Source organism: Eschrichtius robustus, chromosome 19, assembly GCF_028021215.1.
Source record: "Eschrichtius robustus isolate mEscRob2 chromosome 19, mEscRob2.pri, whole genome shotgun sequence".
In the NCBI taxonomy this organism is placed as follows: domain Eukaryota; kingdom Metazoa; phylum Chordata; class Mammalia; order Artiodactyla; family Eschrichtiidae; genus Eschrichtius; species Eschrichtius robustus.
In genome coordinates this window covers 32445722-32589900 of record NC_090842.1, presented here as the reverse complement: position 1 = coordinate 32589900, position 144179 = coordinate 32445722, and the positions used below count along the sequence as shown (strand labels likewise).

Sequence of the window (144179 nt, the reverse complement as noted above, 5' to 3'; positions counted from 1 at the left end):
CAGCACTGGCTCCATTCTCAGACACACGCTCCCATGTGATTGGCTAACCAGGAGTTCCAAACTTACATCCTTCTAGCATCATTCCAAACTTACATCCTTCTAGCATCAAAGAAGACTTCAAAGCAACCCAGGTGCCCATCAACAGAAGATTGGTTTAAGATGTGAGATATATATATATACACACACACATATACATAATGTGGTATATATAGATTATATATATATATATATATAATGTGGTATATATAATGTGGTATATATAATGGAATGTTACTCAGCTATAAAAAAGGAATGAAATATTGCTATTTGCAGCAACCTGGATGGACCTAGAGAATATTATGCTTAGTGAAATGTCAGACAGAGAAAGACAAATACTATATGACATCACTTATATGTGGAATCTAAAAAATAATACACATTAATCTATATACAAAACAGAAAGAGACTCACAGATATAGAAAACAAACTTATGGTTACCAAAGGGGAAAGGGAGGTAGGGAAGGACAAATGAGGAGTATGGGAGTAACATATACAAACTGCTATACATAAAATAGAGAAGCAACAAAGATTTACTGTATAGCACAGGGAATTATACCCAATATCTTGTAATGGAATTTCTATAATGAAGTATAATCTGCAAAAAAGCAAAACAAACAAACAAACAAGCAAGAATCACTATGCTGTACACCTGAAATTAGCATTAACACAGTGTTGTAAATCAACTATGCTTCAATAAAAAAAAAAGAAAAGAAAAAGAAAAAAGAGAAAGAAGGCTTCCTTTTTCTCATAGTTTAAACTCAAGTTCTAGAATTGAGTCTCTTTGGCCCTGGATGGCCTGGCTTGGGTCAGGTGCCCATAAGAACCAGGACAATACAGTATTCTGATTGGCCAGGTTTGGGTCACATAACCTTTCCTGGGGCTGAGAGATGGGTGGTTTCTCAAGGTAAATAAGGTGCCCTTACTGGTAGAGGATATCATGAAGGCAAAAATCAGCAGATGGCTCTGTAAGCACCAACAATTATGCTTCACCCGGTCCAAGTTTTCATTAGGGCTCGGTTTAGAGCCTGAAGTTCATTCAATAGGCACAAGCAGGTACGGGGCAAGGACAAAACAATCCTGTTTTTCTCCAGCCAAGATCGCCCAACCTGATGAAAAGGATGATTAATCCAGCTGCCTCCCAGTAATCCACCAGCCCATTTGGTAACCATCTGTCCACAAGGCAGCCCCAATTAAAGAGGCTTGTATTTGTTTTTTTGGAAAATGTTATGATTTTTCAAGTAAACAGTAGAAACTTCATAAAGCCATGAGATTTATTGAAACTGCCAAACTGTCTGGACTTGATCAAACTGGTTTATGCTGGTTTCAATGTGTGCTCCATTCTCTCCATTTTATTATCATAAACAACAATTTCTATTTATTTACATAGGACCAGAACTTCTCTTTATGTTTTTCACATATTATTTCATTTGATCCGCACCAAATCCATGTGTGGGTAAGTACCATTTTCAGGCCTGCTTGACCAAGGGAGACACTGGCAACCTAAGTGTTGAAGGGTTTCCAGAACTCAACTTGGTGCCAGGCATGTGCTGTTTGGAGCCCAGTTCGCCCCACTGAAAACCATGTTTGTTCTGGTGTAGTCTGCTGTGCCTTGTAACACCACTCACGTACCCTCTGGCCTCATCCGTCACCAGTACAATATTAAAAAGAAGGAATAAGTGAAAGAAACACTTGCTCACTTTCCACACTTGGGATTTGTGCTACTTCAGACGTAGACAGCCAAGGTCATCATTATATTTCATTTTAATCAATCAGCAATTTATTGTTTTTATGGAAAAAAAAAAAAACACTGTCCTAAACACTCTGGTAGGATACACAGATGAATAAGAAATATTACTTATCCTCAGAAAGCTTGATGCCTAGTTGTGGACACAAGACAAACTTGAGAAACGTTTATATATGCTTCTGTAAATTTTATAAAAATTTAGATAGATGATAGATAGATAGATGATAGATAAATAAATAGATACATATGGACAGGTAAAAAAGTTTGAGAAAAAATAAGTGAAAAGATGGCCCTACACAACTCACAATAAAAATTCTACACAAACTGTACAGAGGACAAATGAAAAACGGGTTCAAAGAAAAAATGGCATCCAAAAAATTCACCCTTTAAAGACCCTTCTTGCCAAGTCAAACCTGTTAAATGACAGCAAATTGCTTGAAGTTCAGGGTTTCCCCCAAGACCAGGTCAAGACTTGGGTCCTCCTAAAAGTATCGCAAACCCTATCCCTTAGGCTGTTTATGAACAATTAGACATTGTATTTTAAGCAACGAGTTAATGATGAACTGAAACTGTTCTCAAATTTGGAAGTGCACGGGCTTGTCTTTATTAGTTAGTCATAAGCCTCGGGAAGACATAAACCTTGTTTTCTACCTTTTTCTTCCCTCCTCACCATGCCCAGAAAGAGTCTGTATCCACAGCAAAAGCTAAATTCTATAAGACTGGTATTGAAATAAATCTAATTCAGCTAATGAGCTCTAAGTACACGGCTGCTTTAACCATGCAGTGTTTAGGGAAAACATTCCCTGAGAGGCTGGCAGAGCTCAGAGCTCAATGGGAAGCACACCATCAATTCAGCTACTTCCAGTAGCCTGACTCTCATTTGGTCTCACCTTGAATTTTCCACCTAGCATACATACCGTGGATTACCTTAAAAGAAAGGGAGAGATGAGTAGCTTGGTTGACGAGAGGCTTACTCTAGACCCTTGGGGTGGGGAGATATCTTTAATCTCGGTGGTCCCCACCCTACCCTTAGACACCCCTCTTTCATGGTCATTTGAATCAAAAAGGGACCTATTTCCCATGGACAGCAAATTCAAACAGATTCGAGCACCAAGGACTATGGGAAGATGCACCTGAATAGTGCACAGAATAAATAAAATAATTGGACTCTTTTTATTAAATTCAATGCTTCAAAAACTTCCATTTTTTTCTCCTCCTCTACCCTGTTAAATGCTTCCACTTGTGCTTGTAAGATCTGTGCTGAAACTGCCTTAATAAATTATATCTCTTCCGAGCAATGAGTTGATCCAGCCTTGTTTGGTACATCTGTTATAACACATCACAGCCTCCCATAATTACTCTTTTATTTAATTCTACACATTCTGATTAGCTGTGTCGGTTCCAGGCGAGCACTAGGAGTGTGGTAAGTGCCCTTCATTCAAAAAGAGTTCTTCAGAACAGTGTGAAGTGAAATTAAAGTAATTATTAAGTCATAGAAACTAAATGCAATTCCACAATCGGCAGCAGGGCTGGCAAATAGCTAGCACGCCACAGTAAGAAGTGTTCAAGGCCTCTTTCTGCAATAACTCCTAGTATCTGGTTCTCGACAATGACATGCAGTGGATGAAGAGGCAGGAAAACATAGAGTTGAGGACTGCTTGAAGATTTAAAAGGAGCCTTCTCCGAAACACTGATGGAAACCAGAAAAGCAGCCGTCTCAGAGATAGAGCTGAAGTGATGTGTGTGATACTGTGGCTGGACAAGCCTGCCTTCTTTAGCCCTTCTCTTTAGTTTCATGAATATTCTGTGCGCCAAGAAGCTTTTAGTATAGAAGAGACAATTAAATTCAAGCTTTTCACCATTGTATCTCTTGCACCAGAGCTAGTAATAGGGCACAGGGCAATAGACTGAAATTAGATTGTAGCAGAACATGTGTACTGACCTTTTCTCAGAGCAGATCTATTTACTTTGTGCTGCAGCTCCACTTGTAGGAACTGATGTACTCCTAGCTGGAGTAAAGGTTAAGAAATATGTGCATCTTAATTCATCTGGATTTCAACTCTGCTCTAGTCCTCTGCTTACCTTGTAGACCAGCATGGATTGGCTTCAGTGAAACTGAGCACGCAAAATTGTTTTGAACTTAGTCCTCCTCTGATTCTTCTGTTATTGTGTGCAGTGGTTCTCAAAGAGGGGTCTTCAGAGGCAGCGTTAGGGTTACCTGGGATCTTGTCAGAAATTTGAGGCCTTAGGCCAAACCTATTGAGTCAGAAACTCTTAATTCCACAGGCACTGCCGGTGATTTTTTTTTTTTAATTAATTTATATATATATTTATTTATTTATGTATTTATTTTTGGCTGCGTTGGGTCTTCATTGCTGCGCCCAGGCTCTCTCTAGTTGCAGCGCGCGGGGGCTACTCTTTGTTGCGGTGCGCGGGCTTCTCATTGCGGTGGATCTCTTGTTGCGGAGCACGGGCTTTAGGCGCGCGGGCTTCAGTAGCTGCGGCATACGGGCTTAGTTGCTTCGCGGCATGTGGGATCTTCCCGGACCAGGGATTGAACCCGTGTCCCCTGCATTGGCAGGTGGATTCTTAACCACTGCGCCACCAGGGAAGTCCCGCTGCCAGTGATTTTGATGCACACTATTGTTTGAGGACTCTGTGTGTGTGTGTTTTAACCCTTCAAGTGCTTTTAATGTGCAGCCACTGACGTAGTTCACTGTTTTCTAAAATGTGGAATGCAGCAGGTACCACTGGTGACACACAAATATTAAAGATAAGACGCTTTGGGTGGTCTGGAATATGTGACTTCAAATGACACTGGAATGCAATTTTAAATAATATTGAATCTCTTAGCAAAAAGTTAATCCTTTTCAAGCCTTCTCACTACTCAAGAAGACTCAGTTTAGTACTAATAGGCTCTCTAATATCTCTCTAACACTTGATAATCTCTCTTTTAAATAAAGACGTACCAGGACTCAGGCTCAGAACGTTTAGCATTCAATAGTATCAAGAGAGAATATGATTAATATCATTATATTTTATTTGGGTTATCTGTATAGGTTGCTTTCTATTTATCTCAAATGATACCAGTTTTTATTGTGATATAAATTTCCCTTTCAATTATTTTTTCTGAAGGGAGAGTAAACGAATTTAAAAAGAAATACTAAGTAAATCATTTAAATAATAGAGTACGAATGACTCTCAAGAACTCACTTATAGGACAGGGAGGGCAGGCAATTTCCGGGGCTGTACTCCATCAGTAGAGATTAAGCCTAATTTCCAACACCAGCTCAGCCTGTATCTCCAGGCCTTCACCTTCAGAAAGATGACCTAAAGCCTGAGGCATTTGTCATCAGTAAAGAAAAATTCCATTCTGGTTACTACACAAATTACTGAAGTAGAAAAGTGACTCACATATTTCAGAACAACTTCTAATCACAACATTTGAAATCAAAAGGGTTCTGGATTACCCAAAAAATTAAAATATCAGCAACAGTCAATTTCTCCAAATTCAGATTAATTGAATTTGGGTTGGTCTTGAAGAGAAAATTTATGTTTTCTAATTTTTATAAAAGCTACAAGTTTTTCAATATACACCTTGGAAAAAAACAGAAAGAAGAAAAGTATCACATCATCTATATAAATACAGATGTCCCTAAAAGGGACTATTAAGATTTTGGTCGATTTCCTTCTAGTCTTTTTTCCTCCATGAGATTATAGTACCAATATACATATAATTCTGTGCATGATAGTGTAACTTTTTCTTTTATATTTTAATGAGGATTGTATTGTGTGAATAATAAAAGAATAAATAAATGACTTTATAATAAGGGTTTCTATGTCTACATTTTCTATATATAAAGTATATCTCTCAGCTTTGCTTTGGGCTACAAATAACAGAAAACCTATCTCAAATTGGCTAAAACAATAAAGACGTTTATCAGGTCACATAACAGAAAGCCCAAAGTAGAGCAGACTGCAGGACTTTGACATCAAGTATCCAGGTTCTTATGTCTTCCTAGCATGGGCTCCATCCTCAGACTCGTAGTAAAAAGTTTCAACAGTTCTAGGTATCAAGGCCAGCTTTCCACGGAAGAAGAAAACAATCTCTCCCTTTAGACCTTTCTTAGGAAAAAGAAAACTTTCGGCAGAAATTCCTCCAATAGACTTCTCACTTCTCATGAAATGGAGTTGGATTTCATGCCCACTTTTGACCCAGTCACTCCCTGGTCAAGGAAAAGGGCATACCCTGATTGGCTCACGCCAAGCTTCTTGGGCAGAATGTATTTTGGTGAATCAACTGCCATTCCCTTCAAAAAAGGAAAACAGGTTAGGGAGGTCTTTTTAGTATATTGACATAGCAAATAGTGTGGTGCAATGTTTAAAGAAGATATTTAACCTCTCAATGGCTAATTGCTTTTGCAAAGGGCATAAAATTTAACTAGCCTCTAGATAACTTTGAATCCCTCTCTGCTTTGGTCCACTCTGTTTCTCTAGCTTTATTTACTCACCATTTCCAAGATATTTTTACATTCTAATCAATGTTTATTCTCTCTTGTTCCGTGAACACAGCATTTTCTTCCCCGATGATGTCCTAATCAAGTTTTACTTCAACTGCCACTCCATAACCAACCACTTATACTTACTCATATTTATAGAGCACCTCTTAGTTAAACAGCAACCCCCCCGTCCTGTACATTTGTTGATTTACCTCCTACAGCCATGTCTTACATTTTTCTATCTAATATCTACTCTCCTGTGTGTCTTGCTGATGACACCCTAAATTTCCATGGAGAAATACCCCTACCCAACTGTCAATCCATGTGACTCTAATCTCTGCTCAACAGAGAATAAGGACCAGGCAGCCCCAAAGACTACTTTAAAGAGGGACACATGACCCAATCAGAGTCCATTGGGCTGAATCCCAGAAATTTTAGAACTGTTTAGAAGAGAGAATTTGCTTTTTGTTGGGATTGCTGATGAGATTTAAATCTGGAAATCCTGGCAGATATCTTGCTACCAAAGAGACAGCCTGTCTGGGAATGAAGGCAAAGCAGATGTAAATCAAGAGATGGAGAAGATGAGGGACTTCCCTGGCAGTCCAGTGGTTAAGACTCTGTGTTTTCCACTGGAGGGGGCATGGGTTTGATCCCTGGTCGGGGAACTAAGATCCTGCATGCTGCGCGGCAGGGCCAAAAAAAAAAAAAAGAATAACACTGAACATCCAGGATCCAGCTATGCCTAACACAGTACTGCCTCTGGGCTTTCAGCTGTGAATCAAAGCATTCCCTTTTTCACTTACCCCAGTCTGAATTTGATTCCACCACTTGCAAACAAGACAACCATGGCTAATATGGCCCCTTCTTCATCATTCTAATTCTGTTCATCCTTAAAGCCTTAGTTCAAGTACAGTGCCATCTCCTCCAAGAATTCTCCTCCATCCGTTCTAAGCTTCACTTTTCTCTCTTCTGAACGCATAGCACCCAACCCAGAAACAGTTTCAGCTACTTATGGCTTATTGTGCCTTTTATTAAAAAATGAGTTTTAACCCTAAGTAAAATATTGCAGGCAAAAGCCATGTTTCAGTGAGCTTTTGTATGCATATCAAGACTTGAAATAGAGCTTAGCACATAGTAGAGGCTCCCTAATTTACTGTATGACATTTTTTTTAATAAGCTAAAGATGCTTGCTATGCATAGGGTACTTGAGAAGGGACCAAGATGTTATTGGACTTTTCAAATATAATGTGAGTTTCCTGCTACGACCCAAGAGGACGCACCTGTTTCAATCTCAGAGGGAGGTCCTTGAAAATAGAGGCCCCAACCACAGCTGTCCTCTACGTAAGTTGAAGAAACAAAGAAAAAAGATGAAGGCCACAACATCCCTCTTATGAAATTAATGGAGACCAAGGTGGAAGATGAGCCATCAGGAATGGCAGTCCCATGAGTTCACTAATCCTAAAGCCCATATCAGAAAGAGTTAACTATCTAGTCTTGGCAGCACTGGGCTGGAGACGCTTCCCTTGGAGTGAAAGGAGAAGCAGAGAAATCATGCTCCCTGCGGACAGCTCACTCCCAAGAGGAATAAAGTCAGATTTGAGCCTACCGTAGCCAGTTATTGCCTTCATATTTACAATCAAATATGTCACTCTCCCTCCCCAAGGAAGGGATGGAGAGGAGAAAACCAGAGGTGCCACATCTGAAGCGTTCCCTCCACCTTGAAGGAAACATCAAGGGCAGGGAAGAAGCATTTCCAGCCCCAAAATGTGCTCATAGCCACTTACCTTGCTCAGACCTTAGGGGCACGTGACTGATGGTTGCTAATCTCTCCTCTTATATTCCTAGTGGGTGAAAAAGGTTCTCCAAGTGATTTTGTGGAACTAGTCTAAGAGACCGGGTGATACCAATGAGGAGAAGTAGACACAGTGTCACTTCATATGAAAAATTTCTCCTCTTTCATTATTTCCTGGCTTTTTCTCCTTCAGGGTTTGCTTTCTAAATCTTTCTTTTCCATGTTTTTGGGACTATGCTGAAGTGGAATTTTATGCTTCAAGAAGAGACTTGATGAATCATGGAAAGTGTAATTGACAAAGAATTGGCATGTTTTTCACTCTTCTTTTTTCTGCATCAGCTGAATAAGATTAGTGTCTTACATGGATTATTTTTTCAATAATAGGGAAGGCTATGTTGGCAACAAAAATTGCAAAACAGCAACATCATAAGCTTGCCTAACCATCCAGTGGAAGAGAATTTCAACTTGAAAAGCACTCTTGGTCCAGCAAACCAAGGACCTGAGTAACAATTACAACTGACATCATTAAACATTCACTTTTTTTCCTATGGAAAAATCAGATCCTCTAGGATTCTTAGAGGGAAAAGCAGAAACATTAGGGGAAGACCTTACATAAAAACCTTTCTGTAAAGCTTGGATGGCACACATGATTTTGTGAGACATCCGAGTCACATGTCATTAATCAGAAATGACAGTCTTTATTCACATATATTTGACTGAAGCTGCATAATTTTAGACTCCAATAGGTCCAGATAAATGACCCTAAGTATTGTACTTTTTCAAATTGACAGTGATTGATGATAGAGGAAAAAAACAAATGCTGAAAAGGAACCCTGAAGTAAACATTGAAAATCAGTTACACTACCTTGGGGGAAAAAGTTTGGGGATTTTCTTCACGACTTTTCCTCTTTCTTAGCATCTCTACCTCTTTAATTTTCAATTTCATCATTTGTGCATTGCCAAATGATCCATATTACAACTCAAATCTCAATGAAATACTGTGACTGATTTAGATATGCTTGTTGAAATCGGAAGGAAAGATAATGACTAATAAAAATTCATCCACTCAACAAATATTTCCTGGGAGATATTTGGGAGCTCACATTTTAGTGGAGAGAGACAGGCAATATCCAAGTAAACAAATAAATAAATGAGATCATTTCAGAGTGCTAAGTTGCATAAAGAAAATAAAATAGAGTGATTTAACAGAAAGTGATGTGAGATTTTGGCTGAATAGGAGCCAGGTTTTTCAAAGAGCATATTATGCAGAGGGAGTAGCAAGTGCAAAGGCCCTGAGGCACAGACAAGCTTAGTACTTGGGAAGACTAGAAAGGAAGCCAGCATGGCTCCTTTAGTGAGTAAGATGAGAATGGTAGTAACTCAGGATGGAGAGGTGGTCAGGGTTCAGATTATATAAAGCCTTTTAGGTCATTATAAGGATTTTGGGTGTTAGGCTATGTGAGTTTTTAATAAAGTGGAAGGAAGACTCAATCCTATTAAAATAATATCTATAAACCATTGGACCTTTATGTGCAAGGCATTGTGCCAGATAACACTACATTTCCATTATTGTATTACCTCCTTGCAAAGAAAGGGTTATCATTGCCTTTTAAAGATAAGGAAATAAGCTCTGAGTAAGATCGCAGAGCTAGTAAGTAATGAAGGCAAGATTCATATTCAAACTTCAATCCATCTAGTTCCAGAGTCAAACACTGCCCACTACCCCACACTGAGTCCCATCATCTCTATTTTCTTATTTTCACAGAAATATTAAGGAACTAATAACACACATATACCATATTGTTGCCCTTAATTAATATATAAGAATGTTTATGGACGTGGATAGAGTTCTCTTTATCCCCTGAAACTAGTTAATAATCATTTACATTAAACCTTCCCAGTTCAAATTACTCTATGGCTTCTGTCTCCTGACTGCACCCCGACTAATACCCATACCATTCATAGCCGCATCCCCCATCCTGCCTGCAATGTCATATTGTTCACTGGTGTAATAAAGGCTCTAAAACGTACCAGTTCAATTTTGTTTAACTATCAATAACTTTCCCAGGTTTATTTGACCATGAGACCTTTTTAATAGCTGAATACTTGTTACTCAAGTACCTTAAAGTGCACAGTATTCCACAATTCAGTTTCAGAAATGCTGCTTTGGGGACTCATCACTAATCTAATTAATGTTTCCTAAGAAGGTAAAAGTGCTCACAGCCTCCAAAGGTATTAATTTCAATTTAATACATTACTGAATATCTAAAATGTTCAGGATACAGAAAGCTTAACAATAAATGGAGATGGAAATGTGAAAGGTGAATGTGAAAAATGCCATAGAGAATTTTTGGTGGAAAAAGAGAGGAGTGAGCAATTCATCTTGACTAGAGGAAATATCAGGAAAACATGCTTTTTGGAAGCAGGGATATGTGAATTCAATAATAGAGAATGAGCAGATTTTGACAGAGATGCATACAATGGATTGGGAAAGGGAAGGAAAAGCTGACATATGAAACAGGATGAAAAGAGGTATAAGCATTAGTCAGGACTCTTACGCTACAAATGACAAAACCCAGCTCAGTGGCTTCAGGAGAAAAGGGAATTTATTGGCATGAAGACTTGAGAAGTCCAATCTACGATGCAGGCACCTGGATCCAGAGACCTACATCATGTCATCAGACTCAGGTTGACTCCCCCATCTCTTGGCTTTACTTTCCTTGGCTGGACATCAATTTCACCCCTGCAGTGTCTCTCCTAGAGTTAGCTGCAATAAACTTATGCTTGTTCCTGAGCAACCTGAGTTAACAAAGAGATTTTTCCAACCCTAGAGATCTAGACTGTGACTGAGTCACATGCCCATCTCTAAATCCAACCCTGTGACCAGTAACGTGTGATGCTCTGTTTGGCCAGGGCTGCTTCACATGTCCATCTTTGGGGCAAGAATGGAGTCACTAACACCCATACCACATAGAAAAGGGAGAACCAGGATTCAGTTACCAAAAGAAGAGGAATAGCTACTAAGCAAGCAAAAAACCTTACAGAGTCTACTTCACTACAAATATAGGAAAGAATAGATGAAATGATGCTAAATTTGATACTGAGGCTGATGACCCAAAAATTAAGGCGAGTCTTGTCCATACGTGAAATCATGATTTAACACGTGAAAAATAGAAAAGTCATAATTCACTCTAAGGCACACATCAACTTTCTCAAACTACCAGCAAAACTGGGGGTGGGAGGTGGGGGAATCCATAAACGTAGATTAAAGACAGTTTCACGACAGCAGAAGAGACATCGAGATTTGAAGCTTTTCAGAAGTCATGGGGTTAATTCCACTCTGGTATTCTTTTGAGCAACTTTGACTGATGACACTTTTATGGGGAGGATGATAGGGACTAAAAATAGGACAAGATGCTGTTGCTTCCTGACAGTAGGTCCATAAAGCTGATATTAGATATGCAGGTGCAATACAAAAATAAGGACGGCAAATATTGCCCCATTTGAATGTTCTTTCCTAATTCCTCATTACCCAGGAGCCTTAATATTAGATTAACAAACTAAAGCTGCCACAATGCTGATGGGCCCTGGTGAGGAACTGCTAACAAGATGTGAACACGCTTAATAAAATGACCAACTCTTGCTGATATAGAGCCAACTAATTACCTGCCACATAGCCAGGCTGTGTTCTCCTGGCTGGAATTGATAGCAGGCTGTCAGTGTGAGAGGGGACAAAAAAGCAGTTCAGGGCTAAGGAATAAGAAGAAAGGGTTGATAGATTACAGTGGACACTGTTACTTTATATCAAATTATCTTGGTTTGCCAAGAGCCACACTGTCAGGCAAGTCCAAACTAGTATTTTTAGGGAAATCTAGAGTGACTTAGAATCCCAGCCACACACCAAATATTCGAGAGGGGGTGATGAAAGCTACTTTAAAGTTTGGCTTTCAGGAACAGAGAAAAGAGAAAGTATACTAGTGCTGTAGAACTCAATTCAAGAAACATATCTTTTTGCAGATATTCTGTACTCTGGGATCCTAAAATATGCATACATTACATTCCTGGTATAAAGAGATTCCTTCTTACAAAAATAATGTCCATTTGGGAAACCTCTGCTTGTTGCATTGCTATTAATTTGAAGATCACTGAGTTGCAAATCTTCTGGTGTTTAAGACTGAAGTTTAGCTAGAGAGTTCTGCTTAAGTAAAAAAAAAAACTAGCCAAGTAACATGACCACTAGAGTTTGCCCTTTGGCAAGAAAATCCATGTGCATTTAGTAGACTCACCTCACTTAAGTAGGCAGAAGCTACCTCCCAGTGCCCGGGAATTAAGAAACTTTGAATGAAAACAGAACAACCCACTGACTATGTGCTCAAGTCAAGGCATTTGGCCTGCTGGCCTTTCTTGACCCAGCTGTCAAACAGGGGATCATGGTGCTTTTTTTCAGCCACATGTTTATCTCATACATCAATGTTACATCCAAAGATGAACGTTCATTCTCACACAAAGGGGATATTGACCAAGAGAGCCTGGGGCATTGGCAACTTTCTGAAAATAAAATGATAGGAAGCAAAATAAGGCAGGAGACACATAATAATAGTTCACATAGGTCTGCAAAACAATAGCTACAGTTTGTTCATTTGCTTAAAGGGTCAAAGTCCCTCATTTATCATGTTTTTCTCCTTTCCAGGGCAAATGAATGGAGGGCATACTATAGAACGGAATCTTCTTTAACCAACTAGTGGGTTTATTCCATTAGCCCATCTACTTCATATTCATCGGTAACGTCTTTCCTCCTCCAACTTCAGCATGTAATACCCTTTGGCTGGTCCCTCAAGACACGGTATATTTCCATATTAGCAGCCTTTCATTGTAAGTAGTAAAAACTAACTCTGATCAATTAAGAGACAAAGGAGAATGCGTTAGGCTTATTTATGGAATGAAGTGTTGAACATTCACAAGAATTTGGCAAGGAAGAACCAAGCCTACTATGGAGATCCCATAGAGGAAGTTCCAAGACCTTCTCTTAACAAGTGTTTTCTAAATCAACGTGATGATAGGAATCACCTAAGATTCCTTGTTAAAACTACGGTTCTCGGGTCCAATCTGGACCTCCTATATCAGAATTTTTCAGGGAGTAGCCTGAAATCTGCATACTTAACAGAAAAGACTAAGAAACACTGAAAACTGGTAATATGAATTCCACTCCATTGGCCCTCTGGCTCTGTCCCAATTGGCAGTTCCAGGAAGGGATAATCTGATTGGCTTACCTGGGGACAGGTGTCCCTGATCCATCAGCTATAACCAGAAGGGCTGTGTCAGAGCACTTTGTCCTATGCATCAAGAGGCAGTTCCAAAGAAGGAGAAATCGCGAACAGCAGGGAAACCACCACTAAGTCATTCTACCACCAATAAAATAAGCCAAAGTGTGTAGACATTCATTATCAGGTCTTTACAATGCATCCAGAGTTCTGAAATGTTATATCAACAATTTTTAAAAATTATGAAACAGAACTGTGCTGGAAAGTTGGAGGAAATGTCCCATTTGCAAATCCAATCTGGATTAGGAGTTTGGATAGAGCAAGTGGAAAGAAATCAAAACATAGAGACTTACAGTGACAAATGCAACATCGGGGACATCATTTATGTTATGTAGGACCAACCTCTCTCCCCAGTCCCCAGGCCCACACCCTGAAGTGTTCCCAAATAGGAATGCCTCCCTACTGCGCTGTATGAAAAGCATCAAGTCAGTGGACAAGCCTGGGACAGACCCAACACCCCACTCTCAGCTGGGTTTAGGGATGTTACCTTCCATGTCTTCTGCTCTTCCCCCAGGAGGCCCCACAAAGACTGATTTTGCCAATAATGGCAGCTTTACAGTCTTCTTTGTCCACAAGGTCTTAGTCACAGTGAACATTCAATAGATGGCTTTGCTGCAGGCGTACTTTCAAATGCCAGAAAAGCATCTGACGATGTTGGATGTTTGGAGAGCTATTGTTTGGAAGATTACGTGCTGTCCCATGTTCAATCATTTATTCGACAGCCAAACAGGGAACCTAATGGGAGGAGGCAAGTGAGGCCTGGGTGTTTCAGTGGATGTTGCAGGGAAGAATTTCTCTCCTTATTTTATACGAAAAACCAAGGACAGGGAACCTGAACAATCTGCAGGTTATATGGCCTCACTTTGAGGGACAGGCTACTGTAATAGACTTTAGGCAAAGTCCTCCCTTAAAAGGCAGGCTGAGGGCAAGAGGCTGAGGGCACATTCCCGAAGCCAGAAAACTAATTTTGGCACACAGCAAAAGCAAGTGTACCCTTTCCCTGGACTCCTGCTGGATGCATTGTATCAGCCAACTCTCTGAAAAGAATTTCCTTTGCAGAAAGTATTTCACGTGCACTGTTCATGCCATCCAGTGTGCACTCTCTCCTTCTGGCAACAGTACTCTGGTTTTCATAGGGGAACCACCTCTCCCTGTTCTCAGTCCATGTATTGATACTTCTAGGGGAGTTGAATCTATCCTCTCCAGGGATGAACAGGTGACTTGAGCTTAACCATTCAGAGCAGGACATTGCGGTAGTCCACAGTGATTGGTTTATGCTCGGGCACAAGACCCAATCAGAACCAAATTAACGCAGTGAGATTTTCCTGGGATGGTGAGAGGGTACATTTCTTCCACTGAGAATGCCAGCAGTAAGGATATCGTGAGCTGGTACTTCCAAGAGTCAGTGAGTGGAACCTGAGGATGCAGATGGCACAGTAGACGGCAGAGCAAAGGCACAGAGAAAATGAGCCCTGACTTGTCTATGACTTGTTTGTGCTCTTGGCACCAGCTGAGCCTGAAGCCAGTCCTGTCCCTGGACTTTTCATTTACTCAAGCAAATAAATTCCCTTATTTTCCCTTGGCTAATTTGATTTTGGGTTTTTATCTCTTGCAACTGAGAGTCCTAATTAAAACAGGAATGAAGAGAATAATGCACTTTGTTAATCCTGTTTCTTTAAAAACTATCTATTAAGCACCTGTTCTGGGCTTCTAAAGAAGTAGAAGGCATCGTCCTTCCACCAAAATTTGCTTCGTCCCTGAAGGAAAAGACAATGTTCATGTGTGCACAAGGTATGGGGTCATTTCTACTTAAAACAATGAAGAGGGTCACTATACCAAATGATATACCAAGGGGTTGAGGTGCTACAAAGAGAAAGATCAACATGGAAGGTAAAAGGAGGTTGTCTTGGAAGTGAGATAAGCTGGGTTTCTTCCCCCTTATGGGCCTGGCGGAAAGGGCCTAAGTTTGACATAGCATTAAGTGCTTTGCTCAACTCTGTAATCCTCTTTGGTGCCACTGAGAAATCTAACGAATTCAGCTTCCCCTTCTCATGTGCTCTTTGGTAAGTTGGATTTGGGGAACCATTCCAATGCTCCAGAGGCTAGTTCAGATCAGCTGAAGTCATCTTGTCATCCCTCTGCAATAACTGTTAGGGAATGAACTATTCTTAAATGTCTTACTATTGATTTCTCATGAAATTATCTAGAAATCAGTCAATCAACATCTTTAAGTATTTTTTGTGGACCTAGCACTTTCCTTGGTGGTGAGGGTATACAAATGGTCATGTGTAAGACATGACCCGTGTATTCCCTGCGATGTAAAACCACTTAGTGACCTACACAACAAATTAAAAGAATCTTTAGGTGCTTATTTCGTATTAACTAAAGAGCAGAGGTTGGTTCAAGGAGAGGGAGGTCAAAATGTAAGCTCCCTAAAGACAGGGTTTGCATCTTAGGCAACTTATTCCCACTCAGTACAATTCATGGCCTTACAGAAGGCACACTCAGTGGATGGATGTGGATTGAACAAGGTTTATTGAAGGTTTGCTGAGAGTAATATTTGGAAGATACAAGCCAGGACGATGGGAAATGCTCCACTTCTACTTGTGAGATTCCGTCACATGGGAAAATATGCTAGACTGTCATTGAAAGACTGATTGGCTTGGCTGAACTTCCAAACCATTCTGTACATTCACAAGTGAGTGAAAGATGGTTTATGAGATGCTAGGTTTCTCCATATTGGACTCCAAAAGCATTTCTTCTTTCTAACCTTTAACTTTGCCCTTCTCATTAAAGATCAGAAATAGGGCAAAGATTGGAAAAGTAACTGGGACATAATTGCCTCAGGTAAAGGAAGTCAGAAGTCTTAAAGGACAAGTGACTTTCTCCTGCTGTGGGATTTTCCCTGGGTCATCTTACACTCACGTACTGTATTCTAGCCAATACCTGAATTACCATTACCCTTTCACAGTAAATCATCCTAGCATGTTTTGGAATGTCCCTCGTTGTCCAGGAGTGGTTGGGTAGAGTGAGAACATGTGTGCTCAGCCTACCTTTCTATGTGTCCAACATTCTATTACAGCCCTCACCAAACTGTTTCATAATTACTTTTGTCTGTAATTGCCTAGATCTCCTTGCTTCTGCCCTTGCTGCCCTATAGTTTATTCTCAACCCAGAATGATCTGTTTCCAACACAAGTCAGGTTGTGTCATTCTACTGCTCAAAATTCTCACTCCCTTTTTCACTCAGAGGAAAAACCCAAGTCCTAATAATGGCCTAGAAGATCCTGTACCAGTTATTCTCAGGGGAATAGGAAATTAACAAAACCTAGGGAGGCTTAAAATAAACAAACAAAAACAACATCTATGCTGTACGCCAAACCACTTACACCAATCACTGGAGCTGTTATTTGTTTTTAAAGGTTCCCCAGGTGGCTTATTTTTTTGTTATTATTACGGTGAATTTTGAACGTACACAAAATTAGACGGAAAGTATACTGACATCCATAACTCAGCTCCCACATCGCGTAACCCATGGCCAAAGATGTTCCTTCCCCATCCCCATCCACTTCCCCCATCTTGCATTATTATGGAGCAAATCCCAGACATCATCTCATTCTATCTATAAATATTTCAGTAAGTAGCATGAAAAGCCAAGGACTCATTTTTTTCCAACATAAGCACAATACCATGATCACACCTGATATTGTGTGATCAGGAAAGACATTAACAGCTATTGTGATCCACTGTAAGGACTGAGAACCATCACCCTACACGGCCTGACTCCCTGCTCCCCGCTTGGAGTTCATCTGCTTTCTTCCACACTCATTCCCCTGCAGCCATACTGGCCGCCTTGCAGCATCTGAAACACACCAACTGTCTAGAGCCCTTGCACTGGCCATTCTCCCTGCCTGGATGCTTTTCCCCCAGACGGACATCCATTTTTTCCCTTGCCCATCACCACTCTCTCTGTGAGGCTTTCTTTGACTACTCTATTCATAACTGCCGTTCATCCTCTACTCAGCCCTTGATACCCTCCCTACCCCCCTTCCCTGCTTCTCTTCATCCACTGCATTTGATACCCAAATTCTTATTGAATTAATAAAACCATATCCCCAACACAATGTAATTCCATGAGAGAAGTCACCATGTAAATATTTGCTGAACAAATGCACGAGTGAATGACTCAATTGGGTAATATTATACCTACCTGTGAACCAATGAGATGGTGGGATAAAAGGTAAGAAGTAAAATAAATACTCTATTTCATAAAGATTAGAGAAAACCCATACAATTTGTAAACATGAAAAGGTAAGACGGATTAATAGGTAACGCATTCACAGAGAGCTATTAATGGAAGGTAGGGTGTTGGAAATAAAATCCTAAGCTCTGAGGTTAACATCAGAAAGGACAGCTGTCTCTTTTACTAACAGTCTCTTGGGCTGCTTATACCAGAGAATTTAGCCAGGTTGGTAAAAAGGGACAACACACAAGACAGTCATAAAGAAACAGTTGGGACTTCCCTGGCCGACCAGTGGTTAAGACTCTACGCTTCCACTGCAGGGATCACGAGTTTGATCCCTGGTCGGGGAACTAAGATTCCGCATGCCGTGCAGCCAAAAAAAAAAAAAACAACAAAAAAACAGTTGCGATATACCGATCAAGCTTAGCAGTACATATGCACGTGTTGTTATACGTTCTACATAGAAATAAATGGAGTGTGCAAGACCAGGTCCAAGTAGGCAAAACCCCAGCATCCTTGCTCACTAAGCATTCATATCCTCTTTTGCAGGAGAACCTGATCTCAGGGCTCATTGTACGGGCTGCTGCTCTCATGGAATCAGGAGCATTCCTGGTCATCTTCCAGGTGTAGGAAACAGCAAGACGGTTGAGAATTTTTGAAAGGCTGGGGCTGCACACAGGCATAATAGAGTACTAAAGCCATACTTCACTACCTTCCTCTTCTAGGGCCAAGGAGGACGATTGGAAGCAGTCCCTTTGGAAACCATACTTAAAACAGGTTGTTTCAATCCAGACTTGGAACATTAAGTATTGGCTGCCGATATAACAAGAGAGGTAACCCTTACTCTCCCTGGCTGCTAAGGCACAGACGTCGTGCTTGTTGGTACCTGGCGGGTAAATATTCAAGGGCACCATCATTAGGGCAACAGGTGGTGGACGTGCACGAATAATGGTCTCCCGCCTGGCACCCACTCCTCTGCCTTAGGAATCATGGAAACTAGAGGGGTGTCCAGACAAGAAAGATGCTTCTCACTTCTCAACGATAACATGGTGCACCTTGGAAACCTGTGATCCTACTGTAATAAAGACTCCAGTCATCAAAGCGTAGCAGTTACCTTTGAGAGCCTCGGGCAAAAATTCAGCAGTGGCTGCACACCCATGAGTCGGAGAGAGGGGCAACGGGAGAGCTGTATTCACTTCCATGCCCAATACACGTGTGTTGGAAAACAAGTCTCTCACCAAAGTCTTTTGTTCTGTAATTTACTTTCCATGCTCTACTGTTCCGTGCAAGAAGAGCCGCCGAGTTCTTTGTAAATGCAGGTCTGCTTTGTAAATGCAGTTAAGAGCAAATGAAGTTTCTCTTAAAACCCTAATGAATTTTCTTTTTGGTTGCTTTGCTTAGGGGTGATAGGGACCTAGGCTCATCATTTTTTTCCTTTTAGAAGACATGGGTGTTTATGTATATAATGATGGGATGTCTGTAGATTCACTAATTCCATCCAGAAACATTAAAATAAGCATTGAGCTGATGTGCAATGGCCACAGTTTGGCCCAACAGAACTTTCTTTTGCTGGTTTGGAGAAAGCTGAAGAAATGAGTACTTTCCACAGAATAGACCCATTTTTTTTTTCCTCTTCTTTTACCTAAAATAGTTATTTGCGTCCACCCATTCATCTTGGTGGCCTAATGCAGTAAGCTCCTGAAGCCCCGTGGGTGACTAGAAAGGGAACTTACTGCTGGAGGTGAGTTAGGGTAAGTGGGTCTCCCAAGGATGCAAAAAAGAGAACCTGGCCTTTTATATTTGCAATTTTGCCAAACCTTGTATAAGTTTGTAAACATCATAAAATATGTTACAATGTTTATAGCATATGTCTCTTATTGTTAAGAACTATTGTGAAAGTAGGAGCAGAGTCTACTTCTTAAAATATTTTTTATATAATAGTTATGGCATCCAATTATACAATAGTAATTGTGAATAATTATACCAAACCCCAGTCTGTTTTATGACTACTTCTCATGCTGAGCTCGTATACTCTATATAAACACCATCTGTATCAAACATAAAACTCTTAGTTGTTCTAAGAACACAGGCTTACAAAACGTAGCTTATTAGTTCTGGAGCCAAGTAGTTTCATGGCTATTGCCTGGGTGCCCACAAACCCCATGAATCCAATGATCTCCTTCTTCTCGGGCTCCGTTCTATTTTTTTGACTCAGAGCCTAGTTACCTATGTGCTCAGGATCCTTGTGGGAATCTTGGCCCACGTGCCCAGACCACTGACACGCTCCCGCAGAGGTTTTGCTTATCATTCAATGTGCTTACTTTGCTCTGCAGAGTTCTGTTCGTTTTCTGTATATGCAGTGGTGAGCTAAGCACTTGAAGTGGGTCAAGAGCAGTGCTTCCTGAATTTCTCTTGGTCAAGTGGTATCGAGGTCTTTGGGTGCCAGACTGTTCCTCCAGAAATCTCCAAATGAAGCTTTCCCCTGAAGATGCTCCTCACTATGTAAAAAGTTTTTAACAATGAAAGGGAAGAGCAACTTGAAAAAACATGACTCTGGGCTCTGAACAGTTTTTGGTTCAAGAATTTAAACCATAAGATCCAGCAATCTCACTCGTGGGCATATATCTGGAAAAAATTATAATTCAAAAAGATACATGTATGCCAATGTTCATTGCAGCACTGTTTACAAGCCAAGACATGGAAACAACCTAAATGTCCATCGACAGATGAATGGATAAACAAGATGAGGTATATATATACGATGGAATATTACTCAGCCATAAAAAAGAATGAAATAATGCCATTTGAAGCAACATGGATGGACGTAGAGAGTGTCATACTGAGTGAAGTAAGTCAGACAGAGAAAGACAAATATCATAAGATATCACTTATATGTGGAATCTAAAAAAATGGTACAAATGAACTTATTTACAAAACAGAAATAGAGTCACAGATGTAGAAAGCAAACCTATGGTTGCCAGAGGTGGAAGGAGGGGGAGGGATAAATTGGGAGATTGGGACTAACATATACACACTGCTATATATAAAATAGATAACTAATAAGGAACTACTGTATAGCACAGGGAACTCTACTCAGTACTCTATAATGACCTCTATGGGAAAAGAAACTAAAAAAGAAAGTGGATATAAGTATAATTGATTCACTTTTCTGTATACCTGAAACTAGCACAACATTGTAAATCAACTGTATTCCAATTTTAAAAAATGAGTAAAAATAAAATAAAATACTAAATTAAAAAAAAGAGAAAAGATAATGTGCACCCCAGTGTTCATTGCAGCAATGTTCACAATAGCCAAGACATGGAAGTAACTTAAATGTCCATTGACAGAGGAATGGATAAAGAAGTTGTGGTATATATATATACAATGGAATATTACTCAGCTGTAAAAAAGAATGAAATAATGCCATTTGCAGCAACATGGATCGACCTAGAGATTATCATACTAAGTAAGCTAAGTCAGACAGAGAAGGACAAATATCATATATCACTTATATGTGGAATCTAAAAAAAAGTGATACAAATGAACTTATTTGCAAAACAGAGACAGACTCACAGACTTCAAAAACAAACTTATGGTTACCAAAGGGGAACTGTGGGGTGGAGGGAGGGATAAATTAGGAGTTTGGGATTAACATATACACACTACTATATATAAAATAGATAATCAACAAGGACCTACTGTATAGCACAGGGAGCACTAGTCAATATTCTGTAATAACCTATATGGGAAAAGAACCTGAAAAATAATGGATATATGTATATATATAACTGAATCACTTTGCTGTACACCTGAAACTAACACAACATTGTAAATCAACTATACTCCAGTATAAAATAAAAATTAAAAAATTTTAAACCTCTTGTAAATCAAGTATACTTCAATAGAAAAATTAAAGAAAAAAAAGAATTTAAACCTCTATAGACAATTACTTAACCACTTCAAGAATCTGACTTTCATATTTTGTCCAAAATATGAACAATGTATATATTTTGTCCCCAACAGAAAAATAAGTTGTTATTTGGCAATAAACAAACTTCAGACATGACCAACAAATAAACAGAAATTTCTTCACAGTAATTAAGCCCAATCCCAAAAAGATCATTTGTTCCCACTCTAAAAAGTCATTCTGCTTTGACTGGTAATTTGTGTCCAGCAGTTAAATCAGCCCCAGATGCACATTTCTGGGCTCTTGAAGATCTAGAAGCAAATATTATTGCCACCTTTTTAACATACTAACGTCTTGCAAATTTTCCCTGATAGAAAGTCCTGATCTTCTTGCTAAGATTTTAGAATTTATGCTGCAAGAAAATGTAATAATTTTTTGGTAAGAAGTTTTCTCCAATTAGCATAAACAACGATGATTTTATTTTCTACATGCAAAAGGATAGTGCATTTCCCCCATGGAATTAGGTTCTGCTTTGGAGAGAACTGTAGTTGTACTCACATTCCTTGACCAAAATATTCTGAATATCATTAAAAAGTTCCATGCTAGGTATGCCAGCCTTCGGACACAATTTATGAAAATGGTGCAAGTCTTTCCAGGTAACTGTCCAAATGGCCAAAGATGGATATCTTAATTTGGCATCCAAAAAAGCACACAAGAGGTCAGACTGTATGTAGGTAATTTCCTCAGATGCTATTATTTGTCCCCCGGGATTCCACATACTCAATATGAATTGCAGAGGAGAGGATTAAGAGTGGGCAGAAAGGGTGAGGGTGGAACAGCAGGCCTGAATGATTTGGGCAAAGATCTTGTATCAGATTTGCAAATTACCAATGAGGACAGGTTTACAGCATGACATCATTTTTACTCATTGTGACAAACTGGAAATTAAGGTTCCCTCTGCACGTCAGAGGGATGACATTTAACAAGGAATGTTATCAAAAGACTCTTACTTGGTAACAATAGATCCTTGGAGGCAAGGCAGACTGACCAGAAAGAAAAAGTAGGCCAAAAATCTGAAAATAAACATAAGACCTGGATCTCAAAATAACCATGATCCTGTTGACTCTGTATAAGTCACTCAAACACCTTGTGAATGAAAGCCTCAAAATATTCGTTCACCAGAATGCTGGCGCCTGGTATTACGGTTGAATATGTTAGAACATTATTCATTTTTATTTAACCTTAGCAAGTGATTGTTTTCAAGGTATCTTTAGAACTCTGTTCATCTAAAGTTAAGACAGTAATAAAATCTTGTGGACAGGGGACATAGGATTGGAAGCCCTTACTCCCATATTTCCTTTGACAAGTGGCGGCCTGTAGTAAAACACACCCTACTTAGCAAGGGGCCTTGGAAATGAAGGGGTAACTTATGAAGCAGGGCACAAGGTCACTACCCATAATCCCTAGGGAGACGCATTCCCTATCCTGTCATTGATTTCCCGTGTTCAATATTGATTCACCAGATTCCTTAAATAATGCGTAACAATGCACACCTACCTGGTGTTTACCCATCTGAATCTTCCCTGAAACCTGCTTTTTCTCCCTTTATAAACACATAGAGAAATATTATGCTTCGGCACTTTTGTGGCACCTCCAGCCCCAACATTCGAAGCCCACAAGTCAAAGCTGTTTGCCCGAATACAAAATAATTACAGAGAGATCTTGGTAGGGAAAACAATCAGACTGGAAGGTATTCACACTGAAAAAAGTGCCATGTGGCATTATGCCCCATTGAGAACACGGGCTAGGGGGCATTCACTTTGGTTTACTGCCTGACTAGCCATGAGGAAAACATGGATTAATTATTCTCTTTGGTACTCTGATGGATTTCTGCCATCTATCTATCTATTATCTATTTATATTTATCTATCACCCATCTATTCACACACACATATTTATTTACACGTCCTACATACAAATATATGACAGTTATAAATACATGTCAAATATATACACCATACCTATACAAATATTAGAAGGTAAATGAAATAACAGGTCTAGAAGGAGAAGATTTCCATTTCAGTTCTGACTGTGTCTCTTATAAGCAAAGAGATACTGGAACAAGTCACAACCCTCTCTGTGCCTCAGTTTCCTTTTGTGACATGGGGTTCACTCCTGTCCTATCTAGAGAGGGAACTAAATGAGAGAATACACAGAAAACTGCTTTGAAAAGTACAGAGTGCTATATAAATGCTGGGGATATAATGAGATGTTTTACAAAAGAGCATTATTCCTCTGCTAAGAAGTGTACATCCACATTCACGTTTTCTATCTGTGAACGTTCTTCTTTGAAATTAAATTGGGACCAGAACCAACATCCCTCCCAGTGCTGCCTGAGGTTTTACTCAAGCGAAAAAGCAAGGCCTTCTTTTTATCATTCATCGCATTTGAGTTCAAGCACCGAGAGGTACTTTTTACCAGTGGTGAAAATAGCTTTCTTTTCACAGCAGAAACACAGAAAAGGATCTCCCTCTGGATGTTAATATAAGGATGAGGTTTATTCTGCAGTTGTCACCAAAGATGCCTTGATTCGGATTTGTCGATGGTGTGTTCCTGCACCAGGAAGTTGGGAGTGGTGTGAGAGCGCGCGTGAAGCCATCACTTTATTTATTTATGTGAAAAATTAAAATATTGAGATACATTTTCAAGTGGGTATCTTGTTCCATTTTTCATTTGGCTTTTAGTGCCAACCGGATACCTCCTTCTCAAAAGTGAGTTAAGATAAAATCCTTCGTGCATTCAGTCAACTCTGATCCTACGTTCCTTACTCAGACACCTTCAGTGCTTTTTGAATTAAGCACAAGTCCCCGGCCGGGCGTACAAGAACTTCTACAAATGTAATCCCAAATCTCCTCTCTAGCACTTTCTCCTGCTCACCTACCCCCAAAGCGCTGAGTGTCCAATTTGCTGTATTCTCTCTCTCTTTTGTACTTTTGGCCTCACCGTGTGGCTTGCAGGACCTTAGTTTCCCAACGAGCCCCTGCAGTGGAAGCGCAGAGTCCTAACCGCTGGACCGCCAGGGAAGTCCCTATTTGCTATATTCTCCACTGCTGTTTTGATGGTGCCTGTGCTTTCAACGCAGGTGGCTCTTCTCCTGTTGCCCCTTGTCTGGAGATGCCTCCTTCTTCTACCAGGATAGGACCTCCATCTCGGCCTGGTGAAATTCTACCTAACCTTTAAGGCACATCTTAAATGCCAATAATCCCATGCAGCTTTTCCTAATACCCCTAACCAATTGCAGTCTCTTCCCTTTCTAAATAAATTGTGATTTTCTCAGATTACCAAAAAAAAAAAAACAAAAAAAACAAAAAAAACAAAAAGCCCACATGCGTTCTATACTGGCACACTGATCATCGACTACTGGGTGCTTTCCCTCACCACAATGAAAAAATAAAAGCTCCTAAAGTTAAGGATGGCTTTTATTTTATTTTTTTTAACATGTATTATGGAAAATTTCAAACATATACAAAGTCAACAGAAGGCCCTGTTTATTTTTGCATCTCTTTCGGGACCTATCATAGTGTTTTGCATGTAGCAGAAGTAAATTTAAGTAATTAGGGTCTTAGGCAAAGAGAGCTGTCGGTCTGCATATCTGACTCCATGTTTGCTGGATGGTTAAGCTTTTCCTCGGTAACACACCAGCACATACAACCCACACACCTGTAGGATCACAGTCAATATGGGTTAAACCCATTCACCAACTTTCAAAATTCAGGGAAAGTGCTTATTCTCAGGGTTACGTCAGAGAGTCAGCAAAGCGAACTGTGTCTGAGAGGATGAGGAGAAACACTTCTACGGTTAAGAATATTTTCTAAGAGAATTCTAATCTGGTTGTGTACCTGTGTGATTTTCCAGGTGAGGCACATTTCTTGTAAATGTGAAATATTTGACAGATAACCTACAAGTGTTAGGGCTCTCTCCACATATCAGTCTTAGCCTTTCTTCACCTTGCATTATTAACTGGCACAAAATATCATCTTGAAGAATCCTCCCTTTTTCCAAACCCTCACCTCAGACCCTTAATTCTACTATTTTAGACAGACTTTTAAAGAAATTTTGTGCCTACTTAGCCCGTTAATTTTTGCTATTACTGTGCGTGTGTGTGTCTTGGGGAGCAATGAAATCCTCCAAGCAAACCAGAATTCTAGAGTGATAGCTTACATGCCCATGCTGTGTCACCTCCAGTTAACTCAAATTGACTGTACACTTTGTTCTTCTGTGAGTGCGTGGAAGATCAATAAATACGGGGAAACTCCAGCCCAGCTCCCCACTTCCCCATCCGATGCGAGTAGGTCTGAGGCGGATCACGCTCCTGCGATGTGTGTGCTACAGCTCAGGCAGGCAGGTGGTGCGGGGACACCACTCAAGCTTGGCCTATTCAATCCCGAGTCCTGTACCGCGCATTCATGCATAGCAAAACACCATCTGGTCCTATTTTGCCTTTAGCAATCACAGCTGACCAAGAACGATAATAACAGCTGTTGCAAAACAAAAGCCAGACAAAGGGGGTGGGGACGGGGGCGAAGGAAAGGTTAGATGGAAGTCCAGTGCTGAAAAATGCTCCGTGAAGTGAGAAATGGGAAAGAAACCATTCAGATGTCTGAATGGACACAGCAGAGGACTGCTACTTAAACTTGAGATATTAATCCATCTGTCTAGAACGCTTTCAACCCTCCGTCGCGTGGTAATATATTGCAGAAATTATGCTGCACGAAGGCATTTAAGCTTCTGTTCTTTGAGGCGGGAGCTAATGACCCCGTGTCAGCTAAAAACGAAAACTCCTTATCTTCTTTCATCATAAGGCAGGACAGGTTAATGCAAAAAAGAGAGTCTGTTTAGCCAGAGTAATAAAATAGTGTGCACATGGCAGGGGAGAGAAAAGGTGTGCGGTGGAGGACGGGGTGAGGGGGGGAGCCTCGTTAATGTCTGTGGACCACTTACGAGGGAAAGCAGTTAGGCCGTTTAGGTGTCCCGCTAATCAGATACCACATTACTCATGCCTATTTTTCATTACCCTGATTCATTTCTGACCTGTAAAAGTACACCACGTACTTACTTATGTCTCAGAAATAGGAACCAACCCTGTGTACAAAGTGAAATACAAGTTGACTCATAATGTGCTTTATCGGATCCTGAGAATAATATGGTAACAAGGTTGGGGAATTCTTTTCATGATTCAAGCTTTTTGACATTTTCAAGACATAGTTTTGCCTGGTGATTAATTCTTTAAACTGTAGTAATTAAGCTATTTTTTTTTCTTGAAATTGACCATCAATGGCTTAGCAGTGTTTAATCAGATGTGATAAAACCCAAGATTTATAAAAATCATTTAATAGATGATACAACACCTGCTTCTAACTGCAAACAGTTGAAAACAGACTTCATTTGCAATTCAGTCTTATCACTAGTGACATTTTTTTTCCGAGCAATACTTCATGGGTTTTCAAAATGACAATTACAGAACTAATACACAATTACTGTCACATGTAGTTTAGCAATTAATTTTGAAGACATTTGTCTAAAGGTTTCACAACAGAATATAAAATGGTTCTTATTGTTATGTAATGTTAGTTTCAATTCACAGAAAATCTTTTACCATCAGCTCTGCTTCTGATGGGTTTGATGCAAGCAGCTCATTTCTTTGTGGAATACAATTGCTCCCTTGTAGATGCGATTAGGCATCATTCTTAGACTGTTTGAACACTGGTACCTGTCAACTAATACATCTTATGAAAAGCTTCAATTTAGACATAAATTTCCCTACAGCCAGAAATCTATAAATTTATAATTAGAATCTCTTGCTGTTCAATATTTGTACATAATGCAGGGGGCGAGAAGATTATGAAATATTGAAAGCTGAATTCATTATTCATAGCCCACAACATACAGTAAATATTCTTTGAAATACAACAACAACTTTGAGGAATCCATATTCCATTATTTTTTGAATGTCTTGCACACAGTAGCCATGGATACCACTACTCACACCCTCATTTTTTTCCAGATTAGGATTCTGGTCAGGGTTGACACTTGCTGTTTTTAATTTTCATTTTATCATAAGCAGTTGAAGACTGTTGCCAGTGGTAATTTGCAATTTTTATCAAGACCTCTTCATTATAGCTTCTGACAGGACAGATGCTGTAATTAATCATGCAGGACAACTGGGGATAGTGGTCACACTGTTCTCAAAGAGGAGTCACTACAGAGCAGGAAAAGGGGGGAAGAAATGGGCACCGAAATAATTATTTTGGCTTAAGAATTAGCATTCACCATCTATTTTAACAGCAATAAAAACAGTGCCAGCTAGTCCGAGCCCCAAATAGAAGACAAGTGCTTTTTCCTCTATACTTACCTTGCCCTTGCATCTTAACAAAATGATAATCATAAAAAATTTCTAATGGTTCTATTTCTTTTCCTTTTTTTTTCTTTTTTGGCCGCACTGCTCAGCTTGCGGGATCTTAGTTCCCCGACCAGGGATCGAGCCTGCGCCCTCGGCAGTGAAAGCAAGGAGTCCTAACCACTGGGCCGCCAGGGAATTCCACTAATGGTTCTATCTCTAATGGTTTATTTGTTCTTTTACAGGCTCTGGTTAGGGGCCATGCAATCCACATTCTTGGCTATGAATCTCTTATTTCCAGTTGAAAATGGAAGAAGATGCTTGGGCTCAAACACAGGTTGGTATTGGGACCTATTTCCCCCATCTTCTACATACTCAAGGAACCAAAAGTGAAATTTGACATATTTTATTTTGAAAAGTGAACAGTAGTTGCCTGGTTGTTGCATCAAAATACAGTCTGCAGTTTTTACTGAAATGTGTTTATTCTATAGCAAGATAAAAGCATTTTTGTTTTAGTTAAGCAAAATACAAACAACTTAATTGCTGCTATCATAACTCATAAAAAAGTATAAAACAGCATAAAAACACAATAAGCAACGTAGCAATGAATGGTTTATGTCACCAGTGTTTACGTTAAAGCCTCATTTATGAAAACTTTACAACACATGATATGAAAACTTACAACTTTGAAAGAAAATATTTACATTGATTATTCAGATGCGGTGCGCCTTTTAAATATTCCACCAGTATTACATCATAATAAAAACTCTTGCTCTTTTTTTTTTTTAAATCTTAACTTTTGTAATAACTGTCTCCATTTAAGTGCATTTCCCTTTTAAAAATACAGTGTTTTTCATTTTCGAAACTTGTCACTCAAAACACAGAATATAATATTCACATTCTTTTCTTCTAATTGGAATGAGTATAATGGGCTAACAGTGGTCATAGATATTGTTACAACATATACTGTGGCTTGATTTGGAGAAGTCGTGGGTAAAAAGTGAAAAGGAGTCAATAATTGAAACTAATCACTTGCATTTTTTTTTTTTTCTGGAGAGATTTAAGGAAAAAAATAAGAGCTTTGGCAAAAGTCTGTGATTTACATTATTTTTTTCATGACAAAAAAATGCCATCAACGATTGACGTCATACAAATGTTTGTATGAAACTGGATTTTCGTATTTCAGGTAGTTACGACTGTGCTTTTTATTTTTAGGGCTTCGGAAGTTCCAATCGCCTTGAAGTGTGGTTTCTTCACTTCGGGAGAAATAAGGCCATTTGCTATGACTCAGAGAGGCCAGTTTATTATAATCATCAGTATGTCCCAGGATTCATTAAACGGTTTGATTCACATATTGTAGGTAGAGCCTGAATAAATAAAAAAAGGCAGCACATAAAAGAGCACAGCTTTTCTTGTTTAAAAACAAAGTGGTTTAGAGTCAGCTAGAAGATGATTTTCAGCTACACTGTAGTTCTTATTGCCTATCTAATAGACACTTGAGAGGACCGCGTGATCTTTTACACATTTCTGCATAACCAACACCGACTCACGAGTTGCAGCCACACATGGTTTACTCTCGGACGCCACTCTCCTCCAGGTGCGCAAATCCGCCTGCCACGTGCGTCTTCAGAAAATACTGACCTGCGATAATACTTGAGTCTGTGTCTGAGACTGTATCTGTGACTGGTGCTGCTGAGAGGCTGGCTGGGGGCTCCCGATGGTGGGGATGGGGGATGTAATCTGGGAGGTGACAGGGGAGTGCTGCCGAGGAGAAGGCTGGGATTGATGCTGCATGTGCTGCAGCTGCTGCAGCTGGAGATGCTGCTGCAGCTGCTGCTGCAGCTGCTGTTGGTTGATTTGCTGCTGGAGGTGCTGCTGCTGCTGCAGGTGCTGCTGCATGTGGTGCTGAAAATGCTGCTGCTGCATCTGCTGCTGGATCTGCTGATGCATCTGGTGCTGCTGGAGCTGCTGCTGCTGCATCTGTTGCATCTGTTGTTGTTGTTGCTGCTGCTGCTGCTGCAGCTGCATCTGATGCTGCTGGGTCTGCACTGAAGGGCTCACTTGGGTGGAGGACGCCGAGCCCACCATGGAGCTGATCAGCGGAGCCCCAATGTTCGATGGCATGTTGGCTGCGATGGTGACTGAAGTGACGATCTGGTTCATGGGGAGTCTCATGGTTAAGGGTTTGGGAGCGATTGACCTAGGGAGCGATTGTTGGAGAGTCTGAGGGGAGGCCGACACTGTTCCGTGCTGAGACAGCGGAGGGTTGAGAAGGAGGGAGGAGGTCAAATTGGTGGACGCCAGGGTCTGCTGAACAGAACGAATGGTCTGGGCTTCTGCTGATTCGGCAGCAGCCTGCATTTTGGGGGAGAAGGTTGGGGGTATTTTTAGTATTGTAAATTGAGGAAAAAAATGGCCACCATTATTCATGCTTCCCTGAACCCAAGCACTTTGTCACGTGGCTTTATAGCTCCTTCCAGAGGTGGAGTGGAACTCCCCACCCTTTGAATCTGGGCTGGCCTGGCACCTTTGCTCTGGTCAACAGAATGCGATGGAAGTGAGGCTTCAAAGTCTGTCTGTCTGTGTCTCTCAGAACCTACCACCTCGTGATGACAGCCATGTGGCCCAGTTACCCGTTCAAGAGCCAGCTCACTGCCAGCCAACTGCCACGTAGGTGTATGCGTCCAGCACCAACCCCCTGATGCTGACTGCACACAGACGAGCAGGACTAGCTGATCCTACCGAGTCTTGGCCTAGATTTAAAGACCCAGCTAGTTAACTGGCACTTTCTGGGGTAAATGCTTATCTTTTTAAGTCATTGGGCTGGGGGCTGGTTGTTACACAGCACTATTGTAGTAAAAGATGACTGATACATATATTTAAGAGTAACAATTCTTTAGCATTTAAGTCTGAACTAATGTCACCACCAAGAACCATTTTGAAAGACAACAGAGTATAGACTGCCTGAGTTCAAATCTAGCTCAACTACTCAACAACTCTGTGGCTCGGGGCAAGTTAATTCACTCATCTGTTCCTCAGTTTCCTCATATATAAAATAGCGTTATATGGTATTCACCTTGTATAGAGGTTGTGAGAATTAAACCAACTCATATTTATTAAGCATTTAGAACAGTGCCTGGCCTACAAAAAGCACTTCGTAAATGTTAGCTATTTTCATTAATTAACAATTACTACTACCAGAAAACAGCTGTTACCAGAAAACTTCAAAGCCCTGTATATAATAATCAAAGCCATGATTATTTATAACAGTGCTCACTTGAGTATAAGAAAAACATAACTGAATTCTTTAGAGACACTAAATTGAAGTACTTTACAACTTTAGAAATATTTTTAGTTTACCAAATATTTTCAAAGATTTCCAAAATTCATCAAAGGAGTCATACACAAAGGGAGAAAGTTCAGCACTCATGTGACTGCATAACCTGTTATAAGATAAACAAATGACCTGGGGCTCAACATGGAGAGAAACTGCCTAATATATTTTGTACTAAAAACACATAATTACCTCCACAAAAATAAATTATTTTAAATGCAACTGGGATTAGGAATAATTCCTCTTAAAGACTATTTTTTCCCTCTTATTCTTCATAAAATTTGGGGTTTTTGTAGGGGGGTGTGTACGGGGGGGACCTTGGCGGCATCAAGCTGCCATCCACTCTCTTTAATGATTCTGAATGTTTATTTCTAGATCTTTACTACTCACATTTATAAAATCTACTATTAGAAGAAACCTGAGGAGTGACTTTACATGGAGAATCACTCAAGGTAGGAAAAGCCATGGCCGATGGCTTCTGTTCGAACACCTGATCAGTGTAAAGCTCCGTCCATCGGTGGACAGTTCTCTGGTTTTGTACAAAAGCTCAGGGGGCGCTGCATGTTACTGGAGGGTCGTGTTCTGAAGCCTTTGGGTAAGAAGAAACCTGCAAATACTCATAATTATCTTTTAAAAAAACCATTAAATCACCCACAAAGTAGAATACACACAGTCTTCTACATATAAACATGAGCATTATTTTTATATACTCTAATATTTAAAAATTGCCAAGCCAGTCTTAAGGAAGAAACCACAAGGAAACTCTATATTTAAACACCTGGGCAATCACACCATTATGCCTATGAGATGCTCCCCTAGTGGAGAATGGAAAAGGGTGGATGGCTGTGAAGAGCTCCTGCTCACCTGCCGGGTCTACTCCCTCACGGTTGAATATTAAGCTTCTATTAATTTTGTTGGTTGTTGTGAAGATTAAAAGTGATAGTAGAGTCACATCTTAAGGGAAAGTCCCGGGCTCTGATTGTAGAGACTTAAGTTAAATGCACATGTGGTGTTTATTATTTCTAATGTTGAGGCTGAAATCCCGCTCCCTTGTAACCTCACTCCTTGGATGAGTTCTTCCATCCAGGGCACAGAGATCAAGCTTAGGCTTCCCTTCCATGATGGATCTCATATTTGAGGACCAAAATCACATGCCTCCAAATCTTTGCTTCCATGATTCTTTCAATTATTTAAGTTATTATTGGATTTTCGGTCCTTACCATCGTGGAGGCAACCTGCTGGAGGGCCTTCAATTGGTCAACCATTGGGAACCAATTCTTTAGATGTGATCTAATGAGCAAGCTGTACAGTCAGATGCTGCTTCCTGTGAGATCCCATATTAGCAACTATTTCACACTTTGGGTTCAGGTTGAAATTATTCTAAATTTATACCTCAAGGACTGTTTTAGTTGCCTGTCGTGCCTCTGGCTATAAATTTAGGGTGCTCTCAACTGCACTTACCTAATGAAAAAAACAAAACAAAAACAGCCCTCCCCCAAACAATTTGGATTTATTCTTTTTAAATTCCATCCTATTGAATAGCTTTTTAGAATCAGTGGAATCAATCAATCCATTTGGAAACATTTCCGAATTGGATTTTAGTATCCAATGTAAAACGTTTAAGTTATCCCTTCTAAGTCAGTCACAGACCTGATCAGCCCAATCACGGATGCTATTTCCAGAATGCCTTTTGAGTTACCGGCTCTTGGCTTAAATCCATGTATGATCAATTATTCATGCTCTAATGCACAAAGATCACCTATACCTGCTTCTAGGTAAATGAATGAATAAACGATCCACGTAAGAAATACATGCACATTGTTACTCTATTCATGTCACTCCGTCTAATTAGCCATCAAGTACACCTCAGTTCTTAACATCTGTGGCCCACACATTCTACCAATGTGCAAATCTGCATCCAGAATAGGTTTTCTACCAATGTGCAAATCCCCATCCAGAATAGGTATATCTCTCAATGTGCACCTTCCAGAGTCTCAGAAAAAGCTTTTGCTATGGACCTGATGAATGTTTTCTCTTTCTAATGAAGTGGGAAGGGTCCTAAGAGCTATACCTACGAGGTATAGGAGTACCTCTCTTGATCTGGTTCTGAGCAGCTGCCGACGGTAGATCTTACAATTCCGGTGAAGACGAGAAAAGAGGGCTAAACCCTTTCTAAATGGCTCTGCCGGCAGCACTGACCATGCCCTGAGGCCCTATGTTGTACTCTGAGGCAACAACAATGTCAAGGAAATGGGATCTCTGCTTGCCAGGGGAAATACATCAGGAGCAAAAACATTAGTTCACATTATCCACCCCAAAGCCTCTCTAAATTCTAGGAAGGCTAAGGACAAAGTTAATTAAATGTTAAAAATATAAGGTAACAGCTCATGCTCCTTTTGGATCAAGGTAATAATAATCCAGAGTGACATTTGCTTTGGACTACTGTTGCATTTTATAATACATCAGGGCCCATTGTATACTCTGTGTATAATACATGCATACATGTCTTTTTAAAAGTACTTGGAACATAATTTTATTTTAAATAATCGTGAGGCTTATTTATTTATATGATGTGGAAGAGTTTGGTCAAAAACGCAACATTCTCTATGATATTATATCCTCTATCATGCAACCATTGGAGAATTTATGACCTGATGTCCAAAAATGCCTGACAAAAATACTTCTCAGTTTAAATAGAGGACATTAACACAGATCTCAGTCCCCGACGGGAAGAAAGGGGCTGTTTGAAATCTGTCTAAATAGCTTCAACATACATATATAGAGATCAGTGACTCTTGGAAACAATTTGGATTCATCAGCTTGAATGAACACTTATTTTCCATGCCATCCTTGGGGTGATCTCTAATGGGAACAAATAAGTTTATGAGTTGTTCGAGATGCTTTTTTTTTTTTTAATCAACTCGAAGAGGAGTTGCATTTATGATTTCAATGCTCCAGGGCTCCTAACTCTCTCAGACACTGGCCGCCCCTGTCCGGGTTTACCTTAGAAACGAGGCTGGCCCTATATGCAGCCAGGGCTTTCAGGTATTCTTTTTTGGCGGCTTCCGTTTTCCTTTTATAGACCTATTAAAAGACCACAATTAGCACCACCTTTAGCACACACATTCTCGGCCATAAAATAACTGCTGGGCAAATTACGTCGCAACAGAACTCACATAAAAAGTTGGTCTCCCTGGCTTTGATTTTTAAATGTAGAAACACACACACAGATATTAGAACAAAATGAAACCCTGCCACCCTCACTGGGGCCCAACTCTGACGTTTACTATGGCAAACAGAAAAAGATTTCAGGTTGCAGCATGGAATTCATGAGAGTAACAGCTAAGGGCCTCCTGTTCGGGCAGTAAATAAGGTAACAAGGATGAAATTTGTGGCAAATGGTTTAAATTATAGAAAGTTAACGAGCTTCTCCATCCATGTCTTCTTTCCCTCACACCCATCTCTAAGCTGAAACAAACCAGAGGATGAAAAACCAACAATAATAGGGAAAGTGTGTGAAGACAGAAGAGAAAAGATGGAGGCCTTTCAACCTGGGTTTTCTTTTGGAGAAAAAAAAAGAAAAATCAGAGATAGTGAAAGATGAAAGATTTCCATTAGTGAGACCAGTGAGTTCCATAAATATATTCCAGTATATTAAACCTCATTTGGGCTTCCTTTTCTTAAACCGTGGTGTCTGATGGCTGGCTGTTATACCAAAGTGCAACTATCTTTTTCTCCAGAATTTAAAAGTTAGATGCAGCAGTTTGCCAGCCCCCTTAGGATTACATTTCTAGGGTAGAAAATCAGTCTGCCGCATAGAGCATGAAGCTCAGTGCCAACAAACAGGCAGATTCTACAGTTGCACCATCCCAAGGTAACCAGTTGGTAGGAATGAGAAGGAAGAAGGAAAGAAAGAGAGAGAGAGAGAGGGAGGGAGGGAGAAAGGAAGGAAGGAAGGAAGGAAGAAAGAGAAAGAAAATCAAGGGTTTTACACTCCTTATTCCTGAAACAATTATTCTGGTTTATTACTAATAGGGGTCTATTCTTGTGAGGATATGGAAAATCAACGCCTATGAATGGTCACTGGAGCTTCATGCAAGGAGTCAGGGGAGGACTGAGCCCCAAGGAAACCATTCTTCTCTCCATTTGTGTGGAGGACTTGCATGGGGAAAGATGGGAAGCTGGACCCTAAGGAAGTGTCTCCCACCAGCATGGCTAATCTCTCAATGCCTCTCATACAGCCACGCTTTCAAATGAACTTGGAATAAAATTTCAAATGCCCGATGACAATAATGAGACACGCAGAGTCAGCTTCAAAGTTTGGAAACCCCCCAGGAGAGCACAAGAGTTCAGAAAGATGATCAAAAAAAAAAGGCAAGCAGGATGGACCTAATCCCTTTGCAGTGCCTTTTTTGAACAAAGGGGGGAAAAATTCCGCATTATTTAAAATGAAAAGATGATCATCAAAAGTTTATGCTTGCAGGATACTACCTGGATCTCCTCCAACTCTCTTCTGAATGGGTTCTGAACACACACCCTTAAGGGAACTGAGAAATCCGTATAACTGCAGAGTGGTTTGGGTTTATATGTTTGTGTTTTTTAATTCCATAGCTTAGAAAGGCTTTCATGAGAAGCAATCATATTAAGTGGATGTATTCACTCAGAAAAGGTGTAAAGAATAATCTTGCAATGACCATGATGGATCTTTGCCTCACCTGCTTTTGTTCTTCTCCAAGGCTGTCCCACATAGATGCTACGATTTTTGAGACCTCTCCAAAGGTTGCGTTAGGGTTTTGACCTTTAATTGCAGCCTGTGTGTCTCTGAAAAACAGGGCATATGCTGACACTGGCTTCTGTGGCTCATTGGGATCTTTCTTTTTCTTTTTCTTTGGAGTCTTGGGCTTCTTGCCAGAATCTGGAGCAGCTCTTTTCTCTCCAATGGCCTGCAAAGCAGGAAGAAAATTCACTGCCTAGAATGTAGTTGCAGAGAATGCAGAAAGACTTACTCAGGTCCCCAATCGTTCTTTTAAGGTTTTGTTAAACATCATCAACAGATGAATCACCACCAAATGTGGGGGAGGGGTAAATTTGCTTAGAGTTAACTGGACAGCAGAGATTAGCATTTAGAACATTGATTAATGAGACCCAGAAGTATCTTCAATACATTCGCAACATATGCTCTAAATAGCAATTATGAATAATGAAAAACAGAATGCTCTGTACCAAGTAATGCCATATATATATGGGCTACACATGTACCCATAAACAAAATATTTTACATTTTCAAAGGTCTTAGAAGTAAACCTAAATACTATTCAGGATGTTGATCATATTCAGATATTTTGTATAAGGTCCCTTAGCCATAGAGGCATACCATATGTATGATCAGTCTGAATTGATTTTTTTGAGGCTTGGTCTTTTATTTTACCAGAATATGACTTTGCTAATGGTCTCCGGAAACTCAAATGGAAATTAGCTCTAATCCCTAAGCTTGCACAATAAGGGAAAGGTCACTTTTATTTTCTAAAACAATAAAAAACTTCCTAAAGAATAGGATAACAAGAAATGTAAAAATGTCAAAACTCTAAGTAGAGCTAGAAAGGAAATTGATAATCTTCATAAAATTAAAAACCTGTAAAAGAGCAGCAACAGTAGATACTTAAAATCGCCAAGGCTAAAAAGAAGACTAATAAGACGATGTTTATTATTACATATAGTAAGTAACCCTGCCCACAAGAATTCTGGCCTAGAGACGCTCACACATATTCACAATGAACTCTGAAACTGAAACCATAGAGATGATATGGGTACAGTTCCCCAAATTTATATACCACTGAGCTCCAATACTCACCTGCTACCATCATCTAATTTCAACAATCATATAAAATACTCATCAGAGAAGCAGGGGAAATGATTTATCAACCTTGTTTTATCTCCCCCTAGATTATGATATGACTATATTGGAGATCATTTTGCAGTTAACTTCATCAAGAATGCTGAAGTGTTTGACAAAATCTGTTTTAGAAGCCAGCCTTGGGCAAGATCAACAGAGATAGATTCAAGTAGTAACAGATTGGCTTTTAATGGCCTTGAGTCTTGAATCTTAATTCAAATTTTCCAAGAGTATCATTACTTTCTGAAAGAGGGTCATTGGGAACTTAATCCAATAACTAGCATTCTTAGGGAGGAAACTGATAAGTAACTTTTCTTTGAGAGCTCTGAACCCTCAAGGTGTTAGGAAACCAAGAGCCTACTTGTTGGTGGGCCTGTTGTTTGTACTGAGTGATAACCACACCCATACTTTATACACATAGTTTATGCACTTCAGTAGGTGTTAAGCTAGATCTCACCTCTCCTCCAAAATGCCATCTTTCATAACTCACACGATTAATTCAATAAAATTCTGTAGACCTCATAGTCTTTTTTCTAAATCCTCAGAATAAGTGCAACTTGTTTAATCTAGTTAATGAATCTGAACTTGCAAGGGAGTCAGATGTCTTTTCAATTAGAGCTTCAACTGGAGCCAAGTTATCCTTCAATGAAAAAATATTACGTAAGCCACATAAAAAAATATATATACACAGAGTTTTCTAACTGAGTCAAACAACTCTATTCTTTTCTTGGAAGAGAATTTGGCACTGTTTGCACCAACAATACCCTGTCCAATGGCAAGATGAAAGTTATTTCCAGTTAAAGCTTTTTCCAAATAAGAAGAGTTCTATTTCACTCTTTGTAAAACAACATTCAAGTGTTGACAACCTTTGATGTCTTTCTTGGACAACCATGACTTCCCCTAATCATCATTAGCTTTTAAGAATAAACCCGAAATGAAGAATCTCACAGTGTAAATAAAAGCTCAGAATTAATTCTCCTAAAGAAACTTCTGCATAGTTGACTCAAAGGGCTGTGAAAAAATGGAGAAATAGCTTTACCCAAAAGACATAATCAACAATAATGTTAATCTTCCTTTTTCAGCTAAGTTGCTTAAGAGATATATTGGATTCCTTGTCTTTACACAAAACCTAGACCCTGGCTTAAAATGGAACAAGCTAAGAGTCACATAAAAGGTTCTCTTTAGAGGTGACAATTTCAGATTGATACAGAGGTAAGTATTAAGATCAGTTGGAATGTGAACCAAATGAAAGGACTCCATTTGAACTGTGTAATAGCCAGTTGTAACTCAGCTGTATCTTATACACATCCCTCGAGTTTCTTTATTACTTCCCACTTCATCCCACTGAAGTCCTTGTGAGTGTGAGCAGAGACTGCTAAGTGCATTTCCCCACCTTGTGTCCAGTGGGGAGTTAACATAATGGGATAGACCAAGCCCTCTTTCTTAAAATCCCTGCAACATTTCTCCTCTTTTCAGCTAACCTCCCTCCTCTTTTCATCACCCGCAATCTTTTCCAGCTCCTCTTCTTCCATTTCTATTTAAACATAAATGATGCTCAAGGTAAAAATAAATGATGCTCAATGTTCTGGTCTTGTCTTGCTCCTTATGCACGCTGAGAAATCCTGATTACTTCTATGTGCTCACATCTATGTGCAGATGGTCCCCAAATCTGTAGCTCCATCTCCAACAGACTGAGTTCTAGACTCACATGGAAGCAACTCAAATTCAACCCCTTACCATGTCAAACTCTCATCTTCCCCATGGGGGAAAAAAAACAACACTCCTCTCTTCGTAGGTTGAGCCTCTCCATTTACTGATATCCCCGCTGGCTCTCAAACTAAAACCCAGTGTATCTTTTATTCCTTCAAATTCCAGGGGATCACCAAACCTTAATAGATGATTCTTTCTCTTGAATGTCTCACTAATCTGGCACCTCCTGTCCATGCCTTCCTTTGCTAAAATAAAAGCAAACACTTCATAACAAAAGGACGTTTTAATTGAGTTCCTTCTCTCTGGTCCCTCTCTTTATAACACATTCTATATACAGCCCAAGTTATCTTTCTAAAGCATAAATTTGCTTATGCCATTCCTCTATGCAAATAAATAATCAGCTCTCAACTACCAACAGGAGAAAGGCTACCACATTTCAGCCATTTCTTTCTTCAACTCATTTCTTTCTTCCCCCATGTCACACTGCTCACGATACCCATAAATGGACATGTAATTTCATTGCTCTTTCTACCAGAATGCTGGCCTCTCTCTTCTGCCTCACAAACTTTTTATGTATCCTCTTAGACCTAATTCAAACATCACCTTCTCAATAAAGACTTCCTCAAATCACTCTCCTAAGCAGAATCGATGACCATCTCAGCACACCAGATACATCAATTATACCTCTAATCACATCTGGAGCTAGTTTTAAACATTGCTATTTGTTCCCAGTGGGAAGTCCCAGGGGCAATAATTCTCTTAGAAATCTTTGTATCACCAGAACGAAGTAAAACGTCAAGCACAGAGTAAGTGTACCACACATAATTAATAAATGAGGAATGAGTAATTGTGTACCTACAAGTAAGTTCAGTGAAACAGAATACTTTTCTAGGCATTCAGAAAAGTCATACCTGCAACTAAGTTTTTACTTCACCTTGTGCATATTTGAATCATGTGTCATTTCCCTGACAAAAGCAAAGACGTAAAACGACTGGAACTTACTACGTGATAAACCTCGTCAAAGGTGCAAGACTGTCCAATGGGGCAGCAGTTCAGCCAACTAACCAGATGCAACTTGCCTACCCGGACATTAACTTAGAACCAGAGCAGTTCAGAATTTCTGGAAAGTCTAGTGCAAGCCTTCCCTTTTGCTGATTTAGGAAAATTAAGCCTACAAGAGTTAAGGGACTTACTCAATGCCTTACAACTACTAGGAGAAGCCAGATCTTCCGATTTTCAGTTGAATACACTTTCCACAGAAAATAAGTAAATATAAAAGAGTGAAGAAAAAAATTAAACCACCATAAATTCAAATGCTACTCCAAATCCATGAAGCAAAAGAAGGTACTACTGTGAATGAAATTCAAACACATGCGCATGGGGTGATTCCCAATTCTCTGGTAGGTTATATACTAAAGGCAATTAACTCACTCTGTTGGATTCATCAGCATCCTCTTCGTTGATGGAGCTAGAAGGGGAGGGAGTCGCCGATTTGCTCGCTGGAGGTGAAGGAGACGTGTGGGGCACACTGGCACCTCCCAAATTCAACCCCAACTGGGCGCTGAGCTGAGACTGGTTGATGGTGGTGAGCTGGGCAGGAGGCATGATTCCAGAGCGAGCAGCATCGGTCATGTGGACGATGGACCTCATGATCAGGGAGGGATCCTGACGGTATTGTGAAACTTGTGTGTGGCTCTGATCCTAAAGGGGCAACAGCAAGGGGGGGAATTCTTAGTTTTCCCAAACATCAATGAGCTTACAGGGGTTGGGAACGAAACGGGGAAAGGGGATCAAAAGGTACCAACTGCCAGTTACAAAATAAGTACATCATAAGGATGTAATACACAGCATGATGGCTGTAGGTAACGGGACCGTACTGCATATTGGAAAGTTGCTAAGAGAGTAGATCATAAAAGTCCTCTTCACAATAAAAAAAAAAAACCTTTTTTGTAACTGTATGATGACAAATGTTAACTAGACTTACTGTGGTGATAATTTCGCAATATATACAAATATCTGATCATTACACTGTACACCTGAAACTAATATAATATTAGATGTCAATTATACCTCAATTTAAAAAAAACAATGAACTTATAATGTCAGCAGTTCCTTAGATAGGTTTGACTTGTAATTTTGATAGATCTGACTTATCTCAGGATAGCTATGAATTATCTAGTTATTATCTAGTTATTAATTTATTAATGAGAAGGACTCATGCCAGAAAGCTGAAAGGTCAAAAGCACAAAGCCCAAATCATCCAGCCTAGTCTATTGCACCAGAGAACTATCACTGGATGACTTAACTAAGTGATAACAAAACACTACTAGCAAAGGGAAGAGAAACAGCCGCCTCTTGCTTCGTACTGAGGAAACTGATGACAAGGAAAGGGTGGAAACAGAGGTCTAACCCTTTCAGGCTCACCAGTTGGTTTGCCATCCTTCTCCGGCACAGTTCTGGTTCTATTACCCTTTCCCCAGCTCTGCAAAAGGGGAGAATCAGTTCTCTATTTCATCCTCCCAGGCACACCTGTGCCATATAGAGAGGATGGACTAGAGAAGCACAGAGCAAGCATCTGTTTGCTTCAGGGCACCCTCTCTGTAAAACTCTCTGTGGTTAACCAGAGGGTCAGTCCAATTCTGAATTACATTGTCAAGGGCATTTGGAAGTCATTCCATGTCCTCAGGATTGGATATCACTTTTTTCATCTTAAACCTGCTTTGTTTTCTTCTGTTCAACCCATCTGATTTAATGTACTAATGAATTTTTTAAAATATGTATAAGGAGGAGGTAAAGACAATCAGAATTAGCTTCTCTGAAAGTTACTGCCGTCACTTCAAACATAGCCTTCTCTGTTTTTGGGCAGTCATATAAAAGGCTTTAGAGTTGCTTCTTCTTCTTTTAATTCCAAAGAATCAAAAAATGAAGACATGCTTTTCAAATGACTTACTTTAAGACTTGTCATTTAGAGTGAGTCTGTGATTTTCTTGAAACCAAATTCTCCTGACTCACAGTGACCCAGAATCTAATTTTATACACAAGCCTATGAATTCCTCTTTTGAATCTTTCTGATAAGGCTTATTTTGCTCTTTAAAGAAACAAATGAATTTTAACTGGGAGCGTTAGGTTTCTTAATCTTAAATATTATAATGCCACAAAATAAGAAGCCAGAGCTATCAGTAGGAAACTAGTTGAATAAATCATGATCGACCATACTACAAAGTATTATGAAGCTTTTTAAAATAATGAATTAGATTTATGTGTATTGACCTAGAGAAATGATTCTCAATTTTGGCTCTAATGACATTTTGGACCAGATAATTCTTTGCTGTGGGAGCTGTCCTTTGCATTGCAGGATGTTAACAGTAACCTTGGCCTCCACCTACTAGATGCCAGTAGCAACCTCCCTCCCCTCACCAGTCATGACAATCAAAAATGTCTCCAGACGTTGCCCCCTGGAGGGCAAAACTGCTCCCAGTTCTAGAGAACCACTAATCTAGAGTGATATGCAAGATATAGCAAGTGAAAAAGCAAGTTGCAAAATAGAGTACAGCCCCTTTTTGTTTAAAAAAAAAAAGTGTATAAACAATGGTTGCATTATATTGGATTGGATTGGAGGGGTAAGGAGGGGAGCATCTTAACTTTTTCCATTTACAAAAACACAAAACAAAAGAAACAAAAACTAAAACACTCTAGTTAGGAAAAACTAAAAAGGGGGCTTCCCTGGTGGCGCAGTGGTTGAGAGTCTGCCTCCCGATGCAGGGGACATGGGTTCAAGCCCTGGTCTGGGAGGATCCCACATGCCGCGGAGCAACTGGGCCCGTGAGCCACAACTACTGAGCCTGCGCGTCTGGAGCCTGTGCTCCACAACAGGAGAGGTCGCGATAGTGAGAGGCCCGCGCACCGCGATGAAGAGTGGCCCCCGCTCGCCGCAACTAGAGAAAGCCTGCGCACGGAAACGAAGACCCAACACAGCCAAAAATAAATAAATAAATAAATTAATTTAAAAAAAAAACTAAAAAGAGAGACAAGTAGTTAAAATAGTCTGTAGCTAATTGTTAGGGTTTAATATTAAACATACAAATTTTCCACTTCTTAATGATTTCTGAGTTACCAAATTCCTGTGGAATCCTGGAGAAATGTGTCACTCATATCAGAACAACCCCAACTGTTCTTTGTCTCACTGACAATATCCTTTTCCACTACTCCTAAAATATTACATTCTCCTGGCAGGCATCCTTCTGCAGACTGGTATGACAAAAGTGGATTTTACGCTATCAGTTTGTCCTAATTTCTTTTTATTAGCATTCTTCACACATTTAGCTATTTCTCTTCAAAAATCTGAGCTGACTGTCCACTCTTCTGCATTCTTTTAAAGTTCCACCATTTCTTGCTTACGTCACTTCCAGCCCCCCACTCCTGGGATTTAAGCTATCTTATTCTTTTCTTTTTTTTTTTTAAACGTCTTTATTGGATTATAATTGCTTTACAATGGTGTGTTAGTTTCTGCTGTATAACTAAGTGAATCAGCTACTGTATACATATATCCCCATATCCCCTCCCTCTTGCACCTCCCTCCCACCCTCCCTATCCCACCCCTCTAGGTGGTCACAAAGCACCTAGCTGATCTCCCTGTGCTATGCGGCTGCTTCCCACTAGCTATCTGTTTTACATTTGGTAGTGTATATATGTCCATGCCACTCTCTCACTTCTTCCCAGCTTACCCTTCCCCCTCCCCGTGTCCTCAAGTCCATTCTCTATGTCTGCGTCTTTACTCCTGTCCTGCCCTTAGGTTCTTCAGAACCATTTTTTTCCCCTTTTTTTAGATTCCATGTATATGTGTTAGCATATGGTATTTGTTTTTCTCTTTCTGACTTACTTCACTCTGTATGACAGACTCTAGGTCCATCCACCTCACTGCAAATAACTCAATTTCGTTTCTTTTTAAGGCTGAGTAATATTCCATTGTATATATGTGCCACATCTTCTTTATCCATTCATCTGTCGATGGACACTTAGGTTGCTTCCATGTCCTGGCTATTGTAAACAGAGCTGCAATGAACATTGGGGTGCATGTGTCATTTTGAATTATGGTTTTCTCAGGGTATATGCCCAGTAGTGGGATTGCTGGGTCATATGGTAGTTCTATTTTTAGTTTTTTAAGGAACCTCCATACTGTTCTCCATAGTGGCTGTATCAATTTACATTCCCACCAACAGTACAAGAGGGTTCCCTTTTCTCCACACCCTCTCCAGCATTTATTGTTTGTAGATTTTTTTGATGATGGCCATTCTGACTGGTGTAAGGTGATACCTCACTGTAGTTTTGATTTGCATTTCTCTAATGATTAGTGATGTTGAGCATCCTTTCATGTGTTTGTTGGCAATCTGTATATCTTCTTTGGAGAAATGTCTATTTAGGTCTTCTGCCCATTTTTGGATTGGGTTTTTGTTTTTTTTTTTATATTGAGCTGCATGAGCTTAAGCTATCTTATTCTTAATTTTAGTCTCCAAATACATCTTTCAGAAGGCTTTTTAAAAGTCCTTTCAGACTTCTTTAAATCTAAGTAGTTTAAAATATCTACAGGCCACTCTAGAGTATTTTAATTCTGACTGAATAATAATAAATTAGTTAACTGGCATGGCCATGAAATATGAGGATACGATTTACACAGTTTTCTCATTAACTGAGGAGTCACTTTGTTTTCTTTACTTCTATGCCCATGAACATCAGCACGTATAGGTACTTGACTGATGCATCCCAGACCTACAGTATTTCAGAGGAATCTCATGGTCACACAGAAGGCGAAGGAGTTAGTTTTCTTGGCTTTATCCGCTCTTCCTGAATTCCACCTGCAATTTATGCCTTTATGATGGACCTGGTTGCCTGAGAGTTCCTGTTGACAAACAGCCAAGGTTCACAAACAAGGAACATTGACTGTATGTTTACTCGGGGCCAGGATTTGTGCTAAGCTTAATATGCATTTTCCAATTCAATCCTCTAACTTTCTGAATTAGATACTATTATACCTATTCTTAGCTAAGAGTGATTCCCTAGGCTACCAAGCTGGCTGGTGACTGCTTGATGGAGAAACTATGCTCTAGGGAGCCATGGTGCCACCACAGTGGAAGCACGTACTGACGGAGAGAGAGATGAATGGGGCTCTGAGCTCTGCACTGCCACCATCCATCCCCCTTTAACAAAAGCAACTCAGTTTTCATTTGTTTTATAAATTGAGATTCCTCACAACATTTCACCAAGAAAAAATGGGTTTTCCTGAAGCGGGGACAGTGTGAAAACCACTCCTGAAGCATACTGGTGGTGGGGCTAAGGTCTTGCCAAAACTTAGAGCCATCTACATGGTCTTCAGATCCAAAAACTGCTGGCCCACCTTTTCTAATCTCCCACAGGACAATACACCAAGGACCGTTAAAATATTGTCAAGTAACCTCTGAACCACGTAATCAATGCATCAAATTGTGCTAGCATTTACCACGGTACACAGCTCTCCAATAATAACTTCCTATGTGTAAGGATTACAGTATAAGATTAATGGTGAAAGTATCTCTTTAGAGAGTCAAGTACCTTTAGGGCCACCAATTATTAACAACTTCCTTAGGGAACCTGGAGATCCTGAAAAGCTACAATCATTTTCTATTATAAAAAAAAAAGGTAACCTTTAAAAGACACTTCCTTGGATCTTAGGATTTCTACCTAAAAAGAGAAAGATGTCAGCTCAGTTGAAAAGTGTTTACTGAGCACTTACTATGTGCCAGGCCAGATATCTTTGAAAACTAGAAAATTACCATACGATTCTTTTAAACATGACTCTAATTTAGAAGGGACTGATGAATTTACTATAACAAAGTGTAAGCAAGAATAATTCATATATACTCCTCCAAAATAGCTCACCATTTTTCCTACTAGTACTGACATGAGAAGAAAATGTATAACCATGGATATAGCCCTAAGAAATTTAATGCGTTTTTGAGACTTCCCTGGTGGCGCAGTGGTTAAGAATCCGCCTGCCAATGCAGGGGACACGGGTTCAAGCCCTGGTCTGGGAAGATCTCACATGCTGCAAAGCAACTAAGCCCGTGTGCCACAAATACTGAGCCTGCACTCTAGAGCCCACGAGCCACAACTACTGAGCCCACATGCCACAACTACTGAAGCCCGTGCGCCTAGAGTCCGTGCTCCACAACAGGAGAAGCCACCGCAATGAGAAGCCCGTGCACCCCAAAGAAGAGTAGCCCCCGCTCGCTGCAACTAGAGAAAGCCCGTGCGGCAACAAGACCCAACGCAGCCAAAAATGAATAAATTAATTTTAAAAAAAGATATTACATAGATATAGACTGTATTTCCCCACACTGTACATTAAAAAAAAAAGAAATTTAATGCATTTTTGTAAATCATTACGTTTCACTTATTAAAATTAAGCCTTGAAAGATTTACCAATGATCACTGAAAGGCAAAGCAACTAGTGGGTTATAAGAGATTGCTATTAGCACATCCAACAATAAGGACTGAATGCTGGTAGCTTCTTCAGCTCCTTTCACAATTATGTTTCATATGGAGAGTTTACTTGTATCACTTCCTAAACTGTTCATCATTTGGAAACAACTCATTCTCTCTTCGTATCTCACTCTGTCTTCTAATTGATGATATTAGATAAGAGTTTCTCAACTTCTGCAGTAATGACGTTTTGGTCTGGGTAATTCTTTGTTGGGAGAATGCATCATATTCTTTGCTTACAATGCACCTTGAGCATTGTAAATGCTTAACAGCATCTCTGGTCTCTACCCACTAGGTGCCAATAGCCTCCCCTCCCCCACAGGTTGTGACAACCATATGTTTCCAGACATTGGCAAATGTCCCCTGCTGGGCAAAATCCCCCCCCCCCTTCCCGGTTTGAGAATGACTTTATTAGACAAATATAATGGAAATCATCTTCTTGAGGGGGAGGAGGAGGGAGTGTCCAAAGATTAGGTTCTGTCTGTGAAAACAGAACACATATGCATAAACAAGATTCAAACTGTGATACTGTGAAAAAAATAAGCTATACAAAAAAAAAAAATTATTCTGGGGAGGGTAGCTACATTTGATTAAGTCAGCAGGAAAGGCCTCTCCAAGATGACTTTTGAGCCGATATCTAAAGAATGAGGAGAAGCCAATCAGGAAATGAGGAGAAAGTATGTTCCCAGCAGAGGGAAGAGCATATGCAAAGTCTGAGGTGGGAGAGGGCTTGGCACTCTTGAGAAATGGAAAGGAGACCCGTAGAGGTGGGAGCCGGGTAGGCAAGGTGAACAGTGAAATGCAATGGGATTGGAGAGATGGGAATGGGCCAGATCATGCAAGGTGGGGAAATCAGGGGATGCTTCCCTGCAGAGGTGACCCGCTGGGCTGAGGTGTAAAGGAAGAGAAGAAGCTAACTGAGCTAGAAAAGAGGGAAGAGCATCGTATGCAGAGAAGAAGAACTTGTACAAAGTCACGTGGCATAAGGAAGCACATCACGGATAAGTAAAGGAGAGGTCAGCATTACTGGCCAGGAAAAGCGAGGCTCGCTGTGAAGCTGGAGAGGCAAGTAATGGCCAAAGTAGCAGGTCTTGTAATCCATCCTAGATTTTATTCACGATGTAGAAGGATGCCACTCAAAGTTTAAAGGCTTGGTACCTATCCAGGGATATTACTCATTCCAATAAGTATTAACTGATCAGGGGACTTCCCTGGTGGTCCAGTGGTTACAACCCCGCCTTCCAGTGCAGGGGGTGGGGGTTCCATCCCTGGTCGGGGAGCTAAGATCCCAGATGCCTTGCAGCCAAAACACCAAAACATAAAACAGGAGCAATACTGTAACAAATTCAATTAAGACTTTAAAAATGGTCCACATAAAAAAAAAAAATCTTAAAAAAAATATTATCAACGGACAAAGGACTAATCTCCAAAATATATAAACAGCTCATGCAGCTCAATATTAAAAAAACAAACAACCCAATCCAAAAATGGGCAGAAGACCTAAATAGATATTTCTCCAAAGAAGACATACCGATGGCCAAGAAGCACATGAAAAGCTGCTCAACATCACTAATGACCAGAGAAATGCAAATCAAAGCTACAATGAGGTATCACCTCACACCAGTTAGAATGGGAATCATCAGAAAATCTACAAACAACAAATGCTGGAGAGGGTGTGGAGAAAAGGGAACCTATTGCACTGTTGGTGGGAATGTAAATTGATACAGCCACTATGGAGAACAGTATGGAGGTTCCTTAAAAAACTAAAAATAGAATTACCATATGATGCAGTAATCCCACTACTGGGCATATACCCAGGAAAAACCATAATTCAAAAAGACACATGCACCCCAGTGTTCACTGCAGCACTATTTACAATAGCCAGGTCATGGAAGCAACCTAAATGCCCATCGACAGATGAATGGATAAAGAAGATGTGGTACATATATACAATGGAATATTACTCAGCCATAAAAAGGAACGAAATTGGGACATTTGTAGAGACGTGGATGGACCTAGAGACTGTCATACAGAGTGAAGTAAGTCAGAAAGAGAAAAACAGATATCGTATATTAACGCATATATGTGGAACCTAGAAAAATGGTACAGATGAACCGGTTTGCAGGGCAGAAATAGAGACACAGATGTAGAGAACAAATGTATGGACACCAAGGGGGGAATGCGGCAGGAGGGGTGGGGTGGTGGTGGGATGAATTGGGAGATTGGGATTGACATGTAAACACTAATATGTATAAAATAGATAACTAATGAGAACCTGTTGTATAAAAAATAAATAAAATAAAATTCAAAAAAGAAAGTATTAACTGATCATACTTCATGGGCATCCATCAATTGTGGACAACTTGGATTTAATTATAAATAGTATAAATATACAGCCTAACACCTCAACTTATGTTTTGAAGAGTACTCAAGGATTAATTTTTGCAATCAGAAAGGTCATTCAGAATGGGCAGGCCATGGACTTCTAACAGGAAGCACATTGCCTTCTATCTATAAGTACAATTCAACGAAGCCTTTGCGCAACAATGCCTTGATGGTTTGTGTATGTCTTGGTAGGGGGAGTGCTCAGCTGAGGCTTGCCTCTCTCTCTACCTGATGAAAGAGCCTCTTTGTCCTTTGTTTTTTTAAAACAGGAAACCAAGGAATGGGGGATTTGGGGTAGAGGTCCCCCGTTTTCTTAAATTGCCTGAAATCCAGTCTACTATTGAACGTTAATCATTTGAGTGAATGGTTAAATATCTGAATAATTTTATATTAAAAAGGAAACTTTACATCACTAGCATAAATTAAAAGCTGGAATCACCATAATCAATGGAATGCCAGATAAATACTAAGTAAAGGAAGTATTGAATAATTCCATTACAGTCCATCTAAATATGCAGATCTGCCTAAGGTTCTGAGCCAGAGTTCTGCTTTCTCCTTTTTAAAAAGGATGAAAGAGAGATGTGAAAGACTCATTAGCCCCAAACTGAAACTTCCTTCTTGACTTAAGATTGAAAGAGAACGGAAAGTTGAAAAAATATCCCTACTGTGTAAATCACTGTGTTATATTACCATGTCCATACTTCATATAAGATATGTGGGGTTTGGGGGGATGGGAATGGGTTGCTCTTATTTCTTTAGCCAAGAAAACTCTCCCTCCTCTACATATTCAAATCTTTTTCACTCCTACTTTCGGCCTGGGAGCAAGGACCTGTCCCTCCACGAAGTCCTCTCAGAGTGAATTTCCCTTTCCTTCCCATGCCTGGAATTTATCTTTGTGATGCATACTTGGTGATACATAATCACACATCCTCCTGTTTTGCGTATTTGTTTCTTTTACAAATGTAAGATATAAGCTTTCGAAGAGATTTTTAAATTTTAAGTATCACACCTTATTCTATTTTATCTATTGATATTTTTACTCAGTTCAATGATGCTTACTTCCATCTGAGTTGATTTTATCACAAAGGATTTTTAAAAATCTAACATGCAAATGTATTTAATGCACCTTCCATCGACATTTACAAGTAAATATTCTCTGTAACACTGCAACATCAGGTTTTCATAATAAAGGGTAACATCTAATTAAGAAGCAGATAACCCAAATATATTAGAAAGTGCGACTATGAGCTTTTTTTCACTATGAGCTTTTTAAATCAATATTTCTTGAGAAATGGAGTAATTAATTATCAGTAATAAAAATTGCTTTGTATTAATAAATATCAGAGAACTACAAATAGGAAATCCAGTAATTTTATGCTCAATTATTTAGTTATGTCCTATAGCGGGATTAAAATTTTATTTCCGAATAAACAATCAATCAACATTTACGCGTAGCGAGTGCATTCCTAACCCAAATAGAAACTGAAACAAACACAGTCGTGCCAAATACACCAATGATAATTACAGACCTGCATACCCTAAACGTTATATTTATCAAAATATCTGCACCGAAATAGATACTTTTTACTTAATAACTACTCTCAGGGTTATAATCAAACATACCTACACATGAAAGTTTTGTGACAACCAGTCTTCCCCAAAGTTAATGAATAGTTTCTTAGCAAAATAAAAATTTCAAGAGTTTATCATAAAACAATGGTATTTTCTTATGTACCCTCTAACTCCTTTGTTTTACCAAGGAGTCAGCTCTGTGTTGATTTTATTCAATCCTAAATTAAAATTTTAAAGAGGAATTCCATTTTTACAGCTGTTGATACTTTTTAAAAACATTTTTAAAAAATATTTATTTATTTATTTATTTATTTATTTATTTATTTATTTATTTTTAAACTTCAATAGAAGGATAAATTTTTTTAAAAAATTTATTTATTTATTTATTTTTGGCTGTGTTGGGTCTTCGTTTCTGTGCGAGGGCTTTCTCTAGTTGCGGCAAGTGGGGGCCACTCTTCATCACGGTGCGCAGGCCTCTCACTAAAGCGGCCTCTCTTGTTGCGGAGCACAAGCTCCAGACGCGCAGGCTCAGCAGCTGTGGCTCACGGGCCTAGTTGCTCCGCGGCACGTGGGATCTTCCCAGACCAGGGCTCGAACCCGTGTCCCCTGCATTGGCAGGAAGACTCTCAACCACTGCGCCACCAGGGAAGCCCCAGCTGTTGATACTTTAAACCTCCTCCCCACCTCCATTTTTATTTAGTATTAAGGTACGCTCTTAATAACAAATAAATATTCTTTCATTATCCTTTCATTCATTCATATATTCCACAAATATAATATTTATTGGGAGCCTCGTGTATTCCAGCCCAGACACTGTTCCAGGCCTGAGGATGACAGTAGCAAACAAGACAGATGAGGGGACAGGACAGGCTGTAAACAAGCAAAGGAGACCGTTTCTAAGGGTGACAAGTGAGGCCACAGTACAGGAGTAACTCTCATCCCTCTAAAAACTGTTTGAGCCATCAAGCCAGTTTTATTTGGGAATCTGAGTGATGTAGAATGGTGTGTCTTCTGTCCCTAACCCACAGGGAAATACTGCCAATTCTATAGAAGATTGTAACTGTAGAGTATATATGTTAAAAACAAGATACAGGGAAATAAACCATAGCCTAACTTTTTAATAACACGTTTCCTTGAATGGGATAAATCAACCAAGTAATCACGTGTTGCCCTTCACAAGAGCTAATTGAGTTTTGTAGAAGTTTGGAACACGCCCTCCTTTAATACATGATCCTAAAGTTAACTCAACCTTAAAGACAACGTTCATATGTTCCGGGTCAGTAGGCATTTCCAGGCCGAGAATAAAGAATATTTCTTTTAAGCTGTGTATGGTACAAGGCTATTTGCTCTACCGAGAAAGGAAGCTCATAAAATGTCTGTGGCTTGGGTATTTTGGGCAGACGATTGTCCAGGTGTAGCAACAGTTAATTAAAGTCGACTTTGGACAACATGCCTCTTTGAAGCAGTCATCAGACTCCGAATTTTTCTGTTACATGGAAGAGACACTGCTGACCAAGAACTCAGTTTGATAAATGATCAGTCTCTAATGATTAAGAACAATATATAGCACCTAATAGGTGCTCAGCAAATGTCTGCTAGAGTTAATATGGTTTTAATTATATACTTTGGCCTTGGAACAGATAGGTCCCATTCCACTCAAAGTGAGTTATTTTGCTTATATAAGATGTGCCTTTTCTATTGTTAATTTACAATAAGAATACATTTCGACCATGACCTGACCAAAAATAAACATTACTGAGTTAATCGTTCAATTTGTATGAGAACTTGTTGGTCCCCCCAATGGCTAAATGGTAATCGTCCTGTGGAATTTAGCTCTGCAGCCTCTATTGACAATGGCAATGAACCTGTCCATAACAATAATAAGGGCTTGTTTTAATAGAATGTTCCATGCATTAAACACATTAATGACCCATGAAATAACTGTTTTATCTGTAACACATTAAGCTACATTGCTAAAACGATGTATTAATTGAAAAGTCTGGGATTTCTCTTAACGTAAGATTTTGGATAGTACAAAAGTGGCATGAAAGTTATTTTGTGAAAATAAAAATAATTCAGAATTAGACCCCTACTAAACGACTGTACGAAAAATCAAAACTTCTAAAATAAGCCTGGTAATTTTAGGAGTATTATTTTGATACATTCTTATTTTTCTGATCAAAAATGATGTCTGTCTGGATTATGACATAAGAGCTTTGTGAATATTTTAAAAGCTGGTACTTTTCTTCTCTGTGTGCATACCTTCTGTAGGACTTTTTCCTCTCTTATTCTCTTTCCTTAACGGGTACAGAGACTGCCATACCCAAATTTAGCTCCCTTACTTCCATCTTTGTCAATTTTCTAGTACTATGTTTGATAGTATCAGAGCACCAGTAGTGTTTTCTATAAATATGTGCTATCGCAATTAAGTCCAAAGCAATATCAAACAGGAAACGTCGCTCTTCCAAACACGAAACATAATGCACGAAGAAAAAGTATGTGAATTATCAGTGTGTTTTATAAATTCTCTTTTGGGGGGCATACAAAATATCAGACTAGAGACAATTATTTTACTGTCTGTTTCTTGGATATCAAAGAGAATTTTGAAATTCATCAAAGCTAACCTTCTGTTATGTACAACAGGCTAAGCTGAAAAGAATGTTAACAAGTTCAATTTTCATTCAATCAGCACTACTGCTCTCTGAAATGTTTCATTGCAGGAAAGAAATAAAAATAATCTATATGGTAATTATGAGGATGAATCCCCCAGTAACTTTCAGCTACATGAAAGGTCAGTTCTATTCAAGATATTTTATCAGTCCCCTGCACATACTCCTGTCCTGTCATTTTAAATCTGAACAGCATTTTATTTTCCCATTTACTGCTACCTGCAGAATTAAGTACTTAAGCCAAATAAGAAAAAAAAAAAAAAAAAAAGAAATGTTGAATGCTGGCAAAGGCTATAATAGCATAGAGATAAATCGTTCAGCTGCTCTCTCTCAAGCCTCTAGGGCTGCAGATTTTTCTTCTCCTGGTGCACTGTGGGTATTCAAAACTTGTTCAACATGATTTCATTTCATTTCAGGCACTGCCTGAGAAAACTAAATTACAGAATCAATCATACAGAAGGTCAGAGTGAGACTTCATTACAAGTATTGCATGCTTGCATGAATATCTTTCATTTATGACTGACCCAATATGTCACAATAGCTGTCTAGTAAAAATAATCCACTTTCTGAAATTGATGTACTACTGATGTCAATGCTACTCAGCAGACTGGGCAGATTACAGAGAGGTGTTAAAAAAAAACAAAAAAGAAAGAAACCCTTTGGAGCGCACGTTGTAGATTTTTAGGATTGCAATCTTTTGTAGATTAAAATAATTTCCAGATGATCATCTGAACTGACAATAATGCTTAGGGGTAAAGAATTTTTAACCAAACTGACTGTTGATTTCAACTTGCCAGCGACATCCTGTGTGAAAATACACATATCCACAACAAGCAAATCAAGGTTGTTCTTTGAAGTCACAAATGCATCGACTTCCAATTTTTTCAACAATTCGCTTTTGAATACCAGGGCATTATTTGCATATTTTGAAATGGGAATGCTAATTATTAGACTCTCTTTAATCCCCCCCTTTTCTTTTTTGTTCCTGCTTTCTGTTTTTTAAATATAATGGCAGGAACTTAAGGAAGATAAACATGTTGTGCTGGTTGCCAACAAAAATGCAGCTAATCAGTAATGTGACAAACTGTCACTCTTTCTAAAGGAAAACCAATGAAGCTCTGAAGAAAAGCTGGTTCAATACCCCATAAACAAGCTGGCTTTTCTTCTTATATGAAAGTCTTAATTCACCATAGCAATCCTTAACAGACAGCCATATTCATTTGGATAATAAAACTTCTTACTTGCATAAGGTATGATAGCCGGTGCACACTGGGAAGCCGAGCGCATGATGTATAAAGTATTATTTATTATTTTTCTGGTGACCTTCCTAAGGGAAATCTCCGAGGAGTTGCTGTGGAGCATTATGATGTCGCCAGCCACCTCGGTACCCGGAGGGAAATATAGAAGAACCTTGACATAACCTATTTTTAACCATGCCTCTGGCGATTCTGAATTCAAGTTTATAGGTGAACATGTCAGGTAGTACATAGAACAAAGCCAACGACACATTGTATTCATCATAATTCTGTCCTGGTACATTTTATTTTTTCCAACATTTGTGACTTAAAATCCCATGACATTTCTTCAAGATGAAATTCTACTAGAATTTTCAACGAGATTAGTTTGTTTCCAGCCAAAATAAATATCACTCGGGTTCAGCAAAACTTCAGAAAGACACCAATAAATGTGATGAGGTCCACGTAAATACCATGACACCAGCTTGCACTTGGCTAAAGTACTCATACTTCTAAAAATCAATGAAATAAATTCAACGGCTTGAATGATTAGCAATACATTACACAAGAAGCATTAAAAATTGAGTCCTCTTTTCCAATGCCAGTCCGTGAAAGCATTGTTCTTTAAGTGTATGTGAATATCATAATTATTTTATGATTCCATCTTTAGTTCTTTCCAATATAGTAAATTCAATTGACCATGAAATGAAATTTCATAGTCAAAATGCCTCCTTTACACTTTTTTTATAGCAGCAATAACAGTTTTATAGCTTTAAGGCAAGGTAATTCATCAGATGTTTAATTTAAAGGCAGATTCTTATATTATTAATAAATATTTACCAATTTAATAAAGCACACATTTTAGCATGCATTATATGGTCTTTTAACTATTTCCCTAACTTAAATGAGCCTCGCTGAGCATCTATGAATAATGGTGAACCCTGGGCAAACTCTCTTGGTGACTAAACACCCTTTTTATTTTTATTATTTTCCAGGCACAACACTGCAAGGCTGATTATAGAGGAACAGAGGACAGAACCCTCCCTTCCAGTGTCAAAGGGACAAAAATGTAAGAAAGTCCACAGGAAACAATTATTTGTGATGGCGAGGAACGTTTATGAATACTTAATGACCATTTCCCGACTGTTCCCTGCATTCTTTTCTGACAAAAAAGTAAAAATAAAAACCCTGATGTTCAGCTCAAACACAAAAGATCACAGGCAAAGAAAATTATGTTGCCGCAATCCTATTTGGGAAAGTAATCTTATATTTCAGAGAGCACACTGAATCTTTGCACTGCTAATCCACTACATATTTGGCAATCATCTGTTGTTATCTGGGGAATTAACAATGAAACCAATAAACATCGCTGGCATGGTCATAATGTGCACAGAAATATGTAAACAAGCAATAGGAATTGTTTTTTGTTATACCAACACATCTGTTTCATTTTATCAGGGTTAAAAAAAAAGCCCTATAAACTATTAATCTTGTTTTAAAATGTCTGCCTAGTACCTCACCTAGATAGACACAAATGCATTATATACTATGGTAGAAAAAAAAAAAATCCCAGCAGAAGAGTTTAAAATACTTAAGCAGATTTACTCTGGTGATTGCTAACTATAATTGCACACTAAGAAAAACAGAACCAGAATTATTGCATTAGTAACCTTGGCTCTCTGGAGGGCCTTACTTGATGTTTACGACAATAAATACCACAATTAGGTATATTTCACACAATAACCCGCTCTATATTTTTCTCTGCTGGTTATAAGCAATTATTCTTTCTCCCTTTCTCTGTACCACAGTTTGATATTTCATCTCAGGTAGGAGCAAATCATGTATCATAAACGTGATGCTTTAATCCAACAAATGCGAAAGACCCGGGCACTTGATAAGGGCTTCCATTTCTAAAAACTCTCCTGGCCAAACTTTCAACTCAAGTACACCTCTTTGTCAAACCAAAGGCAAGGGAAGATGGGCTGCTTTCAAACCAATGAATCAGACTCCTCAGAAACTCATTTCAAACCAGAAGGATCTTGTTGGGTCCTCCTCTTTCAAGTCAACCAAACCTGCAAGCTCTTGTCCCACACCAGGGATTAATCCACTACCTGCATTTAAATGGCATTGGGAGGAACAATCCACAGGTCCACCGGTGCATAGGCACGAGCATGTTTTAGAACATGGGCTCTCAGATCTTTACCCTGAGAAGTACAAACAATAACTAAAACACTTTCAAGCAGTAAATTTGCTGCCTACCATATGCAACCCACTGCTATGAAGCACGCCATCTTGTTCCACGAGATTTCTTGAGATTGTAATGGAAGGAAGATCCAGGCTTTGAGGGGGAAACTGGGGCGTGAATTCACTTCCCTGGGAAGGCAACGGATCGCTGAGGCCTTGAAAAGGTAGAAGTACATCCGGCATGCCCAGAGCGGGGTCCGACTCTGGAGGCGGCGTGATCGGGGGTATTTCAAACTCCTCATCCCCGAGGCTTGGTGTATGGAACGTCTGCTAAAGGAAACAAAATACAGATATCTTCATATTCTCTTCCTATATCTTATTTCTCCTTGGAGGGAAAAAGAAAAATTTCGCATGAAAATACTACATAGCTAGGCCAAACATTTATTTCTCAAATGAAAATATCTTAAACACAGATTTCCATATATAAAGTTTTGCTGATCATTCTGATTAAAGATTTGAGTCTTACTATCATATGATTTTAATGGAGTATCAGTATTAACAGTTTTTTAATGCGTACTTAATTAGCAACATCTGTCTTTGTTGTTAGTTGCAGCACCAGCGACATTAGATTTGGCTATATAACAAATTGCCACTTTATTGATATGTTAGTGAAACGGCTCAAACGCTTACATTATCCACATGCTTCATCAAATGCTGACGATTTTGTGAAGCACACACACAACATGAATCCAGAAGTGAACACTACACATATTTACTTTCTGCCACAACATATAAAACAAGTGATATTGAATGTATGATTTGCTTTTTAAATTTCCTTATTGGTATATTCTCAAGTGCAATGAATGCTTCCATGGAAATTGTTACTGTCTGTAATAAAGCATTTCATATAAGGATTATCAGAGTATATATATCTAGGGCTTTTATTTAAATTGTAAGGAGAGTTATTTTCTTTTATAGGAAGATTTCGATATGTATTTATCAGAACACTTTTCTTCCAGTCTTCAGCTTTTAAAGACCACAGAACGAGCATAGAGATATATTGATAGAAATGTTCTAATTCCATGGATGTTGCTCAATTACCTAGACAAGTGTTATTTCTCAAGACCTAAGTAAATAATGCATTGTTTTCTTCATGGCTACTTAGATTCTTAAAGATAGTGTTTTCACATAGGGCCTTGGGATGCAAATCAGGGCTGCCTTGCTGAACCCCATGAATTATCTTTCTTAAAATAGAACTTGGATTTTGTGGGGAGAAGGGTCAAGGTCTAGAATATTTTTTTGGTAGGGTGAAGGGGTTCGGGGACAGCTCAGATACTTTTTATTCCTAGCTCAGAGGGTCAACATTATAGTTCATTTATTATTAATAGTATTTTTTGAAGAATGAATTGGTGCCAGATAATTTGAATCTGTTGTAACTGGTTAAAAGAACTAATTAAGAGCTGAAAATCATCCTTCTTCAAGCTATCAATGATGATGTAACTTAAGAACCATTTGAGAGAAAATAGAAACAAATGCAAGGGGAAAAAAAAACAACAGCATTTCTTGCCTATAGAACCTGTCAACTACTATTTGTATCTCACCAGAAATAAAGAGGTCACAAGCTATGGGAGTCTATGGCAGGACAATTGAACATCTTGAGGTTCTTAGCAGATTCAATAGATGCAAAACATTAGAGCATAATAACACATTTGAAAGCTAGAATGAAATATTAGATTTTCTGACATATTTATTCTAATAATGACCCCCCAAAGGATGTCAATTTCTGACTGTGGTACCCCAAGTTCTCAAACACAAAGGGATGAATTGGCCACAAGCGTGGTTGGCTAATGAATGTAACCCTATGGCTGCATTTGCCGTTATTTTGGCACTAATGTGGTCTAGTAACAGATGCAACTGTAATTTGTGACTCATTTGCTACCCCATTACTGCTTAATGAAATCTAACATATCACATTAACAATACGGATAAACACTCATTCTTGATATGTGGCATTTGGCTGTTTTCATTACCACTGTAATTAACACTTGAAATATTATTTCAATAAATATTTAAAGTACTTTAAAAATGGTCAGGGTAATCATGACACAGACAGAAAACATAAAGCAAATGTGTGAATTTCAAACTCAGAGCATCCTGGTCCCCGCAGTGTTATCTACAGGGCGATACCTATGGGAAGGGAATCAGTTTCAGGCACAATTTCGACTTTACAGCATCAAACCTAAAGTCTTCCTGAATTAGTCTGTACTCATTAAAATGTTAAAAAAAAAATAAATTTACTTTTAATGCAGTGATTGGGAAATTAGGCACATACTATAACATAGTGCATTAACATTTACTTGGGCTTTATTTTTTGTTCAAGAAAAGATGTACAGTGAAATAATTATATAAGATTACTTCTTAAACTCTAACGTGTCTTAAGTGAGGTAGTTAAAATTAAGGAGGTTGTCATTTTTATTTTTGTTAAGGAATAAAGAGAGATCTTACATATTATGTGTTCCTCCAGTATATTTTTTTAAAGACAAATTAATTTTGAGCTAGAATTTAATATATTACTATTTCATAACCTAATAAAATAATACCATAATATTATATTATATAACTAAGAAAATGCTAAAATCTTAAATGACTTTTAAAGAGGGGTAATCCATTAAATATAAAGCTAAACATTCCTTAGAGAAAAGAGTAATCACAACACTGGTTATCTGAGATAATAAAAATAACCAAGTATGGCAGCAACCAAAGAAAAAGACATTGACTTTTGCAACTATGCCATATGACCAATATCAGATTAATCAGTTAGAGTTTATATGATTACTTTTTACAGATATTGACTTTCCAGTGTTTACCTTGTACATGTTAAAGTAGTATGTACATGATTAAATACCATCTGTACTGAGATGTTCAAAACATTTGTTCCTTTTGATAAAAATGCAAATCTGGAGAACTGTTGTATCAACATATAACAGCCAATGTCTGACACGGTGAATTATCACAGCTGGAATTAAATTGTCTCTGAACAGCTGCTGGCAGTAGAGCTTTCATCAATGTTTGATTCAAATGTAGGGAAAAAAATCCTACAGAATGAAACATCATGTTGTCCTTACAGATGGGGTTTGTGCTCATTATCACAAACAACACAGCAGCCAGTGCCAAACAATATTCCCTTATCTAGGCGGTCTCCTTGGTTAGAGAGATGATGGTCACTGCAAAAATGATTAACCTACGGATACTCTTAGTTCTCGATTCCCCAACTTTTTCTACTAATTTCTCCAAGTTAATTTCTTCCATACCACCTGCTTCCCTGTAACTGAGATCATTTACGAAGCCATTATGATTTTCATTCTCTGGGGTCAAGCTGGTCCAGTTTCCTATATTTGAATGTATTTGGAAAATGAAGACTTTTTATTACAGGAATCACAAGAGGAAATGTTCCATTTGGACAAATTTCACTTCTGCTTGTTCTTGTTTTAAAATCTTAAATCTCACACGGTCTACCATATTTAGGAAACCATTTCTTTTTTAAAAAATTTGTATTGGAGTATAGCTGATTCACAATGTTGTGTTACTTTCTGCTGTACAGCAAAGTGAGGCAGTTATACATGTACATATATCCACTCTTTCTTGATCTAATCAAGATGGAGGTTGTTCTGGAGGGCAGGCCAATGAGACCAAGACAGCAGCCTTAAGTCACTAAGTAGGGAAGGCAGTGAAAACAGCAACAAAAATATGTTTGTTCCATGGGCACTGGTAAACTGCAGACAAACTCAGAGCCACCATGGTGTTGCATTTCAAATCCATCGACTAATTTTCCTAGCTATAGCCGAGTCTTGGAGCATGCCCATTCATTCATTCATTCATTCAATACATATTTATTGAGCATCTACTATGTGCCAGGCACCGTACTCGGGTGTGGGAATCTAACAAAAACACTCATTTTACACCACTCTCACTGAAGACCCCAGAAATTGTAATACTGTTCTGCCACACTGTTCCCAAACCATGTCAACTTAATGAAATTATCCCCAGAGCTGTGTGAAGTTTAAATATTTTCTATTAGGAGTCCCTTCCATCCTAGTTTCCAAATATAGTTTGGATAGATATTCTATCCTTTCTTATATATTTACTTTTGCTTGCATCTATATTCTTTTCATCAAGAGATGTGTATGTGAATTACTAACGTTCCTAACAGCCTATGGACGAGTGATAAAGACTTGTCAGGTTATTTTCTCTTCCAATAGGTTTTTCTCGTTTTTCCTCCAAAGTCGTTACCTCGTGCCACGTAATAACAAGATAAATTCAATACTTGGCTTTTCCCTTCAAGCCTGTTAAATGATCTAAATAACACACAAAACATGAACAGATACATTAAGGCAGACACCTACCTCGCTGGCTGCAAAGAAAGCATTGTTTGCTTCAGCCATATTCATGTAGTTATTGTTATTTCCAAACTGAAAGAAAACAGATTGTTTTATGTTAATATGCAGGATCATAAAGAATTCTGGGGGTTTACTTACTGCTCAGATGGGATCTGGAAAGAATGTTGGTGTTATGAGATAAAAGGGTGGTTTCACTCGGACCAAATGTGAACTGTGACAGATTGCACTATGCTATATGCTGTCGGCTGGTTCCCTCAGAAAATAAAGCACCGACTTAAGCTAACGCGATAATTCTAGAAAATAGTGTTGTTTCTCATCGAGACTAATAGCAAAGGGAGACAATTGTAAACATTTGGCCAACTGGTCACTAGTGGGTGTTGTTAATCGAACTAGCATTTGTCAGAGGTTAGCAGGAAAAGAGTTTCCAAGAAAATCACCCTGACACATTTTTAAAGCATGTTGGGATTTCATAGCTTACTTTTCAAGAACAGATGTCACAAGTGTGGGTAGGTTAAAATGTGAATTAAAGTGAATAGAATTCAATTCCCAGGACTCAAATTCTATTTTCCCGTGAATGGGGTGTGGCATGAATATAAATAAATAATAAGACTAAAGAATATTTTTTAAATCTCCAGAGTTTAAAACGATATCTGTATCCATCAGAGCTGTTGAAAACAGTGGTATTTAATCTCTCAATGTAACATTAAGTGCAAAGAGGTTTAAAAAATAAGCGGGATCCTATGAACACAGCAATTTTTATTTAATTCCCTAACACAATAGCCCATTCAGGCCATCACAAATAAGACTGTATCAGCATTTCAGACATAAGCTCTTTCCTTCTAGAGACCTGTTATCAAAATGTAAAACTTGGATTTTGGCAGAAACGTATTTTCAGGTTCAGATGGTCTAAGTAGGAACGTTTTGTTGCTTTAAACATTCTCTTATCAGTCTGGCAATGTGGAAAGGCTCTGTGAGCATAATTATCCAGAGCTATATTATTTTCATGATTTTTAAATGGTAGAAGAATGCCCTTCTTTTTATAAAGTGTATTATTTCCTTCCTTTCATGCATCAAATAACACATAGGTTTGGCCTCCACAGGGTGAAACGTATATCCATTCTCTATTATAAATAGAGCTAGTAATTATTTAAAGTAAAAGGCACAATTTTCCCAAAGAGATAGGTACACAGATAGATACAAACACACAGATAAATACAGAGAATCAATATAGATACAGACACATAGATATGAAAGACCCACATAATCCTCCTCCCAATAAACCCACAAGCACTTATTTCTGGGGGGCTCTCATCCTCCGACTCTGAACCTGTAGGATTCCTGCACAGAAGCGGGACTGACACGCTGCCCTTTCCCATGTCAGGGATCCAAGAACCAAGCAGGATTTATACGGAAGGCTCTAAGGGTTCCAGAACGCTGTTATGGTCTACAGCAGCAAAATCCCACCCTGTAAAATCACACCTAAATACATCCTCACACAACGAGCCCTCAGATTCTTTTGGATAAGTATCTTTATAAGGATTTATGAAAGATGTATTTGTTAGCACTTAAGAAAGCCCTTTATCTAGTTTCTCTGAAGGCATGTGATATCAAAAACACATGGTGATGGCTTCACCAATGTATACTTATCTCCAAACTCATCAAGTTGTATACATGAAATATGTACAGTTTTTTTGTAGGTCCACGATACCTCAATAAAGTGTTTTAAAAATCATTTAAAAAATAAACACGTGAGCAGGAGAGCATGAACACACACACACAGTTTTCCCCCATTTTTTTTTTTTTACAACGTTAAATATATGCAAGAAAAGGGATAGGTTTCTACCTTGGAATTTTTGATGAATGAATGATTTTAGAATTAAGATCTCGGGCCTCCATTTAGAATGTTCTTTTTGGAGATTTATGAGAACTTGGGCCACGATGTATATTCCACGTACCAATTCCTGACTCAAACCTCCCGAAAGCCTGTATCACAACTTTACTGTTATTTAAATGTAGGTTTTGTTGGGGAAATAGAAATCCATTTAAGGCAAACAGCTCATTATCAGAGAGCATTTTTTTAAAGATTAAACTCACTTATTATCTAATAGCACCTAAAACAACAAAGAAAAATAAAATGGCTATTAAACGAAGGGCCTAAACAATTCAAAAAACAAATTAAGCTTAGAGTGAAATAAGAACTGGGTTAGAAATCCTCTTCTGAACAGTTAGTATGCGAATGTAATTACTGAAGAAACCACAGCTAATCAGCTGTGAATTGTATCCATTAATTAGTATTTGCCCTGGAGAAATGAGAAAATTCAGTAACAACGCTGGCACGGTGGCGTGCTGATGAGCCACGAGACGGCTCCCATCGTGGTTCCTCAAGCAGGTGGCTCCAGTGGTCCACGTAATTTGAAAAGCTCTCACCTGAAGTACTGAGCTGGAATTACAAAGCACTCCTCGCATATCTTTTGTATCTATAGAAGGCCTTAATTAATGGCTTTTAATTTGGAAACACTCGGCGATCAGGCGGGAACAGCTATAAATCATTTCAAATGGAAGCAAAGGTTCCTATTCTGTTTGGGGTAAAATATCTCCTCTGCACAGATGGATCCAAACGTTGACTTGTTGCAATCATCTTTTTTCTGTGCAGGGGGATGGGCCCCTGGTTTAGAGAGGAAGGGTCGTCAGGAAAAAAAAAAAAAAAAAAAAAATACAGGATGCCCAGTTAAATTTCATTTTTAAATATACCACTTTTTATTTTAGTATAAGTATGTCCCTTGCAGTATTTGGGATATACTTATAGAAAAAAATTATTCTTTATTTATGGGGGAGTCAATTTAACTGCATGTTGTATGTTTTTATTTGCTAAATCTGGCCACCCGACTGCCATGGTGGACCTGATCAGGAAGAAAGGGATCCCACGTTTGCTTGTTTCATGTAAGAACAGGTTCAATTCTGAGAGAAAAAGTGATCCTTTGGGGCGGATCTCTAATATAATGACCTCAGAACAGTTAACTTTAACTGAATTGTGTACAATTAAATTTATGTTCTAAGAGACCATGACATGGGTAAACACATTATATTACAAAAACCCTAGGTCCACGAGGGAAGGGGCCTTAACTATGTTCACTGCTGTCTCCCCTAGAACTAAAAACAACGCCTGGCCTGTGAGAAGCCCTCCACTATTTGTTGAAGGAAGGGAGAGAGGGAGAAAAGTCGATCGCATTTTAACTTCAGTGTATCATAATCAACCATCCTAAATGGAGCAGTTTTATCCCTCACTTTTTTACAATGATAATGATAATAAGGGTTTACCCAGTGAAGTCCTCTACATAATTTCATTTGACTTTCCAGAGTGGGACCAAATGTAATTTATTTTCCCAAGAACCAGTTAGAGAAATATAATTACTATCCCTATTTTACAGATGAACACACTGAGGCTTTTCGGGGTCAGGCAACTTGCCCAAAATCACAGATACAAGCAATGAAGCCTGACATCCCTCCTGCCGCATAATCTGTATCACTTAGGTTCCAATCGCAGCAAAAAACTTGAATATTTCACTCAGTGATCAATTTCAAAACTTTATTTTTAACGATCTTACTCAAAGCTTGAATTTCCCAGAGAGTATCTCGTTTACTAAGTCTAGTAAAACGTTCCTCAAGAAAAGGGTTCCAAAGTCCAGTAAGTCCGGGAAAGGCTGCGGATCACCGCGCTCTCTTGGATCAATCACAGTGCTCGCTGTAAAGTTAAAGGCTCTGAGAAGTCCTGCAGTTCACTCTTCAGCAAATATTTCTATGCCTACAACATGCAAGACACTGGAGGCAAAATGACGCAAAAGATGGCAAGGTTCCTACTTGGACACACCTGACTCTTCTTTAAGTGGGAGACGGTAAACTTCCCTCCCAGGTTCGCTGTGGAGCGCTTCCTTTTCGTTTCCCTCACGACACCCTGTGGGAACACACTCTGGGAAACCTTGTTCCAAATCCTTTATTGACGGTACTTTCTTACTCTCCCTGGAGCCTTCTTATAAAAGCTGATATCGTAATTTTGCACCATGGTAAAGTTTATGCATTTTGCGAATCAACTAAATGCGAATTTCTAAATTATGAGATTCTAAGTCACCTTAATTTGGCCTATTTCCAAACTTTTTCGATGGTAACTCTCCACTGATGTTCCTTCCAGGATCCCCTACCCAATGATATAAGGTTCTTCTACGCGATTCTAAGTCACCTTAATTTGGCCTATTTCCAAACTTTTTCGATGGTAACTCTCCACTGATGTTCCTTCTAGGATCCCCTACCCAATGATATAAGGTTCTTCTATGCGATTTCAAGAGTCAAAACAAAATATTTCAAATAAATTAAATGAAACTCAGGTGAAACAGAGTTAACCACTCTAAAGAGCATTTAAAAACATTATGAAAGAAACAGGCCAATTCCAACTGTTTTAAAGACTTCACATATATTGGGAAATGGTCACTGTGAGGCAAGGGCATTTATGAGGTGCACTGGTGATGATCGGTCCTTTCCAATTTGATAGGCTCTAATAGGTGTGATCCCCAAAGATACATTCCCAAAAGATATAATTATAAAGCAGAGCTAAAAAAATTACTCTGCATGTCGAACTTCTGTATCTTAATAATTTCACAAAAGAACATCTTCATTGTACTTGGAGGTAGGTTTGCTTTCACTGCTTGATGAGTAATTACAGCTTTGGCAAATACAATTTATGAAGGACATCAATTAAAAAGGAGCATTGCAGGATTTAAAAAAAAATTATTAAAGACCATGGTGTTTGTGGCCTGACGAGCCATGTGAAATGCCAAAGTAAATTAATGGAGATTGTTAAGTCTAGCTCATCCAGCAAAGGGCTTGGAAGACAGTGAAACAGCAGACAATAACCCATCTGTAATCACAAGACGAAGACTTCAGCCTGATGAGTCCACACAACATCATTTTCACTGAAATTATTTTGACACCCATGTGAAGAACTGTATGGGCTTCTAATAAAGCAGCATTAACTACAGGGTATCAAACAGCTAAACGGCACAAATTTAATCCTAAAAAAAAAAAAAAAAAGATAATCCTTTGAATTCTCTTTTCTTTTTTCCCATTAGATTTGTTAGCAGACACCATCCAATTTGATGCCTCAGTAAGGACATCTGTCAAGTTGCTTACACAAATGAACTGTGCCATCGTGGATCAAGTGTGCCAAGCATGGTCACATGATAGAGAAGGCTGCACTGCTAAGTTCACACACTCTCGAAGGCTCTGTTAACTGCCCCGCGGAAAAGAACTTACCAGAGATAATCAAGTTGTAACCATTTTCAGCAGTGGTAATCTGTTTCAAGATAGACAGCCCAAAAGAGTGAACACAAGCCCAATATGGCGAATGATAGTAATACTGATGATAATCAGGGGTAAATCTGGAGTGCCATACCAGGAAACAGAGAATGACTTGGTCAATAAAGTCAGTCTGTACCAAAGGTTAGGGGGTCAACAATAGGCTAGAAACAAAAAACTGCAAACAATGGAGTATGAGGTATAATTAGCAGAAGAACATACATACATATACACACATAATTCTGCTAATTATACAATTATGTATTGAGAGAATTATGCACACACATATATACAATTATACACACACATATATACATATGCACACATACATTAACGGGTTCAAGTACAAAGCAAGATTTTTTTTTAAGGAAATAAACTTTCAAAAATATTATTTACCTTTGCGTACGCTAAAAACTCCTAGATAATTATCTCCCGAGCACCAAACTCATATATTCAATTGCCCACAGCACTTCCCCTTGGTTGTCAATAGGCATCTCAATCATGCGAGCAAAACTGAATTCCTCCTCCTCTCCCCAAACCACTCCACCCGCAGCCTTTCCTCGTCTCCTTTGATGGGGAAGTGACTCAGTTCCGGTGACTCAGGCCAAAAATCATCCTTGAATCCAGTCTTTCTCTCTCCCTTCCCTCATCAAATCATCAAAGGACTCTGTTGGCTCATCTTTCCAATTATATCCAAAGCTGACCGCTTGCCACCCCTCCACAGGATTCAGGCAGGCCCCAGCCGTCCGTTCCCTCCTGCATCCCTGCTGCAGCCTCCTGGCAGGTCCCGCTGGCTCTGCCATGCTCCCACCACAGTCTATTCTCAGCACAGAGCCAAAGGAATCCTTTGAAAATCCAAGGCAGATCACATCGCTCCTCTGCTCAAAACTTTGCAATGGCTGCCCATTCACCCAAGGGAAGAAGCCCAAGTCTGTACAATGGCCCCACTTCTTCTCTGACCTTTGCCAATGTTCTCCCCCACTTGCTTATCCTACCCTAGCCCTGCCGGCCTCCTTGCTGTTGCTTCAAGACCCTGGACACATTCCTGCCTCAGGGCCTTTGCACTGGCTGTTTCCTGTGCCCAGACTCTTGTCCCTCCAAGTGTCCCCATGGCTTGCTCACTTCCCTCCTTTTGAGTCTTTTCTCAAATGTCACCTTCTCTCTGACCACTGTATAAAATTTCTTTGCAGCCCTCCTCCACCTCTAGAACTCTACCCTTCTTTCCCTACTCGATTTTTTCCATAACACTTTTCAACATATTTCTTGTCTTTCTCCCCCACTAGATTGTAAACTTAATAAGGATGTGTTATCTGTTGTTTACACTGATGTCCCAGTGCCAGGAAGAGTGTTTGATAAATAGTAGGTGTTCAATAAATCTCAATTGAATGAACAAACAGATGAATTAATTTCTAGATGTGAAATGATGGTATGTAGAATTGTCCTCCAAGCCAAGCAGGGCACAGAATAAGCACTTGAAATTCAAATGAAGAGGAGAAACCAAGCATCTGTCACCACAGGTCCCTCCAAAAACCACGCCTATGGGGAAAAAGTGGTAATAGGAAGAATTATACTTTCTAATAAAATGAATATTTGAAACACTAGAGATACGTAGCTTGAAAAAAATGCTTTATTCTAGCAAATGCACTTACCCTTTTCTAGAAAAGATAAAGAGGCCTAGGTGGGTGGGGTTGGAGTGTTAAGCATGGATGCCTTCAGTGGCCAAAAACAAGCTGCAGTGAAAAAAGAGGCAAAAAGAAAAGAGAAAGCCAACAATCTAACATCACTGGGGCAAGAATTTGAGCATTAAATTTGATAGTTAAGTTTTTTCTCATTGAAAGAAATCCTGTTTTTTGAAACTTTTGCTTTGTAGTCTAGGTCAGAGTTTCTCAAAGTGTGGTGCTAGGGACCACGGAATAAGCAGATGTCTGGTAATGGTGCCGATGACCTGATCCCCACCGTGGATTTACTATATCAGAACCTCTAGGCTGCAGGAAACTAAAAATCTGTATTTTTTTTTTACCGGCTTCTCAGGAACTCTAAAATACACTCATATTTGAAAATGATGAGCCTGATTAATTTTAGGCTAATGGGTAGAAATTTCTTTTTTTTTTTTTTTAATCCTTATAAAAGACTTCTACAGACAAGTTTATTGACCTAAATGGAACATTTTAGAAAAACATTTTCTAAATATTTACTGTAATGTATATTTAAATTTCCAAATGATAGTTAACCCAGGATTTTACAACTAAGCCTAGAATTTTGTTACCAAATGTAATAAGAAGCTTTTAAAGCCCTTTAACAATCAATGGTATAAGTTTCACATTCTCCTGAATATATAAATTTGGTATACTTCACTTCTACTGATAACGTTTGTATTGTTTCTAAGAGACCTTAACTTTTCATTTTCTGGAACATATTATCGTTTTTAAAAAAACCTTTCCATGTATCGGATGCTGATCTTCCCGAAATGCTGATATAGCACAGGCTGTAGTGTTTACAGTAATAACGGCTTCGTTCAATTATTTACAATCTCTTATTACATTTCTTGCTTAGAGGAAAAAGTAATCACTTGTGAGGTGACCTCTCTCCCCTCCCCTCATGACCAGGAGGAAGGACAGAAACATCCTAACTTGGACCAAGTAGGAAATGCAAGTTCCACTGTTAGATTTTTCAACACGTTCTGTGGACCCACACAAGAAACAACAATGCCTAAACATATGGACTCTACCCAAACAGGGAGGCCTTTGGATTTTCATGATCTGGACACATTTGAGTCTGTGAATTGCATAGCCATCTGGACTAGTTAGAAGTAGCAAGAAAAAAAAAAAAGAAAAGAAAAAAAAGTCCCAACAACTTCTGAAACCCAACTGCACTTGTTTAATATCAGAAAAACAAATACAAGTAGAAGAGAGGGTACTAAGCTTCTCAAATCAAGTTTTCTTTTTAGCAAAAATGGAGCAATCTTTGGGACTGGCCCAGCAACCGAGCAACACCAACGTTCAGAAAATAGGAAAAGGCCTGATTTTCCTTAAATACACACCAACAGGGGCCAAATATGCTGTGGAGTGACAGTGCCTTTTGTGTAATTATAGTTCATCTCACTTCCTCCCGAAAGCCTTACCAACGCTTCAGTGAGTACCTATTAGATGCGAATTAAAAGGATATGGTTGGGGCTATATCTACCTTTCTGAAGACGTCAAGAAGTAGAAGTAGAAGGCACGATTGTTGGTTTTAAGGGATGACAATTCAGTTAGGGTGATAGGACAAAAATAGTTAACAACCGAAGGGCCAGGTCAGTGAGTGACACTGACAAATGGTCTGCAAGTTTAGGAGACGGAATCAAAAGGGAATGGCCTTTCCGAGGAACACGTCTTGAACCAAGGAAGAAGGCAGAAGGAGGGGGTGTCCCAGGCAGAGAGGATGGGGTGAGCGAAGCTGCAGAGCTCAGCGTGTACTGGCTTCTTTCCAGGAACAAACAGAGACCTACCTGGCTGCAGGGGAGGGGCAGGTATGGAGGGAAGGTGAGGTCAGCTGGGAGAGATGGTCGGCAGCCAGGCTCTGGAGGGCCCTGAAGGCCCCTGAAGGCCAGTCTAAGTATGTTGAAATGCACTGAACAGGAAGGTCCGGGAAGGATTTTGTTGGAGGGAAGAGGTAGCGAGAGAGATGTAAAGCCCGCCCCTGAGCACATAGCTAGCGGGAGGTATGCAAGATTGGTATCAGGAAAGACAGAAGCTGGGAGACCAGTTAACACGGCAAGCCTGGCGCAAATTTGCAGATGCCAAGACTGGGCAGAGGCAATAGAAGGAAGAATGAAATACAGACAGCACTTCGAGATCACGAGTCAGACTAAGTGGCTTTGTGCTCCAATCCCGCCGAGCTAGTTACGGGATGGTAGGCAAGTTACCGAACTCATCTTAAGGACAAGTTCAAACCCCAGCTGGGCTACTTGCTAGCCATGTAATTGTGCACAAGCCACTTAGCCTCTGTGGCCTTCAGTTTTTCCATCTCTAATGCTGGGATAAGAATACCATTTGCCTCATCCTGGGGGTTTTGAGAACTAAATGCGTTAAAGCACAAAAAGCCACCTTTTCTATCTGTACTCATGGCTAACTCCCCATTTAGTTGTCTGTCTCTCATCTTACTAGAACGCAGTCCGTGGTGACAAGGAATTCGTCTGGTTCAATGTGGTTTCCTCTGGTCCCAGTGTAAGTATGGCTGCCCACAGTAAGTATGTATCAGTATTACCAGTGGAATGCACGAGTGAATGAATGAGCCAGAAAGATCCAAGTTCAAATCCCAGCTTTACCACTTACATGCTGGGTATCATCAGGTATGTTGCTTCATGTTACCTCTCTGAGCTTCTGTTTCCTCATTTCTAAGGAGGAAAGGATAGAACTTTGTGGGACTGGGCTACGTAAGGAGAAGTAACATAAGACAAAGCCCCCAGCAAAGGGTCTTATATGGAAGAGGTACGAGATTAAAAAAAAAAAAAAAAAAAGTTAAGAGTGAGGAGCTTGGAAAGGTAGGAATTTGGTAATGTGGGAAAAATAAATGGATCATTGAAACATTTCATGCAATATTTATTAAGTGCCTACAATATAAAAGACCGTAGGTATTGGGTAAAAAATATGTGAATAAGACTCAGTTTCTACCCGAGAAGAGCTCTAATGGAAAAGATAAGTAGGACGCCACATGACAGGTGCTGCACTAGAGATATAAGCAAAGCACTACCCCTGGAAAGTCAGCAGAAGTTTTCAAATAAGAGGAGCCATTTAAATGGGGGTCTTGAAGGATGTGTAGGAACTTGCCTATGAGACAAGAGCACTCAGGTAGATAAAACTACTTGTCATAAAGTTGGCCTGGCAAAGAAACGGGGATGCGTGCATTCTTGGCAGAGAGGACAGAGGGAGAGTAGATATGGGAACCAGTAAGTACAGACTGCTCTTTGGAGAGGTTTAGCTCAGACATGCTGTATGGATAAAAAGGACACTTGCAGATGTTTGCAAGTAGAGGAAAGACTAAAGACAGAGGAGAAGGAATATCAGCCGACAATAAGCAGAAGAAAAGATTCAGAGTATAACTTCCAGAAGGTAAGAATAATATTTTCTCTGTGTGTCTTCCATTGTATTTGGCAAACTGTGGGCATCTTTTATGTAATGATAGCAACTTGTAAATTAGACGTGCTTGGTCTGTTTTGGTTTCTTGAAAAGTACTGAAATGGGAGCTAAGAGTAGCCATTAATCTGGAGAGAAAAAGTGGCTACTTTCTTTGATGTCACCGTAAGAACCTGTCCCCAAAAGATCTGACATTCACATGCAAATTTCTGTTACCGGTAGTGCATCACTTGGGTTTAGAAAGGGCTGTGTCTCGTAATAAATTCTAATATCCCTGGGAGGAAGAACAACTTAGTTCTCATCTGTCATGGGCACTTTAGTGTGGATTCGTTTATAATAAGTAGATCCACTGATGCACACAGTAGGTATCATCTACAAGGATGCTCAGGAAACAACACCTTGGAATGCGGAGAAAAGGAAGGGAACCCTTCTGCACTGTTGGTGGGAATGTAAGTTGGTGCAGCCACCGTGGAAAACAGTATGGAGGTTCCTTAAAAAACTAAAAATACAACTACCATAAGATCCAGTAATTCCACTCCTGGATATTTATCTGAAGAAAACAAAAACACTAATTTGAAAAAAATATATGCACCCTGATGTTCACTGCAGCATTATTCACAATAGCCAAGATATGGAAACAGGCTAAGTGTCCATCAACAGGTGAATGGATAAAGAAGATGCATATGTAGTAGTATACAATGGAATACTACTCAGCCATAAAAAAGAAAGAAATCTTGCCTTTTGCAACAACATGGATGGACCTAGAGGGTACTGTGATAAGTGCAGTAAGTCAAACAGGGAAAGACAAATACCATATGATTTCATTTATATGTGAATCTAAAAAACAAACAACAAAAAAGAACAAACATAACACAACAGAAACAGACTCACAGATACAGAGAACAGATGGCCGCTAGAGGGGGGAGGTGGTGGGGGGAGGATAGAAATAGGTTTCTGAGAGTAAAAGGTACAAACTTCCAGTTGCAAAACAAAGTAAATGAGTCACAGGTATGAAATGTACAGTGTGGGGAATATAGTCAATAACTATGCAGCATCTTTGTATGGTGACATATCGCAGTGATCATTTTGAAATGCATAGAAATGTCGAATCACTATGCTGTGTAACAGGAACTAACACAGTGTTGTAGGTCAATTATACTTCAAAAACAAACAAATTCATAGAGAAAGAGATCAGATTTGTGGTTACGGGGTGGGGAGGGGGAGAAGGAATTGAATAAGAGTGGTCAAAAGGTACAAAATTACAGTATAAGATAAATAAGTACTAGGGATGTAGCATACAACATGATAAATATAATTAACACTGCTGCATGTTATATATGAAACTCATTAAGAGAATAAATCCTAAGAGTTCTAATCGCTTGGAAAAAAATTGTTTTCTATTTCTTTAATTTTGTATCTGAATGAGATGATAAATGTTCCCGAAACTTATCGTGATAATCATTTCATAATGTAAGTCAAATCATTATACTGCACACCTTAAACTTACACCGTGCTGTATGTCAATTATATCTCAATAAAACTGAAAGAAAAAAAAAGAAAACACTACCTTGGAAAAGCCTTCCTTGGCACCATGTTGCCCACCCCTGGCTGCACTGGATTCTCTTCTTCCAAGCTCTGAGGCAACCTGTACATCACTCTACACTGTGCTAAAATGATCCATTTTCATGACTCCCTCGAGGGCAGAGGCTGTATGTGACCCACTGGCCATTGCAGCACCATGGCCTGGCCCACAGGAAATACTCAACTGTTACGGCCTCAGTATCAACTCAGGGGTCCTTGCAATTGGCAGCTTCGGTGTGTAGCTAAGCCATTTATTTTTTTGGACACATGACTCAGTCCACTTCAAATTCAGGTGAACCACTGTGAGGGTTTGCCAAAGCACTGCCAAGTCTTAAAACAAAATAGAAATGGAAAGTCATCTAAGATAAAATCTGAGTTATTTTCCTTGTACTGCCAGACTTTGTAGTTCATGCTGCAATCAAAAGACTAAGGACCTCAGAGACTTTCCACTGAAAGCAAACTTTCAGGTCTCTAATGACATGACATATTTATACTGAATATCTTCAATCAGTCTCTTGGGCCTTGCTTCTCACACAACCCTATGAAATTTCAAATGTAAAAACGGAACCACACATTAAGCAAAATGTTCCTCAGTATTTTTAAATGAAAACATTTCAACTAATTACAGCATTTCTCTAGTTCAGTAACCAAACTCTACCAACCAAAGGTAAAACAACGTATTCTCTAATTTCAATCAATCCCTCTAATTATGAGTTAGTATGAATTCCGTCAAAACATCAATGATTTTCTACATTGTCTTCCACTCTTTGATCGCTAAAGTATAAAATTTAATGCTCCTAAACTGTGTCATATCATGTTTGGGTGCCTAAAACAAATATGCGCATATAGAGATGCAGATAAAGCTATAGATATACAGATACAAATACACAGGTATACGGATCAGTGGTTCCCAACCAGGGGCAATTTTGCCCCCCAGGGGATATTTGATCCTGACTGGAGAGAGTTTTTATTGTCATGACCAGAGAGGTTCTGGCATTTAGTGGGTAAAAGCCAGGGATGTTGCTAAACATCCTGCAATGCACTGAGCAGCTCCCGCCTCAAAAAATTATCCCATCCAAAATGCTAATAGTGCCGAGACTGAGAAATCCTGATATAGATCAATTCATACATTAAGCATAAACAAAAGCTATTTAAAGTATTTTAAAATACATATTACAGGATTATTGCTTCTACACTATCCAAACACAATCAGTGTTCTTTCTTCAAGTGGGCATTATGCTGATTTTGGATATATCTACTTATAAGATTATTGACTGCAATTAAGGATTATCTTAAATGTGTTTCAAATATGTATCAACTAGTTGGTTGTCAGCTCCGAAGCTTTCCATTTATATAAATACTCGGTTGCGTGTTTTTTCCCTGTTTTGAATAAGTCAAGAAGTAGAAATAGTTTAGGACGTTATTCTAAGGCTAACATTTTAAAAAGAGCAATAAACCTATAAACTCTTCCCAAAGAATGATAAGTGACTTAATGTGTTTATTTTCCAGTCTCAGTCATATTTGTTACACCAAATACTGGAAGCCCACTTAACTCAAAAATCATCAATGAGAAGAGTTGGCCAGCACATATAATACATAATCATTTAAATCAAACAGGATTACATATGATGTCTATTAATTCACATCTATCATTTCCAAAAGCTTAAGAACAAGTCTCAGATACTTGATAAGAAATCGTAAGAGTGTACGAGAACCCTGGTTCTGTTCTGGCTACGGAAACATGTCAAGGCTAGTGTTTTACAGTGTAGGGCTGGGAGTTTTTGCTCACACTGCAAGAATATCTTGATTACATACATTTTTCTGTGATTTTATGATTGCTTGAATTCTGCAGGGACAACTTTTTACCAGATGGGCGATCGTATAGCTTTCATTAGTTCTCTGTATCTTACCAGTTATGTTTGCTTATTTATCTAAAACCTTTTACTAGGAAAGGGCTCACACGAGACTCAATCCCACTTCTGATAAGGTCTCGGGGCAGGAGGGAGGGAAATTACATTCCTCCCGAACAGCTATCCCGAAATCCGTAACTTAAGATTTTATATCTTATATTTATTTTTAAAGGAGGTTCCCCCACCACTTCTAGGCCTATATTTCAACTAGTTTGAGTATGAGGCTAATGGTTTTTTAAACATAATCATAAAATAAAATCCCTTCAAAGTAGGAACTGTTGGCTTTCATCTTGAAGACAAATAATGGAATTCAGTCAAGATGTCAGTGTTAATCTGGTATATAGCTCAAACTTATTTTAGCATTTTACATAAAATAACCATGAATTTAAGTATCCCTAAATAAGGGAAGCATTTTATTCTTGGAATCCCAAACAGTCATTGTATACCAGTACATTCAAGATTACCTTAACATTTCTTTGCATGAATTTAAAAAGATGTGATTATACAGCAATTTATAAGCAGCTATTCTTAAATCACATATCAAATTTTACTCACTTCAGCAAAATCCAAATTCTATTCCAGAAGAGTGACTCAACTATATGAAGGCAAAGTATATCAAGTTGTAAATGCAAAAGTTACCCCAATGGAGGTAAGACATGTAAAAATCTTAAAACAATCACAAAGGGATATTAGCTAGGCTGCATGTTAAACTAAAAACAGTATATGCATCCTATCTAAAAATGTACTCATTCTCCTGCTAGCCACAGTTAAAATGCAACCTATTAGGGGAGGAAATTTTTGCTCAGAAACTTCTTAAAGAAGACAAACTACTTGGCTTCAAAGTAAAATGTTAGCACCTTATTTACAGTGACTCTTATAAAAATGTACATATTTATCAACCTATACTGACTCCATTTATTCCTAGGAAGAGATTTTTTTTTCCTCATTGCTACTAGGAAGAATATATATGGCACAAAGGAAAAATTACTACACATTCTACAGTGCTGGTTAATAACAGAGGAAAAAAGTAAGATCCATCTATAATGCCTATCTATAAATTTCTTTGGCCATGATAAAAGTAATGTAGGGTATGAGTTTTTAAAGAACTGCAGCTGTCTTCATATCAAGATTAATATTGAAAATAAACCCTGTATAATAGGGCCCCTGGGATAAGGAACAGATTCCATGAGGGATGTCCATCTGGCACTGGCCACGAGCTGTTCCCTTCACTGTGCTGTCTAAACACTCCATACCCAAAATAAGTGCCCACAGAAAGACCATGCCCTCAAAAACTACACCTACCGCCCAAACTGTTTCACTTTCATCATGTTTTAATGACGTTCATCAGATTATAAAGAGGTGAAGCTGCATATCCTAATGCACAACTAGGGGGGAAAAGGTACATATAAAAGGGAAACTCTCAACATAAAAGATCAGACTTCTACATGGGAAAATAAACCCCCCAGAGATAACAGGAAATGTATTCTATTAAGGCAAAGTTCTTGACCCTTGCACTGACCAGAAAAGAAGGGCTGACAAAACACCAAGTGTTCATCTCATTCTGGCATTGAACAACTATCAACTCCCTGCACGTGCCTTTCGAAAACAAGAGCTACAAGGAAAGCCTCACCTGCTTTCTCTCCACTGTTGGGCAAAAGTTTTTAAAGTTGCTTCCCCTACTAGTCAGGGCAGTTTTTAACACAAGGAAAGTAACTTGACCAAAGAGACAAGATTTAATTTCTAATGGCAGAACCTGAAGTGGATGCTGTAGATGGCCATCTGGAACTGTATCAAGTGTTGATTTGGGACAGATATTAACCAGGGAATGCTCACCCTGGTCTTGAGAAATCGGAATGATGGAAGGTCCAGATAACAACATGGAGTTTTACAAAGTAGCAGTTGTACTGAAGTAGAAAACATATCTTTGACAATAAGCAAAACATCACACATTTTAAATGATGCCTAACAGTCATCAAACCTTAGGAACTCCAACAGTTCATAACTCCATTAGCTAAACAAGGTCTTCCCAAGAATGACACTGCGTCAAATATAAACATTCTAGAAAGGCTGTGTGTCGTGGATTTTATTTTAAACAATTCTAAAGTGGTTTTAATGTCGTAGGAAAATGGTCATGGTTTAATAGAAAACCATGATTCAAAACCATATACAGTGTGAAATCATTTTTTCTTTTTTTTATGCTTTCTAAAGTTAGCACCTACTAGTTCTGTAATCAGAAATACTAAATATTTTCAATGGAACTGCTCCCAAGAAGGATTTCTTTAATCTCTATCAGCACAAAGCACATAATAAATAAAAATATTGAAAAAAAGAAACAGCAATAATCAATTTTTACTGTTCATTCATTTACTCATTCTTGCAACAAATATATTCTGATAACATCTATGTGCCAGGGAGTTTGCTTAAATACTGAGAATACGACATGAGCCAAAAAAGATGGTCCCTGACTCCATGGAACATATAGTCCAGAGAAGAGAGATAAGATAGCAATTAAATGATTATAGAAATATTTGGTGAGACTTCACCTGGGAAGCATGCCTTGAAGAAGGACAGAGAGTACAGAATGGATTAGAATAGATGCTGGTAGACCAGAAGGAAGATATTGCAACAGACGAGATGAGAGGTGATAGTAGCATTAACTAAGGTGGGAATGGTGGGGGTAGGGAAGTGAAGATGGGGAAAGTTGAGGAGTGGATGGAATCCAGTGATTTCCCCGGGACTCCATAATGAGTTGAGAGGGGTGAGGGAGAAGGGGCTGCTATCAAGGAAGATGGCTAGGTTTGGGGCTCGTGTAACTGGAAGGTGGCAGTGCCATTCATCCAAACAGAGGAAGCGGAACAGAATCAGACTTGGGGTTGGGGGGTGGGCTGAATCATGGGTGCATTTTAAATGTGTTGAGATTGAGGGACCAAGAAACATCTGTAGTTTTATAATAGGCAAGAACAAGCGACTCCATATTAGATCTGTTCTACTGCCTGGGCTTAGTCATGCTGGCTCTGCACCTTTTGTAAAAAAAAAAAAAAATGTTGCCTACAGCCTGCAATATACAGGGTAGCCTAGTCTCAGGGCTCTGACATTTAAGAGTCCATTCATATAGAGATAAAAAGTCGCAGAACAGAGAATAGCATTTGTTCTGTTGGAGGTTTACAGGAACATGTGACCTGACCTGTACGGACAGCTACAAGAACAAAGGATTCCGAAACCAAGAAGCCTGCAACAACAAATCACACCTCTCCCTCACCTTGCCTTGAAAAGTGCTTTGCTGAAACCCTTAGAGGAGTTCAAGGTTTTATGGGCACAAGCCACCCATCTCCTTGCATGGCCCTGCATTAAACCCTTACCTGCTCTAAACTCCGATGTTTAGGTATTGTTTGGCCTCACTGTGCATTGGGCACACGAACTTGTGTTTGGTAACAACTGGGACTGAGGGACCAAGAAACTTCTGTAGTTTATGGGAAAGGTCTGGAATAGAGACAATTTTTTTGTGAGAATCTTTGTAAGACTCATGGGTGCAGATGTTCAGTGAAGCCATGAACATGAATGGCACTGGGAAGAGAAGAGGCCTAGAACAGAACCTTGAGCAACTCCAATATTTAAAGTCCAGGATGTTGACTCAGCAAAGGAGCCTGTGAAAGCGTGGCGAGGGTTGTAGAAGTGCGGCCTAGAGAGAGTGGCATTCCCAACGTCAAGAGAAACTACAGTAAGAAGAGAGGAATTGGCCCTGTTAAATACTGCGAAAACTTAAAGTACGATGAAGTATTTCAACGTCTGTTGGATTTAGTGACACCAAGACACTTTGCTGTTCACAAAAGGCACTCAGCAGAAAGATAAGGGAGGGGTAGTACCAGCTGCCCTCAAGGAGTTGTGAAGACAATATAGACACACAGGCAATGACATGGAACCACGTCCAAAAGAAACTCTAATACTCAACTCCAGTTTTGGTGGGAGAAGAGAAAAGTGGAGAAGCGAGAGGGAAGGTTGTGGCTACAGAAGATTTTACTTATATAAAGAAAATAGGATGAAACTTATTTAATGTTTTAAATCAATGTTGTAATAAATAAATGAACAAACAAACTAAGTAAATAAATGTGATGAATGCCTATCCTGCAATCTTGATTTATTTTGGGAGAAAAAATAATAAGCATTATGCTCTTAGCATATAAATTATCCCTCAATAGATAAACAGAGTCCAAAAACATCTTTAAAGGAAAAACCCTTACAACAAAGGGACAAAACAGATTTTCTTATAATAAAGCAGAAGATGCATTTTCTGGGATTAGTGAAAAAGCCTTGTTTGCCAATGAGCTGGAAGAGCTGTATGGCCCAGGAACTGTTGGTTTTGGGCCATGATAAGCACACGGCAGTGCCATGCTTACCCCTCTACCTCACATCCCTCCCCACCGGAGCAGCTGAGTCATAGATGAAAGAAAAGGAAAAAGGAAGACATCCGCTTCATCACGAGTGGTGGCAAAAGGGAGAAAAGTGAGCTTTCCCAATACCCTTTCACAGCTAGGAAATGTCATATGTTAAAAGGTATTGTAGATTGATTTCACCGCAGTACTTAATTCTAAAATAGGGGTAGCTCAAAATTAAACATACATGTAATGGAGCAAGAAATACTTCCCCTCTCCAATTTTATTCACCCACACCCTTTAAATATGAGGAATTATCCAGATGTGTTCAGAAGGAAATGACATCTAGAAGACACAGGGTTAAAAGGATTGCTTCTATCTCTAGGACAACAAATTTGGAAGCCTGAAACTGCCACTGTCACATTATCTTCTCAATATTGTTTTAAAAACAAGAGAATCAGACTAGATTTTGTAGTTAAAGTTAATGCATGAAATATTAACTGGAAATTGGAGGAAATTTCTAATAAATTTGAAACCACTTCTTACAAAGCAATTTGGTTGTGATAAATGTTGATGTTGGGGCCCTTTACAACTCAGTTTGTCTATGAAGCCATCAATATGAATTCTTACAAGTCGGTAATTTTTGGAATCAAAAATTTAGTGACTAATAGAGAAAAGTAAAATTTCCCCCAGATTCTGATATGTATAAAGAGTGGAATTCAGAAATAATGCCATTTGCAGCAACATGGATGGACCTAGAGATTATCGTATCAAGTGAAGTAAGTCAGACAGAGGAAGACAAATATTATATGATATCACTTATATGTGGAATCTAAAAAATAGTACAAATGAACTTATTTACGAACCAGAAACAGCCTCACAGACATAGAAAACAAACTTATGGCCACCAAAGGGGAAGGAGCGGGGGAGGGATAAATTGGGAGTATGGTATTAACAGATGCACACTACCATATATAAAACAGATAAACGATAAGTGTTTACTATAAAGCACAGGGAACTATATTCAATATCTTGTAATAAACTATAATGGAAAAGAATCGAAAAAAATGTAGATATATACATGTGTGTGTGTAACTGAATCACTTTGCTATACACCTGAAACTAACACTATACTCCAATAATAAAAAAATAAAGAATGAAATTCATCCACCTTGAATCTTCTGCCTTTCATCTGAGGTCCTGTGAGCTCTATTAAGTAAGCAAAAGATAAATTTCCAGGTCCCCGAACTTGAAAATGAGTAACTAACTCTCCATCTGTAGCCTCCTGGTATATATTTTCTTTCTTGAATACATCCCACTCTTTCCCAGCTTCAGGCCACCTCCTCCATCTGAAACGCTGCTTCTCTCCACCCCCATCCCAACATACTCCTGCCCCCAGCTATTGGCCTCCTGTTGAAATTCCATGCTTTCATCAAGATGCAGTGCAAACATTTCCTCTCCTGCAGGACTCTTCCCAGCTCAGGCTACCAGAGTTGCTGTCTCTTTCTTTGGAATCTTCAAAGCCCTTCCTTCCCACCTCTTTTATGATGCTCAGCATGTGCTGATAATGACGAATTCTTCCTATGCTTTATCCCACCGCCCACATCTCCTACCACACTGGAGGGTCCTTAAGGGCAAGGACGATCTTGTCCCCTCTGACTCTTTTGCAAGACAAGCTATCTACAATGCGTTATCCATAGAAGAGACACAATTAGTATTTGGATTTACTTTTTCACTCTGACATGAACTTTTTTTTTTTTTTTTTTTAGTGGAAGAGAAAATATCAACTGAAGAGAAAGAAAACCAGGGTCACAAAAGTAAAGCATAACAAGGAAAAGGGATTCAAATCTTGACATATGACTTGGGTCCCAAGAAAGAGACTCCCCCAAATTGTCTGCAGATCTACAACGACTGACTCATTTATTCAACAAATGTGTACAGAGCTTTCATTACAGAATACACACACACACACACACACACACACACACACACACACACACAAAGGACTATGGAAACACGAGCACCAAAAATATGTATCTCCCAATAGGAATGATCTCTATATTATTAGGTTTCTGATCTCAGCAGAGCCCCTGCAAACACTCAGCAGTCTCTTGTAACTGTTGATCCATTTCCCAGAGCATTTCTGCTGAACCTCTCCCCTCCCCTCCAGCTCTCAGCCAATCCTCACCTCCTCCTCCACTAGAGGACTTTGTCCCTTACCAAAGAAAGCAGAGGCCATCAACTGAATTCTTCAACTGTCTACCCCAAACCAGCACCACAAATCACCCTTTTCCTTCCTTTGCCAAGGAGAACGTGTTCTTCTGCCTCTACTCTACGTCCCATTCCCATCTAGACTGACTCTATCAATTTACCTCTCGTTTGATTCTTAACTTTTCCCACTTCACTGCTTCCTCCCTAGACTTATAAAAGTATTCAAATCCTTGGGGGGAAGGGGAACCAAAGACCACTGAGACCACTGAGCCCCTCTCAAATTAATCTCCTCCCCTCCCCGCCATCCCCACCAACCCAGATTCCACCTCCACACCTTGATCTTTCATTCACTCCTAAGGCTTCAATCTGTCTTCTTCTATTTAATGAACTGCTGTTGTTGAGTCTACCATGGACTCCTAATTACCAAATCCCAGGGACACTTCCCTGTAGTATCTCTGTCTCAAATAATCACTTTCCCTCCTCTGACACTTTCAACCATTCCCTTTATGAAAGAGTATTTTTCATTTGGAAACTGTGACTCTCCGCCAGTTTTCTTATCCCCCTGAAGATTTCTCAGTTTCTTCCTAACACATGCTCTGATAATTCATCATGTCCAATGCATCAGCCACCACCAACACTCTCCAGGCTAAATATCTGTCATTGTACTGAGTTGCAATTTTCCAATTCCTACTGAATATTGCAATGGATGTCTTATCAACTCAAATTCAACACATGCAGTGCAGAACTAATCTTTACCAATCTCAGCCATATTTCTCTCAAGTAACCATCCCAAACAACACCTTTGATCTCCTCTCTCATCTTCCACATAAGGTCTGCAGCTCTGCCAACATCTTTCACATCGCTTCTTCTAATGGCACTGCTAATCCTAACCAACCCTCAGACTCCAGTTTCTCTCTTTCTAATCCATCCCCCACATGACATCTAGAGTTACCTTTCTCTCAATTTATTTTCTAAACGGCATTTTTATTACATTATTAAAAAAAATGGAAGATACTGAAAAGCATGACAAACAGAAAAAGCCTTTCTCATAACAACACGATCATTCAATCTTTTGGTGTAATACTTTCCCAATCTTTTCTGGCTTGCCTTTCCACAATACATATAATCTTTAAAACAAGATCAGGATCAAGGTGTATATTTAATACACTTTTTAAACTTAAAGATATTCCACAACCGTTTTCCTCACTGTTACCATCTAGGAGGTGATTCTGCACAGCCATGCTGGATGCCAAGTCATGGCTTCAGTATCATTTACTTTATCAATTCTCAGTGGGGTTAGCCTTCCAAAATGGAACTCCGATCGCGCATGCCCCTGTGGGGCTTAAAATCCTTCAAGGCTGCCCACAGCTTACTGATTACAAACTTTCATCAGTAGGGAAAAGAGGCCATTCACAAGTCCACACCACCTTATCTATACAGCCTCATTCCCTTCTGCTCCTCTTCCCTGCTGGCAACCTCACCCCCTTTATTTCTATGATCTTTCACTTCTTTGGTTCTGCCAGTCTCTCTCTTAGAAGTGCCCTTTCCTCTTACCATCCAACTGTCCCATCCATGCCCAGGCTGTCTTTCATACTAAGTATGACTACTTCCTTCATCCTTCTCCCTAATTAGGCTTTAAACCCCTCCAGAAGACATATCATCTTATTGCATAGCTAAAGACTTATGGCAGCCCCCCAAATTTGTGTTAAATACGTGGGGACAAAGGCTTTTCATGGGGGTACGTTACCAGTGTAGGACTTAGTATGTAATATTTATAATAAGAGCTCAATTTACTGAATGCTAAGTATGTGCCATGTCAGCTGTTGTTTGAGCTTCAGAGTTGCAGTTGTACATGTATTTGGATAATTATTTGATGGATGTGCTTCACCCGCCCATTGACTGTAAATGTCACAAAGGAATTGCATCCCTTTTTGCTATTTTGTTTTGAGTACTGGATACACTGTGTGGGACTAGACAGCTGCTAAATAAATATTTCCTGAAAAAATGAATAAATGACTCCATGAGGTCACTGACAGTGTGATCGCCATCCTTAGAGAGTGGAAACTGAAGTACAGACACTTTAATTGAGGTTTCATATCAAAAATCAGAAGATGACACATCAGTATGCTTCAATGTCCCATAAAAATTTTTTGGAAGGTTTCTTGTTTCTTGTGAAAGAAGGCACTTTCAGCCATGTGCCAAGCTGCTTTCAGGGCTACATGCCACGTTGCTGGGAGCAAGAGGAAGTTTGGCTTTTGAAGGGCTCCAATCTGAACAGTTCTGCTGGGCCCCCTTGACACGACAAAGGCTGACTTTGAAATATTATTCCCTCAGTTGTTGCAGGCTTTATAAATTACATCTCTTTCTCAAAATGGATCTGTATAATGAATCTTGGTATCAAATTACTTTGGCAATATTTTTAAAACTTTTTAATGGCGCTGCTGTTGTCAGTCACTTTTAAAGCTACACAAAAATCCCTTAATTTTCCTTTTATGTAGAACATTCATGAGCAACTGAATTTTCACACACTGTATCTGGGACCTAAGACAGATGGCCAATCAAAATAAAGTCACTCTTCCCCTTCCCTATTGAGTCAGGGCTCCAAACGTTACCAGGTGTTATCGGATATGACGGGAAAAATGAAAGGCCATATCTTTGCTTCTGATTTGCAGAATGATGAAAAGCGTCTTTATTTTTTTTCCTCAAGAGTAGACTCTTTCAACTCCCAATTTTGTTTTCATGAGAGGCACAAGGTAGATCAGACAACCCAACTAAAAAAAAAAGTTCACCCCAGCTTTCTTTCTGAGAACAGTCAGATGAAAAGAATTTTTCTAAAGGCAAAACAGGTGGATTTTTCCCCTTTATACTTACAAGTGAAACAAACATGTACTTTGTACTTTCACTGAACACAGAACAAGTGGACAGAAGCAAGCTTCCCTCTGCTTCGTTAATACTCACACCTGCAAAGGACTCCTTTCCTGCAAAAGGCAGAGGCATGTGAAACTAGTGACTTAAAATTGGGGCAAAGGAAACAGGATCTCAGTGCAGTATTCCAGACAACATGTGAAGAATAATGTACAGGGGAGAAATAAATGTGAGGTAATGTTAAGAAATATTTAAACTTGGACACACAGTCCCCTCCCACCCCCACCCCCCAAAAAACACACACTTATACGCCCACATGCACATCCACCCTCTTTTTCTCAGAAATTAGCTCTCTGGAAAAGTGAGAGCTACAGTCTTTATTCAGGTTCCGCATATTCATAAATTGGACCATAACATAAAAGTAGTAACGGTGAGTTCCCAGGAGAGGTTAAAAAATAAATGCACAAATAAACTGCAGGGTGATGAGAAGCCATAAAGCCCATTTTATACCAAATATCATCTCAAGAGAATTACTTACTGGCAAGAAGAGAGGCAACCGGTTATAAATATTTGACCACCCTGAAGAGTCTCTTTTGTCCTTCCCAACCTCTCTTTTCCTCACGAGAAAATTTCCTCAATTTCTTTATTTTCACCCCAGTCCATTTCAGAATCTTCTTAAAAACTGTGTCTTGTTTAGAGAAGATGCCTTTTCATCCAAATACTCAGCACCTTTGCTTTTATCTCTTGAAACTCCACCTTTCCTACAAAGTGTCCCCCTTCATATGGAAGAAAGATGGTAATTATTTCCCAAAGTCCTAGCCATTTAAGCCCACAATCATCCAGACAACTCTTCTGTCATTGCCACACTCCCTATATTCAATGTCAATACTTCAGAAGCTTTTTCAGTGTTTATAACTTTCCCTGTGTTTAAATGCTCTTTAAACATTTATCTTCACCAATATTGAAAGCCTTGAATTTTATACCTTGGGAGAACAGATATTTTCTGACTGATAATCCAAAACTCCCCTACAACCCTTCCACCCACAATTTTAAGAATAATTTTATAATCTCTTCTTCCAACTCCCCAAAGAATCCTCTAATACTAGCAAACAAATCTGCTTGTCATGTGTGGCAGCTCCAGCTAATTATTTTCTAAAAGTCAGGCTCCTCTCTCCATGGTATAGAATTACTGGCTCTCTCTAAACCCCTTTTGGCCGGGCCGTGCAACTAGCTCTCACCACTGCAGAAGGAATGTGTGTCACTTCTGGGAGAAAACAGTTGAGAAGTGTGGCTTCTCCACCTTCTACTTTCCTTTCTATCCCAGTTGGTTGCTGGCACTTAAAAGAAGATGACAGAATCTCCACCAGCCTAGCTTCCCCGCCAACGGGACCAAACTTGAACTGCATGGGTGAACAAGAACTACACCTCTATTATGTGTACCTCGTTACACATTTGGGGCTATTTGTTATAGCTGTTAGGCTATTCTGACTGTATCACCACCTCCTATTTGCTCATTTCTAATCTCGTAACCTTTGAGGCCATCTCAATGGTCCTACATGACTCATCCGGTGTCCATCTTCACCTTCAAAGCTCTGATCAAATCCATCTGTCTAATAAAAAGTTCCACCAAAGACCACCCTCTCAACACTTGTATATTGTTTGTATTACACTCACTTGCATCTGGTCAAATGACTCTTTCAGTCCCTCCATCAATAAATATTTATTTAGTACTCTTACGTCAGAGGCAAAGTTATCTGTCAACCTGATGATATCATACTGGAGGAGAGAGGAAGTTTTTTTTAGTTTGCTCGCTTTCCTGAGACAAACCGTTTACCTGTGCCATACACCAGCGGGTTCAAGAGTTTGTGTCAAATGGCCAACAGGGTGTCATTAGCTCGTTGACGACAGCACCCTCCTCAGCACCATACAGGGAGGGCTGGTTAACAGATCTTCCATAAAGAAGTTTTTCTCCTAACAATAGGATGACTGCCTGCTGTAGCTGAAGAGGGCATGGGTTTGCAGCCCGCAGCACCTGGGTTCAAATCCGACCCACCAGCTGGGGTTATATAAGCTCCTTATAAGTTCCTTAAATCTTCTAAGCTCCTGTTTCCTCATCCAGAGGACAGAGATAACACTGACCCAGACCTTGCAGGACTGTCGACCATCTGCTGATAAGAGACGTGAAGAAACCCCTTTTACCTTTAAGACATTTTTTAATATATATTGTGATTTTAAAAAATTTTTATTGGAGTATAGAGTTGTTTTACAATGTTGTGTTAGTTTCAGGTGTACAGCGAAGTGAATCAGTTATACATATACATATATCCACTTTTTTTTTTTTAAGATTCTTTTCCCATATAGGCCATTACAGAAGCATTGAGTAGAGTTCCCTGAGCTATACAGCAGGTTATTAGTTATCTATTTTCCTTTAAGACATCTTTACCTTTACGTTACCTTCAAAGAAGTCAGGAGTTCGGAAAGTACTTTTGGAAACAGAGATCTTCCTATCTCCTCAAAATGCAATTCCCTGATACCTAATTTTTGTCTTCCAAACACACTTCTTCAGAAGATATGAAGAATCGCCATGTGACCTCCCTAATAATGATCAAATAATTATCAAATACTTGGCTGGTGAAATGAAAGTAAGTACTAACCACTCTGGACCCGCTTTCCCAAATCTCACTAGTTCTAAAACATCTCACAGACAGACCACACTAATAGTAACATTTATTGGCATTGCAGCACATTTCACATGGGTCATAACCCTAAATGAGGGAAGTACTACTGTCTCCTCTGCTTGCAGATGCAGAGGCTGACGCTCAGAGGAGTTTAGCATCTTGTTCAAAAGTCACACGGTGCGTGCACGTGTGGTGGACACAAGATTTGAAGCCAGGCTGGATCCTGCCAGATGGCGTGCTCTCAGCGACCACCACAGTGCTTATACACACCCCTGTCCTTCCACTACACAGCTGGCCCGTTGATAATCTCCAAATTCTTGCAGCAAGGCACTTGATCCTGAAATCCCCCACCCCAAATTCATCTAGAAATGCTCGAACTGACCATGGAGGGAGGGTAAAAGAGGATCTACAAATGACTATTTCAGTAGAGTGATACCTGAGTATTACATTTTCTTCCAGTTATTCTCACTAGAAGTTTGGTCTGAGAAACTTTGAAAACGACCTCCACCACAACAATCAAACCTTATCACCACGAACCGCAGGCCGTAGAAAGAGGTGCTATATCCAGTTTTACTAAATGCTGTTCACAGAAGAGTATGGAATTCTACCCGTGAGATTCTTGCATTCTTTTCTAACTAAAGACTAAAAAGCCTACACAAAATAGTAACTGGGAGCTTTTAAAAAAAAAAAAACCTGTAAAATACCATATAATCAAGATTGTTTAAATGTATAAAACTGTCAAGTAGATTATCCTTTATGCAATTCAAATGAGCCTTTGGGAGACAGAATTAACTGAGGGCAAACAAGAGCTTAACTTTAAAAGACAAAGACTTGGCTTATATCAAGTTGACAATTCCAGATAAGATACTGCATTATACCAGGTTATATACTCGCAATAATAATTTTTGATTGGCATATCATTTGCCACTAACTACTGCTTGGTTTCCACGGAGCACATGCAACATACTATAAACTGTTATGAAAGATGTCTTTGTATTGTTCAATATTTACAGGGTGCATTATTTTATAAATGCTCGAGTTGGCATAAGCAAAAAAAAAAAAAAAAAAAAGGCATTAAAACATTTCAGATCAAAATGATCCCCTTCGCCTTACAAAAGAAGTACTTTCTAAAGACAGGTGACAATTCTGTTCAGAAATTTTCACACCAAGGCTAAGTAAATGTTCAGCAGTAAAAACAGAATTGCTTTGTTCAGCTGCACAAACAGATTTCTCTATCGCCTCTATTTGCGTATTCCTGAATATCCTCTTTCAGATCCCACTTTTATGGGAAGCAAAATCAATTTTCTTTTGGACAAAAAAAAAAGTGAGATCTGGTCTAATGATCTTAATCTTTTAAATAAACATGAACTGAACTTGGAGCACAAGCTTTTCTCTTAAGAAAAGATGTTTGTTGTCCAGAAAGATCTCTTTCAACCTATGAACGGTTAATGCCAGTGACAATCTAACCTGGGAAAAAAACGGAAAACACGTATTTATACCCCTGCTCTTTTAAAAGAAATAGCAAACGTTTAAAAACACACACACAAAAACCCTGCAACCAAATTATCCTGCCCCAAATGTAGACTGATGTTAAGTTTAATTTTTGAAACCAATTAGGTTCCCCAATTCAATTTTAAACAAATAGAAAATGAGAAACAGAAAACTATAACATAAAACTTTTATGGCTACTTTGCTAAAAAAAGCACACTCATGTTTATGAAATAGAGTCTCCCTCAGCCTCCAAAGGGGAATTATTCTGAAATTCGGCAATACTTCAGGATCCTCACAAACACCCGCCCAGAGTAGCTTTTCCAGGCCTGTTTCAGCCCTGCTAATAGTTATTGTTTGTACAACTGTAACTAAGTACATTACCAACCAGTTGTTCAATCTATATAAATTTAAGAAACACACATTGCCAAGGAGTGACTCATATATCAGTCTATTATATGCTACAGGGCTGACTGTTTTAAACAAATCACTCTGCCTACAGCTGAAGAATAGAAGCTATATACAGAGCAGAGGTTATTGTCTAATTTAAATCTTGGCTCGCTTCCCAGTGCTGTACAAGATTCCAATTTGTGGAAATGTGCTCTTTGCTACTGCCAGAAAGGCTGCAGAAAATGGTATTGGGAGCCTTCCAGAAATATGTCTGCAAAATGCCAATCAACAAGTCACTAAAGATTAACAGTATGACTGTACCAAATTAATTTAAATTATAGAAACATATGGCTAGGATGTTTGCTTTGCACTTAAGACAACACCTACCTCACAAAGAGCTAGGTTTGTTCCACAGTATAAAATAATATCCCAATGTTCAGATTCCTGCAAAACGTATCAGCTAATAAATCGGGATGTCCCTGCAGAGCCAATCTTTTCGAATGTTTAGGGTTTTATCTTTAATATATTCAAAGCATAGGAGAAAATAATTTGTGTAACAAGGTATTTTTCTCCCACAAAGATAGAAAGAAAAAAATCAACATTATTCAGTGACTGAAAACAATTTGCTCTATAATGTGACGAAAATTCTAGCTTTTTTGAGATTCGCCGTAGAACCCAGAGGATGATGCGATCTATTGCATGTTATTCCCAATTCTAAAATATGATATTGGGCTAAGAATTTAATATATAGCCAAGAGAAATTCACCAATTATATGACCAAATCAGGAAAATCAAAAGACAACACAATTTATACCCCACCAGCTGCTCTCAATATATATTATATTCATGCCGCTTCCTCATTATTTTCATGGGAATCTCTAATATATACAATCATGTCATCAACCAAAAGGGGGGAAATCAATGGCACTTCAAGCCGTAGTTACACATTAGTGTACGCTGTATTTCAACTGAATAGGAAGGGAACTGTTTTATGATTCTCTCCACTGCTTTTCTATTATTGCCTAGCTAATGGAAATACATCAAACAAATGTTCTACAAGAGCAATAAATATTAACGTTGACCCATCCATCTGGGAGAAATGAGAACAATACTGCTCACTTTTAGCCCAAATATGACACTGATAAATGAAGCGATTAGATTCCATCACACTTTCAACAACCTGGGCCAGGAGCCCCCGCGTGATCCTGGTACCGGCAATTTTCTTCATTCATCTTCATTAGGCAGTCACTTGACCTGCCTCCCAACATCCCTGTCAAATCAGAACCTTTGGGGGGCTTGTTGTACTTTCTAACAATGTAGCCTAAAAGTGTTCTTCAAGTTGGCTTTTTTTTTTTTTTAAGCCAGAGGAAGGCCTGGATGAGCATGAAAGAGGGCGCAAACAATTCCTCTGGAAGCAAAGAGACATCAAATGTTACTCATGATTAAAAGGGAAGCCGCGGTATAAAACTGGTCATGCAGCCTCCGGCTTGCCAGCCGGAACATCACCCTGGTGGCAGGAAGGCCTCCGAGTGTGCAGACCAGCCCTCCCTGAGCCATAAAAAGACAATTATGTATTCAAATGAAGAATATATGCGGGACCTTATCACAGATGTAGAAATGCTTTCCATTTCCTTCCTCAATCACAGTTTCAAGTGAGCTGGAACAAGAAAGGAGGACATTCTCACCCTAAGACAATGAGCGAGTTTCATCACATTAGCAGTTTTACATTACAGTCCATTATTTTCTATTTCAACAGCATAATAAGAGAGGTGGTGATTTGATTATTCCGTAATAGTGAAAATGAATACCAATGCAATATAAAATTGTTATTATAACACGAAGCTACTAATATGATTCACAAGACCCCCTGGAAATTAGGTTTTATAACTATGATCACAGGGGAAAAATTAGAAAGCCAGTAGGCAAGAAGGGAATTAGGTGCTCCCACACCAGTCTTAGCGATGCAGAGAGCTGCTCAAAGGAAGCCAGGCGGCATTTACTTGGGAACGACACGTAACACCCCATCCTTGTGAATTATTTGAAAGGTATTCCTTCGTTTTTCTTCATGGCGTGTGTTCCAAATGCTTATGATGTTAACTAAAGCTGTGTTCGCCTATACTATTGATGTAAGGTTTCTGATTCAAAAAAAAAAAACAAACCCAAAAACCATAAGATAACCAACAAGGGACCTACTGTACAGCACAAGAACTATACTCAATATTTCGTAATAACCTATAAGGGAAAAGAAGCTGAAAAAGAATAGACGTATATATGTATAACTGAATCACTGCGCTATAACTAACACGATATGGCAAATTGACTATACTTCAATAAAATTTTTTAAAATTAAAAAAATAATTAAAAACCATAAACGAGAGGATTCTAAACAAAGGATGAAGAATCCATCACTTCTGGAATCAGATTGTTTAAGACCAGGGTGATTCTAAAAACCCATGATAAACAAAATGATGAAGTAAAACTGCCTGAAGGCTTTTGGTCAAAGGCCCTCTTTTCTCCCTGTCCCCCAGCCCAAATAAAAAGGATGTAAACTTCGCTGGATTATTTATTTCTAAACCAATCTCCTCTCTAGCAGTCTGGAAGGACTGAAGACCCACTACAGGATACTCTTGGTATACGGCAGAGCGCACACCTGGATTAGTGGTTCTAGCGAGCTGAAAATGTGCTTTCCCTATGGTCTCAAATATATACCTGCCCAGACAGGTAGAGGGTGAGCAGAGAAGCACTGAAGAGCAACTCCAGCATCACCCTAAGTATGAGGGAAGGATGCATGGCCCTTCACAAAAGCTTTTTCCAAGTCAGTTCTCTGTCAGTTTCTGAGAGTGTATAAGATGTCTGGGACAAACAGAAAACCATGGGAATCATCAATCTTTGGTTTAAACATAAAAGTCACTGGCCTCAAAGTGGTAACTATGAATTTCTGCTCTGGCTCCATGCAAGAATGGATACTATAATGTAGGCCAGAAGTTTTCCATCTTTGCAAAGACAGGGCATTCTAGAACTGGAAAAGGGTTTGCTGACCATGGTTTTCCTCTCCAAATAAAAGAGAGTATGCTATATTTAAGAGATTTAAAAGAAGTAACTCACTAGTTGGCCTAGAAAGTCACATTGTGTCAAATTGTACCCTGTATCTGCACATGTCCTTCTTGTGTTTAAACATCTCAGTTATTGGAGGAGGTGGCAATATGACAGGAACAAACACCAAAGAGTATGTATCTAAAACGTGTACATCCCGTGCTATCAACTCCTCAGCATAGGCCGTAACTCCTGACATAGCCTTATATTCAACAAATACCCAGCTAACTGACCAGTACTGGTACTACCTCATCAGCATTTGATCATATGAACCAATAGTATCACACAGGATGTTTCACAAAGATTTCTGGAGAACATTAAAATGCTGCCACATTTCTCAAGCTGGGTACCATAGAAGCATTTCCAAGTGTGTGAAGGCTGAAATCTATACTCCTACTAGGTATCAAGAGCTGATCTCCAAAAACCTTCCAACGACTGTCACTGCATTTTGCTTTCTCACCTCCCTTTTAGAATAATCCATATGCCAATGTGTCTTAATAACAACAGTTAATATTTATTGAGCACCTTCTGTACGTTAGGCATTCTGCTAATCATTTCCCATTAATTATCTAATTCATCCTTCACCACATCTTTACGAGGTAAAAAAAATGATCATACTTTATGAACTCTAGGACACCACTGATTGTAAAATACAATCCAACTACAGACATGTTAAAATGTGAATAAATGTGTGCCTTAGTCAATGAAATATGGTATTTTTATTTTTACTATCCCCATTTATAGCTAAGGAGACAAAGCTCAGAGAGGTTAAGTAACTTGTCCACAATTGCACAGCAAGAAAAACTGGACTCAAACTAAGAACAGTCTGATTCTGAAACCTTAAATTGTAATTAAGTCGTCTCCAATTATTTTTTATTACACACCTCTACTAAAAATATTCTCATAAATAATAATAGCTAACACTTTCATATTACTTACCAAGTTACCAGGCACAGTTCAAAGCCCTTTCCATATGTTAATTCATTACTTCCTCACAACAACCTCTGAGAAAGGTACCATGACTATACCCATCCTACGAACTGAGGACCTTGACCAAGGCAACCTGGTGATGCAGAAAGCGGGCTCCACACTCTTGAGTCACTGAACTGTCTTCCTGAAACCACTGGCATCCACTGCCAACATAAGCAGGTTTATTTAGTTATAATGTATACACCTAATTACCACCATTCTGACATATTATGCATATTTAAAAACATATCAAAAATTGTAATTAAAAAGGATGAGAAACACAGAATTACTAATATTTTCTCCTCCAATCCTAAAGTCACTCCCTGAGCTACGTGAGACCATACTGGGGAAACTCCTGCTAAACAAATTCCTTTTGACAACCCTCCTTGTCTAGAATGATCTATAAGAGACAACCACACCACCAACTAAGGCTCCCTCTGCCTTCCTTCCTGGGGTGGCACGGACTTGTCTCACCATCCTGCAATTACTTGAGGGAAGGAAGCAACAGAAAAGGGAAGGAAGATATCAGTTTCCTGTAATTTGAATACCCACCAAACAAAACGTGGGTATGTCAGTGAGTCCTGTCAGTAAAGTGGCCACATCTTCCCAAGTGGCTTATCAATGCATGGTTTTCTGGGACACTGCAACTCCACTTTTTCCTGAAAGTTCCTTCTAACCCAACAATAAGACAAATAGTCAAGCATTTCCTGAGCGCCTACTGCTTGCCAGCCCGTGTGCAGTACCAGGAACACACACACACACACACACACACACACACAAACACACACACACACAGGCTGCAGCCATAAAAAACAGGAAGAAAATCTAACATGTCTAGAAAAAGCTACACTCTTTCATGCTTCAAGTTTAACTCTTACTTCTAAAATGTCTTCTCTTGTATATTGGCCAGAAGGCCAGTTTCCCACAGGATAAGCAGTAGTAAATATTATGCAGATCAAACCTACAAGAATGGGTCTTCAAGAAAAGAAAATAATTTTCAGTTAAAATGTAGAAGGCTATTCTCAACAAAAAGGACAGATTGAGAAACTATTTCAGTAGCAAAGAAGGAAAATTACTATTGATCCTGGCTGCCATGTCTAACGAACACACTAAGGTTTTTAAGGGTAATCTTTAGTAGTGAAGTTCAACCACATAAATTGATTATGCTGTAGTCAAAATAAAGAATTCCAGAATGAGCCCTTAAATATCACTCTTAATAGAACTAAAAGCAGAGGAAGTATTTTACAATTATTACAAAATTTTCTTGAGAGACTAAGAATTCCATAATATCTTAATGAAGACTGAACCTTGGTAACTCAGTTTCTAGGAATTTCAAAATATTATCAAACAGTACTGCTTCTTGCTTTAAGTATAACATTGGCTTGCTGGTATAATATTAATATGAATAATAACAATAACAATGCATTTTTACATGTTACAGAGATCAGCAAACTTTTTCTTAAAGGACCAGATAGTAAATATTTTAGGCTCTATGAGCCATCCGGTCTGTATTGCAACTGCTCAGCTCTGCCTGATGGAGCATGAAAGCAGCCACAGAAGACAGACTTTTACATAAATGAATGAGTGTGGCTGTGTTCCAATAAAACTTTATTTACAAAAACAGGTGACCAGCCCATGGGCCATAGTTCGCCAACCTCTGGTTTAAATTATTACTTGTATCTACTTAATTTTTTTAAGCTTGATGTTTATTGGGATCATTCTACCATAAAAATTATGTTTGCTCATTAAAGAAATTTAGAAAGTATAAAAATGCAGAATGAAGAAAGAGCCTTGGGCTATGACGTCAAACAGGGCTGGGTTCCAGGACAGCTGTGTGACTCTGGGCAAGTGACCTACCATAGCAAGGTGTCAGTTTCCTCACCTGTAAAATGGAGATGATGACAGTCTTCACCTCATACTGTCATTCCTTGTGATGACCAGACAATGAATATACGTAAAGCATATTCCTTCTACCCACCCTATCACAACTGTTGCTATCAACTTTCTTCCAGCTTATCTCTAATGATATTAAAAACCCAGCACAATGCCAACATACCTAGTTACTCATATTGAATGCATGAGCAAAGGAAACAAATGAAAGGGAAGGAAATGGCAAAATGTTACCTTAGTTTCCAAATCAAAGTATAACCTGGATCTTCTAATGTTTTACAAGAGAGAAAGGCAACAGATAATAATAGTTAATATTTCAACTGTATTGATAGATTTTCCAGAGCAAATTCTATATAATTTGTTTCTCTCCAACTTTCAAAGAATAAGAAACAAAAAGTAAATGAAAAGAGCTGTTATTTTACAACATTACTTGAACCAAGGGATGCATGTATGGGAACAACACACATATTGTAAATTAACCAGTTTCAACACTACAAAACAATACTCCAAGGACAAAAGTGTGAGATAATTGCACACCACTCCAAAGCCTGATTTACTGCTGCTTTTGAAATCAAGTAGTCATATTCTGGTATTTGTTCTCTAACGGAATCACTACTTTCATATTCACTACAGCAGGAGATGAGATATTTAATAAATAATAGGTCTTGAAAGTCCGGGGATTAAGTAGTTTCTTTTAGCAAAATTGAACATCAGGGCAGCATATGCCAACGATTCCTAGCTGTGCAACAATTTTTGTGGTTGAGAAAGGACGAAAAGGCCCGGCGTATTCCCTTAAGATGCTCATGTTCTAAAATGAAGAGAATGAGAAATGTCTGTGTGTACACAGGGCTACACACACACGCAGGCGCACATACACACACACACACACACACACACACACTGGTTGGAGAGCATAGTCATGGCTACATTCTTTCCCGCTCACATGCCAACACTGCAAAGCACAGGTGAGATTCAAAGGATGGAAGGGATGTTGTTTGTTACACTGTTGGGATAAAGGAGCCTCTTAAAGACCTATTGGGATGGACAAGTAAAGGATCGAGCATGAGAGACAGAAAGGCAAGGCAAGGGACTCGATCTAGGGAAATGGAGAGTGGAGATGAAAGAAGTCCGACAGAACAGCAGTGATATATTAAAAGGAGAGAAACTTTTAAAGAAGCAAGATAATGAAGATCAGGTAAGGAGCCCAATACATGGGAAAGAAAAAGCCTGGCTAGGAATCCTTGAATCTTACCTTTTTGCTACTCTCATTTTAGTCATCAATGCAGTTAAGATGTAATGATTAATTTATGCCACCAATAGTTCTGATTTATTAACTTCCCAAATAACAATAATAACTGGTTAATCCATTTTTTTCAGAGGGATTACTTGTTTGCCTGTTTCTTTAGCTATAATAAATTCTGGATGCCAGGGTCTCCAAACTAAACATTAAACAAACTGATTGACAATTTGGAAGCACAGGAATAATTACAGATTATGCTAGACAATGTAACTAAATTGAGTTTTCATAAAGCTGATGACTGGATTTTGCCACAGAAATCACCAACTGCTTTGGCGTCCAGAGAACGGCCTCATGGATAAGCCCCAAGTTCCTTCTGGAGAATGCAAAACAGTCAGAATCACAATCAACTAGCTAATAATTTTATATCACAAGAAGAATTAAGAATCTCTAGGAGAATCTCAATTTTTATCGAAATCTATTTGAGACCTCAGTGATGAATTTTATTAACTTAGCCCTGAACTGACACTCCCAGTCAGAATTACAATCACCAGAGGAGAAGGGTCTCAATATTAAATTCCAAGTCTATTTTATCTACATCCAAGAATTATGGGAGCAGTGCAATTAAAACTCTTCTCATGCTAAAAACAATGCACAAAGTGCCTCTTGGTTCCAAGTCTTAGCAGGCACATGCCTGAAACACACAAACTGCTCAAGCTTCATTACCCATGTGCCCAAAGGTCTAACTACCGAAAGACATGAACAAATACAACAGATAAAGAGGAGCATTTTCTCCAACTGCTAGAAGCCAGGTCCAAGGCGAGAAAGGAGGAAAGAACAAGAAGGTAAACAACCTCCCATAGGTAAGAATTCAAAACACATAGTCATCAGAGACTTCATCTCAACCCAACTCACCAAGTGATGCATCAGATTGAATGGTAGACAGATTAGAGGCATTATGAAAGGGCTACAGTGCATGACTCAAGAGTCTCGTGGATTCTTGGCCTTTCTTTTGAAGCTCACAGGGTCATGGTAGCCAGCCCCCTACCATAAGTTATTTATCACAAACATATCAGTCAGGTTCATAAAGTAATCAGAGACTGAAGGCAAGGTGCAGGTAGGAGAACTTTCATGGGGGGTAAGGGGGATGGAGTTATTGTGGAGGCCTCCAACGATGAGATACCACTTATAATAATTTAAAAGATTCAAAAATATGATTAAATCACCCGTTACTATTCTCCTCCTTAGAACTCTGACTTCCCTTAGGATGTCCTTCTAAATCTACTTCATCTAAGAAGTGCTACCATTTATAATGTAGAATTGTTTGTGTCGAGTTCTCAAAGAGGTCATCATGGAGACTAATGGATTTAAGTGGTTGGAACCTGTGATTAGAGTCCTCCACAGAGATCTGAATTCTCCTCACACTGTTCAAAGGCTTCCAACAAAGTGGTCATTAGCTCTCAAGATGATGAGATTCACATAGTTCATAGTTAATGCTAAAATGTGTGGCACCCCACTATTTAACTGGGGTACACAGCAGACATGTAGGATATACATGATAGTGTTTTCAGAGTTACAGAATGAAGTTGACAGTTTTCCAGATAATCAATTTTACTCAAAGAATGTGGTGGAGGGGGGAGTCATGACTTTTGTATTATAGCAAACGTGGAGAAACTACCTTAAAAATTGCAAAAACTGTGTTAAAAATAAAACAAGAGACTTTAAAGAATTGCTGGCAGCTAAGTGACCTTGAAGAATGTGAGTTCTCTGCCTTCTTTGCCATCGGGGGGCTTCTGTGATAAAGTGTTAGGAAGGTGAACCTTAAAGGAGTCATGAAATCTTCATTTCAACATTTATGCTTAATTGTTTGCACACATTTCAATAAGCAAAATAAGCCACAAACAAGAAAAGAAATATTTAGGAAAACATTATGTCAAAAATAGAAAATGATGTATACAATTATTTCCGTATTAATAGAGCAAAGAAATGCCATAGGTGACCCAAAGTATCAGTTCATCCAGAACTGGTACTAAAGTCCAGAAGTTACATACTGAGGATTTGATTTATACATTAGATCATTTTTACAGTTTATCTATGATCTTAATTACATTTTACTAGGGCTAATACTATCTTTTTTCCTTTCTTTTTGGTATCTAGATTATATTACTTGAAAATAGTGACTTTCAATCATGTTAGGTGGTAGAAGAAAGCCCAGGAAGGAGTGAAAGTAAATCAAAGGACTCAACTCTATCACAACTAAGCTATGGAATTTGCATAACTATAACAATATTATGAATGAGTTTCAGGCTTGCTTCTGAACGTATTTAACATTTGATCAAAAATACTGAGCACTTTTGACTAAGCACTGTAACCAAAGAATTATGCTAACATAGCAGAACTCCTATAAGTTTCCATTATATAGGAAAAGTTTCCCTTTGATTTAATTAGATAATTAATTAATCATACAAGTATCTGGAGACATTAATACAAAGGCTGTTTTGGAGGAGACGTCTAACATCTTGGGTGGGAGTGTAAATTAGTACAATCACTCCGGAAAACAGTTCAACATCATCTAGTCAAGCACAAACCCTACCCTAAAATCCATGAGTTCCACTTCTAAGCAAACACATGAGAGAAACTCTTGTATGCTGCACTTCGGTACAGATACAAGATGTGTGCAGGGATACTGTTCGTAATAGCAAAATGTTGGTAATAAAGTCAAGTGTCCACTGACAGAAATGGTGTATCCATACAATGGAATAGTGTACAGCAGTGAATACCAAAAAAGTACAGCCACATGCATCAACTTAGATGATGCAGAGTATAATGCACAGTATAATTCCATTTATTTAAAAGATTAGAAATATGCAAAATTAAACAGTATGTCGTTGAGAGATAACTAGATGTATGGTAAAACTATAAAGAAAAAACAAGGGAATGATAAATGTAAAATTCAGGAAAGTGACTGCCTCTGGGGGTGGGGATGGAGGGAGTTGCAATTGAGAATGACATGGAGGAGGCTTCAATGTTATTGATAACTTTCAATTAAGTTGGGTGTTGGGCAGATAGGTGATGGCTTTATTATTATTCTTGAAACATACTCATTAATTATACTCTGGTATGTGAAATATATTAACTTAAATTCACACATATAGTCATATATACACACATATATCATATATATATATATATATATATATATATATAACAATTAAGAGGCTTAAAATGCACTAAAAGAGTGACTAAGTCCAAATCTCTTGCACGCTGACAATCAAAAGATGATTGTTGGGCTTCCCTGGTGGCGCAGTGGTTGAGAATCTGCCTGCCAATGCAGGGGACACGGGTTCGAACCATGGTCTAGGAAGGTCCCATATGCCGCGGAGCAGCTGGGCCCGTGAGCCACAGCTACTGAGCCTGCGCGTCTGGAGCCTGTGCTTCGCAACAAGAGAGGCGGCTGTAGTGAGAGGCCCGCGCACTGCGATGAAGAGTGGCCCCCGCTTGCCGCAACTGGAGAAAGCCGTCGCACACAAACGAAGACCCAACACAGCCATAGATAAATAAATAAATAAATAAAATTAAAAAAAAAAAAAAAAAGATGATTGTTATTGAGGAAGTAATTCAAAAGGAAGCATTAGACTATTTCCAGAAATACTGGTTCTTGTGATGTTCTTTCAACCCAAGATAATAAAGTTTAGGGAAGTTCCACTTCGTGTATCTTTCTTATAAGCTGAAAATATGAATAAATGTTTACTTGGAATTATCTCTATAACTATGCTTGAAGCTAATGTTGCAAGTAAAGCTATTTATATAGCCTCATCATTGGTCTGAATGCTTATCACTGCAGTTTTATTATAAAGAACATCTAATAGACTTCTTTCCAAGCTAAGAAAAAAACAGTACTATAATAAGGTATCGTACATTCGTGGGTAAAAATACTCCTTTTAGAGAACATAACATAATTAGTTTCTATTCCAAGTCTGTCAGTGTGCACTGTTAACCTCTGACAACTATACATGAACCTTTTAATTAGTATGTTATCTTTGGTGCAATTAATAACTTGTACCTCACGTTATAGGCAAATTAATGTTTTCCCACTAAAGCCAAATTCTTCAGTGTAGTTCTAAAAGTGTCTTGCCATTTAAATGAAATTTTACCATTCAGACTTCTTGCTCCCAAAACACATAAGCCATTTTTTTCCGAAGCTAGACAGCTTTTCGCTATCAACGTTCTTTCAAATATTTTACTTAAGACAGAGAATCTCATATTAAATTCAATTTCACACTTGCCAATCACACACACCTACTCACAATTCCTCTAGATGATGCAATGGGGCCTAACGTGTGTGTGTGTGTGTATGTGTGCACACACAAACACACAATGCTTTAATACGTATAAACACATTAACTGCTAGGTATTGGTTAAAACAGATTTTAGCATATCATCTTATTATATATATTGAACATAATGGTTGATGTTAGCAGTTCTACTAATATAATTAACTTTTAAACAGGAATTGGCAAGTCCAAAGTCTAAGATCCATAGCAGTATTTCTCAAGCTGGTGCTATAACAGCACAGTCATGATATTTGCGAGATGCATCTAAAAGGATCCCCAGTCCCACCTCCACCCCCAGAAACCAGAGCTATTTCCTGCTGATAATGGTGAGGAGGGAGCATCTAAGTACAAAGTCAGCTATATTCCTCCAATCCCTCGAAATCCATCCCCCCCTTATACTCAAAAAAATATCTGTTGCATTTCCAAGAGAAACAACAAAGACATAAGCCTTGGTAAAAATGATGCCACTTACAAGATAAAATGCAAGGCTCTTTTTCACGTCTTTCCCTTTTCTCTTATGACAAGCATGGATAATCTCAAAATATTTGTGTCAATAAACTGATTACAGTAAAGTGATGGCAAGACAGTAAAGATTAAAGAAGAGAAAGGAATAAAATTACATAATACTTGAAGGACAAGGGCCTTAAAAATCTAGACTAGGTCTGCTGAGCAGAAATATATACAAAAATTGTATATTAGAACAAAATAAAGATGGATTTCGTAATGCTGGATTTAAACTGGAAATAGCTATTTGAACTCCTGCTCACCCTACAATGACCTAACAGAGGAGTCATTTCTTCTTTCCAGAGGCACTTGAATGGCACAGCATCCAAATTTTAGACTCTAATACTATTCTCTACTAAAAGAATTCAGAGCTCCTTGGAGAATAGCTGATTCCATGTGTTGGGATAGGAAAAAAAATCAAGGTCAACTGGAACTCGTGGTTCTCAGAAAATAAAAGTGCTTTCAGGAATGCCTGGGGTGATGTTGAGAGGACCAAGAAGGAAGCTTAAGAAGACTCCCACAGTTCATGCTGCGACCATCTGAGCATCAACCTGAGAATACGCATCATAATTAATTAGAACAAGGACAGCCTATAAAAAGCTCTGAGTTCAGGATGCTAGAATAGAAAAGTTAATGTAAAGTATACCCAAAAGAAAGATATTTGTAATACAAAAGAAGAGTATGTGAAGATATCTTAAAATCAATTGTAATAGGTGGTGAAGTGTTCGCAGATTTGGATGTTCTGTTTCTCCTATTAGGCATGTGCTTCCTTATAAAGTACGGGTCTGCATTTTTCATCATGTGTGTTTGTAGGAAAGAATGAATACGGGAACTCTGAGTAACACAAATAGTCCTAGAAAAGTACGAACTATTCCAAGGAAACATGAAGAATCCCAGCAACAGTTGGGAGAGTGAGTCTTAAGGTCTCAAGAAGTTTGAGAACTATTAGCCCATACTCCAATGACTCAAAAATTGAGAGTACTTGAAAAAAAACTCTTCAGTGTAAAACTGTGTTTGACTGTATAATTTCAAAGAATGCTCAAAACCAAGCAAGATAGTTAAGGCCTAACTGGATACATTCAGGACTCCTGAGGAAGGCAGCAGAACACACAGAGAAGTGAACTTGGAATCGGAGAGTCCAGGTTCAAGTACCACTTCGCCTATTTTCCATTGTTTTCAAATGTTAATACCTGTCAGACCTCCCTCCAGGGTAAATATGAGGATCAAATGCAAGATAATATATGCAAAGTGACCATCCCTGTATCTTGTATTTGTTTGTTCATATATACAGAACCATCTGTATTTAGTGGTTCATCCTTAAGACAGTTTAACTATGAAAAGAGTAAGATATTTTTTATTACTATATCCCAGAAATCAGGACACATTCTAGAAAAGACACAGAAATATGGGCTCCAATTGATTTTCTTTCAACTGAGTCAAGGGAATAAAAATTTGCCTTGGAAATAGTTGCCAAAACACCATGAAGGTTTTTGAAGGAAAAACTACAAAGCTGATGGATTGTGTTCAACCCTCTCAAAAATGATCCCAACCCCAAATGCTCTATAACCCAGAACTTTACTCCAGGGATATTCCAACCAACATGAGCCTCTGTTTCCTATTTACCCAGAGCATAGTTACTACTCAGTACATCTATTTATGCATCAAAGGCCATATTTATTATCACTACTCTATGTGCTTAAGATGCAGCTAGCAATGAAAGAGACCAAGGTCCCTGCCCCTGATGAGGGGCGACAGACAAAGATAGGTGACAATAAATAAGAATTTCAGATGAAGAAAATAAAATAAGATTATGTTACTAAAAAGGCCTTGTGGGAAGGATACTTTTGAGAGGGGGAAGAGGAAAGGCTTCTGGGAGGAGGTGACATTTTGTGCTAAGACATCAACAATGAGAAGGAGCCAGCCTTGCCAAGAGCTGGAAGAAGATCCCTTACAGAAGAAAGAACAAGCAGAAAAGCCTTGAATTAGGAATGTGCCTGGCATGAGGCTGGAAGGAAGGAGAGAAGAGAAGAGAAAAAGGACGAAAAGAAAGAGAAAAAGAGATAAGAAAAAAAGAAAGGTAAGATGGCTTAAGCAAAGGGAGTGCCAGGGAGGATTATGACATGAGCTTGGACAGGATGGAAAGGACTGTAGAAAATGATGTGAGCAAGGTAAGCAAAAAGAATAAATAGCACCCCTCGTAACAGTCAATAGTAGATCAATTCTCTTTCTGCAATTCCGAAAACTATACAAGTACATAACGCCATATTGTGCACCATAGCAGTGGATCACAAGGAAAGAAGAGCTATAATGCAAACAGACAGCAACTGATTCTTTGGGGGGCTTAAGAAAAAAGAAGTGGACACACCAACACAAAAGGCTGAGTCAATCACAGCTTTTCCCAAAGCACAATATTAAGGCTGTATGCTGTAGAAAAGGCAACTGGATCTCCATTTTCATTCCTGCCCACTGAGAGCCATCACTACCGGTAGCACCATCTTCCAAACAACTGGAAATACAATGTTACCTGTGTTCCAGAAACACTTTGTGTTATGATACCTGGTGATGTATAATATATTTATCACAAAGATGATAAATAACCATTTCCTCTTTGTATATTCAATGTACAGAAATAGCTAGGACCAGGCCCATACTTCACAAACATTCACATAATTAGAACTGTTACAAGGGTAAAGGCATGAGTTAAAATTACAGAAGCCTAGACGAGAGGGAAATTGGAAACATACTGAAAACTATTCATCATTAAAATGGGATAATAAATGCCAAGATCCTAGCAGAGTACCTAGGGTCCTATAAGGGCTCAGTAAATGTTGGTTTCCTCTCCAAAATAAAAGTGACATGATTTTTCTGTGTTGCTTCTATTCTAGTTCTAAAACTAAAATTCTACTGAGTAAAAGCAGAGTGACCTAGAATTGGGATGGAAAGGCCAATCTAAAATTGAAAAATCTAAAATGTAGAACTTTTACAATAAGGGGAAGTTCACTACTCATAAAATACTTAAAAGGAGGGCAGGGAATTTACATATATTTTTCTACACGCTTTACATTCATTAAGACTTACAATGGTCCTGAGGTAGGTATTACTATCCCCTTATTTCTGAAGAAATCATGGTTCAGAGATATAAATAACATAAACAAAGGAACCAAGTTAATAAATGGTAATCATGGGAGTCAAACCGAGGGCTATTAGGCTCCAAATCTCTGTTTTTCCACTATATCAGACTGTTTCTCAAATATAATACAAGTTTAGCAAATTCCAAATTATTGAGGCCTAAATAGATACCTTTTTAATTAAACATTGTACGTCTTCTCTTCTGTTTCTGGGTATCATTTCAGCCATAATTCAAGAGCCAATGCTTACAAATTTAACTCCACATGACTGGTTTTGAGCAAGATCCCAACTGGTACTTAACCACTAAACTACTCAGAGCACCCTTCATTCACCTTTAGAAAAGCCATTTAAAAACAAGGAAAATAGGTACTGTTTTCTCAATATGGTTGCAAAAGCTGAGATAAGAACAGTACTCACAAGTTCAATTACGCCAGAAATAGAAGGCTTGCGAAAACCAGGGGAGGGTGAGTATAGTGGACGAAGACCAGTGAGTTGAGAATCTAAGAGGGGGTATTTATATGGAAGATAGGAATTACCTTGGAGGACGAGCTAAGCCCCAGAGGAAAAGGAGCATATAACTTTATAAAAGAGCTAACTTCATAAAAGGACCCAAGAGAGTACAAGTTCCATGAGAGTGGGGCTCTGCTCTGTCTTGTTTTGTCACATAGTAGATACTCAATAGGTAATTGCTGAATGAGTAAATGAAGCAAATGGAAATACTTAAAAGCACAGCTATGAAGAGTTTACCAAAAAAAAAAAAAAAAAAAAGTTTTAAGAGGGAAGAAGCATGCCTGTGTCCCTGTCCTTGGTGCTGAATAACTGTGTTTGGCTAGGTATGACAGTATCCTGAACCTAGTTCACTGGTGTCCAAATTCTACTCATCTTTCTTTGTTTGAATTTTCAACTTTATTAAATTTTAGAAATAGTCTGATTTTTTGAGCTGCAGAACAAATCATTTCATGACTTCTGTTCGGAGTTGGCATAGCTGACTGCGTGTACTTTCGACAGTTCTACCATGTTTGACACTTATATTTTCCCTACTCCCATTGGGAAGTTAAGCATTATGTGTTTCTCATCCTTCCCTGATGTTATACTTTAGTTTAAAAATAACAGTCATTATCACTCAATTATTCAGTGATCAAGTGTAACACCAGGTGCAAACAAACGTTCTAACAACACTAAAACATGCCCTTGTTACTGCAAAGGATTTGAGAGCTTGGCATTTATGAAGCTAGTGATCATGTTACTCTAAATTTGAAGGAGGTGAAACAGAAGAACAGAATAAGCTGATTTTTTCTTCTTTTTGCCCTTTTAACTTCCTTTTTCTTGATATTAAGGGTACCTATAGCAAAATGTTACTCTTGCAAATCAACTATACTCCAATTAAAAAAAAAAAGTTACTCAGCTTTACTTCATCACCGTTCTCATTGGTATAATCAACATATAGAATGTTTATTTTAATGATCTTTACAATCTAGATAGCTCTAAAATAGTTACAGCTCAATCACTTTGGTTTTTCTTTCCATTTATAATCCATGTGTGTGTGAATCTGTATACACACACTTATACAGACACACCTATACACACAAACATAAATCAAACATGCACACATATATTTGTAAAAAAAAAAAAAACTCAAAGAGTTATATATTTCAGAACTGAAAAGTCATTTGAGCTCATCTGATTAAAGCCTTGGTACTGCAGATGACCTCAAATAACTTTCAAATTCCACACAGATATCCAACATGGTCATGGATACGATACCTAAGAAAATCAACCAAAGATGAACATTAATGTACTCAGATTTAAAAAATCACCTCATTTAATATTTTTAATCAATTTTCAAATTTCAGGAAGGAGGTCTATATAGCCCTGTGGATCTAACTAACATTATCAAAGAAAAATTACGATATTTTTCCCATGTAGAAATAGACACACAAGTGAAAAAATTTAATTGCAGGAGAAAGGGACCTGGATGCATCACTTACATGTTTTTAGAAAAATCTGTCTCATTCATCAGCAACAATGAAGCAGAAAAGTTGGCAACAGAGTCAATTATATTATTTTCTAAGTAACAAATAATTTGGGACTTTTAAAAATCCTTTTTCCTATAATTGATATAAAATTTTTACTCAAATTTCTGAGATTTCCTCTTTCTGGTAATGACTCGACATTACCAAAATGTGGCAAAAGACTGAAAAAACAAAACATTTATGCTAACCATAAAGGTTTGCCAATATGGATATATCTAAACATTTACATACTTATTGATTTAACCTAGTTCTCTTAAACATAAATGCACATCATAAACACCATGCAGACAGAGAGCGGACCAGTGGTTGGGGGTACGTTGTGCTAAAGGGCACGAAGAAACCTTTCTGGTGATGGAAATGTTCTACAATCACGGTGATGGTTGTTCACAACTGCATATATTTGTCAAAATTTAAACTGTGCACTTAAAATTAGCAGATTTTATTGTATGTAAATTACATCTCAGTAAATCTAACAAAATAAGACCCCAAACCCTAAATGTACCATGACGCCTAAAGAATAATTTCTATCGAGTACCTGCCAGGTACTGACAAATATTAATTATGACCCAACATAATACCACCAAGAATGCATTAAGTAAATAGTGATTCTCCTATTAAATACACACACACAGATTATATGTTAAGGAATAGTAAGTACAAAAATTAGGTTAGACACTGTTAATACAGAGCAGAAAATGGATTTCCTACCCCCTGCCCTAACTATCCCTTACCAGTGCTCAGTCTAATTTAGGATAGAGTTGGGGGAACTTCCAGGAGTGTCTTAACTCACTTCCTCTAGACACCACCACTCAAAGCTTCCCTTGGACACTTCAGTCTAGTCTGATTGACAGTCATCATTATTTTGACCAGGAAAGAAGAGTGGCCCACCTCCAGCTATGCCTCTGCCCCTATACTGAAAGAATTAGAGAAAGAAACTCAAATCCTGCAAAAGGATGTAGTGGCAAGCTAGGGTGGTTTGCTATGGCAAAATCTTCTCCTCTTGCCACGCTGAGAGCTCCCTTCACCTTGGCGGTGCCCTAGCCAGCCCCCGAGAGTGTCTATAAATATGCAGGAGAAGAGAAAAGCACTAATAATGATGAATGTTACATAATTAAATAATTTATGAAGGATAAAATATTGGAGCCACGGGAGCTGTGAAGGAACAGATAGGCTACATGTATCTTATCTGCAAGTTCAGTATTTAAGTCCTAACTGTCCTCTGCCATCACACCAAAAAAAAAAAAAAAAAAAAATTGGGAACGACCCAATCTTTTCCATCAGATTAAACACACCAAGACCGCTTTGAAAATATATAGGAAAACATACAATAAAGAACAAAAATGATATTTAAAAAATATAAACTATGAAGAGTATGAAAAAAGTTTCTATTTATTCCATCTGTGATCCTTCTCCCAAACCCCCAAGCAAAGGAGACACAGATTTCTGCTTCCAAAAAATGATTTCTTGCAAACCATATAATACATATGCTTTCAATTTTATTTAATAAAAAGTAGGGCAAAGTAAAAAACAGGTGCTTACAGATGGAGTAGTATGCTAAACACATGTAACACCTCTGATAATGTTGAATCCCGCCCTCCCTTTGGAATTTAAAACATCCCTAAAAACCTGCATGTCAAATATTACCAAATATTTAGAGTCTAAAAGGATGAAGTTCGTTATTTTGCACAGTAACGCATCTTCAAATAATATTTCAGTCTCATTTTGAAGAACTGCAATTGATATCTTTTCCATATATATTTAACCTCCTACAGATTTATTTGATTCTCAATAATTACTATTCTCTGGTAAAAGGCATATGTTATTACAGTACACTACGCTCCCACAAGCTGTCCATTCAGTGTATTTTAATAAATCTCTGCCAGAGCTGTATAAATTTGATCCTGTTTAAATTTAATAAGGATCAGAATATATCAAAGCACAAATACCCATGGGAGAAATAGATATTTTGCATAGTTATTGAATGGCCTATTCAGGGATACAATATGTAAGACCCAGACCATCAACCTTGAATTAAAAAGAGAGATTAATGTGCTTAAAGCCGGCTACTTGTTAAATAACATATGAAATTAGTATTTAATAAAACATCTTCTCTATATTGCTGCTAATGGTATCAGTTCTAATACAGCTTTAATATCAATATTCCCGTACAGAATTCTAATATTTACAAGAATTGCCTGCAACATATTTCTTAAATATCTACATTTACTTTTATAAAACACAATACTATGTGGCACAGAGATGGAAAGTACCTTATAGTAACTTAGACTCGGGGGATTTAATGTCCATCTGAAGAATATAAATAAAAAGAACAACTGCTTTACTTGATATATTTCTCACAGATTTCAAGCATGATGAACAATGTACTGCTTTTCCAAACATTCTCTTCTATGGTAGGATGGGATGTTTCTGATTTGAATCATATTTCAATGATCATTAATATCCTGCGGTTAAGTAAATCACTTCAATTCTTTGTTCTACCAAAATTTACACTTGAGTGTAAACACCAAGGACAATGACGAATGAGCCTGGGTTTAGAACCTGGAAGAAGTTAGAGAAGGGCTAAATGTCAGTTATCAGGAAATCCTTCCTCTCAGTGAGGACGATTAGGAGACAACTATTGCCAAGAAGATCAAAGAGAAACAGTATCACTCAAGGCACGTAAAACCAACCTTTTCTAGCACTAAATGTCCTTGGCAGACGGGTGGGCTAAACTGTCTTGAGTCATCTACAAACAGTTTGGAGGCTACAAATTGTTTAAAGCCCATGAAATCTACATCAGCTCATGCATGTTATATTGAAATCTACACCTCCTTATTCCCAAACACTTTCATCTTAGTTAAACTAGAAATGCAAGGATCAGTTCACTCATCAGTCAAAGTGAGAAAAACACTGTCGATTGGCCCACCAAGATACATTAGCCAACCGTACCAGAAGATTGGGTCTTTCAATGGGACAGGTGGTTATCAGGTAACCAAGGCAATGTGGCTTGCTCCTGAGCCAGGCTGCCCCCAATCGCTACTCACTGTATCCTCTGTGAGCCCCTGAGTCTTCCTTCTCTACCACTGTTGTCTCTTCTCTGCTGGATTGGGCTGCATGAAAAGAAGTGAATCCTAGCTGAGCCAAATAAAAGGATGTGACGGTTGGGCAATCAGACATTTTTCACACTGAGAAGACAAGCTTAAACACCAGATATCACTTCTTACAAGAAGTGGTAAAATGACCTACAAATACCATGGCCTAATGGCCGATGGAAACTGGAATATGGGTCTAGATATCACATGACAGATATGCCCAGTTTTATGAAGCACTGGTATATAAGATCCAAACATAAAAAGCAAATCCATAGGAGTAATTAGCACATTAAAAAATCCTGAGATAGTATCTCTAAATCCATTTAAAAACTGGCTCTTGGATGAACGTCTTCAGTTTGCCAGTGAAAGTGGTGTCATTTATTACAAGTTTCCCGAAGAGCTTTTATTTTAAAAGATCAGGCTTAGCAGCAGGACTAACACCTTATCTTACGCAAAATAGTTACAACAAATAGAGATGCAACACTACCAACTGTTAATAACAAGCCAAAGCTGAGAAACTCCATTAAATCTTATGTTTGTTCTGCTGGTGCTAATACACTCATCTCAAATTACAGTTCTTCACCCTAGATCAGTGTCTGTCAAATTTCAATGATTTGTATACCACCTTTATGAATCTTTCCATTTAAAGCAGGTCCACATTCTTCCTTCTCCAAAATCTTGGGGCCAGATGGGTTTTACAGTTGAATGTTTTTAAGGTTTAGAAAAGTAATACAATGCATATTCCATCTATGACATAATACCTCTAGTGGTCTGTGGCAGCATTCCATAATCAAATAGACAAATATTTCTGCAGCAAAATGTCTGAATATTCACACAAAGGGAGATGAATAGAGAATAAAAACAGCCTCGCCTAAGTTCGGTTCAGATTTGCTGCAAATGTGTTGCCATAAATTTTTTACAAAAAACTTTGTTTTTCAGAGCTTTCAGAATTTGGGAATTATGGATACGGCATTGTGAGCCTTCATTTCTCTTTAACTCAGCCATTTGAATAAGAACAATTGTGCTTTTTTGTGAACAAAAGGAAAATTTATATCATAAGTGGAAAACCAGTATTCTTTGCCATAAATAGAACATAACCACCAAAAGTAATACAATAAAAGAACAATGATGAATTTCATTCTAGCAAGCCATTAGCTACAGAAGGTTTGTGACCAAGTCCTGTGTTTCCTCCCTGCCTCCTCTTTCTCTCTGCCTCTCTCTCTCCCTCCTTTATCCCTCCTTCTCTCCCTCCCTCCCTCTGCTTTTGCCTCTTCCTCTTTCAATCTATCTGTTAAAAAAAAAAAAAAGAAAGAGAGAGTAGCAAGTATTAGGTGTTAAAAACATAGTGGCACCACACTGAGACTTTTCTCATTGATGTAATAAGGAAGACTGAAAGGGAAATGGAAAAGAAACCTTTCCTACGTAATTCAGTGTGGTTTAATGACACATCCTCTTAGCTAAGAATCAGATCACGTCCCACCAACGGTAGAGGCTCACCACCACCTACCTCGCTTTAGTCTTAACACAAACTCATCTCAGTGTTTGCTCCCGTCCCCGGCCAGCCCTACCTTCTCTTGTCAGATGTTTGGAAACACACGGAGGTCTTCAGTACGCAGCTGCAAAGAAACTTAAGTTGTGTAAGACCAGAAGGGTCCAGGAAGCGCTTCATTTTACGTGAAACCCACTTTATACCTGTTAGATGTGTTTTTTGCCTTTGTCTATGGCTGCCTGTGTGGAAGACACTGTAATTACCAGAGTAGGCAAGCATGACTGGAGAGATCAACTGTGTGTACACAACTCCGGTGGCTGCGAGTATATTCTCCTCGATGGTCCCTGGTCCCTTCAGAGGCCACGGGATGGTTCAGAGCAGTGGTTGCTCAGACTGAGATCCTGTGACAGCGGCATTAGCATCACCTGGGAACTTGGTAGACATGCAAATTCTTTGGCCCCAGCCCAGACCAACTGAATCATGAACTCTGGATGTGAGACCCAGCAATCTGGATTCTAACAAGCCCTCTAGGTGATTCTGATGTTCATTAAAATTTGAGAAGCATGGGGGAAAGGAGTACAGGCTCTGAACCAGCCTGCTGAGTTTGAATCCCAGATCTACCCTCTCCTAGCCTGTGACCTTGAATAGGTTATCTAATCTAGCCATGCTCTATTTCCTCATCTGTAAATTGGGACCTTAATAGTACTTACCTTATGAGTTGAGGATTAATTTATTAATAGATGTAAAGTGCTCAGAATAGGTTTTGGAAATATTCCACAAATATTCATATTCCAAATTTCCACATAAAACCTTTACTTACAACTAACAATGATATTGCTTTTCTCCAAACAATAAAGACATTTTTTTTTTTAACAAGAAAGCGTGCTATCGGTGTATTCTTTTTTTTTTTTAAATGGTAAGTTACCTTTTTATTTATTTATTTATTTATTTTTGGCTGTGTTGGGTCTTCGTTTCTGTGCGAGGGCTTTCTCTGGTTGCGGCGAGTGGGGGCCACGCCTCATCGCGGTGTGCGGGCCTCTCACTATCGCGGCGTCTCTTGTTGCGGAGCACAGGCTCCAGACGCGCAGGCTCAGTAGTTGTGGCTCACGGGCCTAGTTGCTCCGTGGCATGTGGGATCTTCCCAGACCAGGGCTCGAACCCGTGTCCCCTGCATTAGCAGGAAGAGTCTCAACCACTGCACCACCAGGGAAGCCCCCAATAAAGACATTTAATAACTATGTTTTCATCTCGTGCTTAAAATTAAGGTTCACAGGCCTTGTCTTCTAAAGAACTGGGAGCTCAAGTCTACTTCAGCAGAGGTAGCCAAATGACGGCCCACAGGCCATACACAATCCTTAGACGGTTTCAAATTAGTTGCCAACACTTAAAAATTGAAAAATATCACAGAATCAAGATTTCTGCATCCCCTTGAAAACTCTGGAGCTCAGACAACACTGGCGTCTAACTCCCTAGAGCTGTGGTTGGCCTGAGTGGAGTTGCACCCACGCCCTTTAGAGGGGCCCGTATTCTGCTCATCAGGGTCCCCAGCCACACACAGGCAAGTCAGCTGCAGTCACGTGTCATCTTCCTGGTGTCTATGACAGGTGGGTTTGTGAGCCCTGTCCTCCTGCAAACTCCAGAAGCTTCTGGTATGTTCTCTGTGCACAGAGTAACCAACCGTCCCAATCTACCTGAGACTGAGGGGGTTCCCAGGACATGGGTCTTTCATGCTAAAACTGGGAGAGTCCCAGGAAACCCACGACGAGTTGGTCACCCTATCCGTGCCGCTCACTCCCAAATCCACATCCCAGGAGCCTTTCCTGATATTCTGGTCCCCATTCCCCACTACCATGGAAAATATCTCCCCTGCAAACTCCACGTTTACCTGAAAACACACTTTCTTCATTCATTTGTGCATTCCACAAATAACTTCTTGAACGTTCCCTCTACAGCAGGCACAGCTCTGGGCAATGGGGATAAAGCAATGAAGAAAAGAGGCAGAAATCTCTGCCCTTACGAGGTTATGTCCTAGCACAGGGGAGACAGGCAATCAGTAAAAGAAATGTGGTGTATGTTATAAGACCAGATGCGTGGAGAAAAATGAAGAGGGGAAGGGGGATGGAGAATATCATGGAAAGGGAAGGGGGTTCATAGAAGGGTTCCCTGAGTAAAGGACATTTGAGAAAAGACCTTAAGAAGATGAGGAAGGGAGACATGAAAATATCTGTCGAAAAGGGGTTCGGGGCAGGGTGAAAGGCCCTGAGATGGGAGTGTGCCTGGAGTTTAAGACTGTGGCAGGACCACAGTGAGCCTCACCTAGGAGATGAGGTCAAGGAGATCACGGCGGCCACCCAGTTAAGACTGTTTAGGCCTTTATGTGGACCTTGGCTTTTAGTCTGAGTGAGTCAGAGGGCCACTGGAGAGCTCTGAGCAGGGGAGTAATAGGAGTAATAGGACCTAGCTCAATTATTTTTCTAGAATAGTCATCAATATATAACAGTTGTTTTTTCTTCATATCCAAGTAAGTCAGTTCAAGGAAACTCCTGTAATTTCAGCATCTTTCCTGTTAAAGACAGGAACCCCGTTTAACATCATGGGGTCCTCAGGCAACAAAGATTGATGTAGAACCAGACAGTGAAAAGAAAGACTTACCTCAGTTCATCTACTGAGATTTATGGACTGCAGGCTAATATGCTTTTGCACAGGAATATTTGTGTTTATGAAGACATTCTGATGAATGATACGTTTTTTCCCGTTCATGAAATTTTCAACATAAAAGAACCCAGAATTCCTATTTTGAAATCCATTGTGCCATTTTTATTCTGCCTGTATTTTAATATAGCATCAATATTTAACTACTCATTAAATGAAGTGTGACTTTTATAGTGAAAATGTCAGTCTTTGCAGTTCATTAAATTCATTTAAAGTATAGCTGCTTGATATTTTTTTTCCCCTGGAAGAATAAAAGGACTACGAATTGAAGGCATAAACTTTAAATTTAAGCATGTGTTTTCTTCAAAATTAACATTCAGGATCTGTAACATTATTCATAAGAGCAAGGGAGTGTTTGCATCTTCCTGCGTTTTACTTAGTGACTGTCGTCTTTATAGAGTACGGAGCTGTTTATCACAGTTGGATATGACCAGTGGAATGTCACTGTGGACATTAAGATGTCATAAGCTATTATGAATCTCTGGAATTCTGCATGTAGTATTAAAAAAACATTATCTTGAACTATGGCATCAGAAAAAATACACCCTGGAAGATGCGAAATTTAATAACTTGCTGAATCCAATAGGCCCTAAAAGTAGTCTATTTCAGTTTTTAAAAATAATTATGATATGACATTTGATCACCTGAAAGAAAAGGATATATTAGAGGTGGAATCTGAGAAATGAATTCTAATGAATTTTTTAGATGTTTGTGATTCCTTCTTCCTAAAATGACTATACTTTACACGTAGGGGGCGGTAAAATGCAAATGATATCAGATCACCACGGGTACGTGTTCACGATGACAAAGTCTCTTAATGAGATTTCAGAAGACTTCAGCATTTCTGAACAAGACATAAAGGAAATGAACACCCCCAGGTCCACCAACAGAGGCTAAAAGGGACCCAAGTCTTGTGACAAGAACACAGCCACACACACACCACCCCCCCCCCACCCGCTGCCCTGTTACTCTCCCCTCCCCAGGCCAACCCTCATGCCAGGTCCACCCACCCTCCAAAACAGAAATCTAAGCACAACCCTTGAAACAAAGTGCCTGAAAGATAAAGCTCAAACTCTGAAGCGTGCAGAGAGAGACCTTTCGAAATCCAGCCTCTGTCTTCCTCTCCGGGTGTCCATGAGAACCCCTGTCCTCTGCCTCGTCATGGCTCCATGACTTTGCGTGACGCTGCTTCCTCCCCCCGGATACCCACCCTGAAGTTCTGTTAAGGTAAAATTCCCAAAACAGTTTCCTTACCTGGAATGATCATTATAAAAGAAAAATTTTACTTTGTTCTATTCTGGTTTCAAAAGTCTAAAAGGCGTTATATTTGAGAAAAAAACAAGGTCTGGGGGATTGGCTTTTGAAAAAGAAATATGCAGGACCTGACTGCCACTGTATGTGCTGAACTCACTGCACCTAATCAGCTAGAGTAAATAAAATGACTGGAGAATCTTTCTGATGAACCCAAAGGTTGATGGCTGGAGGGGGAGGGCTATCCATGTATTTGTTAAAAATGTAATGATCCACTTGAAGAAGTATGTGGGGTTGTTTTCTCTTTTACTTCTTCCCTTTTCCCTGAAGCCCTCCTACTGGAAAGGAAATGGGAAAAAAAAAAAACTTATCTGGAGTCCAGAGCACCTACCTAAATTACTAAGACAGTAGAACACATACAAAATAAAATAATAAATCAAATTCTACTTCAGGCATCTGGCCGCTTGCTAAGAAGCATGCAGCCTGCCATCAGCAACTTTACCAGCTACACCTAGAGGGGCAAACATTAATTTCAAATCAGTGGCTATTGCCAAGCATGTATGAATGTATTTCATTGCTTCTTTGTGATCAGTGACAGTGGACTGGGTAGGTTACAAAGGCAGTAACTAAAGGGTGGGCCTCTTCTCACGCCTCTGCTGCTTTCCACCACTAGGAAGTCCATCTGAGTCCCATGGAGTGTAGTACACATGCGTGTGCGTGCACACACACACACACACACAGACATACAGACGCACACAGACACACACACACCCTTCCAACATTTCCCAAAATTTTTGTATTTTCCCCACTCCCTCCCTTCCTTGTTATAAGTATTAATACTATATTAATTTATAACACAAACCTGCCAGGTAAATCCAAAAGGAAAAGAAAATGAAAAAATGTACGATACATCCCATTGAAAGATACCCACAACTGAATTATTTGTGCCTCTCTTTAAATAGCAAAAATTTTGGTCTGCCCATAAAGAACTAAACGTTCATTTGTTTTTATTTAGATCTTCCAGGATTGGCTCTCCAGGAACTACCCATATTGGCCAAAGTAGCTACTTTTTATAAGCTACTGCTGCCTCTAAGACATTCTCCCACATTCCCATTGGCTTAAGTATTCTCGTACTTTTCTCAAATTTGTAGCTGCCCAAGTTTAATTACCCCAGAACAATCCAGTCATCGACAGCTAACTAAAAGAGTGTGGAGTTTTTCTTCCCCCATAAATCTATTCATTGAGATTCCACCAAGCCTGGAATGTCCAGGGGAAGATTCAATAATCAGGGGAGAAATGAGTTGCAGAAACTCAAAGAGAACAGAATAGCCAAGGCAGGAGATTACAAAGCCAAGCGATGAGGACTCACTGAATTAAACATTCTTAAGCAGACTTACATACATAATGAATTGGTCAATTCTGTCCAATGTTTCTGAAAGAGATTACCCTTCCAACAAGCCAAACGAGTGTTCAAGGATGGTAGCTCGGATGGATTCCCGAACAAAATAAGTGTTAATCACTTTATCTCCCCCGATCTTTTTTTTGTGAAGAAGAGCAACTTTTCATTTCCATAAAGCCTTGAACTCGTTGGCTGGTAGGGGATGGGGGTGGAGCTGCGGTTGAGAGAGGGCTGGTTCGAGGATGCGGACAATGAAGTCCCTGAAAAGGGGGATTTCCTGACAATAAAACCCTCCTGATCAGGGCAAGAGAGGGGACATTGTTGTCTGCAGCGCTCCCCCTTTCCTTTGGGAATTCCAAGCGTGGTAGAGAGGGGAGGGTCATGGTGACAACTGCTCTGGGAAGGATCAGCCAGGTAGGCTTTGCGATTTATTGCTTGCGAAACGCTGGACCACCACAGTACATGTTCTTGGAATTTGTTCTTTTAAACACATTGCTACGGTTCCTTAAGACATCCTGTCAGTTGTTCAAGGAATGTGTAAAGTAATCAGCCTATAAAATCTTTAAGCAAAGGGATACCGACAATTAGCATAAAACCTTCCAACTAGTTGTGACTGGAGATTTTTCTGTACACCAGACACAGTGCTGGGTTCTGAGGACAGAGCATCCAATAAGACAGACGTGGTCACTCCTCTCAGGAGCTCACAGTTTAAAAGGCCGACACTATTTCTTAAGCTTCTATGCACGCCATACCATAGAGAGTAGCCACTGCAAAATATTTGAGGGACGAATGAAGAAAAGACTTCTGAGTTTGGGGTTCATGTGGCTCAAGACTAAAAAATAATAATAACAACTAGCAAGTAGACTGGGAATGACCAAATATATGAAATAATCAACCTGAATGTGCCCCCCAAGTTAGAAGAAATGGGATGAGAAACAGAAATCACCCTGACATCCAGATCCTATCTGTTATTTCATGCAATCACTGCACAGAACCAGTCATCGGTGGTGTTTTAACAATTCACTCCAAAAAGCTTTGTGACTGACTTACTTCAAGTATCTAGAGACACAGGTGAACCCTAATTGAGCCAAGTCCCAAGTTCATGAACAATTATTCCAATTATTCCCTCTAGTGAACACAGACCTTCTCTTCTCAATCTGCTATATCACACAGCTTTGCAAATTCAAAAGTTATTTCTATTAACCCAGAGAGATCCCCAAACAAAAGAGAGAAGGAAAAAGAAAGAAAACAGTTGCCAGAGGTCAAGACAAGTGTTGATTCTTTTACCTGGTCCAGGGACTTCCTTCCCTGGTGACTCCCCCAAAAGGGACACTGGCCTTCTTAGCTATTCTGAGGCACACACAGTGAGGGAGCCTCCTTTTAGCTCCATCAGGCCCTAGAGAAATAACTGCCCTATATTTAGATAAATGCCCTTTGTAACGAAGGAGTAATTCATCCCAGTTAGCACTTTCTAAATGATAAAACCAGAAAGTTTTCCAAAATATTCCTCTAGCTCAGTGGTTCCCAACCAGGGGCGATTTTGCCCCCCAGAGGGTATTCGGCAATGTCTAGAGATGGTTTTGGTTGTTTTACTGGAGGTGCTACAGGCATCTAGTGGGTAGAGGCCAGGGTTGCTGCTAAACATCCAAAAATGCACAAAAAGCCCCAAAACAAAGAATTATCTGACCCCAAACATCAATAGTGCTGAGGTTGAGAAACCCTGACCTAGTTATATATTAAGCAAAGAACAGAGGGTCCACATATAAACGTTTAAGGTGTAAAGTCCTCCAGATAGTTCTGTTCATGTCGGGATATTCTGGGGCAAGATTCTTTTCCCACTGTCTATGTTCCACAATCTATCCGTATCTTAAGAAATTTACCTGATCTTTGGCTAAAAATAATAACCTAGAATAATAACGATGATAATATGTAATATTAAGGAAGTGCTTAGTATATAGAGAGTTACAGTCAATATTTACAACAATGCTACATTATAGATGCTACCATTATTCTCTACAAAGTAAGCTTATTTATTGCACACAATGACCCACATAGCAGCTGGGTTTATAAGCCTCTAAAATGTTAGTGCTATGGGGCAGGATTTTCTCTGTTTCGTTCACCAACGTCTATCCACCACCCAGCAGAGTAGAATCACCATTTTAGAGATGTGGACACTGAAAGCCTCAGGAGCAAGCTGGAGATCACAGAGCCCATCCGTGGTGAAAAGTGGCTCAAACCTGGCCTCTGCCCTCACACCCTGCCAGCCTGCCAACTGCTCGATATTTGGAGTCATTAAAATCCATTAGACCTCTTGGGCCAACCTTAGATAAACAACCTAAGGAGGAATGAGTCAGGCTGCTTTCCAAAGTTACCAAAATAAAGTTTTCCACTTTTCAGGAAGCTGATTAAACAAAACAGTGGCCCCAAGACAATGGTAAAGTACATCTGCATTGCCATGAGTCACTTTAAAGCAATCTAAGAGGGTGGCTGGTTTTATGAGAGGTTAACTGCTTCTCTTAATTTGGGCAGGGCTCACGTGGCATCAGGAAGGCTTCCCCGAGCCAAGACAGCAGGGTTTTCTCAAAGATCAAATGCCCTGGGTGTGCGCAGAAACGCTTTCCAGCCCCTAGGAAGCCAATTCGTGGATCCTAGGATGCATGTGTGGACCAGTCTCCACTTGACAACTGGTCCAACGGACTCCCAATGCTGGGGTAATCTTAGCAGTCTTCAGGCAAAATTAAAACTACATCTACTCAATTAAGATAGATGCTAATGATGGCAGGATGTGAACATTTAGGAATTAGTACTTTTTGAATGATAAGAGAGCTCAAACACTGATTTGAAGGCTCAGGGACTATCCCAATTTCCCTGTTTTCATCATTTCAATAGATTCCCTAACTCTGGGGGAAATATCCTAAAGGAGATGAACTCTGGCAAGCGCTATAAATTGAGAGTTATACTTGTCCTTATAAAAAGACCAAAAGGGGAAGGGATACGTTTGTTTTTCATTTTTACAATATTGACACAACCAGTAGACTTTAATTTCCTAAGTGGAAATTTCTCTTGTAGAAAGATACTCAAAGTATTCTTGACACTATGCAAACATGCTCATTGTACTTAGAAGTATTTTAAGTATTTATTCATAAGCTGCTTTTCTCCACAAAAGAACTGGGTGACTTTTAAAAGTACAATTGATTCTAAAGAGAGAGGTAATATTTCTAAGAATCAAGGCAAAAAAAAATTAAGAAAATAATAAAGCCAAGATTACTAGCACTCAGGAATGCATATCCTACTCTTCTGGATAGTTACTAAATAAGTTTCATGCTGGACTCTAAGCTTCTTGACAGCCAATGCAAAGAAATGAGAATAACAAGATTAATAATACCCATTAGATAAAACTAAGTGATTTTTTTTTCCAGCTCTTCCTGATACAGTAACCTAAAAAGATCCTCTGGTAAGTCATCCTAAAAAAAAGACACTATGAATATGTAATGGACTATAATTAAACAGAACCCCAAAAAAAGGATGTTCATGAAACTATTATTCATAATTCCGCTCAATGCAAAGTCCTAGGAGTGTGCAATTAATACCTGAGAGAGACCCAGTGAAGGCAACTGTGGAGTGGGGTGTACAACAGTGTGTCGTCCTAAGCATTCAGCTCTCAGGCTGGCAGTAGCCTCACATTAAGTTAGGTTATCTGGATGAATGGATGCACTGCATCTTTTTCAGGCCATTCTCCATAAATATATTATTTCTTAAAACAGTTTTTAATAGGGACTGAGCACCAGATTTAAGGGACTTCCCTGGTGGCGCAGTGGTTAAGAATCTGCCTGCCAATGCAGGGGACATGCGTTCGATCCCTGGCCCGGGAAGATCCCACAGGCCACGTAGCAACTAAGCCCGTGTGCCACAACTACTGAGCCTGAGCTCTAGAGCTCGGGAGCCACAACTACTGAGCCTGTGCACCATAACTACTGAAGCCTGTGTGACCAGAGCCCGTGCTCCCCAACAAGAGAAGCCACCGGAATGAGAAGCCTGCACACCACAGCGAAGAGTAGCCCTTGCTCGACGCAACTAGAGAAAAACCCGCATGCAGCAACAAAGACCCAACAGAGCCAAAAATAAATAAATAAATAAATAATTTTTTTCAAAGAAAGGACCATCATTTCTGATAAGAAACTAAAGGACAAGAATTCTGCATCAACCATCGAGTATGATGGCCAAACATCATCAGAAAAAAATTTCCCAGAAAGTTAAATTCTCATATATGGGTTATGCTACGCTGGGAAATTTTAGTAGTCAAGCAATGAGGTGTTGTCTATGGTCCAAAAGTTATCTGTTAACTTAGGGTTGAACTGGCCTCTTTTTTAAAACAAATATCCGTTTCTTTTTCCTCTCCACATCTGGACACTGTTTTTTGTCTCTCTTTCTAGATAAGAATCTTCTCGATCACTCTCAACTATTGTCACTCTTCTTGTCTTCTGTTGTCACTCTTCTTACTTTTCGTATTAGTCTATCAGAATTCCTTTAACCTGACTTGGTTTTCCTTCACTTGGTTTCTGCCCTGAACTTCCACAAGTTTCACCCTAATAAACACCCAGGATCAAGAATCGTAGGGAAGTGGGATGGATGCCAACTACAACCCGCCATCTTGCACCTGCTCGAGGGCCGGTGTTTTCAAAGTGTGTAACCATGAAGAGATGTTCAGATGATCAAAATGGTATATATCACAACTACAGTGTTTCCTAGGACTCTAGGATTAAGACAAGCCATAAAAAAGGGAATGTGTAGTATAAAATTTAGCCCACCGGCAGTTAAAAAACCTGTTAAGCCAAAGCCAGAATTGGAAACAGTATTTGAAACATTATTAATGCAGACAGAGCAAGGCTATTATGCCACCAAGAAAGTTATTTACTGTGAACAACTGGGCTTTGAGGGCCAGCAAAAAGAGCTATTTCAAATTAATATTTTCAAAACAACTGATATGTCTAAGCAATGCACGAAAATATTAAGACAGGCAATCCTACTTTGTGGTGCTGATCTACAACCACTGAAATGACCCTGAGCAGAACTCTAATGTTTAATAAAATTCAACAATCTTTTTCTAAGGAATTTTGTTTTTGCTTAATGTGGTTAACTTTGATACTAGATATGGAGGGTCTTCAATGTCAAGTTGAGGACAAAGCAATTTATCTTGTAGGCCAATACTCCCATACCTATTATGCATACTGGATTAATTTAATTGATATATAAATTTTTTAATTTTAATAGTTTTGCATTTATTGTATGGGTAATTTTTACATGTTGCCAGCAATACAAGGTTCCCTTATGCAATAGTGATATAAGTTAAAAAGTGAGTCAATGTAAAAAAATTTTTAATAAATAATACTGGTGGTATGTAGATACGGCCAAAAGGAGGTGGCAAGTCTGAGAAAGCATTGGTATAAACAAAGACGAGCCATTGGAAGTGCTTTTAGAAGGAGAATGATGCTTAGACTAATATCCTTTTGAGGATCAAACCGAAGTGGAGTGCAGATTTGACTGCAGGTGGGAGAAATTTAGAAAATACAGAGAGTCAGTGAGGAGCTTGTGGCTATGGCAGAGGCCTTGGCTAGGACACTGGCAGTGGAAAGAAAGAAGACAGATGCAAAAGAGGTCATGAGAAGAAAAATGAAGACGGCATGAAGAGTTATTGCCTTAAGGGAATGAAAGGGGCCAAGTAATCACAATTAATTTTTTGTATCTGAAAATGATGAGGGCATTGAGAGAAGTGGTGAAAACTTGAAGGGGAGCTCTGGGGCAGAGGGATGCAGGTTGCCATATGGCTTATGTTTGATTTAAATTGATGGCAGGCAGGGAAGTGGCGATAACCTATAGAGAGCTGCCATATAGGGGATAAGAAATGTAGATCAAGCCAGAGATGAAGATTTGAGGCCTTAGGGTAGACTGCAAAAAAGGCCCCAGTTCTTCCACCTCCCTGTATCCATGCCCCTTTGTCATGTGATTTTGCAGCAGCTCCTTTCAAGAAATGGAATCTACCTACTCTCCCCCTGAATCTGGCTTTAGGCAGTAGAACGTGGTAGAAGGAACAGAATTTCTGAGCCTGAGCTCAAGGGCTCTCTGCACTTCTCAGAATGCTACTACCATGCAGGCACTTGTGTACATCTTGGCACGCTGGAGGGGAGAGACTACACGTATGTGCAGGAGAAGCAAGGGGCCCCAGTGGACAGTCAGCTAATCTCCAGAAACAAAGCCTCATAGCCAACCTGCTACTGCCCACAAACACATTAGAGAACCCAGCCAAGATGAGAATAACTGCCCCACTGGGCCCAGACTAAATTACTGACTTGCAGAATCACAAGCAAAACATGTTTTTTGTTTTAAGCCACAAGGTCTACATTGTTACACAGCAATGGATAGCCGATACAAACAACGTCAGAGAGGGAACAGCTAAAGGCAGAAAGCAAGATCCACATACAAAGTGAAAATAATACAGGGGCAAAAGAGCAAGAAGCCAAGTTTTGGGAGGACATTCCCACTGCCTGGGAAGAGGAGGGAAAGCCGCAGACAAGACAACAGAGCAGGAGTACCCAAATATGTCAATACAATATTTGGGAACCAGAGACATGGGAGATCACAGGAGACAGAAGGATAGTCATCAGAAAAGCATAGCCCCAGGGCTTAGAGCAGGATCTAGCTTAAGTAGGCACTCCACATTCTTGCATGAATGAATGAAGTTTGATCGGGCAAGGCAGAGCTCACAGGAGAAGAGGAAAAAGATAGTGTCAGTAATGCAAGAAGGAACAGAAGCAGACTGCAGGGTGTTGAGGTGGGCCTGAGTGGGAAAGACATGGAACCCCAGGGAGAGATTTCTTGTTTGCGCCATTGTTCAGAGAGATGTTAAAAAGGGGGTCCACGGAGTCAGATGAAAGAGTCGATGTGGATGGTCCTTCCTCTAGGACTCACAGCTACCAGCATAGCCAGACCAGCAGCAACAACATCACCTGGGAATGGGTTAGCGACGCCAACCCTCCGGCCCACCCAGACCCGCTCATCTGCATTTTATCCTGACCCCCAGCTGACCTGCATGCATATCCCAGTTTGAGAAGCACTGCTCTTCGAGGTCCAGAGACAAGGAAGAAAGAATGTTTAATTACATCTTGAGAAAGTCATTCTGTTTTGAACTCCTTTCAAGCCCCCAGATAAAATCAAAGCCAGAGTCTCAGTCTGGTGCTAACACATCTTCCACACCTCCCTAACACTTGCAAATCCCCCTTTTCAACAAACAGAGAGCAGAGCCTGAGGCCAGCAAGGTCTCCAGTGAGCTCTCCAGAGTACTGTTTACTCCCCTGGTATTTATCTTTAGGATTTTCTTCTATGTCTGGGAAGTGATAGGGTTTTCCATTTGTGATGGTCTTCATTTCACATTAATTTATGTAAGGGAAAAAAGTGACTTAAACAAAACCATGACATGTACTATAATGTGGATAGAATGAGGAGACAGCCAAAGCTGTGACAAGTGAGGTGTCCCTCAACAAACTGAAGATTGGAAAATCTGTAGTGGAGGTCAGAGGACATCTGGGCACATTTGAAAGTAGAAAAAGGACTAAGACGGGAAAGGTGGGAGCTGTCCGCTGAACCAATATTCAACAATCAGAAAGGGAACGACGCTGTTGGGGGAATTTCTCCCAAAGAGTAGAAACTGCTCTCCTCTGGGTCTGGATAAAAGAGAGAAGCGGTTCCTACACGAGTGAGGATGACACAGGAGCAATCCCTAGCAGATAATATCAACGTTCCTCATGAAGTGAAAGATGAGAGTTCCCTCCTAAGAGTGAGGGGAGAGCTGTCTGACTGCGACTTAAAAAGAGTGGAGAGGACTTGGACTCTCCGTTTGGAGAATGTCCAAGAGAATAAACAGATAAACAGAAGGACCCAAGTACACTCAGAGAGCTTTCGTTTTTAGTAAGGAAAACGGACACAGTGTTCAGTTACCCTAAAGTTGAGAAATGAGGCTGACCAAAGGCTGACACAGCCTACACAGCAAAAGGAGAGGGGGCTGAGGAAGCTGCCATGTCTTTGCAGTCGAGGTTGCATGGTCAAGGGTAAAAGAAAGGGGCCAGAGAGTTAAGTGAGGAGAAAGGGCGTAAAGAACTGCAAGTTTCTGGGGAAGAAGATTTGGTGAATGTGTGGATACGACGAGTCACAGGTAAGCTGGGTTTGATCAAAAAGGAAACGCATCAGTTGAAAAACAATCTAGTTTTAAAAAACGCAACTGAAGATTGACTCGTACGCAAAACTCTACTACCCAGAGTTAGGACTTGAGAAATGGCGGTGTAAAAATTCAAGAGGTATTTTGAAAAGAAGAGAAATTTGGGCTTAAAATATAGGTAATCAATTAATATTAGGACATCGGATTTGCAGTTCCTACAAAGACGCAGATCAATCGTTGGGTATTTTAAGCATGCCCAAAATAAAACCCCAAAGCTGAAGGAAGGATTGAAAAGATAGCACAGTGGATCTCTTTCACCAAAAGAGGACCCTCCAAGGAGCAAATAAAACCTAAAATATTGAATGAAGTTTAGCAAAAATACAATATTACAGTTTGTACACAAAATCTCCAACTTTGAGGTACCCAAAAGGGTTCCTTGGACCTCACCCATCACTCACTCATAGGGCACTCACCCCTGCTTCTGCAGTAACTGAGTGTTCCCTGGGCACGTGGCCAGCCACAACCTGGCAGTCACAGGTGTGGCCGTGTGTCTCAGTTCTGGCCAGTGAGAAATAAGCAAGTGTCCTGTGGCAGCCTCTGGAGACCTCCCTTGACCACATTTCCTTCCTGCCGGTTGGACCACGATGATGACCGGTGCTCTACCTTGGACCATAAGGACAAGGGTCACATGAAAGTTACAGACAGCTTGGGTCCCAGATGTCTATGAAGCCCGCCTAACAGCCCAGTACTACTTACCACTGGTCTTCATTAGGGACAAGAGAAAATCTATCTCATTTAAGCCACTGCTGCTCAAGTGGTTTGGGGGGGGTGTTTCTGTTTGTTTGGGGTTTTTTTGGTTTGTTTTGTTTTTATTTGGCCGCACTGCACAGCTTGTGGGATTTTAGTTCCCCAACCAGGGATGGAACCCGGGCCCTCGGCAGTGAGAGTGCGGAGCTCTAACCACTGGACCACCAGGGAATTCCCTCAAGTTTTTTTTCTGTTACTTGCAGGTGAACCCTAACTAACAGCCCTTTCTTTGCCTGCATTGAAGTTTCCCCTTCCTGGACCATTTCTGGAACACTTTCACCAAACCAACCATTGGCTTCTGCCTAGAACATCTCCCTATGTACACACATTCACACACACACACACACACACACACGAACTTCATGAACACTCACATATGCACACCTGCTCTCCTACCAAACTAGAGGTCTCCTGAAGGCAGACCACATCTAATCTCAGCCCCTCACAGGAAGTGCATTCCTAATAAATGCTTGGTAAATAACAATGATGACATTTGCATTAAATCAGCACAGGCTATTTCTGGTTTCCACAAAGAATAAGAAATATGGACAACTCAAATCCTCAAAAATCGTCAAAATCGTCAAGCTTCACTTCATTTAGCAGTCTAAATGGACTTTTTTTTTTTTTTTTTTTACTACCTCATGCCCACTCCCCTTTGCTGTGACATCAGCGTTTTGCTCTCCCTCTGAGGATCCATTGCTCCCGACTCTTGGCCTTTCCGTGGGGCTGCCAGTATGCACCCCTGATCCTGAGATGGGTATGTGATGTTGGGCCTGGGCACGTGACCCAAGTCTGTCCAATGAGACTCAGTGCAGAGGAGGTACAGAAACAAGCAGGGAAGAGAATCTCCCCTTCTTGGGGAAGCTGAGCCGTGCAGGTGTGACTTGGAGCTGCTACTGAACATCTTCCCACCACCCAAGGATAACCTGACTGAGAAAGAAGCCGAACAGATGAAAACAGAACTAATATAAAGGAGTCTTGACGGCATCCCTTTGTAACACCTGGATCCAGCTATGCCTGAAGCAAAACTTACAACCCCTTTTCTGTTTAACTCAGTTTGAGGACTTTTCCCCCCTTGGAGTCCAAAGAATTTTTACTTGTACAACAGTTTAACCACTTCTCCATTAAACACTGTTGTTAGAATTTTTTGAGTAAGCCAAATAATGAGTTGAGTTTCTCCCTGGAGACAGGCATAAAGGAGTAGCAAAACAGATCTACTAGTACGCTTTATGAGTACTCAATAGTTCTAAATTTAACTCATCCTTTTTTCGAGAAAAACCAACTTCCAACCAAACATACATATTTCATAAAAGTGTTCTAGCCAGGTCAGCATTTGAGACTTCTCCTTCCTATACCTAGAAGATTTTTAAAAGAAAGTGGAAAAATTTTGTTATTCTGCAGCACACCAAAATCCCCTGCTCATTACAAATTAGCTGTAGAAATTGCTGGAAAAATCTCACAATATAGTAGTTACACTACATCAATTTAAAATATTTTGAAAACTCACTTCCATTACAATATTTAATATAATTCTTCTATATAAACAATTTATAGTCATCGTAGAAAAAGCCACATTAAACTCGCAAAATATGGAATAGAAGGGCCCACCTTAAAATCTATCTCCTCCAAAAGAACGAATCTATATCATTCAAACATGTATTTAGAGTGAAATCCAAACACTTCTTGATATTGGCCAATTTCTTTAACTTATGGATTATCAAGACATGACAAGTATTCTTTTATAAACAAAGTAAAATTAAATTAAGATTAAAGATAGAATGTTAGTCATACAAGAAGGGCCATTTTCCAATGGCTAATGTGTTTTACACCAGAGTGGAACATATCTAAAAGAACATGGCCTCCCAAAGGAAGGGATTAGGATACAAACCTAGGAAACAAAGAAAATAAAATGACCTACTACAAAGAGAGAAGATAAAACCTGTCAGAAGCTCATGCAGACCTTGAATAAAAGCCTCTACTCCTTTTATTTTAATAGGGTTTTTTTAAAGAGTGCTGAATCCACCTTTAAAATACACTGAATTTATAAGCATACTTAGCAGAAATCCTGTCCTTCCTTATTAACCACACTCAAAACAGATTCCCCAAGATACTTATGACATCACGAACATGTCACAAAATCCAGTTTGAAGTTGCATCTCTTACACAAAGAGAAACACATGAAATGTTTTAATTCATAAATGGCTGACGTGGTTGTAAAGTATGGTATTGCAAATTTTGCATTATTCCCACTTGATGATAGCCATTTAAGACTGTTTCTTTCCAAATAACTGTTAAGATAGAAAAGATATATCATCTCACACACACACACACAAATACACACACACACACACACACACACACACACACTCCTTTTTTATACCATCCTTGTCATGGTACAGTAAGATTTCCAAATTTTCTGAGTTTCACGTGTTACGTCCTAAAATACTGCCTCCCTAACTGGGAAGTTGGATTACCAAACACCGCACCAGCCAACCCTCAAGACCAAGGATGCGTCCTTGCCACCCCGTCTCCTTACTCTTAGAGAAGTCACTTCTGTTTCCAGCGCTTTATCACTGACAGGAAGCCCCCGACTTTGGTTCTCCAACCCTGAGCTCTCTCTCTGAGTTCCAAGGCACGGGTAGGTTCCAGGGCACCTACTTGACATCTCTGTGGGAATGTTCCACCCAAATATCCCATATCAGCGTTATCTTTCCTTCAACCCCAGCTTCTCCTCTGGCCTCTCTGCTTCTGTTCGAAGTCCTAACATTCATTCAGGTCCCCAGTTCAAACACCCTGAGTCGTCTCCACCTCCTCTTTCTCCTTCTTAAGCTACAGAGATGCTCTGTTCGGTGCCCTCCTCTCCTTCACATCCATATTCACATCTCCTTAGTTCAAATCCTTCTCGCACCTTTATCTCGACTGGCTAGTGGCGTCCTCCCTGGTCCCCCCCGTCCGCCACCTCCTGTCGGGCCCCACGCTAATCTAGTCAAAAAGTCAGATTCATCTTCACAAAATTCAACCCCAACCACATGCTAGCCCACTCAAAATTCTTCAAACGTGCTCAGCAGCAGACACGGGTGTCCTTCCAACAGCCTCCTTCCTTGCTAACAGAGCGTAACATCAATTATGCTCATGTGACAAGTGTCCAGCCCCAGGGGATGACATGGGATTGGTCTACGCTGATCACAGCAATCCCCTTCTTCTTTGCCAATGACTGGCCTAGGGTGGGCATGTGATCCATTTCTGAACAGTAAGACGAAAGAGTCTAGTGGAACTGTTTCCAAGAAAGCTATTCTTTCTTAATAAGAGATGTGTAGAAAGAGAAAGTGCTCCTTTACTACCACTGCCACCCACACCACTACCCTGCTTCTCATTTCGCATGCTATCGTGTGAGGATGTGACGCCTAGAGCTACAGCAGCCAACCTGTGACCATGAGGAGAATGTTGAAATTCCAAGGATGGCAGGAAAAAGAGAAAAGTAAAGGGGGTCCTTGAAGACATGACTGAACCATCCAAAACAGCCTGAAATGGCCTACCTAAAGACTTACTAGTAAACAAATGTCCTTAGGGTTTATGCACTGTTTGTTGTTCATTCTGTTACCTGCAGCCCAAAGCATTCTAGCTGATAAACTTACAAAGAACAAACTACTCCCCTTACCACTGAAGGCCCTCTGTGCCATGCTACTCACAGCGTGACATCATCACCTGAGAGCCCCACCCCAGACCTATGATTCAGAAACTCTAGAGGTAAAGTCCAATGGTCTGTGTTACAAAAAGCACTCTGGGTATTACTCGTCTATGCTAAAGTTTGAGGAGCACGGCTCTATAATATGATCACAAATTATTCTTTTCCATTTCATCTACTATCCTACATACCGCAAGGAACACTGGGTCTGTATTTCTCCGATGACAGTGACCTCATTTCACTAGGTCTGAGCATCATTTGATGTTTCCTTAATTTCATCTCTTTCTAATCAAAGTTTTCAAACTCGAAGCCTCCTGGGACCTGAGAGGTATACAGAGGGCTAAGTATGAGGAAGAGGGAGTGGAGAGGACCACGGTGAACTGTGGAGGACATAGCCATCTGAATCAGGGCAACTGGCAGATGATGCCACGCAAGGGTACAGGTCCAGTATTTATGATGAAAGAAAAACTGGAAATCCAGATTTATATGCAAAGATTTTTAGAAACAGACAACCAATTTATTTTTTTAAATACTGGTGCAAAGTAAACAAAACAAGTCCTCAAGTGGATTCAGTGTCCCCCTGACAGTTTGTGACCTGGAGTAGATAGTTCTTGAAATAACCACACATACTTTGAATGCTGTGGCCACGTACAACCATTGACTTCACCTGAAATGACTAAAATTAACATTCTTTGGCTAACTGTATATTAGGCTTCACTGAGCACAGGGTTCTCATCAATATTCCACTGGCTGACGTGGCAAAATGGGGAGTTTCTGGACCTCAAGTTTGTGTCAGCAGGACTGCTTTATCCATTAGTCACCATAGACGGGACACCTAGAGCTATAAGCTTCTCAGGAGCCTACAGAAATGTTTAAAATGTAGAAAAAAGTCATTGGCCACACAGCACAGAAGCAAGCGTGCGTGCACGCACACACACACACTACAAAATTAAAACTAATAGATGCTCAATTAAATGCCTACAAAATACAAACATAAGCCACCTAATCAACATCAACTCAGATATGGTACCATGTCATATTGTATTAAATGCAGGATGTGGAGGGGACCCCAGATCAATAGGGCTTAGGAATTGCCAAGGGCCTCAAAAGGCCCTGAGTGCCAACCAGGAACCAACCATTCTGTTCTAGGTCTTGTCTTCTTTATAGCCATCACAAACTTCGTACCCAGTTTTACTGCCCCTGGACGTTGCTCACTTCAGGATCCTCAGCCTAAAACAAAGTTTCCAACCATAGCTGCGTGTTGGAATCACCTAGGGAGCTTTTAAACACACTGCTGCCTGGATCCCATCCCCAGAGATTCTGACTGAACTAGTCTGGGGTAAGGCTGAGCTTGAGTATCTTCTACAAGCCTTCTCCTACCCAACCATGGCTGAAGCCAGGGCTGAGACCCCACTGTTCTAGAAGCATTTCCAGAAACATTCTCTGAGATAGTCATCTTTCCAGTTAGGCCATCTTGATTTTCTTTCTACTGCCTTGGCCTGGAACAAAGGAAGATCACGGTACCATCAGTGGACTGATTATCTAGAACAGGGGTTGGCAACCTTTTTCTATAAATAATAAATGTTTTAGGCTTTGCAAGCCATGCAGTCTCTGTCACAATGACTTAACTCCGCCACTGTGGCATGAAAGCAGCCCCAGACAAGATGTAAACAAATGAGTGGGGCTGTGTTCCAATAAAAGTTTATTTATGGACACAAAAGTCAATTTCATGTAGTTTTCACAGTCAGGAAATCTTATTCTTCTTTCGAATTCTTTCAACAGTTTAAAAACCAACCTTAACTTGCAGACCATGACCTGTGGGCTGCAGTTTGCCAACTCCTGACCTAGAACGACTATTCCATTGGCTTGAGACCATAAAACTAACGAATGATAGAATCCAAATTATTAGATTAGAACTACACGGCAAGTGGTTAAATTATACCTCCTCCACTCACTCAACTGAATTATCCACATAGTCGAACACTGTTGTAGAACTGCCCACATAGTTGAATGTAAACTAGAAATGATTTATTTAAAAATGACTTTTGAATCCTCATCTGCATATGAGTTTGTTAAGACAAAAGTTGCAAAGGAGCAGTACACAGGCATGCTTTGAGGGTCCAACGTAATGATTTCAAGTATTTGTTAATTTGCAGCCAATACTTAAAATTCAGGATATTTCCCATAAAAACCCAGATTATCATTTTCTTGACAAAAAAGAATTGCAGAATGTGGAGATACTGGGTCAAATGTTGGCATGGCAACAATCTACTAATGCTGAGCAAGGCTCCCCCTTTAAATGGGGCACATTCTCCACTTGACCACAACCTCTAGCTTCATGAAGGTTAACTGGCTGTCCCTACAGACAGAGTTTATGACCCTTGCTCTAAGGTCCCTAGAAAAACCTTTTATTTCTTTCACAATGTGGTTTCCACATCTCGGTTAAACACCTGACATGGAAATCTCTCAATCTGCTCTCAAAATTCAACACCCCCATACTCCGGACCCTAGAAAAAATCATGAGTTCTCATGCTCGTGCAAGATATCAACTAAAGGAGAGTTTCAATCAAATCCCCCTCCCCTCTCAATATGTTCTCAACTTGAACCGTGGTCTCCAATAAGATAGACCAATGACAAACCACCCTTCAGTTCCTCTTATTCTTCAAGCTATCCAAGGTAGAGGCCCATGAGGTAGAGGGAAAGTGCTCACATCAGAACATCTTAATTAAGCAGAGTGATCAATAACACATATAATAATTAGAAAGCAATGTTTGGGACAGATGGAGTTACAACAGCATAGGACTATTCTACATAGGGTAAGAAGTCAATAGCCATATTTTGAAAGGGGGTGGGGAAGCCCTAAGAGTATGCAGAAAAGCTAGTAACTAGAGTTTAGTCCAAACTCATTATTAACCCAATGCGTGATTTTACCTTGCTTACACCCACATTAAATGTAGCAGTGTATTTGGGGGTGGGGGTGAGGAGGGCAGACTTCTGACCACTACATGCCGATTGATATGTTGCATACTGTCTTCTTACTGGTGAAGACAAATTGAACCCAGGGAAAGAAAAGTTCCAGATACATAGACAATGGGTCACTAATTCACTTGAATAACATAAGGCTTTTTTTAAAAAAAAGATATAAGTGTTAGTTTAATTTGTTAGCTGAATCAGAAAAAGAAATGTTCAAACAGTAGATTTTCCACTTGAAATTAAAATGGAAATTAGCCCTGAGGAAACAGAGATGACTTTAAGTTTATACATCAGTGGCTGGTTCATGAATTATTAACTGATTTTAATGATCCTGGCTATATTTTATTTGAAGTTATTCTCCTACTTGCAATGACTTTTGAACCCTCAAAACCCTTTCATCCATTCTCCGCAGACAGAGTACACACTTTCATGAGTGCTGACATTTAAAAAGGATCCATATACTCACAGAATGTGAAGATAATACACATGCATATAAGTTATACAAAGGACTCGGGTCATTTGTTAAAGAGAGAAACGAATGAAACCCTATTATTCACGGTTTGTAAATAAATTTAACGATAAGCGCTAACTTTTCCCTTGTTAAGCCTGGAGGCGAGGGTTCTGTATTTCTTCTAAAGTTTCCCAGATGGTCGTTAAAACAAGAAAGGGCAGAAACAGACTTTCTTTGAAAGCCATCACTTCCCATCCGGAAAGATAACGCACATGATCAAAAGTTAAGTCTTAAAAGATTAATGATTACAGGTGTTTTCAAATAAGATACATGCATGTCTTTGTACGCTGGTTTTTACATTTTCAATATAAATCTATATTGAATAACGCCACTTCAGACACACAAGTTAGCTATGAAATGAAATGCTATAAACCTTTAACTAGCACTTGCTGTTTTATACCCATGAAGTTAATACTTCTTCTTCTACTGCATTCTCCCCATAAGGAAAAATTACGGGGAGTAAGGTTGGGTTTTTCACTTCTGAGATTAAGAGTAGGAAAATACAGTATCGTGGCTCAATTGAAAGATTATTGTATTTTTATCTGCAAGGAATGAAATGCGAACATCCCTTAAAATAAGTACAATCTGATTTCTACCAATATTAAGCACTAACTTTCATAAGTTGGGTACACAGAGCACTTAAGACGACAGATTGCTGAATAACTAAGAAACCGAGTTATTTCAGGCGAATCGCTGCATTAGGAAAATATGACAGCAATCCAACTTGCATCCTCACTCCTGAAATTGAACAAGCATCTCAATAAATATTGTCTGTTTTTAAGCTATCTAGACGCTCTCAGAAGTAAATGTTCTGAGCTTAAATTGACTCGAAATAGCCTTTCTCAAAAAATAAAAAGAGACACACACAAAACACCCACAATTTCCTCTGGTCCCTTGAAGTACCCTTGGGATCCTAGTGAACAGAGAGATTTGCCACGCATTGCAGTGACTGGATTAGTACAAAAGGTTTCTATTTTGGTGTCATTGGAGTGTTGCTGATCTTAAATCAGAGAAAGAAGTAGTTACATTAGGCAAGGTAATGGCTTCCAAAAATAAGAGCATGCCCAGCTATACAAGGCTTGAATACACAAGGCTAAGTTGTAAGGAGATAAATAATACCCCACTGGAACAATTAGGTGGATTCTCAGAAACACTACATACTTAATTAGGCTGCCTAAGTCCCTAACTGAGCATACATGGGAGACTTTTTAAAGCATTTAATAACTTGAGTAAATCCAAAATCAGAGGGCCGAAACTAAACCTTAACTCTCGCTACAGGGGTAGGCCTTTTCTTGCTTCTCTTTCAATGCTAAATGTATCACTCTAGGAATTTTGAGAGCATAAACGCCCACCATCACCAAAGGGTTAAAACACACTGAATGATATCCCTTCCTTCTATACTTGTTGGGAGGCCCCTCCGTGCCAGGCGCAGAGCCGGGTGATGATGACACAGGGGAGAGGGGTGAGAAAGAGAGACCCTAATGGTGTCTCACAAACTTCAGCACTGGAGTTGGGAACGGAGTATAAACAAACAGAAAGGAACACGAGCCTCCATCAGCCACGGGGCACAGCAAACTGTTCCTCACGCTTAGATACAAATCCTCCTCTTCCTGCTATGTATTCATTAGTTTTGTATAGCACCTTTCTTTCTGCAGGCTCCTTATTTCCTCCTCTGTTATCCAAGCAATCATAAACAAACTGCGATTTGAAAGAAAAAGGAGGGGAGGAGGGAGGAGCAGGGGGGAAGGAGAAAGAAAAACCACATTCAAAAGGCACAGGCCATCCAGAGCACAGCTCTTTCTCTGAATATCGCCCTCGGGGTGATGTTTCCTCTAAAGCTTGGCCTTGGGGGCTTCAGGAAAGGATAGAGAACGGGAGTCCACGCTGCGCTGGCCCAAGGGCCGCGGTTCTCGCACCGACTCGCCGCTCCGAGCTGCGGCCCGCTGCCCTTCTGAGATCCACCTTTGGCCACCTGAAACGCTGGGTCCTCGAAGTTGGAACAGGGGGAGGTGAAGGAGGTGGGGTGACCCAGGGCGTGGTGTGGAGGTCTCCAACCCTGATCTCCCCGAAATGCCAAACTTACCCCTCCCCCAAAAATGAAAGCTAAGAAGCCACTTGTGCTAACCAGGGAGGGGCGGGCACCTCCACTGCATGGTCCAGAGCGCCCTAGCGAGAGGGCAGCAAAGGCCACCTGCGGGGGTCCCACCACTTCGCGGCTCCCCTCTTCGCCCATCCAGGGCACGCTCAAAAGTTAGTTCCTTTCTTTCGCTAAGCGTCCCTGGGTTCAGTTCTCGGGGGCGTGGGGGAGGTGAGATGGGCTGGGAGGGGGGCGGCGAAGTCATCAGACCACGAGATGGGGGACTCCTGCGTTGCCCCCTTCCCCCCCAAACTCAGGGGGACTGCGATCGTGTTTACTAATAACAACAACAAAGAATCACAAGCGAGTCCCCCCTTGCAGTTGTTGGGCTGCTCTTCCCTTCTTTGGGGCAGCCAAAGAGAGTCGGCCGGGGAGGGGGGGCGGAGAGAGACAGTGGGAGGAGAGGCGGAGGGGAGAGGGGAGAGCCGGCTGAGGGACAAAAAGGGGGGTGGGAAGGGGGCAGAAAGAGTAGAGCGGGAGAGTTGGACAGAAACGAAGGCGCAAAGGGAACGGAGCGGAGAGGGGAGAGAAAAGTGCAGCAGGCGGAGATCTGGAGCGCGGGGCGCGCCCGGGATGGGGAGGTGGCCCCCGACCCGCCGCCCCCCGGCCCCGGCCCGGCCCGGTCACCTTGCTGTAGCCGTAGTACCCCAGGCACTGCGCGAAGTCCAGGCCGGCGGGGTCCCCGGCCGCCGCGGGGTAGAATCTCACATCCATGCCGGAGCCGGGCCCGGGGCCGGGGGCCGGGACTGGGGCTCGCCGGGACCGGTGCCCGCCTCCTCGAAGCCGCTAGATCCACCGTCGGGGGCGCCCGGCCGGGGTTGTCCGGGGGGCGGCGCGCGGGACTTGGGCCGGAGGGGCGCCGCGACCGGGAGCCAGAGGAGCCCGGGAGCCGCGGCCGCCGCACACAAAGGCGCGGCCACGCGAGCCGCGGGAGAGCGGGAGGCGGCCCGGGGGACGCGCCCCGCCGGGGCACCAAGGCAGCGCTGCGCACCGGCCGGGCGCCCGGGGCGCGGGGCGCGGCGCGGGGGCCCGGGGCGGCGCGGCGAGTTCAGGTGCGCGGGGCGAGGCTGGGACGACGGCGGCGGCGGCGGCGGCGGCGGCTGGCCCCGCTCCTCCTCCTCCTCCCCGGGCGGACTGAGGAGAGGAGCCGCGGAGACAAGGGGCCCGGCCCCTCCCCTCCTTCTCCCCCTCCTGCCTCCCTCCGCCGCCGGTCCCCTCCCCGCGCCGCCGCCGCTCCGCCCCTCCCACCGCGGGCAGCTGGCGCGCCGCCCGCCCCGCCGGTGCGCTCTCGGCCCGGACCGCCTCCGGGCGCGCGGACCCCGCCCCGCCGGCCCCTGCCCCGCGCGGCCCCTCGCGGCTCACCCCGCGCCTCGCGCAGCCCTCGACCACCCCGTCGCCCGCGCCGCGGCCTCCCCCTCTCCGGGGCCCCTCTTCTTCCCACCGCGCCCCCCTTCCCTCTCCGGTCCTCTTTGTCCCCGCTGCCTCGGAGCGCTCCTCGCTCCCCTCCTTCCCTCGGCCGCTTCGGCCAGTCCCATGCCCGGTGTGGACCCCCGCCCCCTTTCGGACCCCCGCTGCCCTGGGCCCCCAGCCCCTGCCAGCAGCATCCACGCGCCGTCCGCTCCCTTCCCACCACCCCTCTTTCCCTCGGGTTCCACTCCTCGTCCCCATTCCTTCCTCGTGGGTCCCCCGATCCCTCTACCCTACTCCGCCTTCCCCCACGAGTGTCCCCTTCTTGGAGGCACCTAACCCAGCAGGTAATCTGCACGATTGCCTCCGAAGAGCCGGGAGCTGGGAGCCCCGTGTACACCTGTGGTGTTTTCCAGGAGGGGTATGGGGGCCTGACCTTTCACAGGTAGGCAGACTTGAAGCTCCCCGGGTTAAGCCTCATGTCGCTTCTCTTCGTATTTTCGTTGCTCTTGTTTGTATTCGGAAGGCATTTGCGTAACTGGATCTAGGCGGATCACTCACCGCTCTCTGAGAGAAAATGTCCCTATTTTCCTAAAAGGTTCTGGGTGATTAACTTCTTCACAGTGCACTCACCCACCCCCCTCTTGATTTCTTTCTCTTTCTTTAAGCTACATCTTTCCCCCCACCCCCACCCTTGCTTTGGGTTCATCTGACAGTTTGGCCCTCAGCCTTGGCGAAGGGAAGGGATTTGCTACCAGATGAGAACGTTAAGGAGAGGCTGTGAGATTTGCCCCCCTCCCCAATATGGTTGTCTGGTAACTACTTTAACAGGAAGGGAGAAATTTACAAATATTTTAGCTGACACTCACTCACACTTTCGTCCCTGATCACACTTTGCTGGCCCACGGCCTGAAGTTTTTCAGACAAGCATCACAGGACTTTCTCTTCATTTCGTCTGTTCTCCAAAATAGGCACCCTGGCTTGGTGACACCTTGCGTATGTACCTTTGCCCAATATTATCGTTCTGGAAACAAGCAGGAAAAATAAACTTCAATTAGGCGAAAGTTTGTGTATTTGCTCTTCTCTTAGCAGAGTCGGGTGTTTGGAGACTGCGTGAGAGAGCGGTGTGTATTCAGGAAAGGAACAACTGCTTACGTTGTCGCTGGGTTGACTCCAATCCCCCCCCTCCTGAAAAAGCTTTGGTCTCCTCTCCCGAGTCTCCATTTAACGTTGACAACCCAGCGGCGCTCCCTAATGGCCCAGCGGGTTGCACAAATTGGCAGTGAGCTGAGATATTATCAGGACAACACCCCATTGAGCAGGTTCTTGAAACGCAGAAGTGGAGGCCCTTTCTCCGGGCCACTGGGCGCCTGTGGCCTTTCCGCCAATCAGAGCTGGAGGTTGCAGTGGCCACCTGTTGTCTCGCAAGAGTACATCTTTTAAGTTTCACTATTAGTATTTAACAATGGCGTAGAGTGCAGCATCTGGCCACAGGCGAGGAGCAGCCTGCTGATCTGAGGTACCAAAACAGAAATTATATATTTTTTCCAGATAGTTGTTAAAAGGAGCCCCCAAAAGGCTGGGAAGCGGAGTTTTTCTTTGCACACTCACATTCCTCACCTTCTTCTCATTCTGTCGTGCATCTGCAGCAATCTGAGCTTGATTACAGAGGATGAAGCAAAGTATAATCAAAGTTACATAGAGACTGAACCTGAAGTTGTAATCAGACCTCGAGGATCAGGAATACAGATATTCGCACTGGAAACCCCACTAGCTGCGAGACGGGGAATTGCATGTGGGCGCCTGCGTGGCATTGAACGTTGAGCTGTGGAGACTGGAAACTGAGGGGACAACCTTCTCCCAGGAGGCTCCCAGGAGGCTGGAATGCCCGGTGCTAGGGATACCACCTCCCGGCCATTGTTGTGGGAAAGGCTTGCTCTTAAAACCCCCCTCCCTGTCACAATGCAAATGTCTTGGGGAAGGAAACAATATTCGGTCAGTCAATATTTTAAGATGATGATGATTTAGGAAGTAATGTAAGCGAAAGTTCTGAGTGTAGATCTTGATTAAGGAGAGAGGAAAAAAGAAGCTGATGGGTCCGAAGATACATATGTTGAGGCACTTTGAATGAAAAAAATCACTAGAACAGAAACAGTCGTTTGGGAAGGCTGCGTACCGACCGCGTGATTTTGCCCACAGTCGGTCTCCGTGCACTCAACAGCTACTTTTTGCATGCTTCCTCTGTGCTGGACACTGTTTTAGGCACTTGTGAATGAGAAAGAGGAGCCCAAAGTGACACACATGGAAGCCCTCAAAGGAGAATTGGACCCATCACACTCCTACACACACACACACACACACACACACACACACACACACACACATTCACCCGCATGCATGTACACATGCCCTGTCCCATCCAGGTACCTGGAGATCCCGTCATGACATGGCTACTGCTGCTATGGGGAGAAACAATCTGACAAGCAAATTTGCATCATGGTATTTGTAAAAGAAAGCTCCAGGGAGGGGGCCAGACACGCTGCTCAAGAGCCCGAGCAGGATCACTGCTGTATCCCAAGAACCTTGGACCACGCTTGGTACTTAGGTGGTTTGCAATAAATAAATATTCATTTAAGGAAGGAAAGTGAGAAGGAAGAAAGGGGGTGGGGGGGAGGGAGAGAGAGGGAGGGAAGAAAGACATGTTTTTGTAGTGGAATATCCCTCCCAGGGAACCCGGTCAAGGTAAGATTTGAAAAGAGTGAACCCAACACTTCTGATCTGGAGAAGAACAAAAACTACCTGAGGGTTGGGAGAAGAGAGCCTTTTGCACCCTGCTGTTTTAGATCTTTTGTACACATTAAAACTAGAATTATATGTTGTTTCATTTAGAGCTGTTCTGATTAACCATTGCATTCAGAATGCCCCCCAATTATAAGGGTGCCACTGGATTTGAAGCCCATCCATTAAAAACTTTAGAATGATGCTTTTAAAAATTTAATGCAAGTGTAACTGTCATGCTATTTGTCATCGTAAGGGTGTCACCTTTTTCAGGCTGTCAGCGTTTTGTTTCTGAAATGCCACAGACAAAGGCTTCCTTTGTACTATGTTAGCCTTGAATTTGAAGAAACCTCCAAGAACATATCTTAAATATGCTTTGAATTTATGCTGCACGGTGCTAACGGTCATTGATTTAGAAGAGGGCAGTACGAGAATCAGTTTTGAACCCAAAATACAACTTCTGGGCATAAGAAAATTCCTGTAGGGTTTTTATATGATTTGGGTCAAAAACGTCAGTCTTATTAGCTTGATGTTTGTAACTGGCTAGTTGGTGTCATCCAAGAATCTCTAAAATATGGGGGGGAAAAATACGCAAACTTTACATAATAGGAACACCATTTTTACATCTTGACAGAACTCAAAAACTTTATTTCTCTACTTTATGTGGCTCCAAATTAAGCAAGAAAGTCCCCATGAGGACTGCATTAAACTTGCTGAGTTTTATAACTAAAGATCTGAGACTCCCACTTTTAGGGATCTATGAACAGTAATTTAACCTGTGTTCTGCTTCCTCAGTTGAGATGAGGATTGTATTAAACATTACATACAGTTTAATTTTCTTGAGTTTTGGTCATGAAAAGTTCTATCCAAATATTATAATCCTTGTTTGCAATATGTAATGCAGCCAAATTAACAGCAGCTCCAAATGGAAATTAACAGGGCCAGAGCTACTCAAGTTTCTTTTCTTTTCCCATAGTAACAGCTAATGTATTATATTCGTGAAATGTCTTATACTTGGTTTTATATCTGAATTTGGCTTCATGTCATAAAGCATAGCATTTCTATCTAGCATGGATTCTTAGTGTCTGTATAACTCATCTCCATGAAATTTAAGAGAGTTTCATGCCGAGAATCAACACTTCACGTTCATAGTCTAAATCACATGCAGATAAAATCAAGTCAGGACCTACCAAGGCTCTCACAATAGTGAATGTACACATGGTATAGAGGAAGCATTCTGACCTTGGGGCCCTCATTACACGTCTCCAGCGCAGGCTTGAAAACTAATCACCAGGAGAGAGTTTCACACAGGAATTATAGTGTGAAAAAAATCCCCAAGCACTGTCATTGTTAGTTTCAGTTTTCAGTGAATCCAAACTTTTCTGGTCTGGAAATGTGAATTATTTTGATAGTTTTACTTAGGTCAAGAAATACAGACACATGAGCAAATGGGAAAAAAAAATAAGCAAACTTTTCATTCATGGTAATAAATATATTGTTATGTATATGAGGTGGTTTCTCGTATTACAACCAATTTTGGCCATATTGGTTTCTGTGCTACCAGGCACAAGAAGAGCTCTAGAAAACAAATCATTTTCCCAGCTGAGTATGACTTTAGCTAAGAATAGATACACCCATAGGTTCTGACAGATACATAGTAATTATAGAATGGTAACCCCCAAAACCTTAGTAGCAAAAAAAGTACTGAGCTGAGAATTCATTCCCGGAAATATGAAATGTAGCAAGTATTTGCTTGTGACCTAAGTAGCTCTTCAATAAAGCTATTTTAAAAACCAATACACTCCACACAATCAGGAGGTGTGCAATTTTCAGTGTGTTTACACCCTGCCTTAAAAAAATATATCCTGTGTTCACAGAAATCCTAAACTGTTGTCCTGCCTGTTTTCTGAAATGTATTCTATTTCTTTTAAAGTGAAAGAATGACCTCTTTTGCAGGAACAATTTTCAGAGACAGCGTGTTTATCGAATGGTTTCTCTGCTTTCATAAAAACAATTTATTTTCACTGAACTCTTCAAGATAAGCATCAAAGCCAGGAAGAATGTACAATGAAGTTTATAATTACACTCCAGAAACAAATACTGGGTAGTTTTTATTTTGCTCGAGTGAAAAAGGTTTTTTTTCCCCCAAAGAGACAAAGGTAGTGATGGGGGAGGAGGCTTATGCAGGAGTGGAAATCAGGAAGCTCAGAGGATTTCCAGCAAGAGGGGCCCTGCAGTGTCGCCCACAAAGCCCACTGGCTGAACAATGAAAGCTGAGGACCCAGAACTCTCTTAGCGATGGGTGGGGGTCAGTACATTTTTTAATTCTTCACCAAAGGACAGCTATTGGGGCCTTAAGGAGAGAAAATCATTAGACAGATATTAATTAACTCCTTCCATGACAGATCTATATACCATTGTACATAAATATCTCCCATAGTTGGAGCCTCTGATGACATCCTTTCTTTGATAAGCACCCATGTTTCTAGGTTTAATTTATAGGGTATGTTATTTTTAATAACCACAGAGCAATAAAATTGTAAAAAGAAAAAAAACAAAAAACCGAGAAAAGAACTGAGTCTAATAAAGATTCTGTTTCTTACGAATTGGGAAACCATTGCATTTTGATCACAGAACAGCCAAGGACTAGCAACAAAATAATCTCCCCTAATTTACATAGATCTGTGCGTGCCAAACAGACGAGTGTTTGCTTTTCGAGTAATAGTGCAGGTGCATATCCTGCAGTAACGAAATCTCTAACTCATCAAACTGTTTCACCAGAGTGGGACATGCCCTCTTTTCTGGAACTGTTTCAAGCTTTCTCCCCAGCATTCCAGCCACCTGTTTATGGAGTTCATCCTGGGGAGTAGATGCATGGAGTTAGAAACAAGAAAATGAAAATAAATGACCTTGTTTGTTATTTATAACAAAGAAACTCAGCAAAATTAATGCCCTGGAGCTTGACCTCTTGACCTGGGAGAAAGAGCCACCTCATGGCTTTGTGGCCAATGAACAATAGTCCGGCAGCTCCCATTGTCCAGCCAGCCTGACTTTTGGATGGTCATGAAAGCCATATATCCAAAATATTAAATGTTTTACAAGTTAGCTTACAGGATTTGTGTTTTTTTTTTTCCTTTTTTTAAAAACATGTTTAAAGAAGCGAGGCTAGTTAGCAAAAGAGCTTTTCTGTTTAAGGTGAGCAGGTAAAATCATTTTGTTTTATCTTCTCAGTGTATCCTGTGTCAACAACATGTTTAAAGAAAAGGGAAATATTAAAAATTTCGAACCAGGATTCTGAGAATTGAAGAACGGTTACGTATATAATAGAAATCAAATAGAAAGATGGGCTTGGCAAGTGGTTCAGGGAAAACATCATGTTTCCTCCTTTTACGACTATCAGTGGGAAAGGAGAATGCAACTTCCTTCTGTTACATAAATGTAGTGTGGATGGTGTCCCCTAGAGTTGTTCAGTGAAATAGCACCGCCCTTCCCTTCTTCCACTTACCTCAACCCACACCCCAGAAACCCAGGGCAGGCAGGAAATGAAGGCTCTTCAGAACTGAGGCCTGCTTGAAACATCTTGAAGTAGAATCTCTAGTAAAAATGACACCCTCCTACCTTGTGTAGCTGGTCCTAAGGCTGGCCTCTGCCACCGCCTACCGCCTTCCTTCCTGCTTTTGGTTCCTTCCCTCGTTCACCTACAACACACCCCATGAGTGTCTTGGATTCTTCTAGATCTTAAATCACAAAATCCAAATTTAATTTTTCCCCTCATATTGCTTATTTATTGCTCTATCGGTCCAGTGCTACTATGCCTTTAACTGTTTTATTTTTCCCCAGGAGTAAATAGCTGTTTTTTTTAAGGATTCTCTACTGTCCTCAAATATCTTTTTCACTATAAAATGAAGCCGGTTTCACAAGCTACACAGATCACCATGCAGACACTACCCCAAGTATTATAGGCCATCCCTCCTCACCCATTTTTCTTTTTTGACCCCAAGGGGTGGTTAATCACCTTTCACTGGGGATGCTGCCTTCATAAATCCAGAGAGAGCCCTACAAACCCTTTTTGTTCTCTCACATACCCACAAAGCAACAACAAAATTATAGCCATAAATGGTCCAACTTTCTGGCTAACATTTGCGGGACTAGCTAATGCTCAGTTCCAGGGAAAGGAGCTTCAGGAAGTTTTTGCATTTAACTGGTCTAAAGAAACCCATTCCACTGTCCAGAGCCACATGTCAGCTCTTGTTTTACTGAAAGACTCTCTTAATCTAGGAACACCACCAAATGAGTTCCCACTGTGTGCTTGAAGTACCAAGTAGCTGCGCTTAGTGGGAGACATAGGGGAGATTGTTATTACTCCATCTTACTCAGAACTGAAACTCACATCATTTATTGTTCAGATTTTTACTATGCCTTTCTACATACCTGGTGCTAAATTTCCAGAAATGGAAACAAGTGTGATCCCTGTTCACACAGTGAAGATTATAAGACACAGGGAAAGTATTATAATGATGAAAAAATTTTTTTCTTACTTTTTTTTGGCCGTGCTGTGCAACGGCATGTGGGATCTTAATTCCCTGACCAGGGATCGAATCTGTGCCCCTTGCATTGGAAGCGTGGAGTCTTAACCACTGGACTGCCAGGGAAGTCCCAGTGATCAAATATTGTCATCAGGGTCATAGGAGAAGCATTCCCTCCCTAATGTAGCCAACAAACATTTATTCACAGATATGATTGCAGATAACATGTTGGGGTGTTGCTTAGAGAAGGGAGAGATTGTTTGAGATCAGGATCATCAGGGGAAGCTTCATGGAGAAAACACTTGAAAGCAGGAAGCATTTGGGGGAGGCAAGAGCGAGGAAAAAGTGTCCTAGGGGAGGGAGCTTTTGAACACACAGTCATTAAAAAGAAGAGCTCATATGTGTGGTGGGGACATGGGGTTGTGTCAGCCATCTCTTGGATAGATTATGCTCCAGTAACAAATAACCCCTAATATCTTAGTGGATAACCACTACAAAGGACTGTTTCTCACCCACATTTTTGTCTACCAGCAGCCACATTTTCACTTCAGGGCCAAAGCTGACACAGAAGCTTGTATCTGGTCTTGTGGCAGAGGAAAAAAGAGGTAGTGGAAGCATGCTATGCCTCTTGAAGCTTCTGCTCACATCACTTCCACTCACTTTTTACTGGTCAAAGCAAGTCAGATAGTCAGACGGCCAAGCCTGATGTCAACAGGACAGAACGTATGGTACTCCCATAGGGAATGGTCTGATATGGAGGGGACCCCAATATTTTGAAAAAATGCAACCAGTGACAAGGGAAGAGTTTTAAAGAGACTTATCAAATGTCTCAGGCAGCAAGTAAAATTGTTTAGCCAGAGCAGTGAGTGAATACTGAAGAACTTGGTGAGATAAGACGCTGGGAAGTTGTAGGGGGGGAAGAGGCAGGATGAGAAGGTAATGGAGTTTTGAAGCCCAGGCAGCTGAGTTAGATTTCATGCCAGAGTCTACGTGGAGAATGACATGAAAACACGGCTGGGTGCTCTGATCTAAAATTTGCTTTGACTCATATACAGCAGGCTCATTTAACATTTAATGAGTTTATCCTGTGTGCCAGTTGTGGTGTGATGTAGACACTTGCATATGTATATTTAAAATTTTAATCCTCATGACATCTCTCTGAAGTAGATAGTATTATTCCTTTTTTTTTTTTTTTTTTAAGTTGAAGAAGTAAGCTCCCAGAG

At 40.0% G+C, this 144179-nt stretch overlaps 2 protein-coding genes across 2 annotated transcripts; both read right to left on the bottom strand.

Annotated features, from left to right (window-relative positions):
- Nucleotides 1-29083: 29083 nt before the first annotated feature.
- Nucleotides 29084-134959, bottom strand: TOX3 (TOX high mobility group box family member 3). The gene is made up of 7 exons (XM_068528309.1): nucleotides 134873-134959; nucleotides 60845-60910; nucleotides 56517-56771; nucleotides 40313-40582; nucleotides 35994-36221; nucleotides 34282-34362; nucleotides 29084-30299 (listed from the first exon to the last, which is right to left on the bottom strand). The coding sequence occupies exons 1-7, from the start codon at nucleotides 134957-134959 to the stop codon at nucleotides 29571-29573; spliced, it is 1716 nt and encodes a 571-aa protein (XP_068384410.1). The 3' UTR covers nucleotides 29084-29570.
- Nucleotides 134960-135031: 72 nt separating this feature from the next.
- On the bottom strand, nucleotides 135032-135913 carry LOC137752388 (uncharacterized). The gene has a single exon (XM_068527110.1). The coding sequence runs from the start codon at nucleotides 135911-135913 to the stop codon at nucleotides 135032-135034; it is 882 nt and encodes a 293-aa protein (XP_068383211.1).
- Nucleotides 135914-144179: the final 8266 nt, after the last annotated feature.

What these genes read in the sequence shown, in the direction of transcription:
- TOX3 (XM_068528309.1), bottom strand. Translation starts at nt 134,959, where the DNA reads ATGGATGTGAGATTCTACCCCGCGGCGGCCGGGGACCCCGCCGGCCTG. An exon ending in CTTTCTTTGCAGCCAGCGAG is followed by an intron (nt 56,772 to 60,844) that starts GTAGGTGTCTGC and finishes TGTTTCCTTTAG; the next exon opens with CAGACGTTCCATACACCAAG. An exon ending in ATGCTGATGAATCCAACAGA is followed by an intron (nt 36,222 to 40,312) that starts GTGAGTTAATTG and finishes CCTGCTTTGCAG; the next exon opens with GCCATTGGAGAGAAAAGAGC.
- LOC137752388 (XM_068527110.1), bottom strand. Translation starts at nt 135,913, where the DNA reads ATGGGGACGAGGAGTGGAACCCGAGGGAAAGAGGGGTGGTGGGAAGGG.